We start from the raw sequence: 144,179 nt of genomic DNA on the forward strand, positions 1-144,179 counted from the left end.
GTGGGCCCTTTGCTGAATGGGGTGGGTGCCCTGGTGACGAAGGATGCAGAGAAGGCAGTCACTGAACGCCTTCTTTGCTTCAGTCTTTACTGCTCAGGCCAGCCCTCAGGAACTCCAGACCCTGGAGACAAGAGAGAAAGTCTGGAGAAAGGAAGACTTTCCCTTGGTGGAGGAGGAGTGGGTTAGAGATCATTTAAGCAAACTTGACACCCACAAATCCATGGGTCCTGATGGGATGCACCCACGAGTGCTGAGGGAGCTGGCGGATGTCATTGCTAAGCCACTCTCCATCATCTTTGAAAGGTCATGGAGAACAGGAGAGGTGCCTGAGGACTGGAAGAAAGCCAATGTCACCCCAGTCTTCAAAAAGGACAAGAAGAAGGACCCAGGGAACTACAGCCAGTCAGCCTCACCTGCATCCCTGGAAAGGTGATGGAGCAGCTCATCCTGGAGGCCGTCTCCAAGCATGTGGAGGACAAGAAGGTGATCAGGAGTAGTCAGCATGGCTTCACCAAGGGGAAATCATGCTTAACCAATCTGACAGCCTTCTATGATGGAATGACTGGCTGGGTAGATGAGGGGAGAGCAGTGGATGTTGTGAATGTTGTCTTCCTTGACTTCAGCAAGGCTTTTGACACTGTCTCCCATAACATCCTCATAGACAAGCTCAGGAAGTGTGGGCTGGATGAGTGGCCAGTGATGTGGCTTGAGAACTGGCTGTATGGCAGAGCTCAGAGGGTTGTGATCAGCAGCGTAGAGTCTAGTTGGAGGCCTGTAGCTAGCGGTGTCCCCCAGGGGTCAGTACTGGGTCCAGTCTTGTTCAGCTTCTTCATCAATGACCTGGATGAAGGGACAGAGCGCACCCTCAGCAAGTTTGCTGATGATACAAAACTGGGAGGAGTGGCCGATACACCAGAGGGCTGTGCTGCCTTTCAGAGAGACCTGGACAGGCTGGAGAGGTGGGCAGAGAGGAACCCCATGAAGTTCAACAAAGACAAGTGCAGGGTCCTGCACCTGGGGAGGAATAACCCCCTGCACCAGGACAGGTTGGGGGCTGACCTGCTGGAAAGCAGCTCTGCTGAGAAGGACCTGGGAGTGCTGGTGGACACCAAGTTAAGCATGAGCCAGCAATGTGTCCTTGTGGCCAAGAAGGCCAATGGTATCCTGCGGTGCATCAGGAAGAGTGTTGCCAGCAGGTTGAGGGAGATGATCCTCCCCCTCTACTCAGCCCTGCTGAGGCCACATCTAGAGTACTGCGTCCAGTTCTGGGCTCCCCAGTACAAGAGGGATGTGGCACTAGAGCAAGTCCAGCGAAGGGCTACAAAGATGATTAGGGGACTGGAGCATCCCTCTTACGAAGAAAGGCTGAGAGAGCTGGGCCTGTTTAGCCTGGAGAAGAGAAGGCTGAGAGGGGATCTTATCAATGTATACAAATATCTTAAGGGAGAGTGTCAAGAGGATGGAGCTCAGACTCTTTTGAGTGGTGCCCAGTGACAGGACGCGAGGCAATGGGCGCAAACTGAAACACAGACACTTCCATCTGAACATGAGGAAAAACTTTTTCACTGTGAGGGTGACAGAGCACTGGAACAGGTTGCCCCGAGAGGTGGTCGAGCCTCCTTCTCTGGAGATATTCAAAACGTGCCTGGATGCAATCCTGTGCAATGTGCTCTAGGTGACCCTGCTTGAGCAGGGGGGTTGGACTAGATGATCTCCAGAGGTCCCTTCCAACCTCAACCATTCTGTGATTCTAGAAGGAAATAACAAGAGATGCTGGATTACAGAGGGTCCTGCCACAGGATTATGATATATGTCTCTCCTGCAACCCTGCTCTGTATTGTATAAGTTAGGCTAAGAAATGAAGAAGAATCCTGCCTTCCATATATTTTCTACTGTGATAATTTCTCCATGTGGCATTATCTTTTGTTAGAAGTTCTTAGCTATGTGAATTATATTTGAAAAATCCTCAATAAATGAGGAATTTATATATTGCACCAACTATTTCTAAGTAACTGTGTTCTTGCTTTCCCTCCTTTTTAATGCATTTTTCCAGCTTCCCACTACTGCTCTTCTAATATCTTTTGAGTTACATGACATCAATAACTCCTTTATACCAGCAATAAGTTGCTTATCATGGTCATTAGGCATTTTAATAAATAAATCCAACTGAAAGCTTCAAAAACTTGAGAAGTGTTCCATATCACCTTCATTGACTGAAATCCCTCCATTAGATAAAGCATTCAAAGGGTATTTTCCATTGATGTAATGTTCATCCAGAAACACATTTAATACCCCAGTGAGCACAGTATGAAAATCAAAGTATTTCAGTACAGCTCAATACTGTGAACAGTCAGTGAAACTGGTGTATCCAAGATAAAACAAATGCAGATTTTCACCAGATTCTTTATATTTCAGAACCATTTCTGCTATTGTTGCTCTCTTTAATATAAAATAGCTATATGTTACAAACTTTTTTTAATGTCACAACTTCAAAGTCAACCAGGAATGGAGTCCACATCGATATCTTTAAGTAAAAAATAAAATGAAATACAGACATGAGGGCAAGCCTTACAATTCAGATGGATTATTTTGAATCAGTATCTCTTGCCACTTTATAAAAGAACAGAGCTCAAAGTTCAGCAGATCAATCTTAACAATAATTACTGTGTGCTGAGATTCAAAGATAGATGGCAGAGCGTCTATTTGTTTGCTTTGCTGAAGAATAGGAGGTGATGACAGGTCTTGTGATATTTTGGGATAAGTTACATAAGCACGATTTCTTTCCAAGCACAAAGGAAGTTCAGATGCATTCCAGAATATGCTCAGCATTTTTCAGGAACTGAGGATTAGCCTCAGGTTTGGGTCAGCTCTTTAGACTGCTTTGCATTTGAAGGGAAGATAAATGGAAGGAAATAAACTGCAGTTGGAGGATTTAATATGTCCTTTCTTCTTTGTGAGCTTAAAATTTCCTTGGAATATACAGAATACAGGCCCTACATAACAGTACACAATGGTAAGCTAACGAGAACTTCTAGTGATTCATGACGTGAGTCATAACAAAACAAGATCTTTTAGTTTATCATTCCTAAAATAGTACATGTTGGTATGTATTTAAACAAACACTAATCTTTATTAAAATCTGAACTAATACTATTTAGAATATCACGTGATCATTCTTACCCTAAATTCACCAAGATATGCTAACTTACACACGTATGGATTCCATCTGAGAGTTTGCAAGAAAGTTTATGTAATTTTTTGGATCCTCTTTAGGAATTTTTTAAAATAACTCAAATGAACACACCAGAATATTTATCCAGAAACGTCATTGGTCACACTCATCTTTCTTTACAGCTATGAAGGTTTTCTACATTACCAATAACTGTCCTCTTTAATGGCCTACATTCCTTTCACATAGCATGCATTATGTGTTCTTTAGCCAAAGAATTTATCTTGCAAAAAAAGTTTCCATCTTTCTAAAATTAAATTTGTTCATTTAGATAAAGAGTTTAGATTCCAATGTAAACATATTTGACACTTTTGTTCCCCTCTTGTTTCAGGGCAGGGGGCAAAAACAAACAAGAAGCTAATGAACAAAAAAAAAAACCAACAAAAAACCCCACACAACACAGTTGAAACATCATGTCTTTTAAAATATATCTCTCAGTGGTATTAGTAACCCAGCACAATTTGCATCTACCCAGACTGATTATTGCTGGCATCCAAAAATTCATCTAAAAGCAAAATACTGCCAACATTTGAAATACTTTGTAAATAGATCTGGAGCAAAAGAGAATATGAAGCATTTCTCAAAAACAAAAAGAATGGAAGTAAAAGACCATATGGCAGAATTTATCTGATTGGAAGAGGCAGCCAAAGAAGAAGAACTTTATTAAGATTTAGGGACGTACAGATAAGAGATGGTGACACTTAATCAGTACTTGGCCAAATATGTTAACTGCTCAAATATTAACTTGACTCAAAGTAATGCCGCTTTTTTTTTTCTCTCTAGAGAACCTTAGTATAGATCTCAACAGATACAGAACAGCAAAAGGAGGTAAAGTAAGAGCACTGAAGAATGATGCATGAAGCTAGGACTGTAACAAACTAGGCTTTTTCTTTCCTAGTGACATCACTTCTTCAAAAAACTCTGCACTCTTTTTGCTGTCTTCTGGAGCAGCTAGCCATGGAGGAGGTATAAGCCCAATGTCCAACCCACCCACCCACCTCAAGTTTGCAGCCACTTTTTCATTAGTGCACTGATAGGTAAAAATCCTGCTTATTCTTTCTTCCTACCTCTTCACATTTATTCCTCTCAAGCCCACCTGAGTCTCAAACTAATTTACATCCCAGAAGAAAATACTGTGAAAATAAGTGAATGTGAAGATATCTCCTTTTTTCTAGAGAGAAAGACAAATCCTAATCTCTGCAAATGAGTTGTCTGACACTGGTCAGAATTTTAAACAGCTGATGATTTTGCCCAAAACATTATTAAGATCTGTACTTGTTGGCACTGACACACTGCCCCCTAGCCAGGTTCTGGTATATATACTTACATCTGTACTGTTTCATTACAAGTCATAACACGCAGTCTCAGAAAGATTCTTTATCCAGAGCTGGTGGCAAAGCTCTGATGACCCCACTATTATAAGCCAGAGCCTCTTACAGAGCACTTTGCCATAGAGTTTTAGTATATTCTCTACTTCTACACAAAGCTTTCTCGCATAGGCCTTCTCATATAACCACCTCTATCCACAGAGCTGTCCTGCTTTTGTTCATGCTGCTTTACTAACATATTAAATTCATTATTCTGTCTCCTTGGTAGAATAGTCAAGATCCATCCATGTCATCCACCTTCCAAGGCTATTGTTTCAAACACTTTTCCAAGTCTAGAAAATATTAAGAAGTGGTCAGATCCATTTAGAAACCAAAGATAGCTTACAAGAGACCTTGAATATATCCAGCAGCTATAAGAAGAGGCAATCAAAACATGTTGTGCAAAAGTTAATATATTTTAGTAACACTTCTCCCAAAATAATTCTGTGTAACCTTGGATAAATGAGTAACCCTCAATACAACTGAGAAACATTAAGAATTCAATTACTTCTCTTGATCAGCTGAAAATATATATCAAAGGACAAGCTTTTGCTCTTTGTGGTTGAAAGATTTAAAAGGATTTTTCAAAAAAGGATCTCAAAATAATGGAGAATACATTGAAGCAATAGAAAAGTCTCATTCTGCAACAGACCAATGAGCCTACTAACAGGGTATTTTGTCTCTAACAGTTACCATTTTTCACAGGAATGTCTCCAGCTCTTGCAGTGCTTCCAGCTATGCAATATTATTTTCTCACAGGGTTTCCAAATGTGGTTCTAAGTGTGAGGCTAGACAGTCACAGTTTTAACTCTAGATAGGATAATATATCATGCATTTGTATCTACAAGTACTCTATACTTTATGAAGGCAGTTTTGTTAAAAATTTACTTAGTAACACATGATTTGGGTTACCAGGTGAAATTAGAGTGTAAGTGTCAGCATTTTTTTTTGTTATTTGACTTTTTGAAAAAACAGTTTTTACTGCATGAAGGGAATGAAGACCATGTCTTTAAAACAAACAAACAAGCAAACAAACCCCAGGTTCCCAAATACCCTATAAGGAAAAGTAGAATAGGAGAGAGTCCTTGAACTAATATCATAAACTAGCAGCAGGAACCTAAAATAACCCACAGCATAATTAATGTGCCTACATTCATCTTGTGAACCTGACCTGCTGCTCCATTTAGTTCAGGGGAAAAGCTGGACTCCAGGAACACTAAAATCTTTGACATTAAAGTGAAAGATTAGGTGAGCTGATATCTGCCTAAGGGCAGAAGCACCTCAGTCTCAGCAGGCTATTCACCTTGGTGTGTCAGGCACTTTTAAAGAGATTTAAAAAAAATAGGAAAACGCGGAGGAGAAGGAGCTACATCTCCCATTTTTGAAGTGGGCACTCCAACCCATACACTGCTGAACAAGGTTGGGCCACAGCACATCATGTGAAAGGGCTGATTTTGCTAGCATCTCTTCTCTATCTGAGCAGATATCCTCAAATCAAGCTTTTATATGACTTCAGCACATATTCTGTTTCTAGATCCTCATAGAATTTAGGCTCAGTTAAGCACCAGTCACTCAGCCTTGTATGAGACTTAAGTGAGACAGTTTTAAATGGATTCAAAAGCACAGCTCTGGACACCCTGATTTATCTTCGACTTCAAAAAAAGACATATGAAGTAAGAGCAGATAAATAGGGATTTTCAACATTATAACTTCTGCTTTAGGCATCATTTGGTATCTAGATCCTTGGCATTTAGGTGATATAATGTGTTACCTAGCAAAAAAATGAGGCAGAAAAGAAGAATAGAGCAGGACACTAGCCCTTAGATCCTGAAAGGATCACTGTTATAGAAGCAGGAGATTAAGGTAAGCAGAAGTGAAGGAGAAGTATTTTTCTTCTATTAGATATAAGCCTCTTTGTGAACTTCTAGGACATTTTTAGTACCATAAGCAGGAATTTGTACTCTAACTCAGGAACAAAGAATAAACGGTTTGATTTTTCATCCTTCCTCTCACCTATAGTCCTGTTGGATTGTACTACCAGAACCTAGTCCAAATAGCTCAGCAAATAATTTCAGTCTGCCTTACCAGAAAAGTCCTTTCAAAGACGAGAAATATTTCTATGCCAGGAAGCAGAATTACTATCACAGACTTTCTAGTCAACAAGCTAAACTTTAAAGAGCTACATAAAGAAAGATTAATTAATTTAATTAACAAAAAAATCCACAAGTCCTCATATTAAAAATTCACAAACATTTTATTTCCACTTTCCTTCTAGACTACTTTCTGACCAAGCCCATCACACCTTTTATTCAGCTTCTATAACGTAATAGACCACACCTCAGCTGCAGTCTGGTCTCTGACATGTGTTTTACATAATCCTTAATTCATATATCGAATCTACAAAAGACATTGCCACTTATGTAATAACCCAGCAGGTTTTATCTCTTCTGACTCTTATCAAAATTAAAATGTTCTAAAAATCAGAGCATAATATTTTTTACCTTTCAATTATTAGGTATACATGAATAGTGCTTATCTAATTCCTTCATTAGCTCCAAACACCTCTTAATCTGACTGCAAAATTCAGACAGCACTTAAAAAAAATCTATATATCACTTACTTTTAACCAATCCAATTCTTGGGCCAGTATATCTGGTCACTTATTAAAATCATTTTAGTTTCTGATTAAGTATTGTCATGATAATGACAAATATTTTTCTTCTTACAAATAATAGTAGCTTTGTAAATCTATTCATTGGCTTTCCACTGTAAACTCAAAACCAGGAATATAATCTGTCTTGATTGAAGCTACATATTTCCCTGACATTTATATTAACCTTTCTTTAGATATTTTAAAAGAAATATCAATGTTTGCAGGCTCAGAAGGATAACAGGGTGTCAGTTACGATGTCACTCCCAGAAACAAGCTCTTTAGAATAACATAGCACCTGTAAAATGCAATTGCTTTTGTAAACACATAAATGACTGGCACCTATGTTATTCAGCAGCTCCTTAGCTAATTTCTGAGAGGGCACCATGCCAGTCTAGGAGAGGAGTGTTGGCAGGAAAATACTATGAAAGTGTAGGTGTAAAGTCATGATTCCCAGCTTGAAATGCTTCTTCACCTGTGATTAAGAAGATGTATAATCACTAGTCTAGCTCTAAGCCCAATTAGCTTTGCAAAACAAAAAAAAAAAGTATCCATTGTGAAGCCACACGTGGTGAGCTTATGATCCTGGAGAATTAAACAGATTCCAGTGTGTTCTTCTTCTATGAGCTAAACCTTTGCTTCATCATATTCCACTCAGCTGAATGCAAGGATGGAGTTCCAGGATAAACCAGTAAAAGGTAGTCTGCTAGTGTAGAGCCTATCCTTAGAAAGCCATGTGAAAGAGACACTTTCCTTAAGTGACACAAAATTTATTCGTATATGTCTTCAAATAAACAGAAAACACTTACACTGTTTAGACTTCTGGCTACATATACATGTACTGGCTTCACAGTGGATACTTTTTTTTATTTTGCAAAGCTAATTGGACTTAGAGCTAGACAAGTGATTACACTTCCTCTTAATCACAGGTGAAGAAGCATTTCAAGCTGGGAATCATGCTTTTACACCTACTTTCTAGCTACATATACAATACCACCAAATAAAATTATTGGCTTAAAACAGCTGAACTGCGGTGAACATAGATTTACCATTTCCAAAAGTTCCTCTAGGACAGATATCTAAATCTTCTCTGAACCTTGCTGAAGTTGATGGGGCTTTGCAGAAGGTTGTTGATATACTCACATGCGCTTTGTGTGTTTGGGAGACTGATTACCTCCTTTTTTTCCCCCCATTGAACTATTCTGTTTGAGGTCTCAGGCACAAAGCTGAATTATTTTAGGTCAGCTGAGCTGCTGCATTTATCTAAGGGTTGACCTCTGAGGAAAAAATGAGATGAAATATACTGACCTGAATGAATGATATGTAAGTAGATACATTTTATCTGCACCTCTGTGAACCTACTAATTGCTGCAGCTCAGCTAATGCCCACTATACTGTTAAGTTGCAGTGTCTGTACTGGATACCTAGACCCTTATGGACCACAGCTTCTCCTAAGGATTGGCTATTTCATTTGAGAATATCAGTAACAAATGGTTTCTTGGAGAATAAGTCAGTTTGTTTTTGCACTTCCTGCATAGTCTACGTAAGAAGCATTCAGGCAATAATCCACAGACTGTGTGTGACCCATTTGTGCCTGCTCGTGAAATTTTCCTTCTCAGGAGTGATTTGGGAGCTATAGGAAGCAACAGCAGATCTGATTAACTGTTTGGTGGCAGCAGCAGCCTGTCCATGGCTGATATCTTTCCTTGGCCCTACCCATACGCAGGTATCACTGCACCCAGCGAGACTGTACCCATCTGCCTCAAAGTCTCATCACACAGCAAGAAAGGGACTGCAGGTTCATCAGCTATTCTATGATGGTGCACGAAATTAAGAGTCCCAGCGCAGCTCACACAGAAAGATCTCATCAGAAAAGTACTAACATGCTGAAATCAAATTGTTCCTCAGAGATGTGTGTGTTTTAACACTGTTGCAGCAAAAATAAGTCAGGCACTAACAGAGAAGCTGTGTAATTAGTGGCCATAATATAGCACTAATGAAAGAATGATTGCTGATAATCTATATCATTATTGCTTAACAGGTCAAGCACCAAAGTTAGTAATTATTTTCTTTCTTGCAAGCTAAACTGAACTAGAAGTAGTAGTCATAAGACTTTATCAGCTATCTTATTCTGGGAGTGATTTAAATTAAAAGGTAAGTTTGTACAGGGTAGGTGAAAGCCAGTCTAAAAATTGTGCTGACAGAAGATAACCAAGATATGAATATTAATATCCTTGTGCAAGTAGTGTACAGAAACTGTGATGAGAGATGATATTAGATAAATAAGTGAGGATGGTGCTCTAGAGAGCATTCAAAAGAGATGCCAGAAATTGTTTCACTAAAGGATCTCAGGAAAAGTAATCTTTACTGAACGGCACTTCATCGAGCAAAGATAAAACTTTTAATTAGACCAAAATCTGATTAAATCAGTGGACTCCTGACCGCCTCAGTGGGCATCACACCAAGCCCTTCTCTACAGGGGAGGCTGTTGGGAGGCCAGAGAAAAGACTAAAATAATCAGAAGAAGGAGTTATATGAACTGACTGCATTAGACAGTGAAAACAACATCTTGATTAAATTTGATATCAGCAAAATCAACTCTTCTGAAGTCATGTTAGCTGTGAATTCAAGAGAGACTTATATTTTTTATGTCATCCTAAACCATGTCATATTCTCCTACAAGTCATTAAAAATTTCCTGGCAGTGCCAGATCTCTAAATCATTCATTTCTTGCAGGCAGAGCTGAGCATACCTTTATTCAGTTCCTTAGAGGTTTCTGACCTACCTGTAACTGTTGGCATATTTTTCAAAATGTATTAAATTATTTTGATGAATTAACTTCTATGAGCTTTCTTATGAAGAATGTTTCACTTCACTGTGCTTTTAGCTGTTTTGAATTTAGTAATGGTCTATTTCTATCATTTAAATACCTTTAGACACTTTTAAATTTATTACCATCTGGTGCCAATTCTTTCTTCAGAAATTAAATACAACAATAGAAAATCCTTAGGTGTCCCACACAATCTCAAGTGTAAGAGATTGATTCTGGAATAAGCAAAAGAACAGTTATTAAAACTGTACAGAAGACAGACAGGGATGTACTACTTCAACGCAGAAAAGCTTCTTTCCCACTGTACACATCCCCATCTCACAGGGTATTAGCAACTTACTCAGCTCTACATGCAGATACAGTCGATTTAGACTCTAGTCTCTTGGGAGCATAGTCTTGACTGCACTCCCACTGCATGAACTGCCTGAATATTTTTACCACACAGCATTGCAGGACAGACCCCACCAAATGGCATCAATTTTGGGCTGTAGTCCCCTGCAGTTTATTTCAGAGCTGTGTCCATTACCACATACACATTTGATTTCTCAAAGCATTTTAGGGTTTCAGAAACTGGCTTAATTCTGAATAAAAATATCAGAACCATCTTCTCTATCTCTTTATGTATGTATACACACATATGTACATATACGTACTTGCTTATGCATTCATATAAACTTTTTTGCCAATAAATTTAAATTTTGATTTATTTTTCTATTTTGTAATATGTTTCTATACAAAATAAAAAAAAACAAAATAAAAAACAAATAGTTGGAAACATTTTGAAAGATTTTTCAGAAATAACTTACTTGCTTCGGAACAAGATTTTTTTTTTTTTTAATCAGAACTGTTCCTTAAAACACATGAATACAATGTACTGCATTTTCCAAACAGCTTTGCTAAAACTTTTACAAACAGCTTTTAAATTGTACAGTTTGCTGTCTAGTGGTCAACCTTTCAAGGATGCTGGAGTGTAGGCATATGCCTCTTGCCACTTCTCCCCATGTTTGGGGATCTCTCACTTCCATTCTTTCTCTGTACTAACAAATAATTTAATTGGTTTTCCTAAGTTTCCAATCCCTCCCTTTCCTTATTTTTCTTCAGGGTCTCCATGTTCAGTGGGAACTCTTTGGTCAATGACTCTGGATAGCTCTGACTCTGGGAAAGCTCCAATGCCAGTCAGGACAGCAGATGGCTTAGTTCAAGCAATTTCATATAATCTCTCCAATTACATTAGTTGTACAAAGATGACCCAAATCACTACAAAAATTTATTACTAACAATATGACTAAGAAATCTACAGATGTATTTTTACTTGCAGATGTTACTATATTTTTAGGCCATTTTTTAAATTTTTCTTTATCTCTCTCTTTTTTTAAAATAATTTAATAATTTTTTTTTATATTATTCAATGTGTTCAAGCTTCAAGTTCAAGAGATTCAATTCCCAATGTCTGAGTTACCCCATGCAAAACATCCCAATAAATTAGTTTTAACAAACACTCTTTCTGAGAGTGTCTGTGCAACACTTCATCTTTCCATTATCTCTACCACGCTTGAGTGATACAAAGGAGATTTTTGTTCTTCTATTGTAACACGGAAAGAATCACCCACAGTACACTGCATTATTGGCATTTCAGGTACTTGAACTTGGATATAGAAAAAAACATGAAGGGAACTCTTATCTAGTGGGTGGGAAGAATGAAAAAGCCTATGATGCTCAATACTGCAATATTACTGGAAATCTAACCTTCTCAGGGAAGGGAAAATGATTATCTTTGATAAATAGCTAGCATTACTTTTCCCCCTCTACATTTCAATTAGCTTAAATTGCAACTTGTAATGCTTCTATTCTTTTAATTTGCACTAAAGTAGGAATATACATATAGTTACTGCCTCTCAGCTGACAACCATTAAGTCCCCACAGAGGCTGGTAGCTTCCCGAGATGTTCCGGAGAAATTATTAGTAATAATCTGACCACTGGTTAAGAGCACGTTAGAGCATAATTTGTTACACAGTCATTTAGCTTTTAGAGCATTCTAGGGTCAGTGATGGATTACACCAAAATAGAAAAAGAAAAGCCACTCTTTGAGAAATATATATCATACAAGAGAGCCAAGAACACATCTCTGAAAAATTATAAATAATAAAGACAAACAAAAAATCAAAAGAAATGGAATATCAACATGTAAACAAGAAAAAAATTGCCTTTTGTTCTGTAAACCAAGTAGTGGCATATTGGCAGGTTGCATTTTTAAGACAGCAATTGCTATCTTTCAATTCTATTTGTGCCAGATGATCAAGCTAACCATGCTAAACCTCCTATTCCAGGATACCGCTCAGTCTTTTTCTGCTTCATTTGTTGTCTGCTGCACAATTTTGCTTTCTTCATAGTGGAAATTTGTTTTTCCTCATTTGCCTTTCTTCAGTGTTTCTCCTTATGGGTGAAAAGAGATTTGGTGAATGGAGATTTGGATTATTTTTCATCAGTGCTTTTTAGCAAAAAAAGTAAAATAATAATTAAGCAACACAGCTGGTTAACTCTTTTTGTTCTTTTCCTTTGTTCATGTTCAGTTAAAATGTTCTGGCATAACTATGTAAAAATATTTGGAGAGCTACTTTTCTTGAGTGAGTAGAAATATTTTTACAGAACAGCCAAGGTTACAGCATTTTTATTTGGATTTTTTGTTTTGGATTCTTCTGCTTTTTGTGTAACAATAAAAATCAAGAAGCTATATATCCCACACTTCTTACAGTATAAATTATTGCTAGTTGATAACATTGTGAATTCAGCTTTGTCCTTGTCTATACTACTTACAAAATTTTGGTCAACACCATATTAGTTAATTTTACTCCCAAGGCCGTATTCTAACAAAATAAATTCTTCTAGAGAAGACAAAGGTCTTTACAAATATTGTCAATATACCAAGAATGCAAAACAACTCCTGTTAATAGTTTGGGGAATGCTGTGGAGATAAATTACCATCAAAAGTTAAAGACTGTTACAAAAGGGATCTGCAAGTATGTCCTGGATTTCAAATGACCAATTTACTGTAACATTATTTTTAACCATTATTATCAGTTTCCACAAATACTTCTGTGTGAGCTATTTTCTATCTATAAGAGTACTTTCTGAAAGAAAGTCTTCAAAAACTTGTGAAAATGTATTTGTTCAAAGGTCCTTGACAGAAGAGGTAGTGTAAACCTCTTAAAGTTACTTTGATTTCTTTCCTGTTTATAAATTATATTGTGATCAGAGCAGGGAGCAGAAGCAATTCTCTATAATGTAGGTAAGTACTTTCAGTGCTGGTAAATAAATAGCCTGATAATCCCAAGACAATTTTGTATATCCAGAGGCTGCAGCAATAACATATACACCTGAAAAAGGTTATGCTTCACCGTATTACATTGTGGCATGAGAAAATTAGCCCTTTTGAAACACAGCATAGCAATCAATGGACTGAAATGAGTTAGCATAAAGAGTTTGTCATCAGTTATGAATAATGAGTACATTTTTCAACTAATCTCTTTCATGAATAATTTATGTAAAGAAAAAAAACACTTCACTAAATTGTTTACTCTGAATAGTTCAGAGTGCTAACTATGCTTTGCCCAGCTGTTTCCTGCTTACTACTATTGCTTATTATGAAAGCAGATATTAGTACAAATCAGCACAGAGAATTAGAAAATATATTTGCAATTTATTTTGCAGTACACTTTTAAATGCCTGATAGTCTATTAAAATGGCATAGGTTAAATACTGTACTTAAACTGCGTCATAATTGTTGTTCCAACTCACCAAGTGTTTGCATTTATTGGTGGAAACAATAGAAATAATCCTTTATCATCAGCATCATCTAGGCATTTATTCATGACTATTTGCAATTAGGAAGATATATTCCACATAATGATTAGCTGCTATATCATATGTTTCCATCAAAATGAAAATTTGTCCGTTTGCACTGAGCAGTAAAAATCCCTAAATTAACAAAGAGCAAAAACCATAAAAAGTATAGATATTTCTTAAATACAGCTGTAACTGATTAATTAACAAGTTGCAGCAATACATTTGATTTAAAGAACAAATACATAGATAATTAATGATAGAAGTCTACCACTGCATGAAAAAGTAATGACTGGACAAGTCATTAAGTATGTAAAGCTTTTAAAGACAAATATTTTAGAAATTAAGTGGGTCAGGTTTGAAAAATAATGACACAGATACAATATAGCTTTGAGATTTCTAATGATATTATTAGACTAGAAAAGTACACGCATATGGCAAGAAAGAATTTTTTTAAATCTTTATAGCTTTCACAGTAAAGGTAACTGTAAGGACAGAGGAAACGGTATTTTGAATCAGATGATTTGATCTCTGGGATCTGGAGTAGAAAATCATTAATCCTTGAAAGTATGCTTGACACTTATTCCTACATGGCTGTAGAAGAACTATGCATTTTAGTTCTGCTGCAGCATCTCTTAACTTGAAATCCAGTCAATTTAATGTTATTTATAACTTCTGTGAAGAAAGTGAGAAATACTTTACATATCAACATGCTAGGTATTTTAAACATTGCAACCATATAATCAAGCAATAAAATACAGAAGCCATTAGTGCTCAATCAATGAACTGAAAACTGCATTATCTTGGTGAAAAGAGGAATGTTTAGGGCCAGAAAAAAACACCCAAATTGCAAAGTATATCTGACCATTCTGGAAGGAAAGCAATGCCTTTCCAAAGACATGGTAAATCTTAGGGCAAAACTTCTTTCCAATCCTGTGTCTGGTGACAAGTTTGTACATAAGCATACAAAACACCCTGGCTTTTAAGAAAAAAAGATACTCCATACACTTCAGAGCCACAAAGCCACTTTTTCCAAAGCCTCACCACCACTTCCTATTGCTACCTAATACTTGAGGAAAACACAAATGCAATCAAAAACAACAAAATGGAATATATCTGTCTTTTGTATGATCTCCCCTGCAATGCACGCAGCTGAAGCACTGCAGGATGATGTTTGATTGTTAAATCAATGGGTAGAAAGAGCTGTAACTGTTGTGATAATGATGAAGATAATGTGAGAAACCCATTCTGTCCCTGATCTGCTATGGAAAGGAGTATTAACATGTATCTAAATTCTCCAGCGAGGAGAGAGCACCTTAAGCACCTTGTCTCATTCTGTGAACACACTGTTAAATTGGTGTGGTATACATTTCAAGGTATATTTTAAGCTCTTTCAAGATAAACTCCCATCCACTAGGCCAGAGGTGGCCAACCTGTCTGATTTTATAAGCTACACATTTTGATGTTCATATAGTTGGAAGTTACAAGATATTTACCACACACTATCCACCCAAAGATGTAAGCCTTGGCTACCTCTGTGACTCGCATCTCCCTGTGCCCAGGGATGTGAATTATGCAGACGCCTTCTTGCCAGGGCATCCCTGCTGGTCAGCTGTGCAACATAATCATAGCATGAGATCCACATTTAAGCTCCTAACAAGTAAGAGGCAGTTCTATAATAATAATTTGATACCTTCATTCTAGATATAATTAGTAGTTTTTTTCTGGATGTATGATCTTGCAAATAACTTTTAAAATAAATTTTGCCATTTATGACTACTTAACTGGGAACTTCACATCACTGTATATGAGAAATACTTTTTCATCATTACTAGTTACCCCAACAGTGTCTGTTTTGCATATTTTAATTGCAGAAAATTTTTATAATCTAAGTTTTTTATAAAATTATTTAACAACTGTATTTAGTAATCCTCCTTGCAAGGATCCAGGTTTAAAATCTCAGAAATATTATTTTAATTTATGGGTCATTCATTCTCAACAACTAGGCTTACCACATCAAAATATTTTTATAACAAAAATATGTCTCTTGTAGCAGAGGTATATACTATACATGTACTATAACTTCACAAAATCATCATTCATTTTTGTATGTCATAATTCAAATGTTGTATTCTGAAAGTACAGAATATAAAGAAACTATCTATTTTTGAGAGAAGAAGTGCGACCAATTTAACAAGCGAAGGTAGAAATATGGTTAGAAAAAAATAGAGGATTCAGCTTCAGCGTATCAGAAGAATGCAAGGTTATACATCTGGGGAAAAATAATCTAAAATCAGCCTCCACATAGGAGAACTATGGAAAGTTGGAATGCTTAGAAAGATCTAAGGACAGTAGTATACAGCAAATCTTCACAAAAGTTTGCATTTCATTATCACAATACATAAAGCAAGTCAATTTTGCAAATTTGCACGGATCGTAAAATGTTTATTGAATCTTAATATATTGTAGTGAGACCACACTTTTTCGAGATGATCCTCACTACAGCATTTCTGTGGTGCAGAGAACCTTTATGTAGACCAATGTGGTGGACATTGACATTTCACTCTTGATATTACAGGTTTATCACATAAAAACAAGCAAACAAACAAACAGTGAGTGGCAACAGAATTTCACTGAAGAGTAACCATTCAGAAGGGTTTTTTTGGCAATATGGAATATCTGTATAAGAAGGAAAAGATTACAATTTATAGATGGCTTTCAAGTAGAACTGAAAGTGTAACAAGCCAAGACTGGAAGTGAACAAAACAGGTTATCTAATAGATTTACCCTCAAAACAGCTGTCTGGGATGTGATTAACTGCTGGATTTAAAATAGATTTGCATCTGTATTTTCCACATGCCAGGTCAGTACCTGCCCACATATTTTTCATCTCTTTGCAGTACACTAGTGACTCATAAAATGCCATTGTTGTCTGTTCCTCAAAATCTTGGTTTCAATAAATCAATATTTTCTCCAATAAATATTTTGTTGTAAAATTCCTCAATAGCTTCACTTTTAATGTGGTTGTCTGCAGAGTGGGAATACGTTGGGAATACACAAGGCATGAAGAAAACCCTGAGACAAGAATAAAGGAATAATTCCTCCATATTTGGCATGGGCAGGTATCTTGCTGGGTAGTGCTGACTAGAGTATCACCTTAGCCACCTCCTCTACTTCCTTTGTTAAATATCCTACAACACGTGTTCACTTCCCTTGCTAAATTTCCACAGAAACTATTTCCCTTTTGCAATACTTTAGGACTAGATGACATGCTAGATCTGATTGAAGGTCTGAAAAACACATGGTAATTTGTTTGGTTTTTTTATTAAGTTAGTGCTCTGATGCTCCCACACAATGTCGGGATGCCTTTGTGCTGTACATTGTACAAAAGGAGAGTTGTCTAAAACTTAGCAAATGTACATCCAAATAGAAATTTACAGCTTTCATTTAGTTGTCTCATCTGTATTGAGTGGTCAAAATATTTTCAGTTTGAATGAAGACTAAATATTAGCAAGAAAATTCATATAAAGGAAAATGCGATCACATTTAATATGAAAGAAAGAAAGATAAGCATTATTTTATTTTATCTTATGTGATTAAATAAATTCTGGAAGTTGAATAAACCAAATGACTTAAACATTTAGAGACTGATGAATGTTTGGACATCTTTAGCGTTGCATAAATTATTTCTGTATCTGTTGAAGTACGTGAAGTTTATCATTCTCATGCAACATTTTTGAGAATTTACCATTGTTGTAATGGATCACAGATGAATTCTTTGGAAATGTCATTAAAGAAGACAGTAGTCACATGTGTGGGTAAATAGAGCACAGGCTCAAACTTCAGGATAAATAGATGTATTAGTTGACACAGGATCATGATAAAATGAAGACACAGCTAAAATAAATCTGACCCCAAATCCTGTAGAATAAACTCATATCTTTCTATAAAATATAAATATAAACAATAAGTTGGCTCAAATTATGCCTTTCTAAATATGGTCATTACCATCTTCATAATATGAAAATATTTTTTATGTGATTATTACACGTGTATAAAGTTTCTGAAATGACCTAAACAAGTATAATAATTCTCATCACTTACAGACAATGGAACAGAAAATATTGAAGGCAAAATAGCCCTGTTAACAAAACAAAAGAACTGTACTGTAAATACAGATGATATAAAAAGGAAATGAAGACACAAATCTCCTGAAGGAGAAATCAATACTATTGATACTAGAATAAATGGAATGACACCATAATCCTATTAGTAGACAAATTTCCAACAACTTATTGCCTAGGAAAAGTAGTAATATCAATATTCTGCAAATGTGATTTTCCAAATAGCATCTTGTGATGAATGAAGCAGCTTTCACTGAGTCTAAGAAATTTTTTGATTTAATGAAAGAGGAAGAAGTATGAAAGAAATGTAGTAAAATAATCTAGGGGTTAAATTATCTGGAGATACTGAGATATATGCCTCACAGCATCGCTTCCATTATACAGTGTTACAGGGAAAGTCAAAAGGAAACTGAGCAAGACTATGTAAGGACCAATTCTTTCAAAGCTATTAATGCTATAGACATAATTTCAGTTGGTAAAAGTGAGCTTAAAATAGACCAAAGTAGAACTACTTCAATTACCAAGAAGATATTGATCTCAAAATTGTGTGTGAGAGAGGAGTACGGGAGGAAGAAAGAGAACAGGAATATATAGGATTCTGGCCCCCCCCCCCCCCCCAAAAAAATTGTTCTTCTGTATTTGACCCAAATTTTCTTTGCCACACTTATTTAGGCAAAATTTTCACTGATTGCAGTAGTAACTTTGATCCTATGAGAATAGTAGGATTCCTGACACCTGAACTGGGAGGTCATAAACATAATCAAAGTCATATACCTAGCCCATACTGTCAGCCCTATAGGAAGTGCTAGGGGTAGTTTTTAGTAGTGTGGGATATAGTCCTCAGAAGTATAAACTATACCAATAACTTCAGTGAGGTTTTAGGATCAAAGACTCATTGTTCCTCAAAGATAATTATTGTCCTCTATGGCAAAAGTAGCAGGTATCCATCAGGCCTTATTTACTCACATGGATATACTGCATCTGGGATACATATGAGATATTACTTTCTGTCAGTCAGGTGCCCTGGTTCAGTTACTTCTACAGACTGATTATTTAACTATCAATTAAATTAGTTATCTATCAATTATCTACCAATTAGTTAACTATCAATAATAATAAAAAAAAACTTTAAATATTTACTCCCTCAGGTCAACAAAAGAGAGGGAAAGGAAGTTGATCTGTGGGAACATTTTAGCTATCAAACATCAGCTTACAGAAATGGGAGTAAGATTTCATTGACATTGTGTCAAATATGAGTTATTGAAACATCAGGATGTGCAGTTTATAATCAGTCACTAAAAAAGTCATTTAGTTCTTCAAGAGTTTCACCATTGTCTCAATAAGTTATTGACTCAATAGGCATTAAGTGCAAAGAATTAGGGCTCAGACGTGCAAATCTGTGCTATGTCTTTGTGCTAACTTGGTTAATATCACCTTTAAGTAGATACAGATAAGGTACAGGCATGCTACAAAATTTTCAAATAAAACTACTGGATGGTACCTTCCTAGCCAAAAGTATTTGACTGTATCTCTAAAGCCATATGAGGCTTTTTCAATCTGTCATCAAACGAGAAATCAGGAATAAAATAGGAATCATTTTTCAAAGATATGATGGGAGAGGGCCATCTGCATGAGGGCAATGGTGGCAAAGTTTAGCTTAACATACAGGGGACAAATTAACATACATGAAATATGGATTCAAGTGCGTGTGCATAAGCTATCTGATTCTAGAGCAATATCAATGGGTATCCAACAATAAAAGAGAAGAAACATACTAAACCTATACCTTTCACAGCTGTTAACTCACTGTGTTTGGTCAAATCTACTTGGTATTTTATCCTGGATTTATAGTGTTAAAGGCAAAGTGACTTTTTGTCATACTGACACTATTTCAAGGATTAATCTATCAAAGATGGATATTTTTTCTGCATGTTTATTGTAGAAAAGACAAGATATATATATCAGACAAGGTTTAATCAGCAGTACCACTTGTCACAAACTCCAAGCAGCATTTCAAGATAATAGGAAATGGTATCTTGGGAATCTTTCTCGTGGGTTAGAGGCAAGAGATTCAACTTATTTCTGTCTATAAAAGTGGAAACTTATGTGTCTATGTGTACGCATCTGTAGGCACTCTAGGGACTTCATTCAGTCCCTTTAATATATATGCCCTACGCCATTCAAAACTTTTTAAGTTATAGGAGGCATCCACATGATAGATATGACACAGGGAGACTCTATACGGAGAGACTTCTACAGCTGTAGAAGCAGAAAGCCCTAAGTTATTTTGTGTAGCATTAGACTCCTGTATATGTATAACTGAATTGATCTCCAAATAATCAAAGTTAGTGAGGTCCAGAGAACAGATCAGTTAACCTGAACTGGACATAAAAACCTAGATTCAGTTGCCCATACATAAGGGGCTATTGATATTTGAGATGCCCTAGAGTACCCTGCCTGGCCTCCAGCAGCTGTTGGGAGGACGGGATCTCTCATAGGTCCTGTATTATATCACCAGCCCCGGGTGGGTGTCTCGGATACCTTAAGAAGTCTCGGATGTTACTGGATGCCTGTATGTGGGAAAATGATCTGAGTGCTTACCTTGTCAAGCCAATTTGTATTTCAGCTTAGCTCTTTTCAGTATTTTGTTCCCTTTTCTAAAGGATATTTTTTTTGGTCAAACACAAATGCTGTTCAAAGTCTCTGAATGAGATAAACTAGATTGTCACTTAGGCCTGAAAGTCTCTGCAGACTTTTCCTGTTGCCAGCACATCAGAACCAACAGGATCTAGCTACTGTGAGAAGGAAGATCTTTTCACAGACTCCTGTAAGAACTTTCCTGAAACTCTCTTTCTTAATTAAACTGCTATTTCATATCTCAGGCTAAGAGGCAGCTAACAAAACTGAGATAGAGGTTAAGCTCAACCTCATCAGTTCTCATTCCTCAGTTTAACAGTTGTTGAATTCTGTTTACTAGACCTCCTCTTGCCTACTTCACCTTTGAAAAACTCTGTAATCTTTACCTGAACAAAATCAGAGGGAACCACTGCATTATTTTTCAATTTCTTGATTTCCAAGAATCACTTAAAATATGTACAGATATAAGGATAAGAGTTCAGGGAAAAGGTGACAGGATTAGATTCTATGCCTTTTCCCATGCATTTAGCAACTGGTCCTCCTCCCTTTCAGCACAAGTGACTTTAAACCTCTTTGTTAGATAAGCTCTGAAACAGCGGTTTCACTCCTTTGAAATATTCATTTTAACATAATGATTTTGTTTACTTAATAAAATTTTGCTCTGCTATAGTGTTTAAAGTCTTTACAACATCCATCATACTTTATATGAAATTCAGTTATAGACTGAAAATGTCAAGGATTAACATACAGTGTTGTATTTTTAATTTGTATTATTTTATAACATAAAAAAATAAATCTTATTTCTTTCTATGAGAAATTGAAGGAAAAATTGGAGATCAAAACATGGAAATGTATAATTCCGTAGTGTCACCATGATATATGGTGATATACAGATATACAGATCTTGTAATACAAATATTTGATAGCATAGTAGAAAAAAAGGCTCAGCTATTAATGAGCCTTTACAAAATGACTGAAATTTGATAAAAATAACTTTTACTGTAATAACAAACATGATAGCATTGTGTATTTAAGTAGTAAAGTCTTTTAGACTCAAAAGCAAATTGATAAAATCCATTCTGTCTTGGTACTAAGATCAGAAACATGATAGATATGTCTAATTTGCTGCCAATATTTAAAACATAGACAATAATGGTTATTAGTAACTGCCAGGAATAAAATATGTTATTCTTCATGTTTCTTGTGTGCAATTCAATAGCTTCATATTCTCAGCACATGATGACCCATAGTAATAATAGGTACATAATAGTACCTCAAATTCTTTCAATCTGTTAGTGACAGGAACATCTCAATAAAGAAGGAACTCAAAACAGACTGCAAAATCACAGAATCGCAGAATAGCCAGGGATGGAAGGTGCCTCTGGAGATCATCAGTCCAACCCCCCTGCTCAAGCAGCATCACCTACAGAAGGTTGCCTAGTGCCGTGTGCAATCGGGTTTTGAATTTCTCCAATGATGAAGTCTCCACAGCCTCTCTGGGCAACCTGTTCCAGTGCTTAGTCACCCTCACAGTGAAGCATTTTCTTGTGTTCAGATGGGATTTCTTGTGCTTCAGTTTGTGCCCGTTGCCTCTTGTCCTGTCACTGGGCACCACTGAGAAGGGTCTGGTCCCGCTGTCCTTACAGCCTCCTATCAGCTGTTTATACACATTGATCAGATCCCCCTGAGCCTTCCCTTCTGCAGGCTGAACAGTCCCAGCTCTCTCAGTCTCTCCTCATCTTTGTGGCTCATTGCTGGACTTGCTCCAGTATGTCCATGTCTTTCCTGTACTGGGGAGCCCAGGTCTGGACACAGCCTTTCAGATGTGACCCACCAGAGCTGAATAGAGGGGAACAGTCACCTCCCTTAACCTGCTAGCAACACTTTGCCTAATGCAGCCCAGAATGCTGTTGGGCTTCTTTGCCAGGAGAGAGCACTGCTGGTTCACGTTCAACTTGTCCTTCTCTGCAAAACTGCTCTCTAGCTGGTTGGCCCCCAGCCTGTACTGGTGCATTGGGTTATTCCTCCCTAGTGCAGGACTTTGCACTTCCCTGTGTTGAACCTGAGCATAAGGTTCCTTTCTGACTGTCTTTGCAGCCTGTCAAGGTCCCTCTGAACAGCAGAGCAACCCTGTGTTGTGTCAGCCACTCCTCCCAGTTTTGGGTCATCTGCAAACTTGCCGAGGGTGCATTCAGTCCCATCATCCACGTCATTAGTGAAGATGTTAAATAGTATTGGTCCCAGTATCAACCCCTGGGGGACACCACTAGTGATTGGCCTCCAGCTGGACTTCATGCTGCTGATCAAAACCCTCTGAGGATGGCAGTTCAGACAGTTTTCAATTCACCTCACTGACCACTTGCCCAACCCACACTTCATCAGCTTGTCTGTGAGGATGCTACGAGACACTGCGTCGAAAGCCTTACTAAAGTTGAGATAAACAACATCCACTGCTCTTCCTGTATCTACCAAGCCAGTTGTCTCATCACAGAAGGCTTTCACATTGGTTAAGTATGATTTTCCCTTTGCAAATCCATGCTGACTACTCCCAATAACCTTCCCATCTTTCATGTGTCTGGAAGTAGTATCCAGGATGATTTGCTCCAACAGCTTCCCGGGGTGTAAGGCCAACCGGCCTGTGGTTCCCCGAATACGCCTTCTTGCCCTTCCTGCAGACTGGGGTAACATTTGCTTTGGCCTTGTCCTCAGGCACCTCTCCCCACCGCCATGACCTTCAAAGACAATCGAGGGTGGCCTCGAAGCGGCAGCCGGCAGCCGGCAGCTCCCTTGGCAGTCCTGGGGCCACCCCTGAGATCACTGAGTTGAGCCCCTTCAGTCCTGCTTCAGCACCACAGCGCTGCCAAGCACCTGATCACTGTTGAAGTTCATGCTGGAGCCTTCAATATAATTTTCATCATCGCTATAAAGCGGCCACAGGGGCAGCAGGCACCTGTCAGGGCTGGGCCGGACACCAGAGGAAAGAAGTAGATATTAAGAAGGAGTTATTTTTTATAACAGTTTGAATTGTCTCATTGATGAGGCTATTAGCTGATTTGGACTACTGAAACGTAAGGTGGACAAATGATGAATTCCATGTATATAGTGTGGGGATCTTGTCCTTTGCCTGTGTAAGGTTTTTGAATGTAACAATGTCTGTTACATATGATGTATGTACATATGATGTTACATATACATCTGTACATATGATTTACATATACATGTATATGATACATACATATCCTAATATTTTAGGATATAGTCATCCATCTTCTAAAATTTGAAAGCATGCCTGGCTGCGAGGAAAGGAAAATTTAGCATATCATAGAAATCCTTGTCATTTTCTACATTCTTTCTGTTTATCATATCTCAACATAAATGTCAGAGTAAACTTCCAAGCTAAAGATCTTTAAGGAAAACACAATCTAAGCTTTCTTTATCGATTACATTGCATTTTATATCAGAAGATAATGAGAATTTCTGGTGCTGGATGCAGAAAGCAATACCTTTGGCAGTAATACCTCCTGTCCCTGCCCCAGCCCCTGCTCTTACATTACAGAGATATTACTCCATCACCGTTCTCTCTCTTCACTCCTTGGGGGGAAAGTGGTGCTTCAGGGGTTTAACTCCACAGGATCAACTTGGGGGAGGGGGGGGGAATAGCCCATCCTTTCTGCTCTTCCTAGACACCGGTTTGTGATGTCCCTCCTGTCATTTTTGTTTGAAAACGATACTACATTTACTCACATCCAACAGCATCATTCTCTCTGGTGTTTTCTGTCTTTAATGCTCTAAACAAGCTTCTACTCCAATGTGTGCCAATATGGCTCTGCTAGTGAATTTGGCCTGAGGAGTAAAGTAGTTGAATTCTTTTCATGTTAAATCTATAAGCAAGGGACAAATCTCCAACTCAGCTGCAGCACTCAGCACAAATGTGACATGGATTTATTTCTTTTAGTGGGCTTCATGGTGCCATTTAAACCTAACCAGATTCACTGGAATAGCTAACTTGACCTCAATGTAATTTCTCCTTATGACACGTTTATGTCCTTCTGGAATCACGTTGTCCCCGGAGAATCCTTGTAAAAAAAGAACACAACAACGACAACAGAAAACCCTTTTCTTCAGACTTTAAGAGAGCATGTGGCAATTTATATGAAGATGAATTAGTTTGTTTAAAATATTAAATGTCTGTAGGAAAAATAATCATTATAAATGTAATTCACAGCTGTCATAAACTGGCCTGACACCAGTAAAGAAAACTAAAACTGATAGTTTCAGACGTAATCTTTTGTATTAAAGGTACTATTGATTTTTTTTTCTTTCAGAGCTACTGAAAGTATTTTGGGGAAAAGTGTCTAATACTGTTAGTGTGTCTTTTATGCAAAAGTAAAGTCAAGATTTTTTTTTATGGCTGATCCAGGCTAGCTAAAATGAACTAAACAGCAGTCATATATGCTATGTGAATTTCTTTAAAAGTGTTAGAATCAGACTGACTTTGGAATAAATTGCATAACACTTATTTTACATAAAATCGTGCTTAAATTGGGTTAGATCTTATTTAACATGAATAGAGATAGAAGGCTCCAGTCCTAATGAACAGAACAGAAATACCAAGTTCTATTCAGGAAATAAAAGTTTGAGATTAACAAATGGATTTTGCTTGTAGAATGGCAAAAATTCTTTGCTCTCCATGACCTTTTTTTCAGTCCTTTGTTGTCAATGAAAATACATCCATTTTTCTCAGCAAATTTTGATTCAGATCTGCATTATTCCAGAAATTCCTGCAAGTCAATAAAACTATTACATCCATCCTTCCCACGGACAGGGGAGATTGGACACACAAATCTATTCTATGTCTAGCTTGCATGTGTGTTTCTGTGTGATTTGGTAGGATGGTAATGCAGACCCATACCCAGTAGTCAAAGACAAATTATTTCACTCATCAGCAGTAAATAATATCCTTATTTTTTAGCATGAAATAAGTAAAAAAAGAATATTGGAAAAGGAAAGTACAGTCTGCTGAGGTGATGGGCAGTGAATGTATTCAACAGCAAATATGTTCAGTGTGATATACCTGCATCTACCAAAGAAAAATTAGGAACAAGCAAGTTGATCCTACAGGACATCTGAGGCTGGACTAGACAACTTGTCACTGATTCATTTCAAACACACATAATCCTGACTGAAATCATAATTGCTTACATAGTCATCAACCTGGTTCACAAATGTTTCTGCTAATAGAGCTAACATACCTGGAAAAGTAGCAACTAAGTTCTATCCCAGCTTATGCCTTATACCTATACATTTCACTGCGGACTTAAGGATAACATACTGCTGAGCAAAATATACATGGGCAGATTTGGTTTTTGACACAGTGCAGGCATGATGTTACATATTGCTCAGTATCTAAACAGTATTATATGATAGTCAGTTTAGCCACCTGCTCTAGTGCCTTTTCTATGACTAGAAGAGTCTATCAGTATTTCCAATGCGAACAACTTTTCTTGAAAATTACTTTGTCCATCCCAGTAAATTGATGATTCATATACCGATAGAAAGCAGCTTTAAAGGACAGAAGTATGTCTAAACAGATTTAACTTAGAAAGTTGAGCATATATTCAGGAAATAGTGGTAAATACTATTTCACCATTTCTATTAAACTGTGATTCTACTCTTCTTCAAGTCAGCAGTAGTCTTATCATTGACTTAAATGAAATGCACCGGAACACTTACTCTCCCTTTTTTTTAATAAAGCTATTTACTGTTCATATTTTTCAAATTATAGAATATGTTCAGATTTTCTTATTTTTCTAAAGTTTTCCTCAAAAGACAATGATTTTTATATCTGGGGATGTTTTTGTCTAACTCAGCTCTTTTTAATTATACAACTAAATGCTGTAGAATTTGATCCATAAAAGCACATCATAGAAGAAAATAAAGAAATAAATAAATAGAAACTGATTAGTAACTCTAGGACTGATACTATTTAAATTTTGATCCTTTCATTGAAAGACAATTCAGTCAATTATAATATTATAGTCCTATAATTCCCATTCTATTGATGTTTGCTTTCTTATCTAAAGTGGTTTTGCAATGTCCTCCATATAGCTTTCCATTTCCTGCTAAACTAGGATTGAATTACTACTACACAAGTCCTGCTGTTTTTATGAAACTGAGTTTTGAGGAGTTTCAATTTTATTTGTTATATGCATGAATAACTCTTCCTTTTTGCAAGAGTGGTAGTGAGAACTACAGCATGTAGAGGGGGAATATTAATAAGAATCTTGAAGTATACTTGACCATACCTAATGACCCCAGGCATCTCAGTCTGTGATGTAAATAAAAAATGAGGAAAAGCTGTCTACTGATTATATTATATAGTATCAGAACAACCACCAATATGGATGCAATGATTAATAAGACAAAGTGAATCATATATTTGTAGTAGTAAATCTTATCATAATTTTACTCTGTGTTTACTTACTTAATTTGTCAGACTATACCGGATTCAACAAATTTATTAGGATATTGGAGAATTAGCAACAGCCTGTGGGCATCTGCGTTGTTTAATCATCAGGTTAGATCTCTAGTGTCTAAAGGCTTTTCTGGTAGCTAATAGAAATTTTTGGTGTCCTCTGGCTGTTTTGAAATAAATGAAACACCAGTGGCCTTTGGCATGTTATAAACAGATCACAAGAAGTACAAATGATTCCTTGTCATTTTTTCAAATAGGCTGTAACTTAAGCACATTCAAAGAAATATGAGCCAGAATTTCTAAATGAAATGCATACCACCATGCAGGTGGTGTGTGTCAGACAACATGTACCCACTTGTACAAATCAGAGCAAAATGCTGGGGAGGCGGATGCCCACTTCCTTACCTCCCCACACGTCCTGGTAAATCTGTGCCTATTTATTGTCATCAGAATGTATCCTCAAACAAACATAAAAAACATAAGCCTCCTACTTTCAGCCAAAATCAGCTACGTTCATTTCATCTCAGCTTAAAAAAAGAAAAAAAAAAAGTTTTTGAAAAACAGAAAATATTGTCTTAAAATGCAACTTTTTCTGGAAATTATTTTTGGAAATTACAACAATAGATTCTTTTTCTTGGACTAGCATAACAGTCACATAATAGTAACACATAATAATTATGCAATCACATGGTATTTTGTAACATTCGGTTCGCAGGCATTCAAAAAAGAGAAGCATAGCATTTGCTAAATAAGATGACACAACTTAATATCTTCTTGATACACCATTTGCCCTGAACTTATATTGTAAATATTTATTTCAAGTGTGTGAGCCTTATAAGCTAGGTACTGAAGATATAAATTATTTTGCATAGGAAGTGTGGAGGCTTTTATCACTTTCTCATCTTGCTATTGTGAAAAGAAGTCCAAAGGAAACCTGAACCATCTTTAGATAGCAGGATGATTTGGTTAAAGATCTTTCTACAGCTTCTTCTTCTTCTTCATATTATCAACTTTTTCCTTTCCTTTTCCTTTTTCTTTTCCTTTCTTCCCCACAATGATTATATCCTTCTAGCTTATTTTTCTCTATGGAAGTTTCTCTATTTCCACACATCACCATCTTCATGCTTATCTACCTTTTTTCAGTCTGTCCTGGCTCTCTCTGTTTTTTGGCCCCCTTACCTTCTAGATTACAGCTGAGCCCAGAAATTTTGTCATTTTCTCAGCTGGATCTGTAGCATGATGAATCTCTAATCCTGAGTTGTTTAGTACAAGCAGTGAATTTTTGACATATGGCAGTTGGAACAAGTTGAGAAAACACTTGTAAAATGCTCATAATTAGCATAAATGTAGATACACGTAAATTTAGGTGATTTGATGGTTCCATTTTTACTCTTTGACTTTTAATTTGTTCAGTTAATTACTTCAGCCCAGGTATATTATAGGCAGGTTATAAAAATGTTGAGTGACCTTTGATTTAGCAGTTATAAAGACTTCTGAGATTTGGTGTTAGTCTTGATGGCATCCAACTGTGCCTAAATTAATATCAAACAGACATGGCATGGTTTATCAAGGCAGCCTAACAGTCAAGTTGAGTCCTTGCAGTTTAAACTGTTTCAAGGCATGCTGTGATTTATTGAAGACAGCATCTAAGTTAGGAGCAGAGACATGTCCTTATAACCTGTTTGTATCATTTCCTTTTTGTTGCCAGTTTGGATTGATCAGTGGGATACAACAGAAAAAGGCAACTATTTGCCTTACCTGCCTGAAGTTTTGCTCTTTCTTTAGAACAGTGAAGACATGTTCTGACATAGGTCTCTCTCTTTTGTCTTTCCCCTTCCCTCCAAAAAACCCTGTTCAGTGCAAATCAAGACTTTAAATTAAATAATCCACCCTTTCCCCCTTAAACTCAACTGGTAAAAATCATATTTTTTTCTTCCTTAGGATTATTTTCAAAATAATTAGCTTTTCCTCTCTTCAGAGTCTTCAGGTCAGGTTTGGAAGGCTAGCTTGTGACTAGTTTCCCTGTAAAAAAAAAAAAAAAAAAAAAGAGATTTCCAAATGACAGCCAGAATAATTTTTTATTTTCTCAATGGGAACACTCAAAAAGTCATTTAATGAGTTATAGTTTGTTTCTGAGGAAAAACAACTTAGTATGGAGAAACTGACAGCTAACTCTACTAGCTTTTCCAATTAATTAACAAGTCTCTGTGATATTTCTAATAATAAATTTTGTAAGTACTAATGATGGTTGCACTAGGTTAAATTTCAAAATCTTTTAATATTTTCTGTTGGTTCCTTCCAGCATTATATATAATCCTGTTTTGCTGTTTTAAAATGTATTAAGATACTCAGTAAGTTTGGAAACTGATCAATACAACTTCATTAATCTTTATTTTTTATATCAGCCAGTAAGTCTCTGACACAGAATGTGCTGCATAATAAAAGTCCTTCATTTCTTGACACATGGCATGAATTATGATGTCTAAACTTTGGACTCCTTAGAGATGATTGGGGTCAGAATCTATTGCAGGAAGATCTTACTAAGGCAATTAAAGGTGGAGGTAAGCATTTATTAGGATTTACAAAGCTGCGTAAGCAAGTTAAATGCCTACATAGTACTGAAAGTCAGTGTAACTATTGGTAGCTTTAGGTTTTCTTTTTGCCCTGCTTTGGACCTTGCATTACTATTCCATCAGTGCAAGGTAGCTATGAGATACTTCCTTTCTGATTTACCTGACTGCGACTCAAAGGGTCAAACAGTCCCTCAGCTTGTACATTCATCAGGATATATTTAAGATTTGTGAAAGCAAGTTAAATAGTTCACACAGTTTACTTGAAATCTTTTAGAATCAAGTACAAAATAAAACTGAACAACCATTGATGCCTTAGTGAATGTAGAATTGAATTGCAGGAAATAATATAAAAAAAAAGTTAAAAAATCTTACAATAAAATATAGTGCTGTAATAAAACCAGTTATGAAATAAGAAAAGGTATTTCCGTTCCTCTCTCTAATGTTTGCTTCTTTGACCTAGTTGTTTCAAGGAATATTAAAGAAATACATTACACAGATTTTACAAAAATTACTGTAGTTAAAACAATCTTTTCCTAGGTCTGTAAATGCTTGCAGAAGTGTTATTTTGTCAACTCAAGATTGAATAAACAGAATCTTTTTCCTTCTCTTCTAATCCCTTAGGGACATTTTCTTTATACTTAAGGAAATTTGTTCTGAAGTTGGAAGGTTCTCTTAACTAGTTTACTATCCATGTAAATATCCTTAAAAATAGAGTATTCAAGAACATTTTGTCACAGAGATATTGCATTAAGGTATTTCCACTAGCAATTAATACTAGTGTATTAAACAGATTCTGACGAGGGAATGTTTTGTTTCTTAATCTAGAGCATTTAGGAGCTTAAGTGACATTTCTGTAATAGGAAATGAGTTCCTGACTGATTCAACTTATATAATAGACTTATGCATTATTTATTGGAATAGGTTGTAGAAATTATAAATATACATTGAATTAGATATAGGATATGTACCTTTCCTTTTACTGTTTTTTGTGTAAATTGAGAGATTTCTCTTGACTTATTAGAGTATTACTGGAAGTAACTTAACGGATTTCTTCAAATAATTACAGGCTATAGCCCGACTCTGTTTTGCTTAAGTAAAGAGTGTCCTCCTTTTATGTAATTTTTAGGAATATTAATGCAAATATGAATGGAATTCATGAATAAGATTCATCTCACCTTATTTTAAGAGTCAGCTCTAGGCAAAAATATCTAACTTCAGATAATCTATGGAGATGTAGTCAATATAGTTGCTGGAACCTGGAGAGCTGTTCAGCTTGTTTGAAAATAGAGATGCAGGTAAGGATTCGATTGCCTAAGTATGGGTGTTTAGTGTCATTTTCAATGTTCGTTATCTGAAACCCCAGAAAGGTGCTGGTCTCCTGGCTGTCTTGTGTCATATCTGCTGGGCTTATGCCTATGTTTAGACAGCTGTATTCAGTTACTGGAGGATGATCAGCAAGACAGATCTCTAAGCTAGCTAGTGACTGTGAATTATGAACTGCACTGAATCCTATGAACTGTGATGACTGAGAGCTCAAAGGCTCAGTTTTATCAAGGCAAGCATCTGGTGTTATTTGAGATGCTGGGGGGTACGCAAGACATCTAGGTGGGACTAGATGTCACACAGAAGCTACAGAAGACTGAAATGGCAACTGAAGGTCAGGTGTATTACCGCTGGGTTTATCATATGGCAGTAAAACCTCTATTTGGGCAACAAAGTCAAGCTCAAGATGTCCACAATAAAGGTATGTACATCTGAGCTAGCTAACTAATGATCCTCCTGTAGCCAGTGCAGCTGTGTAAATTGGGGAGCACAATACATTTCATTCGAAAGTACACACTTGGATTTGGTCAGGTAAATCACTCCTTAAACTCTACTGGCTATACAGACTCTTCCTCCTGGCTAGAAGGTGACTCTAAGGTTAGCAGCTGTCATATTTATGTGTACATTATTGACATGTAAAGTAAGATGGGATTAGTCTGAAGTTCTACATATGAATAATTTTATTCACTCTTTAACCAGGTATCTGTATACAAAGATTTTTAATCTTTACATTTTCTCAAATAAAATAATTTATACAATCAAGCCATTACTGTTTGTCTAGATGGACAAATATATTCAGTAATGAATAATAAATAGAAAATGTGAAGAGCTCACAAGTACAGCTGTATGAATAATTATTTCTTTTACTTTTTCTATCAAAGTGAGTGAAAAATGTATTTTATTTTGGACAATATTGAATTGTTTTCTGCTCAGAACAAAATGTTTTTATTCCATTTTGTGTAAATTTAACAAAAGGAAAGGAGAAAAAGAGTTATACTGACACAGCCCTCAGCAAAAAGATCTGTTCGGGTAGGTAGAATCGTTTATGGCCCAATGATTAACGTACACACTGAGATGGAGGACGGGATACACTTCTGTCCTCTGTCTGCATACGCCTCAATGTGAACTTCCTCATATCTGAATGAATTGTCTCAGCCAGCATACTGTATTCAGAGGTGTATCTCATTATTCTCTTCTATCGAAGCTGTTCCAACTTACATTAAACACTTAAAATATTCATTGAGCTAGTGAAAGAGAAGTCAAATGATGCTGACCACCACACAACCCATTTTTCTAAAACATGATGTCTTTTTCTATCTCAAAAGCTTGTATGGTAGGTTGCAGAGGATTTTCTGCATGTCTGTCATTTGACAGATACCTGGGAACACTATCAGAATGGACTTTCTTGTATGTGTACAAAAGTTTGAATTGGGCTACCAAACCTCTGATAGCTCCAGATAAGGTCATAGGGCAGGTGAGTTGTGCCTGCCCAATCTGTCCACTGCATAAGTGAAACACTGGACTTATGAATTCATGACACAGTCATTCTGTCATTAATATGTCTGATGCTTCTCAAAAGTGCCAGATGTCCAACACATCCCCAAAGGACTGCGCACATGCACAGCCCACCTCTAAAAAGTATGCTTAGCTAGTCTAGTATTTCTTTCAGTATGTTAGCCTTAACATTTGCTTCCTCTTCTTTTAAACAGAGCAAGTATTTGGCAGCTTCTGCTCCAATGTATTTTTAAGTACTATACACAACGTGAAACAGTATCAGCATGAAAATCTGAGAAAACCACCACCCAGAATTCAAAACTAGGGAGCTTGTGAGAAGTATAGTTTCATGTTCATGCAAGCATAGTAAAGAATTGAGCCTGAGACTCCCACGGTCAAAGACAGTTCTTTGCATATTTAACTTGTTAAATATTTAAGCATGCCATTCTACTTTTTTAGCCATGGAAAAAATATTGCAGATTATTCAGTGCATCAAAACAGAATTAGTATTTTTGATTTACTAAACCCCCATTTTTGTAAAATATGTCTTCCAAAAATAATGTCTAGATCTATGTAAGAGTGAGATTTTGGAAGAAAATTTTATTTTAGTTGGATTGTTTGCTGACTCATAGGAGAAGATAAAAACATTTTTGAAACTTTAAATGCCACTGGATTAGTCATTTTATGTTAATTTAAATCTTGGGATTTTGATATATTGAGAAGCATAGACCTACTTAGACAAACTTGTAAAAGTACAGTTTTCAGAAACTTTGGTAGTTTGTAAAATTCTCTGTAAATTCTGTGTTGGCATATGACTATTAAGATGTCAGAAGTTTATTTTCAAGTGTGGGGAATCCAGTTAGGATCCAGTCACCAAGGATAATTTATTTATTTGAATATAACAAAGAATACAATCCTGCCGAAAGTCTCCAACTATCTTCAATAGATCTTGCAAATGCAGGATGGAAAATTATCTCCAATCCTGCTCTTACTAAGTCTTTGACAAAATCGCCTTTCACTTCAACAGGGCTGACCATTTCAAGAAAAATAAATGAATTCAGAAGTTCCCTAATCAAGAATGCGGGGAAAAAAAGACTTCCTTAACCTACTGGCAGCAATCTTTTCCCTCAACCTTCTCCTGTGATCAAGATCTTACTGGAAAGGAGGTTTACTTTATCGTCTGAAAATTGATAGAGTTGGTGATTTGGGGCCAAGAGAAGGAAGGAATTCCAGGCTTGCCTTGGTCTGCAGGATATCTCATCACTTTTAAGCTTACAGGACATCAGGTAAAATGCCTTTTAATATCTATATATATGGCAAATGGCTGGTAAAGGAGGAAAAATAATCTACTGGTTTAAATACTCATCTGGAGTTTGAGAGATGTGCATCCAATTTTTTCACCAATCAGTCCTCTTATATAACCTTGGCCCCTTGATCTTTCTATAATAAAGAGGTTGGATCCTAGAGCTGCCTTCTCGCTATACTGTTGCTTCATAGATAGTCCATAGATGGCACTTACATATTTGCTTCTGTGAGGCAAAGTTTTTTGCACTTAGGCCTGCAATATTCCATGTGTCCTGGAAAGCATGTTTTATTTTGTACCCAAGACTGTCTTTGTATGCTTGCAACAAGGAGGGCAAGTTAGTCCAGACTTCTGTATAACTGTGGGCCTGTTCTTAACAGACTGTATGAATATAGGAAGCTTGGGCACAGTGCTGTTCTGCAAAATTGTGAATAATATGTATTTTAATTTGCAAGATTTTACAAGGATAAATATTTTAAAGATCATGAAGTACTCACAAACCTCAGTACTGAGGGGCCTATAGGAGCTTACATTGCTATGTAGATTTTTCCTTGGGTAACCAAATTATAGAAATGGAACTATAGAGCAAATTCCCACATCACAGACAAGTATGAAAATATAGCAGAGCAGAACTACACTAAAAATATTTGATTCATCAAAATAGAAGCAGTAAAGAGAGCTATAATAAATTAAACTAAATTAAATAATGAATAATAATTGTTGGTTTCTCATTTCTTGAAAAAAAATAATCATTATTTCAAACGACAGTACTTTTCTATGCAACTGTACCCACTACAGTTGATACAAAGTGACAATTGATAGCAAATTGTATTGACAGACCTTGTTTGAATATAATTACTTCAACTCAGAAAAGGTTCTGAATAAATTAATCATGGTATAATAGCATTTCAATTTTACAGCACTCTGTAAAAAGAAAAAGAAACCATCACATTTTTAATTAATACATTTTATTGTTTCTGTTTACAACTGCTGAATTGTATCATTTAAATTAATCGAATTTTAGCTCTTCAATTAGTATTACACTGAATAGTAATTATGCAGCAAATGCACTTATTTTTTTTAATACAATTATATTCCCATTTCTTTGTGCAGGTTGCACACTCTCTTCTAAGGCTATAAATTCTCCCACTGAAGCTACGTAAAACAGAGAAACGAGAAATTAAATTTTGAGTTTTGCATAACTTTAGGATAAAAGATCCTTAGGTGCTTGTAGGCTGAAAGTAGAACGAAAAAAAGAAAAAGCACTGGAGAGACTCTCTTGAAGTGATGACTCTCAGAACCCTATTTTTCTATGTCATTTTGATAGTTCAAAAACGCATATACATCCAGGCTTCTTTAGGCTGCCAAAAGAGAAAGTTAGGGATAGCAAAACTGTGGTCCACAGACATCCATTTGCTAATCAGGCAGTCAGGAGAAGTGGCCAAAATAAATGCTGACCACATAGGTGAAACTCAGTGTCTGTCCTTTACCTGAGCTTCGGGCTGCAGATGGAGGGTGTTTGGGATTTCAGGGCCAAATTCAGTTCCCTAAACACAGACCTCTAGTGCTATTTGTGATATCTGAGGGTATCTCCCCCAGCTGCCAGCTGCCACCAGAGGAGGGTGTGTGTCTCCCACAGGCCCCGAGCCAGAGCTGCTGGCCCTGGGCAGGTGTCTTGACTATTCTTGAGCGTCAGAAATGACAGAGGAAGCCTATTGGTGGGCAACTGAAGTGAGTTTTATATGGTAGTGGAAGCTTACCAAAATGTGTTTAATTTTGCAGCCACTGGCTCATGGGTTTTCTGGTTCCTTTTCCTTGTTTTTGGTGTTCACATTCACTTAGCTCTTATTTTAGACCATCTCTTGGCCTTTGTCCTTGATCTTGACTATGGATTCAGATACAAAGTTACCAGAATGTAGTCATGCCACCAGAGGAGCAAAGCAAGAATTTAATTACAACTTGAAAAAATTTCTTTCCACAAGAGAACTATAAAGTCATCTCCACTATCTAGCGATCTAATGCAGGATTACAGGGCGCACAGAATAAAGTTTTTTGTCTCGGTTATTAGTTGTTTATGCCTTCAGACCTGCCTGGAAGAAGGAGGAGGGGAGGCCAATCAGCCATCTGTGATGCAATCTTCTGGTCAGACAACCATGCTTAGATTTTTTTGCTGTCAGAAACAAAACAGCATTGTTCCTGACATTCATTCTTGCCATGCTTGAAGTTTTGAAAACATTTATTTTCATTTCAAAGACTAACTGTGAATTGCATAGCTGTAAAGAAATTATCCCTTCGTTTGTATTTCTTAGCAAGGAAGTAACAAAGAAGAAGAGAGATTGGAACTGCTGTCAGAAAACCTCTGTATTTCATATACCATGCAATCCTGGGCACAGCTGAGGTTCAGCACATTTGCCTTTTTTCTTTTTTTTCCCTTGTCCCAGGGAAAGACTGTCAAGTTTACAAGAGTTAAATGGCCACCAAACAATTATGTGGCTTATCAGTCTCTGTGACAGCACCAAAAGGATTCAAGAATGCTTTACGCTTAGTACTGCAACATTTTCAAAATCAATGTGTATTTCTAAAGGGATTGATTTAGAGCCCAGTCAGGAGAGAATTTAAGTTCCTTTATGGATATGCATGACACATTTACGTTATAGGATTTCTTGCATTATATTTCTTTGTAATAACAAAACAGATTTTTGGGGAATAACTTTTGAATTCCTTTTTTACACTTTGCAGATACGTTAAAGCAGGCTCACTTTCCTTTTGCTTTCTTTTCTTTTGAGTTCATTGCTACGTAACTGCCAAGTGCAAAGTTATGCTATAAATAAAATGAACATAATGCCCACAAAATTGCTTCACAAGAGACGTCTCTTAAGAGTATTTAATTTAAAATATGTTATTTTCAATTTCCTTTATTTTATTCTGCCATTATCATTTTTGGTGTTTTTTGACAGCTTTCATAAAGATATTTTATATATATCAGTTTTTAAATCTGGTAAATTAGGAACTCATTTGCTTTACTTGCTGGCTTGAAGTGAAACTCAGGTTACTCTCAGCTGAATGAAATCTTTCCTATCCACTTCACTTCTTAAGTTTAGGAAAAATGAAAATATTTACAATGGTTAATGAATAAGTGCATAAAGATTTCTGATTAAAGTCACAGAAAAAAAAAACAAAGATGTGCACTAACTATTGAACAATCATACATTTGTTTTTACATAGTAATAGTATATATGCTACATAGTAAGAGTATATATGCTATACTTTTAAAATGTATGATAATTTGTAAAGCAGGTCTGTTGTCTTTGTAGCAATACCATATTTCACAGTTTTAGCCTCACAATGTCCCCATGTATAACACTGCAAGTAATCACTCATTCTACTTGTACAAGCAATCTCTTCTTCTTCAGCTAAATGTCTTATTATGATCCACTAACAAAAATACTGGTTTTGTTTTCATCCAGCTTAAGAGAAAGCTGTAGGAAAACAATTAACTCAATAGATAGTGTGATATAGAATGCTAATTCTTGTTTAGCAGCTAGACAAGTCCTTTAAGAACTTGACTACAACAGCTTGGTCAAATACGAATCAAAAAAAGCAGCATCAAAAAAAGATGCTGCTTCCTTAATGTTCTACTTAAGACTTTTGTAAGATTTAAAGGTGAGTTTTTAGAGTGTGCATTCCGTAATAGCTGTGCACAAGGCATTATGTTATCAGGCATCCAATTAAATTTAACTGGAACTGATACAGTATCTGACATAGTTGTAAGAAGCCATTAAACTCCTTTGTAAAAATGGGTAGCTGGAATAATCAAGGCCTCCAGCAGAACATGTGCTACTATGATCATGCAAGCTCACTCAGGGGTTTGAACTATGTGGGCAGAGGAATATTGCTTTACTAAAGGTACCTGAGGATATAGTTCCACCTTGGGCTTAATCCATTCTATCTAGATGTAGAAAGAGGAAGTTCTGCTCCTCTTTTCTCCTCCCACATCTTGGCTGCAAACTCTTGCAGCTTCTCTTTGCACTAGTGCTTGCACAGTCACAGCATGAGCTGGATGCAAGGGACTACACAGGAAAACACAGGAGGTGGGGAGAGAAGCAGGCCAGCATCTGTCAGAGGCCCGCACTTAAATTACGTAAGGCATAATGAGAAACTGCGTAAAGGAGTGAAGCAGAAAGAAACCACAACACAGCTATCATGGGAAAATACAGAAATGCAATTCATGCAGCCTGAATATGCACCAAGAACATGAACATCAGAACAAGTCTGGAGAAATGGCTTTTGGAAGTTCTGACAGACTGAAAGCATTCGTTACTATATGCAGATAAATTGCTTCATGGTTCATTTCTCCAGACCATAGAAGAACAGGATTTTGCATATTCCTTACAACTGTAAGCTGTATCAAAGAAAAATGCAACTCGCTATCACTTTCTCAGCTTAGCTGAAACTAATGTCCACCCAGGATTTCTGAGGATCTAAAAAATCAGCTACTTACTTTAACATATGTTAAATTGCTCCTGAGATGAAAGAATCTAGAACACATATGTTAGAACTTGGCATACATATATAACTACATATATCACTTGATCTAACATCATAATTTAGATCCTTGTCAGACCAGTCTGACACTATTCTTTCTCTTATTGTCAGACTTGGATATCTTATGTTACCTAAATCATTTTTATTCAAGAGATATGATAATTTATAAAGTTTATATATCACAGATATCTGCCATGATTTTCATGCTGTTTTAAAGATCAGTGTGGATTTCCCAGTTAGTAATAAGTCATGAGCTTCTGTCCTCTCATCCCTTTTTATTAGCACCATCCAGCACTGTATTTGGGCTTTGACTCATGTGAAGCAATATTAGCCATGTGATTATGCAGTCTCCACTAAACTGGCTGTATCAGATACATATGTCTAAGATATTTCAGGCTGAATCTTTATTTATATGTAAATCTATTTTTCATTCAATAGGTAAGCTAGGTAGTTTGAAGCTAACAAATATTTGTCCCAGATTGCAACGGAGTGAGAACTTCACAATGGTCTTCTTGAAATGAGGAAATGCCCAAGGTTGTTCAAATTTAAATACTGAAGTGTATATTTTCAGCTAATAATTGTGTGCTGGTATATGTGACTGCTGTCAAGGCTAAAGTTTGAAGATGCTCTCCCTTTGTGATTGTATTATTCTATTCTATTAACTGAATATTGCAATAGCCACTACAATAAATATCTGCATGACAATTATTGCTGCATTCAAACTACAGAAATAAAACAAATATGTCTCCTACAAACTATCCCTTCTCGCTATGTACCATAGCCAAGTTTGGTTACCATTGGGCACCCTATAAGACGTATTTGTTTGTCAAAAAAGCCCCAAATGGCTTTTGACTGACCTCAGCAATGTTAGAGTCTGCAGTAAAGCCTTAGTCCAAAATCAGTAGAAATCTTTCCATTTTCTTGAATAGATGTAGTTCTGGATTTTAACCTCTAAGTACAATGGCTCAAATGTAAATAACTTTATTATATGAGTGTATTTAATATGTGAATTTCAGGACACTAGATCATCCTGATTCAAACTTGCTAGAAGTGTACAAAGACCACTAATACAAACCATTTTGTTTAGAAAGGATTCACTAGAATCAAGCAATACAACAACCAAAATGAATATAAAATTCCATATGCATCACAGAAATGCATCAAAACAAGACTGGATGATAGAGTTGAAAATCTTGTTGCCTAGTGAAAGGACAAACCTGAAAATGTTAGACACATTTTGCATATTTTATTTAAAAGTTCCTGAATATTGGAAAAATGGAAATTCCTAATATTCTGGAAGAACAGTATAGAGCTGGACAAAAGATTTAAACAAACTTGTGTTTGGACCTATTCAGTTTGGTTTCTAGCTACTACTTTTACTGTATAACTGTACAAGCATCCTTAGAGTTCCTCTTAATTTGATATGATGTGACTGAAAGGAGATTCTGGCCTCTGCTGCAAAGTTCATAAGAATAGTTAACTTTTTTTCCCCCCCCTCTCTCTTATTCGTCCATTTGGCACATTGTGATGTAGGTTTAGTGATTTATATATTCTGATCAGATGTCTCTGATGTAAATGTGTGTATATAAACCTGCATTGTCACAAAACATGCTGGTAGGCATTTAACAAAGATGTAATCTTGCATTAAAAAGTATATTCTTCCTGGTTTCTATTCTAGAATAATCTACTACTATCCTTGAAGTACAAGGTAGTGGCTGCTCAGGTTTTTAGAATTTAGAAAGGATTTTTTTTTTTTTAATCTTATCTGTATTGCATCAAGGACTAAGGAAAAAACAGGTCTAAATTAAACCAGAAACAGTGATACTTCTGCCCAGCATGACAAAGTACATTATCATTTATGTTTTGTTTCATCTTATATGGTATCCAGTGAACCATAAGGGAAATGGAAATGTAACTAGTTATTGTAAAACTCTGATAACAAGGAATCTTTTGTTTCATGTAGTTGCATTTCTATGTTACATGTCCTTGAAAAACAATCATATTGAGAAGACAGATAATAATGTTTTGTGGTTCATAAATTTTCCTTCTTCATTCAATAAGCTTGATTTGAGACATACATAATGTTGATGCAAATGATAAGTATTCACTCAATTGCCATGCTCTTCATTAACCTGTCCACTTATACTACTTAGAAAAAAGGACATGCTCATTTCCAAGCACCTTCATTTTTGGATATTTAAGAACACAAATTAGATGTATTTTCTAAAACGAAAAGTAGACTCTGTCTTCCATCTCTTGAACATTGGAATGAGACCAACAAGGAATTCACTTCTTGAATAAGGCTTCTGCCTTGTATAATGCAGAAGCCTTACAGCCCTAAGCGCCAGCCTTGTTCTTCCATCCACTGCTTTCTCAGACATTGATTAGCCTGTAGATAATATCTTTCATCCCAAAGCAGGTCAGTGATGACAGAGCATCAGTGATGGCAACAAATGAGGAGGAAAATAATTTTTGCACCCCATGAAATCTTTTGGTATCTTAGATAGTTTCCCATTCCATATGGAGATGAACAGAGAACTTTCTAGATTTCTCCTCCAAAATGCATGCATACCTTTATTTTCAAATCTTTATTCTGTTGTATTCAGGCCAAAAAGCTAAGCTTTGGTTCCCTTTGCTTCAAGCAAGCGTTCTAAATTCTTGCTTTTAGCTATTTTGAGAAAAGTTTTTCTCAATAATTGGAATTGTGCCACCAAATTTCAATAACTATCTATAAAACACAGGTTAAAATTTCTACCTATCTTTGGTCCCTGTTAAACTTTCCTCCTTCATTTCCTTGACTGGGAAGTTAAGGTAACAATATGTATCTCTAAAAGAAGTTTTCAAGGAATTAAGTAGTTATTAGTTAGTGAGGTCTTTAAAATACTATTTCTGCACTTTCAGTCATCACTTTAACTAGGCATAACCTTACTGGCCACCTTTGAATTAAACCTGGAAGTTACTGTATATATATGAATTATTGTGATTAAAAAATCTGTTTTGGAACAAACACTTTCCTAGGTAATATTCCACAGGTAACATGACCTTTATTTAATTCCACTCAGGTTGGATCACATTAGAATGAATGTGAGTGTGAATTTCTTCTCCACAGGGGTAGTATTACACTTGAAAACCATATGAAAAATGGATAGGACATGAAAGTAATGCCAAAAAAAAAAAACCCTGTGCACAAAATTATTCTAACTGTCCCTCCAAACCATCATACACTTCTCTTTGGGCTGAAGTAATGAAGTAATAAGACCCTATCACTGTTAAGGCTATATATATTGAGATCAATGCCTTCCAGAAAGGAATAGGCAACCATTTGAACAAAAGCACTGATGTTCTTGCATTTCCACAGATAAATGCCATTAATGAAGTGAGGGGCTGCCTCCTGAACCATCTTAATTAGGAGGATGCACAAATCCTGATGCCATTGATACACCTTTTGTGTTGTGAAAACTCTGGAAATGAAAGCACTCTTTGGAATCCTGAGAGCTTGAAGTGCATCAGCAGCTCTCAAGTCTTTGATTTAAAATTCATTGTAGGTACCTAAACAACTTTTAAGGGTAAGAATATGGTGAATTGTAACTGCACCAGGAAAGTGGAGGGAACTAATTAGACAAAGTAGAAATTTTTTATCCAGTTCTTTGCTACAGGATATCAAAGGGTCCTCCTTTAGATATAAACTCATTTCAGATTAAAATGTCACTTTAAATAGAAGAGTGCATGACAAAAATAGCAGGTGAGGAACAAATTCTTCAGAAAAAATTTCAGAAGGGAAATACCAGGTCATGCCACTGGGCATTAGCAGTTAAGAAATGCGGCTGGATTGGAAATATTCTGGAAATTAAAGTTACTCAGTTAATCTCGGCAGTTTGGAATATGTGTTACCCCAACCCCTGCTGTAAAGGAATCACTTCTGCATTTACCTAGCTTGCATACTTGCTATAATGAAAATAAGGCTTTTTACAAATAAAGAGATATAAAACTTTTATTTTTAAACTTAAACTATGAATGTAGCAGAATAAATAGTGAAAGAAAGGTCTTTGTGTGTGTCATGTGGAAAGAGTACAAAAAATGGTATGTGAAAAATGGCAAAATGCTGCAGAGCTTAATACCGTTTGTCATGAATGTCTGTGGAAAGACAAGTCATGTTCTGCACTTGCTTTTAAGCTGCGGCATAACACAGAGGAGTGATTTTAAAAGCCATATATGTGATATACTTATCTGTTTGCTTAAATTAATGTTGCCTACCACAAGTGCGTGAATTTAACTTCACTACCTTTTTGGAGTCTAAGCTCTTGGAAAGAGAAATTATGCGTTTTGAGTCATCAGAGTTTTGACATTTCTTGAAAGTGTTATTTGCTAGGAAATTCAATACAAGCACAAAAAGAGAAAAAAAAAAGGATAGTTAAAAGTTAAGGATATAAGTAAATAGAAAGTAATCCAGAACTGTGATAAATCAAGGCAGCACAGGAACTGGAGAAATGTTATAAGGCATACCATATGCTATATATCTTCTGTAACTGAATTTGATTGCTCAGAGGTTCCTTCAAGAGAAATAATTGTTCAGATTTTCAAAGAGCTCACCACCAATTCTTCCCATTTGGTCACATACTATCTTACTTGTGGATAACTCATTTTGGATAAACTACTGACATAAGCTTCCACTGAAACAAAGAAAAACTTGGGGCTTTATCCTTCCCACTGTGGTTTCAATGGGAGTATTGTAAACCTGTCTGGATGAAAAATCTGGCCCTCTGCAATGAATTCTCTTTGCACCTGAAGACTATTCAGAAGTATTTATCTCATTATAATAAGTAATCACTGTAGCCAAGTCTGTGTAAGATAAACTGTTAAAAAAAAAACAACCCCCCCCCCACTCTCCTAATAGTTAGCTTCTTCTTTTAGCCTATAGATATATTACAGGATATGCCAAAGGACAATGCATTATTTAAATCTAGTAAGACAAATATCAGTCGATTGAATATGCACTTCAACATATTGCATCCTCGAATCTTTATGATTTGCAGAAAGGCTGTTCTTTATATTTGTGGAAGTAGACCTGAAAGATAATATGAAGTTAAAAAGGGAGATGGCATTTAGTATTCTATTCTTTCTCCTTTCTCCAAAATTTTTCCATTGATTTCCAGAGGATGTGTAACTAAGGAGCGCTAGGGAAACTTTTTGTGGTATCTACTTTGTGTGTGAGGCCAATTTCACTAGAGGCCAATCAGTGAGCCATAGACAAAATTCAGCTATACTTTCTGTTCAGTATAATATCAACATAGTTCACAAAGTTTTTAAATAAAACAAAACAAAAAAATCAATCAAGTATGCACTAGAGGTAATTTTTCTTGTCAACAATGTATGGATTAGGGAAAGAGAGATGGAGAGTTACTGTACAACATTAGCTGGTGGGCTGGAGAGATAAGACCGTTAACTGAGAAAACACAGACGTAAACAAATGATCTTGTTTTGGTGATGGGCAAGTATTTTTTTATGCTGATATTAATTTTATGCATAATGTGATGTGTTAAACAGTCAAATGAAGTTTTCTGTCACCTCAGACCCTGTCAGTATCATTCTTTACAGAGGACAGAATCTACCCAAAATAGCCATATGCAGAATTTGTCACCTAAAAGAAACTAGGAGACAAAGAAAATCTCTTCCACAGAGAACCACAGGATAATTCAGGTTGGAAGGAACCACAGGAGGTCTCTAGGCAACCTGCAGCTCAGAGCAAGGTCAGCTGTGAGATCAGACTCAGTTATCCAGGGCTTTACCCAGGGTCTTGAAAACCTCCAAGGATGGAGACTGTACAACTTCTCTGGTCAATCTGATCAAATACTTGGCTGTCCTTATGGGAGAAAAGTGTCTTCTTATATCCAGTCAGAACCTCTCTTCTTTCAATTTATGGCCACTATTTTTCTTCCTCCTGCCATGCATTGCTGTAAAAAGACCGGCTCGCAGTCTTCTCGCAGGTCCTGGCAGGCTGCTATGAGGTCCACCAAAGCTGTCTCTTCTCTGAGCTGAACAAACCCATATCACTCAGTTTCTCCTCAGAGGGCAAGTGCTCCAGCACCCCAACTACCCTGGTGACCATTCACTAAACTTGCTTCAGTTTATCTACAACTTTCTAGCACTGGGGGACTAGTGACATCCCTCGACCTGCTGACTGTGCTCCTGTTGATAGAGCCCCAGGTGCTGTTGGCCTTCCTTGTTGCCAGGGCACATTGCTGGCTCATGTTTAGCTTGGTGTCCATCAGGACCCAGGATCTTTCCCTCAGTACTGCACCCTAGGCAGTCATCCCCCATCCTGTATCATTGCCAGGGGTTTTTCCTTCCTTTGTGCAGGACTTTGCTTCTGTGTTGAATTTCATAACGTTCCTGTTGGTCCATTCCTCTAGCCTGTCTCGATCATTCTAGATGGTGGCTCTGCACTTGAGCATACCACCTGTTTACCCCCATTTGGTGTCAGCTGCAAAACTGATAAGTGCACTCTATCACCTCCTCCCAGGCACTGATGATGTTAAATGGGATGGGTCCCAGGCTAGATCCTGTGGGAGAATGGGTACCACCTGACATGGGTAATTAGTAGAGTATACCTACCTCCAGGTGGAGCACAACCACTATCTGCTGAGCCCAATTGTCCAACCAGTTTTTAACCATCTGGTTGTTCACCCATCCAGACCAGAACATTTCAATTCGAGTACAAGAATATTGTGTTAGACAGTATTGAAAGCTTTGCTGTGGTTTGGCTGCTGTATGTAATTCTTCATATGTGAGTGCTCAGCAGAACCTGAATTTCCACATTCCCCTACATGTACCCTTCCCTAGAATAGTACACAATAAGCTGAATATTCTTTCATTTAAAAGAATTATGTTCACTTATATCCACAATTTAGCATGAATTCTCAACATGCCATTTATAGACTTTGAATTTTAATTTGGTTTCTGGCTCTGTATCAGAATTGTTTTTGGTTCTGTAGAATTATATTAGCATTGTCAATTTGGAATTAATATCTGGTAAGTACATTAAATAATAAGTGCCTTTGTAAGTGCCTAAAAGTGCTGGGAAACAATGAATGTAACATTTGTAAATGATATCCATGTGTTTGGTTTTTTTTAAGTCATCACAGTATAATAGGTTTTTCAGTTCTGCTTTAAACTGTAGAATTAATTTCTATCACACTTTTTTTTTGCTCTTCTCTCATTAATGTGTCCTGTGAAATAGGCATACTCCTATGGAAACATCATGAAAGGAAGATATGCTGCTTTGGGAATAAAAGATGGTGAGGTTTCAGCAGACCTTAAGTCTTAGGAAAGTTCTTTCCACAGTCTGGGACAGAAGTCTCAGAAAATTCTTTTCAACTTTGTTCTAGTGGTAAAGAGTCCTGATGAGACTAAGGAGTGTGGCTGTTTTATTCCCAGAGGTACACTTAGTTTCCTGTCATCTTTTAGGTAACATACAGTGAGGTTTAAAGGTAAACACAACAAAATATTTTTTCATGTCTGTGGAAAATCAATAAAGAGAGCAAATAACACAGTTTGTTTACACATGGTATCTTGGATTCCTGAGTAGACAGTCTGCAGAATTCCATTCTTCTCAGAATTTCAGAAGTACAGTTCTCTCACTGTCCGCTGAGGTGGGGAAAATAATATTCCAGCCAAACACAGGCCATTCAAGTGTATTTTGTTCTTTTATCTAATTACACACCCTAATTTCATATAGTAACCTAACATTGAATTGAATAGACATTAGAAATAGAAATAGAAATACCTGAGATTAGGATGTGGGCCACTCAGGGTCCTAATTTCTCAAGCTATTACACCACATTATCTTTGTTTTGTTCAAACATCTCTTGCTGCTACATACATAATAGAACATTGAAAAAAGTGCATTTGACTCCAACATTCAGGTATCTCTAAAGCTTTATGTATTACAGTTAGTTAAGGTTTTAGAAATTGATTTACTCCAACACATTCTTTGGAACTGAAGGTAATCTGTAACAGTTTCTAGTACAGGAGTTATTAAAATAACTTTATTTTAAAAGATAGTATAGTGTCCTTCAGAAGAATCAGCATTTTTTAATGATGAATTACCTATTTTCATCAATGACTCAGCTACTTCACTGTTTAGCTCCTTCTAGAGTCTCACATGAATACCTCCCTTTCCTAGTGATTTATTGCAATTTAATTTCTTGAGCTATTTCATCAGCAGAATTTGTGATACTTCCAAGCTGACTTCACCTCACCTTTTTTTGCCTGAAAAGGATGACTTGACCAGTAGGTATTTTTTTCATCATCTGTGGTGACAAATGATGCAGAGGAGAATTTAAACAGCCTTTTTACAAACTCTTTAAGCTCTCCAGTGGCTCCCTGCATGTTGGTCTAGTGCCGTTGTCCCCTGCTCAAGGACCCTGCAAAGAAGATAAAGAGCAGAAGTATGTACTATGGGATGTTTTACTGTTGCTAGAACTGCTAGTGCTTTGTGACACACTGTGCCTGGTTTCAGGCTACATCTATACTAATGAAGTCACTCACTCCCAGGTACAATCCTGACCGATGGTCTCCAAGGAAAAAGGAATGAAGAGGATTGTACCCAAACTGCTTAGGGCTTACCTGCCCTAGGATGAACTGGCTCTGTCCTCAGAGCTTTGGGCCTCACGTGGTGCTCCTGTAGCTTTAAATTATAATTATAATTGTTATACATTATTGTTATAAATTATTGTGTATATTTGTGTATTATTTGTATTATTGTGTATTATTGTGTATGCTAAATGACGTAAGATAGCTTGCAGCTCCTCTGAGTATTATTTGACAGGATGAAGCTGAGGTTTGCATGAGGGTATGTATGCTGGGTGTAGTCTGAAGGTGTTTAGGAGTGTCTAAAAGTGCCAGACCTGCTGGGATAATATTGCAGGCATAGATAGGCAAAGAAGCCAAACCTGGTGCAGTTTCATACCCACTGCCTACAGAAATTGGTCCCTAGATTACACTGTTATTAGAACTGTAACTAAGACTTGACTTCACTCTGAAAAAAGTCCTGTGAGAGAACTATTATATATACAGTGCAGATGGCCAGAACAGTAGGACTAGTGAATGAACTGGGAACCTACATTATCTAACACTGTAGGCATACCCTGATGTTACTTGCCAAGATCCTCACTTTATGTGAAGCACAACAGAGCTGTGAACACGCTTTGGATCTAATATTAGCAAAAGAAAGCACTCAAAACTTGAGAAGTACTGGGAGGGAGAAAAAAAAACTTTTCATCAGAGGAAAATAAAAAATTAAAAGGTTTCTTCTATTCTCCAACTAGAACTGTGGATTGCCTGTTTTGATAAAACATTACTGGCATCATGGAACTGGCTAATATTCTCACATTCTACCTTTGTCCAGCTAGGAGAAGACAGCATTTGAACAGGAACATGTCATTAGTATGTTTAGCTTTAGATTAGCTTTGTATTTCTTTTTATCAGATGTGCTGTTTTTCCTTCTGGCTTACTTCTTTTTCTAGCACATTTTTCCACTCACAATTAATCTGATCATGACATATTAACAAAATAACCCCAACACTCCATGTAACTGTCAGATAACTTGTTGAGTGAATAAATATCTTCTAAAACATATGAAATCTTGATTCCATTCATGTTTTCTATGGGATGTCCACAACCTGCTTTTCTTCTTTGTGTATCTGTATATTTGCTGTCCTAAGCATCTCACCTTGAAAATCTTTGAGACATGGCTTGACTTTTATGATGTGTTTCTGCAGTGCCTACCTGGTATTGGCCCAAAGCTCTCCACAGTACAAATAAAATTAATGGTAAACCCTATTGTCAGGGAGCAAAAATAGCACACTCTGGGAGAAATAAAGATTAAAAAGCCAAACAATGCTTCCCAGCCAAATTCCTATTTTAATATGGACTTATTCTAAATCTGCGCCATTGTCCCAGAGTTTGAGGTAATAAAGTAAGGAAAATGCACGTAAAATTCACCTCCTGTGTCAATTTTAAAAATATTCTGTCAGGCTGGTTTCTAGCACCAAACTGCCTGTTCCTGTTTCCTGTCAGGAAAGGTTAAGATACCTCTCTAAGCTTGAGCTAATCTACACATAATCATTCCAGTGACACATAAACAAAAGCTATGCTTTGCATAGATATGAATTGTCATTCCACAGGAAATTTATTCTGGATGAAATGCTTCACATTTTGCAAATGAAGATATGCATCCTTTAAGTGCAAAGCTGTAAAGCAGAAAATGACCTTATGAGGCTTTCTATTCAGAACTGCATGACATCCTGAATGAGTTCAGGAACATGAAGATGGCAGCTGAAAAAAGACAGTTGATTGCAAAGCTCTTAAAGATTACCATGAAGAACAAATATACAGTCCATTTATTTTTTAAAAATGTATGTGTATTTTCAATTCATTTGGAATGTCTTTTTTATTGTGCTACAAATAGCAATGCTATTCCAGGCAAAACATCCTGTCAGGATGGGGAGTAAAATGCTGAATTAATATGTACTGACATTCTAACTTTAATATGTGGGGAAAATGCATGAGAATCATAGTTGTAGCCATCATTATTTCACAGATCCAACCGCTGTATTGTCATGGTGAGAGTAATGTCTTTCCTTAGAAGTTACTGATTGTGGTTTATTACAGCCCCCACTGTGTGACTGAGTGAGGGTGGGACTTGCCCAAGAGAACACTCAGTTTGTAAAAGTATACATCAGGGAAGGACTGCTGGGGCATTTTTATTCCCCCCCGCCCCCCCAAGAATTTCTGTTTAGATTACAATTCAAACTATTTTTTCAGAATTTTCATAGCAAATGGATTTTTAAATTGTAATCATGTTTTTTTTGTTCTGGAAACCTCATTTTAAAAAGGTACTTTACCTGCATGTATGAGCTGATCAGCCTCAGAATCAGTTTCTGAACAGAAAGCTCAATAACTGCTCTTGTTACTAAAACACAAAATTAAAGAACTGAAAAGTTGGAGGGTTATAAAAAATATTTTTCTGTTTCATCATGTTGCTTATTACTGACAACTTCTTTCTACATTTTTTTTCCCTCTATTCTTTTTGACAAGTTGTATTGCTGTCACGCTCCACTTGGAGATGAGGATCTTAAGAGAAAAAAATCTTCCTTGTCTTCAGAGATAGTGTTTGCTAAAACAACAGCAACATGGCTTAAACTGAAAATGCAAAGGCAGCCCTCCCGCCGCACACGCGCGCACACACACACACACACACTCAAAGATTACAAAAGAAAAAACAACAGAAAAGCAGATGGGAAGGAAGAAAGGGAATTCAGTGATACCAAATGTTTGCTGTCATTCAAAAGCAAGATATACACAGAAATGAAGCAGAAATTAAGGCATGCTGTTTAGAAGATTCTGTCCCACAAAATCATTACCTTTCATAGTGGTTAATTAAATTACTAGAGCAGCAGCATCTTTCTAAGAGGTAAAGTCAGCAAACAAATATATAAAGAGATTTCTTTCTAGATGTAATGAAATTTTTTCCAATTTCCAATTTCAAACAGGCTAAGAATTGCTCGTAGGAAAGCTACAGACCAGGCATTATTCAGAATGATCTGAATAATTTCAAATAATACATATACTATCTGAAGACTTTATGATGTATATGTACAGAAAACTCATAAACAGAAGAATAAATTCTTGAACAAATTGTTTATTAAATTTGCTACTCTTTGGACATACACATACTACATTGATTTGGATTCTATGTTTATAATTGCTCTTGATGATCCTGATAAAATATTATTCAGGATTCAATTATTATAAAAATACTAAAAAGAAAACATAAGAAATTCATAAAATTCTCTGGAGTCCACTGCAGTCTGAGTAAACCTGCTTATCATATCATATCATATCATATCAATCATATCAATTTCAGAATATAAATAATTTTGGAGAAGGTATGACTTTTTTATTCCTACTGTATTTGCAGTTACATTTATTTTTACTGGTAAATTGACAGTTCCAAAATATATTGCAGGGTCTTCTTGTATAATAACTTGAATAGGGATGTAGAAACATCATTTTTTTGTACTATGAGCTCCCTATTGCATGTTTGATTTGAGGGTTTTCAATTGGGCATTTTCACTTCCATGGCCATTTAATAAGGTAACATTTATTTGTGTGGTTTCAGAATGATAAAGTACTTCCAGATTTTTTGTCACACATGAGGTTTTGAGACTAACTTTTATTTCATTTTATATTTCTTCTGGCATTCAGCATAGAAATGAGGGTCTCTGAAGGAAAGGAATGCTACAATTTTTAAAAATAATTGCTGTTTGCTTCATTTCCCGAATTAGCTTAGCATAGATTCATGAGAGAACTTTAAAAAGAAAGAAAACCTTTGAATTATTGCTGGGGTTAAATGCTTTTCAAATCACAGTTCTAGCAAACGAAGCAATGGGTCATATCTAAATAAGAATTTGTGGCCTTTTCCCTGAAGTCAGTCATCTAGGATCCATTTCAGTTCATGCAGAGAGTTCAACCCTTCAGAAGGGTGTTGAAATCAAACAGTTCACTCAGCAGCAGTAGGGAAATGAGGGGAACAAGTTTACCTTTTCAGACCCGCTCCCACAAGGAGATTCATAGCCCCAAAGATATTCTCCCTTCTACTTTTGAAACCATTATCCAAGAAATTTTCCTGAGGGTAGACATCTATAGTTTTTCTCTTAGGAAAACAGACACAGAAACACAGGAGCAGGAAAAGGACCAGTCGTTGGTATTGCTTTTGTTTATGCCTTGTATGTGTGCTAACTTCTATTTTTACACAGTAATCTATTACTTAGAGAAATTGTCTAGGCAATGGAAGATCTTGGAGGAGAAAGCAGAGCACCATTCCCCATTTAGAGCTGAGCAGCTGAAACTACATACTACAGAATCGTGCTTGGCTCTTGTATTTTCTCTTACTCTAAGGGGGGAGGTATTCAGCTCTAGAACAGCCTACAGCAGCATAGTGAAGTGGGAGAAGTGGTTATGGATATTCTTGCACAAATTTAAGTGGGTTCCACACAGCATGCGCTGCACATGCTCTGGTCTCTCCAGTTGCTGGCTCCGCAGACACATGGCCCTGTGACCTGAGGTCCCACTCCAGCAGCTGCACTCAGACCTCCACAGAAACAAATGCACACAGAAGAGAGAGCCCCTCACCCAGGAAAATAGTCAGAAATGGAGTTTAATGAGAAGATGGGACAGTCTGCACTGATCAGGCACATGGCATGGCCAGACAAGCACATGGACCAGCCCCTGTTTACAGGCAACCGGTCTCTTTTGTCCCCTTTTCCCTTTTTTTCCCCATGCTTGCTCTTCCCCAGTCCACCTCAATGCCTCCCTTTCCCCACCTTTGGTCCTTCCCCTAGACATCCCAAAATAGGTCTCGCGCCATCCCAGGACGCTCTTCCCCTGCATCCCATAACGAGCCCTGAGCCCCGGCAGTGCCCAGCCTGCGAGGGCCCCAGAGAGCCTCTCTGCTGGCCACAGGGACAGACCTCCTTCTGGCCCGTGGGGCTGGGGCTCTCTTGGGACAGACCTGGGGGCTGCGCAGGGGTTGGTGGCTCTGATGGGGCTGTTGGGGCTCCCCTGCCTGCCCCTGGGCCACGGGGCTCCAGAGTGTGCGGGGCTGAGCCTTTTATCACATAACAATATGAATCCCAGAAAAATCTAAGCATGTTATTTTCATGCAACAGTTCTCTTTCCACTTCAAGTGTGTCATCATCAGATTTTGTATTTTTGAAGGACAAAACTGGCTTTTGTATGCCATTGTTTCCTGTGATCTTGTAGACACTATACTGCTAACATCCAACTTGATTTTGCATTAGAGAAATAAGAGTTCTCTATTTTTGTATCAGTGTTAGTAAAAAGTTCAGCAGTATTTGTGCAACACAATTCTAGACTTCCTTGCTCTGTTACCCAAAAATATAAACTGTGAGTCTTTGGAAGCCACATAATTTCCAATACATCACAGAATTATAAAAGTAATGGTTAGAAGGGATCCCTGAAGGTCTCTAGTCCAGTCTCATTCTTGAAACAGAGAGAGAAGCTTGGTCTACCAAGAAGCTTGAGTACCGAGAAGCTTGAGTCTGGAAAACATGGGTGGGGAGTCCACAACTTCTCTGAAACATCTGTTCCAGGACTGCACTATCCTCACAGTGGAAAAGTTCTCCTAATGAACCATCTGAACCTCCCAAGCCACAGCTTATGGCTATTACCCCTTGTTTTATCTTCTGCTACCATCAAAAAGAGTTTATTTCCCAGAAGGGAGGTATATCCGTAAGCCCCAATCCAATAGTTGCAGGCTGCCTTAGGCTCCTTTCACCAAAAGAAACAAGTGCAGCTCCCTCAGCCAATCCTTGTAGATTGTAGGGCTCAAGGCCCTGACCCCTCTGGTGGTCCAGCCAGTTTTCAACCCTCATAACTGTATTATTTTAGCCCTCAGCTTCCAGCTAAGAATGCAGTGGGAGACAGTGTCAAAAGTCTTACCAATGTCCAGCTATGTTACAACCATCACTCTCCCCTCTTCCACATGGCCAGTAATTTCATCATAGAAGGCAAGCAGGCTGGGCAAGCACTGCCCTTGGTGAATTCATATTGATTGTTCCTGTCCTTTGTATGTGTGGAAGTATATCCCATAAGTGCATGCCCCAGGATCCGTCTAGGGATTGAGAGGAGCCTTATTGGTCTCTATTTCCCTAGATCTACTTTTCTTGCTTTTTAAAGATAGGCATAACATTAGTGTTTTTCAGGATGTCAGGGACCACACCCAGTCACTATGTTTTCTTCATACGTAATAGATAGCAGCCTTGCAATCCTATTAGCCAACTCTTCCATCATCTCCAAGTGAATCCTGACTGGCATACAGATTTGAAGACATACTACTACTCTCAGTAGTCCCTTGTCCATTGTTCCCCCACTGTTGGTTGCACCCCTCCTTCTGTAGTGACACTTGCAGAGGTCTGGGAACACTCTGCAGACTGGAATTGAGCACTTCATCCATCACTGGGCCCACATTTTCTCTGGACCCTTTTGCTATTAACATATCTGTAGAATCCCTTTACCTTTTAACTCTCTAGCTAGTTTTAGCTCCAACTAGGTTTTGACCTTCCTGATTTTGTTCCTAAGTGCCTAGTAATGTTTTTATGCTCTTCTTTTGTTGCCTGTCCTTGTTTCTACTTCATGTATGCTCTTTTTTTTTTTTTTTTTTTTTTTTTTTTTAATTCAGTTCATTGAGAAGCTCTTTGCTTAGCCAGGTAGGCATTCTGCTGAAAATCCCATGCTTTCTGTAAAACAGAATGTTTTGTTCCTGATCTCTCAATAAATTTTCATTAAAAATCAACCAGCTTTCCTAGACACTTTTTCTCTCCACAGTAGTTTCCCAGGGATTCTGACTAGATGAAATAAGCTGAAGTCTGCTCTCCTAAAACTTTTTTCTAACTTTTCAAAATTCACATATAAAAGTGTACACATTCTCTTTTACCAGAGGACAGCTAGTCTGAGGGTTGCCAAGCAGAAATGAAGTAGAGACTGTACTTACTGTAATGCAGTCAACAGTTCCTAATCAGGCCCAGGATCTCGAGGGCTCTAATAGCACATAGCACTTCACTCGGTTAAATGGAAAATTATTAAAATAGCATCACTTACTTTTATAATGTCTCCTCTCCAGGGTTCTTAAAGTGCTTTGTAATAATTAATTAACTAACTAAGCCTTGTAACATGATTTTGACATAAAATACTACTGTACTCCTTCCTACATGTGAATTTGTTCATAATGAATATATACTTCAGTTGAAGAAGGGCGGTGTGCCTGGAAGCTTGTCCATTCTTTCAGTTAAAGTAAATGTTTAAGAAAAATGGGATTAATTGCCTTTCAGTGATGCTTGTCTCTCCCAAGAGGGAGTCTAGATGACTACTTCAGTCTATGTACCTACACCTAAAGAAGAACTATGTGATAAAGATCCAGTATCCCCAAATCTAACCATGTATTTCAGCCAGAGGCACCCTTGAATTAACTGACAGGTAAGGTGAAGGTGAAGGTGAAGGTGAAGGTGAAGGTACAGGTACAGGTAAAGGTAAAGGTAAAGGTAAAGGTAAGTTCTTCCTAGAAAAAAAAATTTGCATTTTTGAAAGAGGTATTATGTTTTCAGTAGTGAGGTTCTCTTTCAATAGGGAATAAAAATTGCAAAAAGTATTTTGAAATTTAACAGCGGAGAGTGGGAGACCACCTTGGAATAAGCAGATGATTCTGCCACTTAGGTAAAGAAGTGGAAAATACAGATTCCAAGAGCTATTCTTCCAAACTGGAGCAGAATCATGAGACACAATCTTCTATGTCACCGATGAGAGTTGACTATTATGGCATATATATTTTCTTCAACTAATATTTCTGTTCTGGGTGCAGTATTGCTAAAAAATAAGGTTAGTTATAACCACATCAGCATAGGCAAAAGCCACAAATAGTATCTGTTGAAAAGTTCCTGTAAGAGTAATTGCACAAATCTCATATTGTACAAAACTTAGCTATGAAACTAGCCTCTTCCCCTTGCTACATGCAAAGGCCTTATATATAAAACAGGAAAATAGCATTTCCAGGAAAAAAACAAATGCATATATAATAGACATTTACCATCACATTCTGAGATTTCATAAGCTGACTGATTTCTCTAGCTGACTTCCTGATAGATTGACATATGATACCAAAACATAGATCTAGATATGCAAGTGGATGGGATAAAGAATAAAAATACATGAACTTTTTTAATGCAAATGACTTAACCGCAGAGGAATGAGTTCTAATCAATGAACATGACAGGCATTAACAAAATCAGGAAAGAAAGCTTTCTTTTAACCTAACAGTAAAAAGGCTAGGGTTACCAAACAGATGAGTTCTGTTTTCATTGATATGGTTTCATCATGCCAGCCATGACCATATTTGAGGTAGACATGCTCTGAGACTAACTTTCTGTTCTGTTTCAAATTCCAAGCTGGGGGGGGGGGGGGGGGAGAACAATCGCAAAATTGGGACAAACATGCAGCTCATTTTAAATGCCCTTCATTACCATTCCAACATACAAAGCCACAGACTGAAACAGGCAGTCATTTTGGTACTGCTGCTTCCCGCCACTGAACAGTACCAGAAGATGGATCATGATGCTACTTTCAATTTCAGAAACGCTGGCGAAATTCATTCCTGCTAGTCAGTGGTGGGCAGTAGTAAAATCCTCTTAAAAGACCCTCCCCAACATGCAGCGAGCCCAAAGGCCAGGCGCCCCTGCTTGCCTGCTGTGGAGTCACTGACAGTTCAAACTTTCCAAAGCTGGGGAACAGTATCTATAGGCATTGAGCATCAGCATCTGGGAGTCGGGAAGCCTTTGGGCACGAATTCTGATGTAGGACTGAGCAGCTACATGGGTGGCTGACAGGAGACAAGAAAGCTGTGCGTCAGGCAAGTTTCAGCCACCCATATTCTCCTGGAAGATTTGTTGATATAGACATGTTTTTTACTATGCTTTCATTCTGCCAGATCAGCATTTTCTGATGGAAATATAATCCATCATAAAGTTTTTGGACAGGTCTAAGCTGCTGAGATTCTTCCATATAAAATCTATAGCATTAGAATTCCCAGTTATTAAAGGAGTAACTCCTTCTTTTGGACAAATAATTTTAGAAGGGTTTTTTTTTTCTATTTCTTAATTCTGTTTTTGCATAATGGTAATTTATCACAGAATCACAGAATCACTGAGGTTGGAAGGGACCTCTGGAGATCATCTAGTCCAACCCCCCTGCTCAAGCAGGGTCACCTAGAGCACATTGCACAGGATTGCATCCAGGCGCGTTTTGAATATCTCCAGAGAAGGAGACTCCACAACCTCTCTGGGCAACCTGTTCCAGTGCTCTGTCACCCTCACAGTGAAAAAGTTTTTCCTCATGTTAAGATGGAAGTGTCTGTGTTTCAGTTTGTGCCCATTGCCTCGCGTCCTGTCGCTCGGCACCACTGAAAAGAGTCTGGTCCCATCCTCTCGACACCCTCCCTTCACATACTTGTACACATTGATAAGATCCCCTCTCAGCCTTCTCTTCTCCAAGCTAAACAGGCCAAGCTCTCTCAGCCTTTCCTCATAAGAGAGATGCTCCAGTCCCCTAATCATCTTTGTGGCCCTTCGCTGGACTTGCTCCAGTAGTGCCACATCCCTCTTGTACTGGGGAGCCCAGAACTGGACGCAGTACTCCAGATGTGGCCTCACCAGGGCTGAGTAGAGGGGGAGAATCACCTCCCTCGACCTGCTGGCAACACTCTTCCTGATGCACCCCAGGATACCATTGGCCTTCTTGGCCACAAGGGCACATTGCTGCCTCATGCTTAACTTGGTGTCCACCAGCACTCCCAGGTCCTTCTCCGCAGAGCTGCTTTCCAGCAGGTCAACCCCCAACCTGTACTGGTGACTGGGGTTATTCCTCCCCAGGTGCAGGACCCTGCACTTGCCTTTGTTGAACTTCATGAGGTTCCTCTCTGCCCACCTCTCCAGCCTGTCCAAGTCTCTTTGAATGGCAGCACAGCCCTCTGGTGTATCAGCCACTCCTCCCAGTTTTGTATCGTCAGCAAACTTGCTGAGGGTGCACTCTGTGCCTTCATCCAGGTCATTGATGAAGAAGTTGAACAAGACTGGACCCAGGACTGACCCCTGGGGGACACCGCTAGCTACAGGCCTCCAACTAGACTCTGTGCCACTGATCACAACTCTCTGAGCTCTGCCATTCAGCCAGTTCTCAATCCACCTCACTGTCCACTCATCTAACCCACACTTCCTGAGCTTGTCTATGAGGATGCTAGGGGAGACAGTGTCAAAAGCCTTGCTGAAGTCTAGGTAGACAACATCCACTGCTCTCCCCTCATCTACCCAGCCAGTCATTCCATCATAGAAGGCTATCAGATTGGTTAGGCATGATTTCCCCTTGGTGAAGCCATGCTGACTACTCCTGATCACCTTCTTGTCCTCCACATGCGTGGAGATGGCTTCCAGGATGAGCTGCTCCATCACCTTTCCAGGGATGGAGGTGAGGCTGACTGGCCTGTAGTTCCCTGGGTCCTCCTTCTTGCCCTTTTTGAAGACTGGGGTGACATTGGCTTTCTTCCAGTCCTCGGGCACCTCTCCTGTTCTCCATGACCTTTCAAAGATGATGGAGAGTGGCTTAGCAATAATGTCCGCCAGCTCCCTCAGCACTCGTGGGTGCATCCCATCAGGGCCCATGGATTTGTGGGTGTCAAGTTTGCTTAAATGATCTCTAACCCACTCCTCCTCCACCAAGGGAAAGTCTTCCTTCCTCCAGACTTTCTCTCTTGCCTCCAGGGTCTGGGGTTCCTGAGGGCTGGCCTGACCAGTAAAGACTGAAGCAAAGAAGGCATTCAGTAACTCTGCCTTCTCTGCATCCTTCGTCACCAGGGCACCCACCCCATTCAGCAAAGGCCCCACATTTTCCCTAGTCTTCCTCTTACTGCTGATGTATTTGAAGAAGCCCTTCTTGCTGTCCTTGACATCTCTAGCCAGATTTAATTCCAAACGGGCCTTAGCCTTCCTCGTCGCATCCCTGCCTACTCTGACAACGTTCCTATATTCATCCCAAGTGGCCTGTCCCCCTTTCCACTTTCTGTAGACTTCCTTCTTCTGGTTGAGTTTTGCCAGGAGCTCCTTGCTCATCCATGCAGGTCTCCTGCCTCCTTTGCTTGACTTCCTACTCATAGGGATGCACCGCTCTTGAGCCTGGAGGAAGTGATGTTTGAATATTAACCAGCTCTCTTGAACACTCCTTCCTTCTAGGGCCCTCACCCATGGGATTCCTCCAAGTAGGTCCCTGAAGAGGCCAAAGTTTGCTCTCCTGAAGTCCAGGGTTGCGATCCTACTTGGTGCCCTGCTGCCTCCTCGCAGGATCCTGAACTCCACCATCTCATGGTCACTGCAGCCAAGGCAGCCCCCAACCTTCACATCTTCCACCAGTCCTTCTTTGTTTGTTAGTACGAGGTCCAGCAGCACACCTCTCCTTGTTGGCTCCTCCACCACCTGGGTCAAGAAGTTGTCACCAATGCTCTGCAGGAACCTCCAGGACTGTTTGTGCCTAGCTGTGTTGTCTTTCCAGCAGATATCGGGGTGGTTGAAGTCCCCCATGAGAACCAGGGCCTGGGATCGTGAGGCTACTTCCAGCTGTCTGTAGAAGGCCTCATCAACTTCCTCATCCTGATCAGGTGGCCTGTAGTAAACACCCACAACAGTGTCACCTCTATTAGCCTGCCCTTTGATCCTTACCCATAAGCTCTCGACTCGCTCTTCATCCACCCCTAGGCACAGCTCAATACATTCCAGTTGCTCTCTCACATAAAGAGCAACTCCACCACCTCGCTTTCCTGGCCTGTCTTTCCTAAAAAGCACGTAGCCATCCATGACAGCACTCCAGTCATGCGAGCTATCCCACCATGTCTCTGTAATGGCAATGAGATCATGGCCCTGCGACCGCACACAGATCTCTAGTTCTTCCTGTTTGTTCCCCAAGCTGCGTGCATTGGTGTACAGGCATTTCAGGGAGGTGATCGAGCATGCAGGTTTCCCAGGAGGGGTAAAAGAGGGTCCTCCATAGCCACATCCCATGCGCACTTCCCTGGCTGCATTCACCTGTTGGAGGCATCCTGACTTGAGCAGTCTTTTGCCAACTACCCTGTCACTATAACTCTCCCCTTCCCCCATCAAAATAGCCTGTGGGCTGCAGAGGAGCTGTGGGGACTGTGACAGCCCTGGAGAAGTGTGCTGCTGAGCTGTGGGGCGCACCAGGGCTTACTGTGTGCTTCCAGCAGGGCTCCCGGGGACACCAGGACACTGGGGCTGAGCTGGGGAGATGACCTGACTGTCTTTGGACTGCTGGAGTTTGTTTACAGGCAAGAGGAAAGGGACCCTGGAAAATTAGTGGTCCATGGTCCAAAAGCTCCAAATGTTAGGCATAGAAACTAATATCCCTCTGATAGCTCCTAATCTGCTGGTGCGACATCTTGTTGATCAAGGAGTGACCTATATGCACCATACTGGGGGGATCACGGCAGAAGACAGATGTGAGATTAGCAGCATGGCCAAGGACGGTGCAGAGAGTCCACTAATATGGTCAACCTCAAAAAAGGTGTCAAGAAGGGCTGAAAATTTTCCATGTTCTCACCCTGCACATTGGAACTTACTGGTTTTCTGAAAGGAAAAGGGGGATGATACACTGAGGTGGGACAGAAAGCACTTCAGAGATCTAGAGTTGCAAGTCAAGGAACTGGAAGGACAGGAACAATGTCAGAGCTCAGTTAACGCTGTTACAGGATGTGGAGCATTCTCCAAGAGATCAAGGCTGTTTGATGAATCATTTTACTCTCCAAATAAGGAAATATCCCCACTTCATTCACCATCCATTTGGGTCTGGATGAAGCCCTAAGTGATTCGAGGCATTGCCTCCGGTGGTGGCATTACTCGTTGCTCATACTATCTTAATCATTGGCTTGTATGCTAAACTATAGCGAACATTCAAACTGCTATAATGTTCTTGGCTGTGGGGACAAGGCCTGAAGTTTGTAGTAAGAGTTCAAATTATTATGACGATAAGCCAAATAATCTAGTTGAACAGACAAGGGGTGGTGATGTTAATGGATATATGTGTAAACTGTTGTAACCTTCTTGGTTTGGGGTTTTACAGGGACAAGCAATGAGGTTGGTAATAGATACATGTTCATTTTATTGCAATGTTAACCCCTACAAAACAGTCAGGACTCTTTGCCCCGGCACGAGCCAAGAGCACTAGCTATACAGTGGGACCATAAGTTATATTGCAGACTCTGTGACAATAAGAGTAGGGTGGAACACTTTTTACTAAATGCTTTTTCATCAAAACATGCTTGTTTCATCCAAGCATTCTACAGACATACTCCAGTTTCAGCAGGATATTCAATGCAAAAGGTTTCTGAAGTCCAAGGCAGAGTCTCCTGTAAGTTTCAGAGAGAAAGAAATAGGAGGAGAAAGAGGGAGAAGCCTCAATATTTACCATTTTCAGTGGTAAAATTTTCAGATGCTTATACCATATTACATTTAAAACAATCGTAAAAATTTTTATTTCATTTCAATGAGATAAACACATGCATTTTGAAACCTCAAAAGTTAGTATAACATTCAGTTGTTTTCTGGATAGGTCTAATGACAAAGTCACTTAAAATGAAGTGTATGTGAACTACAAATGAGTAACAATTAGAAAATATATCCACTAACACATTACACCACTGATAATTCCGTATGAACTAAAATAGTTTCCTGTTAGATCAAAGAGGCTGAATACTTGTGGTTTACAATAGCTAATCAAGTCAAAGCAATATCTTTCAAAAGTATGGCTGATACTTTGTCTTAGTTCATCTGGTATTTCCCGAATCAAAGTGTTAGAGAGAAGAAGAACAGTAAACTGCATTTAATCTGATACTATGCTCAAAAAGAGAATCCTAGGAGACTAGCACTGCTGGGAATAATTTCTTTACTACAGTCTGTGAGACTTTTTGCTACCCCTGTGTCTTGCTGGCCAGATTCTTTTTTTTTTTTTGAATCTTCTCTTCTTCTACACCGTATTTTTGAAGGCCTGACAGGCTTCACCTCATTTGTTGCTTTTGACTTTCACTTCCCACACTGCACTTCACCAAGTTTCTTTTCTCCATAACTGTATCCTGGTTGAAGTATTTTTTCCCCCTGCTCTCTGTCTCCTGTCGAAGTTCACTTATTCAGCAGTCTCTACCTGTCACACAGTAAGAAAACAGTAAGTAGGTGGCACTTCATAGGAATAATGTGCCAGCATGAGGCTTTTGAAATGTAGCTTTTGAAAACTTTCTTTAAGGGGGAAAAAAATCACGGAAGATGCAATAGCTCAGAAGTAAAATACTGGCTGCATTTTACTTTTTTTTTTTTTTTTTTTAAGATTAATTTAATATGTTCCTACCCTTCTAGGTTTTAAAATTGCATGTTGTCCTTTTGACATATTACATTTCAGTGTCAATAATGTTCACAATATAAATGCTCTGAATTTGTATATACACAGAGTAGTTGGACCAAATAACTTTTGACAGCCAGCACACATCTATTAGGAGATGCAGTTAGAATTTTGGAGGGTGGATTTTGATACAGAGGAAGTCTAAACAACAATATGAAATACTCTTGCCTACCAAAGGTGAAAATAAAAGACACCAAAGATGTGCTCACATTTTCTCATATGCTAATATTTGTTTCAAGTCAAATAAACAAGTAGTTTCCATATAATACACCTAATGTTTATTACAACATTCTGCAAGAACAATTTCCACTCTGATGTGTTCTTTCACCAATTGCATTATTAAAAGGAGAAGAGGAGTGGAGAAGAGGGAATCAGGATCAGATCTTTCACTGATAGAAAAGGGTAACCTATTCAGAAATTTCTAGGAATATATACAATGTTTTCACAGCTATTCTAAGTATCAGTTCTTCTATGAAGACAATATAAATTCTACCCACAATAACATACCCTCAATGACAGATTTTAAACCATAAAGATCTAGATAGCTCCCTCTGGATGAGACAAGGCCAGGGAAATAATATTTGGGTCAATATAAGTGGGCCCTTCATGCATGATACTGTATCCAGAGCCACAGTATATTACAGAAGGATGAAGCTTCGTTGTTTTAGCTTTTACGCTTGTTTGGAACAAATATAGATCCCTGTTCTGAGACAGACCGCCACAAACAGGTCAAAACAGATTAATGCACTCAATTTCGTCTTCATGCTTTCATAAATTAGCATACACTGTAAGACCAAGTATTAGATCTGTCAAAGGTTTTGTACTATAAACTTCTCATTATTCATTCATCTAACAATGAATATCAACATCCCTTCCTAACAGTATTTTTAATAAATAGAAAACCAGCAGTTACCCTCATGATTTCTGTGCTAGTCACCCTTTGGTGCCAATAGAAATATGATGGCAGATTAAAATATTAGACCCTTCCAATAACAAACATTCTGTTTTTTCACATCATTGTCAAATACAAGCAATTGTTACAAAAATAGTGTTTCACTTTTTTCCATTCACAGTGAAGTAGTTAAATGCCAAGTATCATAATACCTGAAGGACAGAATTTTTATGACCAGCTCTAATTTTCCGTGAGATAGTTAGCTTTCATCTTTTAGGGACAGCTTCATAATGTTAAGACAAAATATGTGCATATGTTTACATTTGCTACTTTATCTTCTCTGTGTACCAGAGAAGTAGCCACTTAAGAAGCCATGCTTTAGTTCGCATATATAGGTTGCTATAGCATCTGTAGATGTCTTACAGATTTCTAGGCTTGATTCGGCAGCAAAACAAGGAGTTAGGCCCTGATTTCTCCTGCATAAATAAGTTTTCCACTGCTATCAATTATTCCACTGCCTTCAGTACTTAACCCTAATTCATTGCAGCACAGGTTGTAGGGAAGTGTAGATCCAGAACTGAAGATGGATTTTGGTGTTTGTGTTTACATACAGAAATGTAATTGCCAGATCAGCAGGTCCTAGGTGTTTTCCCCTCTCTTTTTGGATCAGCTCTGCCTCCCCCCTAGTGCGCACACAGCATTCTGCTCTCGCTCCAAAGTCGGGAATAAGTGACTGAGCTCTTCTGCTGCACAGTGCCAAGAAAACCAAGTGGGAAGCATGAGTTGAACAAGGCTATGAGCAAAAAATTGGCTTGTATGCTTTCCTGGGGCGCTTTGATTCTTGCATCAGTGTAACACTTGGCTTCATTTTGCTCCAGCTTTGGTTCTGGCTGAAAAAAGTTTGGTGTTATATCCTTAGGCACTCTTCTCTCAGGGAAAAGGTCTCATTTTTGCCAGAGGTCTATGGCACTGAAATCTGTTATCTCATTTTCTCTTTTGACTGCTTCCATGATAAAAGGTCAGGTTACTGGAATTTCAAATTTGAATAAGAGCAAATAGGCTATTCTCTTATTCTCTTAACTGTTCTCTTAAGAGTAATTTCCTAACTTCAAGGCTGTGATACTGTCAGCTGATAACAGATGAAGCTTGTAACTCTGACACATTGCATACAGCAAGAAGCATTTCTGATTTGAAATAAGGGAGGAAAAAATCACTACAGGAAAGACACACCTTTTAAACAGAAGAACAAGATACCATCATAATACAACAGACTATGATGGAACTAAACTTTCCCAGATAAGTGGAAATCTGAAAAGACTATTCTTTTTCTTTATTTTTACTAGTGCCTAATATTTGCTGTCTTGCCTGAAAGTTTCCCATTTCCTCCTTTTCAACAATGACTGCTTTTTGGCAAAAGAAAATGACATTCTTTTCCTTTTTAAGCAGCAGGATTTTGCTAGATAAAGAAACATATTCCCCTTCCCACCCTCAAATAGAAAATGAATAAAATCTTGGCCTCACAGGTGAAAGTAATTTTATTTGGGATAGGACTGCACTGAAGCTGTTATTTCATAAAATTCATATCACAAAATCAATGAACTAAGGAATTACAAGAAGATTAAAGTTATTGTAAATATCAGTGGGCATCTAGATGGAAATAGAAAGGTTTGCATTGATCTAACATTCAAATACTTTTCTAGGTTCAGCTCATGAAATCAAAAAGTAGAAATTTGATTTTGAGCAACAGTAAGCAAAACAAATATTCTAGTGACAGCAAAAGAAATATTTGCCGAGGTCAAGTTTTAAATAGTTAAGAAAGAATTATCAATGGATAATTGCTTTACTCCAAATAAATCCATGGACCACTTTGAACATATATTGAAAATGTTCATTTTAAAGAATACAATATTTAGAGTCGATTAAATTAAGAAATCCAATATTATAGAAGATAGTGCCTCATATGTGGGTGGGTGGTACTACCATTTCTCAGCAGGCTCTTAGAACAGATTTTATTTAAGGTAATTATGTCTAACATAGAACTGGATTTCAGCAGTTATTCTACATTACAGAGATAATAACAGTGAATATGTTCCATTTACTTTTTATTGTTTTGCTTTTAAAGTTCTGCTTTATAGATGATTTATTTTAAATTTAGATTACTATAGATGTAGTATATTTATTCTTAAATTACTTGAATAGATCATAAATAATGGCAACGGATACAATCATAAGTTTGATAAAGAGAATAACTCTTTTTATACTGTTTATAGTCTGTAAATAACGTCAATTAATTGAAAAACTGGAGTCCATTAATGCTGATACCATTCTCAAAATATGCTTAAGACCAAGAGCAAAGTGGTATGATAGATTTAAATACTTCTCATTTTTAAACAAAGAAATTCCTTAGATTTCTTTTTAATCTTTATTTTTGTATTATTATTATTTTCAATTAGATATACAGAACTTGATCTATAAAGACCATGTTTTAAAATTGCAGACTACAGATCTGCTCTGAGACCAGATCTATTGAAGTAGAATCTCCATTTTACCTGACCATAAAGTGCCTCTCTCCCTTCAACAAGGAGAGGTTTGCAGGAATTCAGGGAAGGAAATCTCTGAATTGTGTGGCCATTTAGCATCTTTAAATAAAGTGAAAGGTTTCATAGAACCCCATTTCAAAATATAAATGTTGCAAGCAAGCTGTTAAATGTGGACAGCTTAACCTTTTTTTACTGGAAAACAAAATTGATTTTTGTGTGAATTTCTTCCCAGAACTGAAATTTAGAATGAGCAGTACATTCTATCAGAATTATCTGTTGGAATATGCCATGTGGCCCTAGATGAAAAGTATTAACTGATTATTAACAGAAATTTATTAACCAGTCAAAGACATTTTTAGGCTAATCTGGTGGGTGGAAGGGCTGACTTCCTGACCAAGACACCAAACATCAAGGTATAACAGTAAGTCTTGTGTACTTTACTGGAAAATTCTCTGGACATTGTGAAGAATATAAATTTATAAAATAGCATAGAACTGTTTTCCTTTCATTAAATTTATTTGATACTCCTAATTAAGCTAAATTGGTCAGTTCTTCTTCTTAAAGAAGTAATGGCCAAGAGCTTGATAACAGTGCAGATTACAGCTATCTGTTACTCAGTGATGAACATTTACATGTGTCAAAGACTGAGGTCTCCTGAAAAGCACCACTAAGATAAAATGAGTCCTTAGTTTCATCCACCCAGCCCTAGATGACTGTAGGTTGCCATTACCCCTGGTAAAACAAACAGTCCACAAATAATAGTTGTGGGGGAGGCATATGCAAAAGCTGTTACCCTGCGTTAATATTCTAGGTATGTGTGGGGAAAAAAATAAAGCACATATGAACTGTTAACTTTCCATCCTTGGGATGGGGTCCAGAAGGTGACAGAAACAAAGGTGATGGCAACTAGTTGGCTTTAAATATGGAGAAAGTCCAAGAGATTGACCTGGGACTACGAGACCAATGAAGCCAGTGGCATCTTATGCCAACACTCAAGGTTAGAAAGCAATAAGTAATGAAAGCACTAGCCCCTTAGTGGGAACACATCCACAGGCATTCAATGCTGTGAGAAAGCTTGAGCGCCAGGTGGAACCACTAGGCATGGAGGCCACCAGCCAGGACTGGGACACACTGACGGGTTGAAGGAAGTGTCCTGCTCCCCCAAGGCCACTGTGCTGCTCCCGGCCAGACGGGAGGGGCAGTGGTCTAGATTAGCATGGAAGTGTATTCTGACTTTGCCAGAAAATAGAGAACTTAGAAGAGAAATCACTATCCATCTGCTATACACATCCCACTTAGCAAATAAAATCTAACATTTATGGCACTGAGTGTTGTGGTTCTGATCTTGCAGGTACTACCTCACCCCTGAATTCCCCCATGACAACATCATAGTTACCACAAAAGTACCTGACCTTGTACTACAAGTTCCCCCTATTCTATGCCAACTAAGGATATCATTAACATTCAAACACTGATACGATTTTAGCTCTCAGTTATTTCACAAATATTTATTTTCAAGGTAAATTTGATTCAACATTATTCTGTTTTAATATTTATAAGGTCTTTACTATTAAAGTGATTAACTGCAACATCTGTGAGGAAACATTATTCTTTGCATTTACTTCTTTTGTACAGAAGATTCAGTAATTTTTTTATAAAGAAACAATTTTAATGAAATGCATAGCAGGAGGGAGCAAAAGGTAGAGAGCCTGACTTGGATGCTTTCAGAATAAGTTCTTGGTATTATGCAGGGACTGATGGGTTTGTGCTTAGTAAAGTGTTAAGACTGCTGGATGGCAGTCATTAAAGGGACTCAAAGCTCTGACATATCCATGTGGGATTTGTAAGGTTGGAACTTTCCTGGATTGCATATATCTGATTTCTTGTAAGCACCTTTCCTGTGCTTACAGGAATGATCAAAACAGTAGCACATGTGCATGTATGTCTGCATGATTGTGTATGAAGCTGCTGATAGTACCTAATGTTTGCATCTCATAAATATTTACTTTTTTCATGCATTTTGGACTCACTGGTGGATATTTCTTCTCTTAGGGATATGTAACAATTTAAACCCAGGCACCTGACAGTACTGAATATTGAGCTTTATTTGATATACACTTTTATTGCTGTACTGTCTGCTTGAATGAATCATTTAATGAATAAATCCCTTAATTAAAGGATTTGTCCTTAGTCCCTGTTGTCCTTAGTCTTTTCAAAGACTCCTAAGATAAATGAATAAGTGAAAATCAAATAACCCACCTCTTCTGTTATCCTCGTAAAAAGCACTAATGTTTTCATATATATATATATTTTCAAATGAAAGAAAAATATCCAGATAGACTTCAGAGAGAAGCTATGACTGTTCAGTTTAAGCAGTTTTATATCCTAAAGCCTAACATGCAGATTATTTAATATCCTCCTTTTTTTGAATCTGGTGGCAAAAATCACTCTGATTGCATGGGGAATATGAGGAGGTCCCCATGTAAACTGTCTTTTCTAAGTACTCATAGGAAGGACAACTTTGTTAGCTACAAAACTGAGATGTGTGGAGGAAAAAGAGCTCAGAATGATCACCTCCTTATAAGGTCCAGGTTTTGGGAAAGGTAACTGGTTTGTTTTAAAATCACTCTTTATGATCTTGCTTACTGACACAGTTTTTAAATATTTATTGACCTGATGATTCTGACAGCAGTACCTTTCCTGTATATGTTTTCAATTAATCTTGTATACAAAGAGAATATATACCAGCATTCAATGCCATTAACCATGCTACCCTTTCCAAACTGTGATAATAATGGTTACATTTTCTTACATAACTTACATTTGCTTGAAACAGCACTGAAGTGAATATTTTTTCCTTAGCAAATAGATGCATTAGAAAGAAAGAAAAAAAAAGCTTTATTCTAAATCAAAGCAATAATCCAAAAAGAGTTAATTGTACTGTATGAAGTGAGGGCATATAAATGAAATGCTATGGAAAGTTCAAGGAATATTTTACATTTTCCTTTTGCCTATACAAATTATAATTTTAAATATTGTTGTGGGTTCCAGGCTATTTTTAAACTGACTGATACAAAGAGTAAAATTAAATTGTATTTCTTATCTGGCTTATAGTGATATCAGTTTTCCTTTAATTTATTCAGTAGAATTACATTTTTCCCATATTTAGCTTTTTTTTTCAGAAATTTGGCTTAGGAACCTGCTTGTCTGCATGAATGTGTTTACAAATGGAAACACACAAACATGCACATTTATACCAGTAACGTATACATAATCAAGGAACAGAAATTCTACTACAGGACTTTTACCAACAAAATTTAATAATATCCAAATGCCAAATAATAAACACTGGGAAAAGACATTTCTTTTTCAAGTATTTCCTGTTAATGAAAATATTTGCAAGTTATACTGAAAAGAAAAAAATCCATTGTAATAATCTTGTAAAGGCATTCTTAAAAATGACACCAAAACAACATATGAATTTCAACTGGATACTATTAATCTGTTTCTCTTCCTATTAAATCTAGTTTTGTACTGGTATGACTTCATTTCCAGATTTATAACAGTATAGCATAGGAGAAAGACTTCTAACTTACTTTTCAACATTTTGTGCTGAAATGTCCTTTTTTTAAAGCTAAATCTTCAAAACACAGTGACAGTCTCAATGCAGGCCATATTCCAGACACTCTAATCTAATCTTTAGCTGTTCCAGCTTTAAGAATAATGAGAAACTGAGTGAGAACTGGCTTTCTAAAAACAGAAATTACAGAAAAATCTCTTTCCACCAAGTTGTAATCTTTAGGACACTTACTCTTAATTCACGGGTATGCAAGAATGTAATGATTCTTAAAATATTTGATACAGTCTTTAGACTCTCACTACATACACTATCACTTAAGTCATTCTCATATGCATTTCATATTAAACTGTACTCAGCAATGTTATGAGATCAAAAGTGCATTTTTTATCTCTTAATAAAGGTGTATTCTTCAAGCAATGAACCTTCTTCCTTTCAGCAGCAAAGTTCTTAAAAATTCATCTTTATAACTTTAGCCTTTGCCAAATAAATTCCTAAAAAAATTCTCAATTTCTGTCATTTCTTTAAAAAAGAGTGTATCACTTGGAAGTATATCTAATTATTTATAGATAAACCAGTTACTTTTTGCACACAAGAGTGCAAACTCTTTGTTGTTGCTGAAGCATGTAAAGATGCGGTATTTTTCAAATGCATATATATGTATGTATGTATATATATATGTGTGCATATATATGCTGGGCAATTGATTCTTTGATTCCAAGAAAGAGCTAAAAGACTTGTTTGGAAATATTCAGGACTGTCTTCATTCATATGGAATCAAGACACAAAGCATCTATAAACACTGGAATGTAAACTTATATAAAAGAGGCCTAACTCATCATGTAAAAAGATTCAAAAAATCTGTGATTGTTGATAACATTCAGATGCTGAGTTACAGATGGTTCCTGGTGGTGACACATCTAAACAGTGCTGGCAGAGAGGTGCAGAGGTATGGTCTGGGCCCAAATTGCCATATTGCCTTCAGTGGAAGCATTAGATTCTGCTTCCAGAGCAAGATTATTTGGAAAGATCCTTGGACCTTCTACTAAATGTCCTTAATAAAGGAATCAAGGACAACCACATTCTGCATAATCTGCTGAGCAAAAGTTATGTCTGAATAGCTTTTGAATAGACCCTAGTGAGTATTAGTGAGACATTCCTGATTCCTCTGCACTCTGGGAATACAGTTCTGCACAGTCTTCACTACCTGTTTATGCCATTAAGACATAACATAACCACAACTTGTAATTAGAGAATAATATCTTAATGTGTTCTATATTGCATGAATATATTATCTATTATATGATATGCAAGGTAAGGCAATAAAAATACCTTAGCTAATATCTCATCCAAAATGGATCAAATTCACTTGGGTATCAATCTGAGTAGCTTTAGTTATGTTCCCTTTGAGAAAGGAAAAAAATAAATAAATAAAAAGAAGTGAAGAGAGTGGAAACCTTTTTGATAACAAATGTTCTTAAAGCTCTCTAATTTGCTTCTTATTTTCTAAGCAGACCAAGTACATTTTGAACAGTCCTCTGAGCTATAGGCCCAGAAGAATAGGATAAATTAGATGTACTTCTTCACTGGACATATGCAGAAAACTTCATGAGTGAATAAAGATAATATACTTTCATACTGAAAACATAAACTTTCCTTATAATACTGAAACAGTCTTTCTCTTAACAATAGAGATTTGTGGGCAATTTGCGCAACTGATTTTGAGGCTTTTCTTCTTCAGTCTTGGCAAAGAGTTCTTCTTCTTCTTAAAAAAAAAAAAAAGAACAGTTGTAGTGAATAATCTTTGATGGTATATTTCTTCTATGAAAAGAGCTAATTTTTCACAAGCACTTAATAGATTACTGGCTATGTCCAGGTTTATCATTATCTTTTGTTAGATCAGAGACAGATGTCAAGGAATTTTACATTAAGTATTTCTCATGTATTTGATACTTAAAACAAAACATGTTGGGAACTTTATTCGAAGTGGCTGTCTTGAGGTCTCTTTCCTCACTTTGTTGAATGTCTTGTTAAGCGTTTCTTTCTGGTAGATATGTCATAGGCTATATAACATTTAGTTCCACGTTCTGCACCATTTTCTGAGGAACCTGTATATTTATAGTTGCTATACTTCACCCTGAGAAAGACAGACAGCAATGAAGCCAACCAGGAATTTCTTTCTTCCTCTGTTCACTGGCCTTCTGTTCAATGACTCATAACATCAGATGTTAAACACCACCAAAAATACTGAATCAATCACAATAGGACCAAATAGTTCCAGGTTCAAAAAATATTTTAAAAAGTAACTATTGTATCTGCTCTCTACATACCTAAAAAGAAATGCATCAGTTAATTATATACAGTTGAAAACATGCTATAGACAATATTATCCTTGCACTGAAAGGCAAGCATTTAATTTGGAAATAGAAAATGCAAATTTCTGATTTTTGTATTGTAAATTCTGAAATATATGAGAAACTTCTTTCACATACAAATATTTATTTGTCAGACTCCTCTTACCAAGAAAGTCTGAGGACCAAAATTTTTACCTAAGTTACCTTTAAGCATAAGAACATTTTACAATGATTGGTTGAAGTTGGAAGACTTTCTGAAACATACTTTTTGGTAATGAAATGAAGAAAATTTATTACCACAAAGAGAATGACATGCAAAGATGTTTCCTTTTTCCTAAATTCCATCTCACAGATTTCAAGATGCCTATGAAACTTTATACAGGATTCAATGTTAACATAAACCAAGAATCTAAATCTTCTGTTTTTTTTCTAACATTTCAATTAAATCCTATGCATATTTATCTAAAAGGCTAATGGAATGATTGACAGAATCTATGATATTTATAAGGTGAAAAAGAAGCTACTCTTCTTTTGATTATTCTGTTGCTGTCCAGCAGAGAGGGATAACATTAGTATTACTTTACTGCAGTGGAAAAGACAAGCTACGAAGGTCACTTGTATGCCACATTTCAGAGAACTGTTTTCATCCCACTGCATGCAAAAAGTTGCTGGCATGGCATGTAACCATTTTAGTCTTCTGACCTCTTTGACAAAATGCTAGCACTGGGAGCTGCTGAAATAGTTTAGGGGTGAGTACTTTAGATATGGTAAGGATTTTTGTTTCTTTTTTTGTTTAAAGGAAGAACATTCAAGGAGTATCGAGAACAGCAGGGTTTGGTGGGGGCTGTATTCATTTTATTCACAGTCTCATTTCCTTTGATACTTCTGTAGAGTGCAATTTCATCTTGAGCAGATGCTCATGTGGAACAACACTTCCAGCAACTTTTCTGTTCAGCCACTGAGAGCAGCGGGCAGAGATTTCACACTTTTGTAAGTGACACACTAAATGAAAGACCGGAAGGATTTTTAAAAGCTCTGCTTTGATTATGTTATGCAACTTCTATAAGGAGATGCATAACAGACTGAGATGCAGGATTGGATTGAAGTAGCTAGTACTAGGAGATCTGTGAAAAGGAATATTGCAAATGTGTCTTAGAAAGCCAAAAAGGGAGTTGAAGACAACATATCATCTTATGAAAAGACATAATGTTATACTAGAGCTGATCTCTTTCAGAGCTGTGGAAAGGGAAGACATAAATCCACTAAAAATCCATTACAAGCTATGCTGGACTCAGACACAGACATAAGAAGAAGAATCAGAATAGGAGGAATGCCTGGGAGGACAAGATACCAGAAAGGAAGGTGTGATTGATCAAGCCATAATCAGGGTGTGGACATGAAAATGGACCAAAACAGCTAGCTAGGAAGGAATCATTATACCTATGCTTTACTGAGCCACTTCAGTAGAATGAAGATGACAAAAATCTAGAATAAAATAAACTTCATACAAATACTGAGATAAAGATTTTTAATGGCTATTTCTGAGAACATTAGATTTGGAATTAAGTTTTTATATAATATTGTTAAAAATAGTGACAGTCATGTGTGTCCCATTCTGAAGCACAGATTTTGGTAAGTGAAAAATTGTGATAACAAATTTTACTAATGATCTTAATAAATCCTTTTAAGCATGCATTATAAATAAATGTTGCAAGAAGGAGAAAATCACATTCCTAATAACAATCAAAAGGAAAACTTTGTTTCTCAACCAGCTTTACTCCAGCCAAAGGTTGAAAAGGTCAGAGATGAAAAGAGAATGATAGTCAAAAGGTGGCCTTCTGAGGACACAGATATCTGGAAATGCTTGTATTATGTGAGGAAGGAATCTGAAGGAAATAAGCAATTAAAAATGGAGTAAAGAAAGTCATGGTGCTAAGGGAAATGAGGAATAGACTGAGGAAGAGAAAAAGCCATAAAGAAAAGCATGAGTGTTCAAGGAAAAAGCAGCTGGGAATTGCTGGTTTTGGACATGAGAGGGAAAGAAAACAGCATACAGGAAATGAGGAAGAGGATCAAGACATACTACCTACCTCATGGGCATGTTTGTATTTTTTGATTTTCTTTAATGATATGAAGGAAGTAATAAAGTAGTAGTAGTATAGATTTTTTTCTTGTTACCATCTTTTAACATGCAGCTGTCATTAGTAAGTTTTGCCAACCACTATGCACATATTTGCATAGTTCTCATAGATCCCTCCAGCTTTTCTGACATTTCCCTTTCAACTTAAATGTTGTCCCCTGATAATGCTGTGTTCAGTGTACTCCCACTTGATCCTGGAGATGTTTTAGTTAAAATTTTCTGCGCTGGAAATCATCAATCATTTGTTCCTTTTTTCTGTCTCTCAGCATTTTTTTTTTTATTAATAATAGAACTTAAAAATTTATCCTTTAAACTTGGGCAGTTGAGTACCTTCCTCTACCACCTCTTAGAATAAAGCCACTAGTCACCACAAGACTAATTTATACTGCACAAAATGAGCTAAGAGGAGAGACTAAATTAATTAATTAAATTAATGTCATGTGGTTTTTTTAAAGTTTTTCATTAGATAGAATACTTTGTTTGGCTGCAATCATTTTATCTTGTCTCCTTACTATTTTATTTCTGAGAAGTTTTAATACAAGTAAAGGAATATGTTAATAATGTGAATATATATTAGACCAGACAAAAAGATACAATAACTCTGCAGCTTGGTGACTGGATCACTGAAATGATACCTGCTCTAATACTGTTTCATACCAAGTGGAGTAACTTTAACAGGAAAAATTCAGTATGCTCTGAAGCCCAGTAGTTCTGAGGCTGCAGTGGAGATTTTGTCTTTTAGCATTGTTCTGACTAATATGGAAAAAGGGTTTGTATGTTACTCTCACACACACATGATATAATAGCTTTCACAGGCTATAGAAAGAGTTATAAAAGGGCATCTCCCTCAATGGCTTTGTAAGTGGTTGCAAAATCCTCTTGTGCAACCACTAAAAGAATCCATGAGTATGCATATATTTCATCATTCCAAAAACATTGTTTTAACTTTTTCAGATGGAAATATTAATTTCTGTTTTTGTTGAACAAAATTATATTTTCCTGTGAATCAACAATTCACCATGAAACCATAGTTGCTCATCTCAGTATTCCATGTTTTTCAAGACTCCTTTGTCCCCTCACAGGACTGTATCACATCATTCTCTGTGGCTGCTTGTACCTGAAAAAAGCTGCCTGAATTCACATCTTTTTCAGCATAGGACAGATGAACATTCCATTTTATATTGTGGGTTCTTGGTCCCTTGCCTCCAGTTCAGTCCTTTAGCAGAAATTCCAATATATTCTTTATTGGAAGGCTATAAAATAGTGCTTAAAATAATAAGCATTTAGAAAACTGTCATTTTCCAGATACTGTCTGCTTAATATTTTTACCTAGATGAGAAATGTGCACATTTTAAAACATAATGAATTACTTCCCTCCAATCACATTAAAACAGCAGAGATAAAAAATTAGTCCAGTCATTATCTATTAGATAAATTAGATATGATTTTCTTCTAAGAATGGCTATTATAGAAGTCAGGATCACATTTAGAGGAAAAGTAAAACGACATGTTGTTAATACAGGACTACACTAATGCACAATGTTCCTCTACTGCAAAACACTTGATTTTTAAAAGTCTCTAAAAGTGAGAACTGCATGCAGAGCAAAGTTAAGAATAACTTTTGTAAGAGCATTCTGGATCATAGCTGTTCTAGGCAAAAAAACACCACTGACCACTTGTGACCGACCAATAAAGTCCCACAACGGAGGAAGGCTCAGAGGAGATGGGTGAGGGCCATGTGCCCATGAAGCTCATGGATGAATGTAGGGAGTGACTGACCGCAGCTGCTGCAAAGAAAGCTGAATTTACCTCAACACAAAGGGGACCAGAGAGTGGCCTTTGTTTTAGATAAAGAGCTTTACCAGTTGAGTGGATCAACTGGTTGTGTAAATGATTGTCCCTGAGCTCATCAAAAGAGTGTGCCTGTCTCTCTGAGTTAGCCAGACCACCATGGGGGGAGTGTATGGATGGCTCAGCCCAACATAGAGTACAAAAACAGAACAACTAACAGAAGAATTTCAAAGAGAGCAATAGGCTTGAGCTGGTTTCAACCCACATATTCCCTCCTGGCAACTGGGGACAGCCAGTGTCATGATGGTGAGAATACTATAGAGACCGGTAAGGGGAATCACATTTGTATTGCGATTGAACTGTATATTGCAATTGCTATATTTTCCTAAGTGTATCTTACACTTTTATTGTGATTTCAGATTATTGCTGTATCACACTGCTAAATAAAAAATCCAGTGTAACATAAAATATCTTCAAATAAGTAAATTTGATATTAAATATTACAGCCTCCATATGTGGAAAGTGTAAAAGAATCTGGTATTGGACTCTGACACCATTGGTATATACTTTCTGTTGATATGTGTACAAAGGTCAAATATTGTAAGAACTAATTTAAAATAGATTTAAAAACATGTTATTATCACTGTGTTTCAGAAATTCTGAAAAATACCGGTGTCTTTACATGAAAATGGAAACTCTAAAATAAAAATAATAATAAAAAAGCCAGAAAGCTCCAGAGTGTTTAGAAGTATTTGAATTTCCAAAGTGAAAGGGCCTAACTTTAGATTCACTGGAGAAAACTCTCAAATACAAACAAGGCTATAGTTATGTTGATCATTTATAAGATGATTTAGGTTTAAATGGATGTCAAGAGTTCTGTAGCCCAAACTCCTGCTCAAAGTAGAGCCAGCTCTGAGGTCAGACCAGGTTATCCAGGGCTTAATCCAGTTGGGTCTTGAAAACTTCCCTGACGCAGTCTATTTAGTATGCAGCATGCACTAGATTGAGGATAGTGTTTCTCACACTTAATAAGAGAGATCTGTAAGCTAAGCATACAGCCAAAGCTAGCAAGGCCAGCTCTCTTTATAGGGAAATGAAGAGACACAGGCACCTTCAGGGAGTAATTCATCACAACCGAAATATTTATCTAAAGATAGGATGGTTTGTCCCTAAGAGATGCATCTCTCCTTCTACTGAGTATGAAGGGAGATTAGAAAGTAAACTTGAACTGAGAGCCTAATTTTTAGCTGACTAAAGCAGGGTGAGGGGAACATCACACTTTAACAATTACGAATTATTCCTTTTAGAGTCTGTTGACTGCAGCCTATAATAATGGCCATCTGCAAACCTAAGTATTTTCACCTCTCTCTTTTAAACAGGATGCAAGCTGCGAGCATGAATCGTCCAATCATTCAATTTGGAAGGGACCTCAGGAGGTCTCTAGTCCAACCTCCTGCAGCAGGTAGGAACAACACCTAATTCAGACCAGGTTGCTTTATCCAGTCAGGTCCTGAAAACCCCCAAGCATGGAGACTGCACAACCTCTCTGGGCAACCTGACCCACTGGTTGACTGTCCTCATGGTAAAAAATGTTTGTTCCCTGGGTCAAGTTTAGAAACTCCCTCTCTTGATTTGTGACCACCCTCTCCTACCTACTGCGCACCTCGGTGAACAGCCTTCTTGGCTCCTCCTAGGTGTAGGAAGACTGTTAACAGTTCTCCCCCGACCAATCGTGGTGACCCTTTGCTGAACTCACTCCAGTTCACCCACAACTTCCTAGCACTGGGAGGCCCCAAATGGGATGCAGTTTTCCAGATGTGGTCCAGCCATGGCAGAGTAAAAGGGGACTAGTCACTTTCCTCCACCTGCTGGCTGTGCTCCTGTCAATACAGCCTGGATGCTCTTGGACTTCATCAGTGCCTGGGCATACTGCTGGTTCATGTTTAACCTTCTGTCCCCCAAGATACTCAGGTCTCTTTCAGCAGAGCTGCTGCCAGCCAGTCAGTGCCCCACTGTGTTGTTATTCCTTCTCAGGTGCAGGACTTTTCATGTGTCCTTGTTGAATTTCCTGCCCATTCCTCCAGCCTCTCTGGGTCCCTCTGAATGGCAGGCCAGCCCCCAATCACATCGTCCTGTGTCATCTCGTCTCCTCTCCTTCACCATGCACCAATCACTCATAAAGATATGAAACAGGACAGGTGCCAGGACAGACCCCTGGGAAACTCTACTGATAACTGTTGTCCAGGAATAGTGCAAACCATAACCGCTACCTGGAGCTTGACAGTCCAGTTAGCTTTTTATCCTCCTCGTAGTCCACTGTTTTCCACTGCTTTTCTCTCATTCATGGATCCAGTCATTTCACTGTAGAAGATCTATGGTCTTACTCTTGGTAAATTCATGCTGTCTGTGCCCATTTGTCTGCTTCTCCTTCATGTGCCCAGAATGGCCTCCAGACATGGCTCCATGGACATGCTCCATGATTTTATAGGGACCAAAGGGAGGTTAAACAATCTGTGGTACCTTCACTTGTCCTTCTTGACCTTTTTGAAGAGAGGTGAAAGATTTTGCTTTCTTCTGTTATGGGGGACCTCCCCTGATCTCCACTACTGCTCAAAGGTGATAGAGAGCAGTCTCATAATGACATCAGACATCAGCTGTCCCTCTTGGATGTCTATCCTATCTGGTCCCATAGACCTATATGGTTTGAGAATACCGTTTATCACTTAAAAAAAGCAAAGCTGAATTATGGTTCAGATACACTTATAAAGGAACACAGCATTCAAGTCCAGAATACTTAATTTCAATTCAAAGCATTGTATTTTAGTTTGTTGCTGAGTTCCACTGGGGGCTCTTAGAACAGTGGGTCATCTCAGATACTGTATAAAATACAATAACTAGACATAATGAGACTTGATAAGGATTAAATTTTCACCTTATTGCCAAGTTGCTTGGCTTTAACCAGCCTACAAGATACCATTCATATCTTGCAATAAATCGTTTTTCATTTCATATGTGTAGATATACATTCTGCACTAGTTATTTGATCTTGAAAATAAACATCTAGCTAAATCCACACTGCATCAGAATCGTATTGTAATAATAACCATAAGTGAAATGACATAAAAGTTGCCTGAAATGTATACTTTAAAGGGAATCTATAGATTACTGTTATTCTGTAATTCATAGATTGAGATGGCAGTAGAAGGGAAGTGAAAGCATTTCTACCTTAAGAGAGTAGAAGAAAAATGTATTTTTACCATGTTACCATGTTAAGATTTTTATTATAATTTTTATTATAATATATTATAGTATTATAAAAAATATAATATTCCTATAATAAGTAGAATGGTGGATTCTGTTTGCCTAATACAATTTTGCTAATTGATACAATACAGCTTTCATAAATATAATCAGAATTTGAGTTATTGTATATGTACCAATGTTGTGTTCGCTAATGCCAGATTACTTGCAACAATGCTTATGAACGTAAGGGAGTGAATTAGATTTCATACTGTGAATGAATTCACTGTTTATATACAGTATGACTAAATCTACAGATGTGTTACATTTATTAAAACAAGAACATAAGAAATAATATCTTCTGGGCCTCATTATTATTATTAACGTTGTATAAGCACTGGTAGTCTCAGAAAGGAACTTCATAGTCAATATATAGGGAGATGGGAACTCTCACAGTATTATAAAATTGGGGCTTTTTGTGACAGATTATCCATAGTTATTGGTTTTTCATTCTACATTGCAGAGTCCTAGGGAGCTAGTGATTACTTTGAGGTGGATCTGTGAATAGTAACTAAGAATGTCATACCTGTTGTTAGTGGTTTGAATTTGCCTTTAATGATAAGCTTCTTTATCTTAACACTGGATAGCATCAAGGACACCAAAAATATATGGTCTATAGATAACTCTTCCAATTCTGGCCAGAGTAGAAAATGGCAGGAATTTTGTATGTTAATTCTGAATATTCCTGTCACACTAATATCCAAAAGTTTCTATTTCCATTATTGGAATGAATGTACACTTTTCAGAGCATTGAACTTTGAGTTGTCATTTACGTTTATGGAAAAAAGAGCGAAACTTCCCTCCTTGTTACAATATCAAGATGTTTGTCAAGCTATAGTGGATTCTAGCCTTGATACTAAACTGGTCAGCTGAAGAACAGTGTGTCTTACTGCACACTTTCAGATGTAAACTCTTCAATTGTCTGTGTCTCTGTTTACAGCTTTTGTTTGTGATGTTAAGTCCTTATAAAATGCCTCAGCTATAGTTTCTGTCAAGTCGTGGCTCTACACATTGATTATTTCTAACCATGGCATATAACTTTTTTTTTTCTTGTGTACAATATAGAGTTTCCATCCTTAGTTTATCAAAGAGAATCCCCCTCCCTCAATAGCTCCAATGCTTTGAAACCTAATTTACCAGATACTTGGTTCTACAATGTAGAATTAGACTTCTTAGAAGCTTGCATGTCTTTGAGAGTAACAGGAAGAAATGTGGCAGTTCTGGACTTACTGTAAGAAACAGACTAGAGTAATCAGACTGCTTATTGGAGATTATCTGTACTGCTTATTTCCGCGTGCCTGAAGAAAACTGTGCTGCAAACGATTAGAAAGAATAGGTAGATAGCAAGAAGTTGTTTAGTAAGGTGGTATATAGCAAAGAGTGTATGTTTTTTCCTGGACCAGCACTGACTGGGGCAATACAATTGCACCAATCACAAAGATGCAATTTGAGCTAGTTGAGCACTCTCTCTGCTGTCTTGCAGTTAAATCTATCTTATGGATTTTGACAAGTACAAACTTATTTTTGTTTTTATGACAGAAAAAAGACATCCAACAGTGGATGTTTTTGGAGATCTGCTTTTTCAAATATATTAAGAACTTTGCTGTTGACAGAAATTGTTTTATACTATGCTTTCCTCAGATATATGCCACAACATCTGAATTACCACAAAACACTCCTGCAATCTTGAATGCTGATTTCTTACCAATATTAGTATACTTAGCCACTGAAATCTTTACACTTTGTCTCCTGTAAAGGATTCAGCACTAATAGAGAGCTAGGTCTAGTGTGTCTCATAAGCGGTCTGCACCCTTTGTGACACACTGTGACAAATAACACCGTATACAATGCAGCCTATATACAGCATACTGAACAAGAATAATTAACACAAGAAAGCTAGTGTATTCCTTTTGCAGAAGAAAAATCTGGTAGAAGATAGTGACATTAGGATGGAAATGTGAAAATATTTGAAGCTGGGTGGAAGTGAATAATCACTTCAGGGCAGTTATAATTGCTTTATTTAAGAGACTATGGATAATTCAGTACCATTTTTGTTGTCAGCTGGAGTCTGCAATTTGTCAGAAATCAACAACTGAATGGCTACTGTGTCCAACACACCACACATATCATTGTGCTGGTGTCAGGACAGGGCATGCAGTTCTACCAACAAGCCTTCATGCATTCAGTGAGTTAGGCAAGTGGATTTCTTCATCTCTGTTGAGCAAAGTAGATGAACTCAAGGTAGTCTGTTCGCTAACAATGGAGATAACATAAGTTTTATCAATTACAATACAATTAAGCTGTGCTAGAACGACTTTGAAATCTTTCATGTGCCACAGGAGGACTTTCAAATTCCAGAAAAATGTCACCTAGTTTTGCAATTATTAATATAGAGAAAAGTAATTTTTTCAAGAAGTGTGCATTCCGCTGAAGGTAAATCTGTTTATTCTCTTCTCTTTGATAAAAATATCTGAGGTTATGTATCATATTAAGAAAACTGCCTCAAATATCTAGCATAAACAATTCTGGAAAATCTATTTTTGGAAGCTTAAATAGAGTCTTGTGTCACTCTCAATACCAAACACTTCTGCAAAGACATTTTTAAAGTTAATCAAGGGTGTTAATTAGAAACAATAGCAACTTTATTATAAAAAAGTGTGAATCTGAATAAATTTTCTAGAAGCAATTTGCTCAAATTGTCTCTCTCCTTCCATACTACTATTACTACCACTACCATAAGAACTTTAGAAAAAAAGACAAATTTTACTTTAAAGTATTGTTATTGAACTGTTTGTTTCATGTAAAAAGCTCTGTAATCCTGAGATCCTGTATTATCCACCAACTATCTTTAAAAGCAGCAAAATAAGATTAGATAGATCGCATAAAGCCCCTTAAAAATTAAGTCAGCTCCAAATCAAAGTTGTTTTCTGTCTCAGTCTGATATCACAGGTAATTATATCAGTAGTTATCAATATTTGCTGCCTTTGATATTAATGTGCTTTTCAGAGATGCATCAAACAATGCATATTAGTAAAGAGTGGCTATTAAGTCAAAACTTAGTGCTATGTTTGCTCTCTCAGATTCTCTTCAAAGTCAACATACTGTAGTTGGATGTCTTCAGAATAAATCAAGGATATCAGAAAAGTCCCAAGTCACTAGCTATCTCTCAAAATAACAACACAAAGCCCTTTTTAACAAATTTTGTACTTTTATTCCTAAGTAAAGGCTAATATGGTTAGAGCTGATAAAAATATGTTATTACTATCTCATCGTGAAGGATGAGATATTCATGAAATTGCCAAGGAGACACAATACACAATCATGGTATTGTATACATTTTTATACTGAGAGAATGGGCTTGGCACTGTAGCAGCCATATGTTGGTAAACTTAAAACTCTTCTATGCATTTGGCACAGGAAAGTATTTCTGATTCATTAATGTAAATGATGCACTAGTTTCATTAATTTAGAAAAAGCTGACCTAGTGACACTGTTCCACATACTAAATGGGTTTCGTTTTTCACAAAAAGCATTAAAAAAAAAAGAGGAAGACAAAGACTTTCTGGTTCGTCACTGACTCTAATGGATGATCCATTTGCTATTCGTGATGAAGGACTAACAAGGTGAACCTCGCCTTTTTCACCATGCTGACTGATATCAGCTCTGTTAATGCTGACATGAAAATGGAACCACTGAAAATATTCTGCACAGCAAGGTCTCAGTGATGCAGCATATTGAACAGCCCTGCAAGGTGACTGCTGACAGAAAATGTTTTCCATTACTGTATTGATGTGAAATACCAGCCTACATGCGTATTCTATACCAAGAAGCTAAGACTCTCAGATTATTTATCAAAGACAGTGGCAATAAAGTCCATGAAAGAATAGTTTACACTGATAATTCCCACTGTGTTGCTTATACAGTATAGATGTCCCGTTATAATGATACCTTGAACTTGATTCACAAATCATAAGTGTTCCTGAAATTTGTAAAACGGATATAGTGCTGGGGGTAATACAGGTATGTATTACAATTTTCAAAGAAAAAAATAGATCCATTGAGTAAAATATGTAAAATTTTACATTAGCCAGAATATTCAGTAATAATTACTGATTTTATTCATTGCTTATTAGTTAATATAACAGATACTGGAAACTTGTTTTAAATGCTGAAACCTGGCTGAGAAATTCAGTTTCTGCAAAAAGCAAAACAAAAAGAGAAACAAAACAATATAGCATCATAGCTTTATGATTTAATAGTGATGACATTAAATTACATTATTTCAAGAGTCTCCAAAGCTGAAATGACAAACATGCTACATACCTACTGCTCTGGCAAGTTAAATCTTTTTAACATCAATCCAACAAGTCTGTCACATCAGTTTCACTAATTATCTTAAGTGGAGCTGTGATGATTTATAACAGTTGAGGATTTGTCCTCTCCTATTGCTACAGGGATGATAAAGGTATGCCTGAGATGTAGTTCCAGGATGATGTTACTACTTGTTTTGGTAGCATGGAAAGGATTAAGCAATAACACAGTAAGTCGTTCCTTACTCCAAGTGATCACAGTACAGATATCAACACAAATACTCTGTGCAATGGAGTAAATCCAAGTGCACTGCATTAGGCAGCTTGTCATCTTGCTTTATTATTATTTTTCCAAAGTCAGATTGTTGTAGTTTAGAAACTGTGCTGTTTATGATTTCTCTTTTTCTTAATTTGATCAGAAGGCATTGCCTGTGAAATAATAGGCTACTTAAAACATGGGCCAATTTAATACACAGTACCAATCCTAGAGTGTACCAAACGTCTTCTCTAGCAGAGCCATGCATTGTCATAAATACTTACATTACTGTGATGCTGACCACATAGTGATGCTGACCCCCTATAATTATAAACATGAATTCAAAAGAGAAAAATATGGTAGTGTAGTATGAGAAAACTTTAGAAAATAAATATTGAAAAGTATTCTGCAGACTTGTTCTTATCTTCACTGAATATCTGAAGCAAAATTGAAATACATATGGTATTTGGACTTTGCAAGGAACAAAATATCCTTTATATGACTTATTTTTCTGTACAGCTGGATTTAAAATAGAATGTAGTCAGTCAAAAACCTTTACTGATTGTAATGTGCTTTGAATCAAACCTTTTTCCTAAAGAAAAATACATTTTTTCTTAAATATGGTTGCTATAAACAGGTACCACCAAATAATAGGTGTGTGTTTATTCCCCCCCTGCCACACACACACACACACACATTTATGTCTGTTACTTCAGCTTTCTGACCTCGGTGAGGAGAGAAAAGGCATTAAAGAACTTCTGAACTTTTGTTGATTTTGATAGCTTCGAGCTTATGCCAATGAATATCAGGGAATCAAATTAGATGCGGGAATTTCACCCACCTAACATCAGGCATTTAACTGAAACACTAACAGGAGATCATACAGGAATTCAGTATGCTCTATCAAGGGGAGACACATCCCACACAATTATTATGTCCGGGCGTATTAGCATACAGGAAGCCCTGTGCTAGTACAGCCACCAACATATTTGATGTCTTGTATACTATTGCTTTCCACCAAAGGTGAAGTTCCAGTCCAAGTGGACTATGATGTCTTAAGCCAACTGTTTTTCAAAGTTGTATATATATTTATTATCAAAAAGGTTTTAAATAGAAGCAAACACAATTTCTTAAAGAATGCATTACCTGAATTATGGTTACAACAATGCTTTTGCTGTGAGTTTGAAAGAAAAACTATTTAACTTACTCTGTTTAAATGATGAGTAAATCACAGTCCTTTGTATAATTAGAATGCTAATGCTTATTTCAATAGAAAGCAGTTAAATATGACATGACATATAAAACCCCCTCAAATCTGTATGTGAATAATCCTAAAACTTTAAAATCTCAGCCACATTTCTTAAAGCACCAGAATGGATGTAAGAAGTCTATGTGACATTAATTTATTACTTCTATGTTTTCCATATCATAGTCCAATGTTATTTTACCTAATTTCCTTTCATTCTAATTATTTTTTGAGTTTAAAAGATCCAAATTCATGATTCTTTTCTCTTCTGTATAACTTGTTTCAGTTGAAGACTCATCAGGAGTAAAATCTAGCATGCCATCTCTTTACCAAGACTTTTATTTACAATCATTTTTAAATTCTTATTGTGGGGAGGAAAATAAATATAACTAAATTCCTTTTCATTATTACCTATAATGTTTATGTTTGCCAGGAGATCAACAAGGACCCATCTTACAATTTTTTTGTCTGATTCTGCTACTCCTGACATACATGGCAATGTTTTCATTGTCTTCAAACAGCCTTACATAAAAGGAGTATTCATTTTTTATTTTGATGGGTTTAATGTAGGCACCAGAGTAAAACACAGTAAAAATGAAATGGAGGAGTGAATTGCCACAGGATGGTGTAGAAACTAAAAGTATAAATAGGTTTGAAGAGCAATTCATTATCTGCTAAACACAATAGTCCAGATGTAATCTTTGGCTCAGAAAGTCTGTAAATTGCCAAGTGCTGGCCACTCATGGGATAGCCATCAGATAATTCTATATTTTCTGTGCTTTTTTATATTCTTCTGAAAGCATCCATTACTGGCCACTGCTGGACTAGATGTATCTTTGCTTTGGCCAAGTATAGCAGTTTTTATGTTTAGCAGCATTTTCCACGTGCGATGAAATGCCACTTCCGTCCCTGTTACTAAAAACTGTAAAGAAATCTAATTATTTCAATTGTAAAAAAAATCTGATAAACATATTTGCCATAGATTTTCAGCAAGTAGTTTGTTACTCTCCAACAGACCATTCATTTTCATTATTCTTCAAAAAGTAAGATATTCTTAACTAGGTTGTTACCGATAATGTAAATACTTTAAAATACAGATTATGCAGGAAAAGAAATGTAAATTCTCAGAGAATTCCACCATTAGTTGTAATTGAATAAATATTTTTCTTTGCTTTTAGGTATAATTGTTACTAGCAAAAAGACAGGTGATGATAATTTAGTTATGACAGTTATGGGCTATTGTATCTCATAAAATTGTGGTATTTCAGTTAACTTTCCAATACTTTAATGCTTCAACAATTAGTAGCCATTGAGAAAATTTTTATAAAAGTGATAATTTTTAGTTCCCAAAGAAAATCTCACTTTGCTGAAGTCTACAGCAATAATTTCTTTTCAGAGGAAAACCCTGTATACCTAACACAGGTTAAAGACAAAGGACTACTTAACAATCATACTTGGACTCGTATTTATTGATTCTGTCATTATTTATTTGGATAGTGTTTGTAGAGATTTTACCATTACACAGATTATGAGAGTTCCCTAATTTGATCTGGTTCCAGATGTTCAGCCATAGCGTGGCCTTGAAGCCATACTCAGTACATCAAGTACCTCCTTCTGCAGGAGTGGGTGCCATTGAGAACAAAGCTGATCATAACTCTTTAGGCAAAATGCATTTTTTTGTATTTTCTCAAATGTTTCATTTGAACCATCATGGGTTCTGCAAATTTTTGCTGATTCCAAAGCAATTCTTCACGATTATAGTCCTGCTGAAGTGAATGGAAGCTTTGCCACCAACTTCCGTGGGATCAAAATCAGACCTAGAACTAATTTATTAAGAAAGAAAGTAGGTAATTAAAAAAAAAAAAAGGATGGAATACACAAATCACTAGTACAGAAATAGTCTGGTCCTAAATTAATTCAGTAGACATAGCTCTTGGGCATGCCATCACACTTTCTATGGTGATGTTTCCTTCAAGTAAGTCTTCTAATGTAGAACTGCTTTTTAGCAGAATTATAACTTTTAACATTCATAGGGTATTGGACATATGTATTGCAGGTTCATTTTTAATCTGGTGGACAAAATTCTCTACATCTTACTCTGACAGGTACATCTCACCAATTTTAAATATTTACTTTGAATTAAATAACTTTTTTTTTTTAAACGAAGTTAATTAAAATAAAGCAACAATACTGAATGGGTACAACTGAAGCGTATCAGTTTAAGAAGAGAATTTGTAGTGTTGTGAGCGGTCTTATCAGAGGAGGTGCTGCTTGATATGACAAAAAAGACTGACATGGGACTAGCTGACAGAACAAGTAGAAAATGAAGGACTAAAGTACAGAAATACACCATGCATAAGGGATGGAGAGAAGAATGACAGGAAAGATAGTGGCAGTCAATACTGCTGTGATGCCACTGGGGATTGGATGAGGTAATACAACTTTCTCAATACTGTAAATTAGATTAAGGAAGCTGACTGATTTGTATGGTGTCTTACAAATTCAGCTTTGGAGTGAGAATGAGTTGTCTGAGAAAGAAGTGGTGTGGTTTGATTTGGTTTAGTTTGGTTAGTTTGGTTTCTAAACCACCTGGGTGGGCTAGAAATGCAGTTCTCATCAGTTTTCTAGAAAAGCTGATTCTCTAAACTGCTTGTGTGGTTTTATATGTTTACATTAATTCAGTTACTACCAGGGAATTGTAGGATATGACTGAAAGAAAGGTGAAATAATACTGGATTCCTCAGATGCAGCACCTTAGGCTTTGCCATTGCTCAGATAAACAATTTGGGATTGGTTGTGGCTTTTTACCAGATGACCTGTCTGCTGTCATAAATAGAGGTCTATTTTGTTATGCTATAAGACCATTTACTGGTATAATACTTTTGCAGCCAGGGCCATATTTTATCAAATGTAGAAACACTACTAATCCCCACTACAATGGAGAGGCAACTGAAAGGTCCTACTGGAGATTCAACAGAAAGACAAACCATGATAATGTTCAAGTGAGAGCTAGTTGTTTAGTTAGTCCTGGGAATAGAATATTATTCCTGTTGCCATCTAAAGAGGATTAGTCATTTTTTTTACATCCCCAGGAAGCCATTTTAAAATGGCTTTTCAATGCTTCAGATGCTAGAATTCTACTAACCAACAGCTCCCAGGGGAACTTAAAGCATATGAACTAATGAAAGTAGCAAGAAGGTCTAGTTCAAAAATCTCAGAAATTAATTAAGGGTAAGGCATGAGTTTTATTCAGGGAAGATCCATACAGTTAATGTCAACCTCAGATAGGAAACTTTCTGTACACTTCTTACATATTTTGAAAAAGGTGAAGAATATTTTTTCCTCTATTTTTGCATATTAAACTAAATCACACAGAATTAGCTGTATGAACAAATAAATACACCTTAAGGTACTAGTAAATGAGAAAGCCTTGCTCCATGTTGGCAAATAAACAGAAATAACAGAATGTAAGGGACTAACTGGGTCATTCAATTTATTTCCCTTCAAGGAAGCAATGTCACAAAATATCTTTCAAATACTTTTTGAGGTCCAAAATTCATGAAGGAGTGTAATTTAGCCTGAGCTCTTCCTGTTGGTTAACTGAGATCCTAACCACCAGGCTAAACAGTTATGAACATACAATATCCCTAAATAGCATGTTTAAATGATATGCAATAAATTATCAATGTACTTGAGGCTTTGTAGTTCAAAGTAAAAACAGATGCATAAATAAATCAAATGAGAGAAGTCCAGCCTAATACATGATAATGAAATAGAAGAGTAGGGATGTTATTTCACTTCTGAATAAAAATGTGCAAAGTTTTTAAGCATATGAAATTAAAAAAAGAACAACTTTCTAGTTATTGCAAATTAACATCATATTGAAATTTGAAATATATATATCAAATATGGAAATCAGTAGAGTCTACTAATACTGCTATGTACAGTCCTACAATAAATTACTGGTAAATGACACACAAGCCAGCACTCTTGGGGTCACTATTACTTGTAAAGGTTTTAAAACCTTCACTTAAAAAAGGCTACAATACTTAAATCAAACTGGCATCTAAAGAAAAGGTCCAGGTAAATACATGCCATATTTGATTTGGCTTTCTTTCTTACCCTTTGAAGAACTGGAAGCATCTCACTAAAGTCAGTAATTTCACCAGCCTTGCAAAAAGCGGTATGTGATTCTTCATGCTGTATTTTTGGCACCAGATGAAAGAGGTATTGGTGGAAGGTCAGAAAACTGATTTGCAATATACTCTTTTAATAATGCATCACCTCCATATTTATTCACAAACATTAGAAAAGCTATCATCCAAGCAAGTGGTAAAACTGAATTCACCACATAGGTAATATTGTATGATCAAAAATGATGGGCTAATTAATTAATTCACCCTAATTAATCTGAATTATCCCATTACTAGTAAAATCTACATATTTCTTTGCCTTGCTTGGCAGTACATAAAGTTGTATTTAAGGCTTTCACCACTAAGATAAGACAAACTTATCAGAATATAAGGCAAGTCAGGAGGTTATTTTCACTGTGATGAAGGCAATAAAATCCTCCTTGCAGAATTTTTTTTATTATTATTTTTTGAAAACTTTTCCCTATTTCTTGACATTGAAGGCCATTACATAACTGCCCTGAACCTATGTTATTTTCATCCTGGAAATTTTGTTCAGGCAGATTTTTTTATTTTTTTTAATTTCTCTGGAATTTTCAGCCTTTCGATAAGCCTGTTCTTAATGGAATGACAAATGATATTGCAGATGTGCTAAATATTGGTAGAGTGTTCACAGTAGTCCCTGCAGAGAGGTCACATAGCGCTGCTTAGAAGATCTGAAGTTTTCAGGAAGTGTGTGACTTCCTGAACGTGGACATGTTGCACATGTTTACAATGGATGGAAAAGAAAACCCAAGTACAAGTATTATATCCTGTTAAGTGCCCATATTAGAATAGTATTAGGTTATAGGGAAAAAAACAAAAACAAAAACAAAAACACAAGATGTTATTCTCCTCCATCCCTGAATCCTAGAAAGGTCTATTATTCCTAACTGATATTCATATTTATGGATAACTCGATACATATGCCTCATCTTCCACTAAATCCTTGTCTTTCTGTGTAAACTATGTTCAGAAAATACCATAAGTTATCTTACTCATTTAAAGACTGAGAAATGACTCTGAATGTCCAAAGGAACTGCATCATGAGGTCTGGCAAAATAAAGATGCCTTAGTGTAAGATGGAAACAAACTAATAATTTTCTTCTACTTGATAAAAAAAGCATAAGTATCTGTTCTGGCTTGATCTCCAAAAGGATCTATAATCCATGTATAGACTTCTTATAACTCTAAAAACATTTAAGGACCCCTGTTTTACTCTCCTGTTATGACTCCTCAGCTGTTATTACACTGTATTGGGAATGCAGTTGGTGCACATGCTACTTGAAAGCAAAAGGAGGCAGAGAAAAGGGAGGCTTTTTTGCCTTTCAGCAGGTGCCCTTGAAGCCTCACTATCTCCATGACCATCACCTGGATACACAGTAAGGAAGGGGAGAGTTTTTCAGTCAAGCCCTATTTGCATTTGGGATCAAGTCTGCTCCTGGCAACTGGAGTGTCTACTGGCTTTAATGACATGGTCAGTTGTTATAAAGCTCATGTACTCTTACCACTATCTAAAAATTGTTAAGTATTCAAGAAGAATTATGTGCTTAACTTATTCAACTTTCTCACAGAGTCTAAAACAGATGTTCTTGAATTACATGACTGGTGCTTACAAGTATGAATTTCTCTTCTATCTCAATATCCTGCTAAAATAAGGGTAGCTACTGCAATAAACCTGGCGCAGTTGTATTCTGAAGTATCAGTAGCCTAACACAGGATAGTTCAGTATGTCATTGCATTAAAGGAAAAAGTCAGAAATAAAAGAATGGAAGGAGAATAATGGAGGAACAAAGTTATAAAATCATTCTCTAGCATTTAGATAACTGAAGCTTCTGTTTTTTGGTGTGCAAAAGAGCTGTATGAAAGATTTTATTTTGCTGTATAATCACTGAGGGAATGTAGTCTACTGCATCACAGAGAACAGCACATCTCTGCTTCCTTCCGGCTAAAGCTAACAAGGTAATGTGCATTGTAGCAATTATTTCTCAATTTACCATAAATCAAGCAGTGGACTGTTTAGCAAATGGATCGTTAACACAAAATAGTTTTGTGTATCTGGCAAACTATTATTTTCAGCTGGCTGGCAGGTGATTGCTTGGTAGCATTGTCCTCCATTATTTGATGCACTGACAGATCTGTCTGTTTACTTTAGCTTTAGTTGTAACATCTATCCTAAACAACATGCTCAAAATCCAAGCCAGAGAAACTGTTACATCCCTTTCATTCTCTTTCCCACCTCTAAATTCCAAAATGGTCCTCTCTTATTCTCTGCAAACAAGTATGTGCATGTTTGAAAAACAGCTGAAGTCTGGCATTGTTTCATCTGTAATCTGTAAAAAAAAATCTTAGAAGAGTCTCTTGGACATAATTTTAAGACTTTTCTTGAGTGAAATAAGAAAAGACAATATTCAGTAGCACAGTGGATTTTCTCTATTTAAAGGAACAAATAGGCACAGCAGCAGTAACTCCAGCAATGAGCCGAACAATTTGTTCTTTCACTTTGTTTTTCTAGGTTTAACTGAGACAACATAAGAATTTTAGAAGTGTGTTCCTCTTGCACCTACTAAGCTAATCTTGGATTCCAGGAGCCAACTAATAATGCTTATGAGAGATCTGGGTAAGTTACTTTCCTGAAAATGAATGTACCAGTACTAAAGACCATGCGCATCCAGGCTGTATTGACAGGAGCACAGCCAGCAGGTGGAGGAAAGTGACTAGTCCCCTTTTACTCTGCCATGGCTGGACCACATCTGGAAAACTGCATCCCATTTGGGGCCTCCCAGTGCTAGGAAGTTGTGGGTGAACTGGAGTGAGTTCAGCAAAGGGTCACCACGATTGGTCGGGGGAGAACTGTTAACAGTCTTCCTACACCTAGGAGGAGCCAAGAAGGCTGTTCACCGAGGTGCGCAGTAGGTAGGAGAGGGTGGTCACAAATCAAGAGAGGGAGTTTCTAAACTTGACCCAGGGAACAAACATTTTTTACCATGAGGACAGTCAACCAGTGGGTCAGGTTGCCCAGAGAGGTTGTGCAGTCTCCATGCTTGGGGGTTTTCAGGACCTGACTGGATAAAGCAACCTGGTCTGAATTAGGTGTTGTTCCTACCTGCTGCAGGAGGTTGGACTAGAGACCTCCTGAGGTCCCTTCCAAATTGAATGATTGGACGATTCATGCTCGCAGCTTGCATCCTGTTTAAAAGAGAGAGGTGAAAATACTTAGGTTTGCAGATGGCCATTATTATAGGCTGCAGTCAACAGACTCTAAAAGGAATAATTCGTAATTGTTAAAGTGTGATGTTCCCCTCACCCTGCTTTAGTCAGCTAAAAATTAGGCTCTCAGTTCAAGTTTACTTTCTAATCTCCCTTCATACTCAGTAGAAGGAGAGATGCATCTCTTAGGGACAAACCATCCTATCTTTAGATAAATATTTCGGTTGTGATGAATTACTCCCTGAAGGTGCCTGTGTCTCTTCATTTCCCTATAAAGAGAGCTGGCCTTGCTAGCTTTGGCTGTATGCTTAGCTTACAGATCTCTCTTATTAAGTGTGAGAAACACTATCCTCAATCTAGTGCATGCTGTACACTAGTCTGTATCAAAATACCTAGTCTCTTGTTTTAGTACATTTGAATAACATAATCTATCAAGGAAATACAACAAAATCAGCAAGAGTTACTTACTTGCAGAGTAAGTGCTCTAGGAAAATTGAATAGAAGTAAAAAAAATAATTTCAATGTGAATTTACCAGAACTATAGTTGAATAATTCAGTTGTCATAATAAGCAATGATTTTGAGACACATGTTTTCCAAGGCTTCAATACACACCCTTTTTTGTGGTCTGGGAGAAACCTGATGCAAGTCTTTCTGTTTGTGCCACACATTGTTTTGTCACTAATTTAAATTTTGCATCACTGGTAAGAACCTTGATGCAAGGAATAAAATGGATCCCCTGTCTCAATTATCACTGCTCACCTTCACTATCCTCAAAATTTGCAGCCTAGCAACTAGACCTGTCTGACCTGTGGTCTCTGGTGCAATGACACAAATGCACTGGTTTGACAAAGCCTTGAACTGGAGGGAATGAACTGCACTAGTATGTCCAGTCCTCAGAATAACACAACAGTTTCCTTGTTCTAGAGTACAGAGAGTAAAAGATATTGGTTGTACATTTGCAGCGTAACAATAGAGCAGTTCTTAGACTAAAGTTTCAGCTCCCATATCCAATAATCAATAAGGTTCCTGCAGCATATTTGTAGAAACAAGGTCTTTTTTTTTTCTTTTTAATTTGCAAATGAAAAAGCTGCATTAAAGATTGGCATCCAGGTTTGTCTAGGAGTGAGTTAAGTCATGGCAGCTCTCTAGCCTGCTGGATCTAATAGCACAGTATGTGCCAGACCTCATCCTGCTGGGTCTGTAGCCAGAACCTGCAGAGATAATCCAGTGTCTGCTAGCTGTCAGACAAGAGATCTTTTGGGGGGAATGCTATTGGTGTAATTGCTGTTGGCAGGGTCTCAGGCTGCTTGCGTGGGTGTTTTTAATATCTAGATTTCCTGGCATCAAGAACAGGAATATCCACATTACTACAGACATCTCAGATCCTAAATATATATTATTCTTTGCTTGAAATAGTACACATTACTAAACTACATTCATTTTATAAAAATTTTCTGCAGCCCTCCAATGCCCTCATGAAATAAGAGGAAACAATTGTATTGAATGAATGGAACTATTCCTGAGTAAAGCTTGTAACATGAGGATTATGCTAAGTATCATTTATCAGTGTAAAAAGAACAAAAGAATGCTTAATTGGGGATTATTTTGTTCAAGAAGGTAAGTATAAACTGGATTAAACAACATACTTAGAAAATCTTGATATAAAAACATTCAAAATTTCTCAAAGCTGACTCTTATTATAACTCAATCTTCCTTAACAGTTAGAAAGAAGTAGTACTTTTAATGAGTAACTTAATTAAGAGCCTTTACAGACTGTGTTTTAATTCAGTTATTAACTCTGAAAAAGGGGTGGAGGGAGTGTATTTTAATGTTTATTCAGTACTTCCTCCTCTATCTCAGTGCAAGCAACATCAAAAAGGAAGGTATGAAGATGGATTTCTTAAGTGTTCTTTTAATTCACAAATTCTTTCATGCATCTAATTATTTGAAGCTGTGAGTTGAAAAGTCTTCTCATTAAACCATTCCTAGAATTTCTTTAGATTTCTCCAATTTGGTCTTCTAGCAAGTTATCTTCGCTTTTCAATTTCTTCCAATTTCCTTTTCTTTAGCACTTTTCAGTCTGAGTTTCTAGACCAGCATAGCAGTCCCTCCTCTCTCTAGCAACTAGCAAGCCAGCCTAAAAAGTAATGCAGCTCATTTTCCTACCACATCTAAGTTTCATACTCCCCACCACCATGACTCAAAAGGAAAAGTGTTAAGAAAAAAAAAAAAGGCAAATAGGAGTATTTTTAGCAGGTACTCAACAACTGAGGTAAGATCATTACTGCAGTGTGCCTTCTATAATTCACTGGTTGTCCTGGAAGTGGAAGAACAAATGTAAAAAATTGTGGCAGAGCTCTCCCTGCTCTCTAGCCCTCATACCTAGAGCTGTTAAGTCATCTGTGCTACCCCAGAGCTCAAGTTCCATTTACTTCTTATTAACTCTGTTTTGAGTTGCTTTGCCACATGATAAAGCCTTAATTATATTTCGCTGTAAGGCAGGCTGAACAAGTATGTGTGAGAGAATTGTTTCCACATCTCTACACAATGGGGTGTGAGTGAGATAGAAGTTAGCATTAAACAAAGAAAACACAGTGCCTAAACATGCTAATTATATCTTAGTTATTATTGATGTGATTGATTGTGAAACTTAATCAAAGTCCAGTGCTAATCAGATACATACTTGGCAGTAGAGATCCTTGACTTCTGCGCACCTCCTGCAGGCAAAAAAACCATCAGCCCTAGCCTTAGTGAGAGGCCACAGGCACTCCCTGCAGTCCGAGACTTGCAGAGCTGTGTCCTCCATCTGAAGCTCCTTCTTGAAGCCTCTGATGTTGCAGAGACAGTTGCTCCAACGACTGCTGGGGACCATGCCCTGTTGCATGTCACCACCATAGCTTAAAACATATATACTGGTCTGATGAGTGCTTCCAGGCCTTCTTTGCACCCTTCTGTACAAACTGCTGCCTCTAGGAGCTGTGCTCTGGGCCTGGCTCTTATAGATGCTTCTTCCTAGCATAGGCTAGGTGCTGACCCTCCCCAGTCAGGCCTCAGCCTGGAACAAAGGCCCTAACACCCTTTGATCAGGGGCAGCTAACAGCTAACATGAGCAGCCAGAGCTTGCTCGAGCTTCTCAGAAGAAGTCAAGGACACCCGTGGCTGTCCTTACCTGCCTCTCCTAACCTGGCAGCAGCAGGGACCATCTAGAGCTCAGGAGCACCCCAACAGGTGTCTATGAAAGACAGAGTAAATAAATCCACCAGTGCCAGATCTTGAAACACCAAACTTCTGGCTCGCACAGGAGACACCATAAGCCTGAAGCACTACAGCATCTGAGAAAGGATTCCTAGAGTAAAATAAGGATTAAGAACAGGAATATCTCAAATCACACTCCTTCACACTGAGACAAACTTCACTCTAGAAGCACTTGATTCCTCAAATTTTATCTCCAGACCTTATTCAGATAACTCAACACGTATACCATTATTGTTAATTCAGCAAATACTTAAGGCAGACTCTCTGATCTAAGAGAGACATAAAAGAATTCAACAGCTGTTAATAGTAGCAGTAACAGCAGGATGGCTCCTGCAGGAGTTTTGCTATTAAAAGGTAGGAAGCGAAAGCCTGCAATAGAGATGGCCATTCTCCTGGGCTGGGTCTTAGTGCTCGTAGTGTGTCCTCCAAGCACATGGGAGAGCTTTGCACTTTATGGCGTACTTCTTCAAAAGCCCCTTTTCTTCCAAGGAAAGCCTCGACTCTGACAAGATAACAGTTAATTCATTCTGACTTCAGCACACTCTGCATTATCCTTCTATGTGTCACTTCACCTTCTCCTCACAAAAGGGTGGGTCTGCACTGGTTGCAATTGGGGGTGTACCTTCAAAGCACTTCTCCCAGGCATCCCCACGTATCACACTTCAGTTTGCATTGCAGAAAATATCTTAGGGCATGCAGGCCAGATACATTTTGGATGAACTTGGTAAAATCCACAAAACTGGCCCAGAAGGCTGAAGGGATATTCAGGCATTTATCTGTGCCGAACTCTGTGCCACACAGCAACGTGACCGCCTTAAGAGATAACCTAGGTACGGATATGGCTTGGCTAAGGTGCAGTTAAGATGAGGGCTAATTATAAAACCATTTGCTACTTAATTACAAAAAGCCAGTCAATGACCTAACAATGCCTTCTGTTACCCTCAAAATATTGTTAGGAGTAAAGATGGAACACATTTTTCACGTGAAGACAAGAATTTAATGTTAGCCTAATTAAAATTTTAATTTAATTAACACAGAGGAAGCAGTGACAGCATATTTAACAATATTCCAGTTACAATAATATTTATAGTCCAAATACAGAAAAGCCTCCTTCATAATAATATGCTTAAAAGACGAAAACGCACTAATAGCTACCCCTTTCCCGGGTGCTAGGCTCACCCTTCCAGCGGCGGCGCTCCCCAGGCGGAGGGTGGCAGTGCGGCGCCCCTTCGGCTCTGTGCCGTGAGGCGGGGGGGGACGGACGCTACTTTATCCTGATGCTTGGGGTTATTTTAATACTTTCTCCCAGCCGCCACCAGAGGTGGCAGGGCTGGCTCCCCCGGCAGCCGTTGGAGCCAGCAGGAGCCGGATCAGACTGGATCAGACCGGAACAGACCGGCCCGGCCCGGCCCAGCCCTGGCAGGCGCCTGCCGCCCCTGTGGCTGCTTTATAGCAATAGGGCAGAAATCACGTTTACTGGGCTGCAATTTGACCTCAAAAACCTGCATAGAAACAGTAAGTACCTCCTCTCCAGATATGGTGTTGAGGTATAAGTGTGTGTGTATGGATATATATACACATATACATCCTTTTGCCAACTTTCTTCATGATAAAACTTTGAGTAATGGCTTGAAGAATCCCATTTTAGCTCCCATAAAGAATGTATAACAGTGCAGGGTATCTTTGAGATATATGAAATCAATAAAACCAGGCAATCATATTGTTGTCCATATCTGTCTTTGCAGAATAAGTCTGCCAGTCATCAGGAGAGTTTTATTACTTCCAAAGATCGTAGGAAATCTTTAGCTGTGATCTTATTTTTCCTTAGCTTCAAGTTTCGGTTCGGCCTGTGAATAGTGTGCTGCAGGGTTTGCCTAAGGTGCACTGAGGCGTGCTTTTCGAGATGTATATTTTTTTTGTTTTAAGGCATGGCAGCAGGAGATACAGCGTACATCCAAAGAGTCCTGCTGTAGGAGGCACACAATAAATCTTCGCAGGGCAGTAAGCATTTGATGTCAGTTAAAAATAAAATACACAGAAAAGGAGCTCAGCTCCAGATAAAGCACAAGCTTTTGCATAGCTCAAGAGTACTGGAATTGTCCCTACAGAGTTTCTCTTATTGTATTTTACTAGTACAAACAGACATAATTTTTCAGAAGCTATTTAGAAATGTAGATAGAGAGATCATTTCTTGAGCTGTAAAATCATTAGGGATGAGCAAGTCTCTTGAACTATATTGCAGATTTATATAGTTCAGAAAACTAGATCAGTTTTGTAAACCTTGAATTATATCCCACATTAGCCTGGCATACTTTGAGTACTTTGTTGATTTTATTTTTGAATAACCTAAACATATATTGGTGAAGAATACAGAAAGGATTTTTGCATTTTTACTCCAAGGGGCTCCAATGTAATAAACATAGTGTATACTACATGTATTGACATGTCAATAGTACTTTCTCCTTCTCTCCAACCACTTCTCATAATATTTCTTGTAAATTCATGCTTTAGAACATGAGATCAGTCACAGATATTTGGTTTGTATAACCCATAATGTTTTGGAGGGCAGGCATGTTGTTCAAAAGTAATTGGGGAAATATATAAGTCTTAATCTTTGTATTACTGTAGAAAATAACATAACTGTTACACACCATGTTCCTTTCATGGTTAGTCTACAGCGGGAGACTAATTCTTAGTTAACTGTAATTTAGCTCTCAATTATCTCCAAGTATTTTTTCCTGGACTGAGGACTAATTGTGCCATAAACAATGGCACACCAAAACTGGCACCGTGCAGAGGTGACCTGGATCCAGCATGGCTTTTTAATAAGGAATAGTAAATAACTAGTTTCTAGGGCTAGATTTGACCTGGAAACAGGGTGACCTCTTTCTACACAGTGAAGAATCTGAAGTGCCAAGCCATGTGAAACCAAGTGGCTTTGCTGAACCTGATCGGGTGTCCACATCACTTTCCTTAGCTGCAAAACTTTACTGGGTTTCTCTGCAATGAAGCCTTGATTCGTTCCATACAGATTCAGTGGTTTTTCTTATCTCCAGATCAAAATGGCCTTCGTGTAGCAAGACTGCATCCTGCAGATGCACTTGGGTGTCTTTAGGCTATGTTCCTGGAGCTCCATGTTGTAGTATTACTGATTTTAGAATATTGTTATGAAAATATTCAGGACGACCTCAGACCCAGCAGTGCTCCTAAAGTAACAATGTCCTCCCAAGGAGCCATCCAGATTTAAGCAAAAGAAGGACTGAGTTAATAAGCCTAATTTGAAATTGGGCTGAGCTACAAGGAAAGGGGGGGAAATTTTACTTACCCAGAATCTGTCAGTGATTCCTTCTTCACAGAGAAACTAAGGCACAGGACTGCAGAATTCCTGTATTACCCAGCAGACAAGCACTGGGCCAATTTCCGATGTAATCTTATATTGAAAATAGGATTTTTTTTTACAGTTACATCTGAAATAAGCTTCTTAAATATACCAACTATTTCTTTGAAATTTCATAGCGATAATAATAAGATGGTAAAATCATTCAGTATAAATTAAAACAATACAGTATCATAGAGCTCTATATATTTTATTTGTTCAGGCTGCATAAATCTATTGCAGACTATTCTATTGCCACAGAAAATAAGGAGAGTAAACTGTTTTACATGATGTAAGACTGGAAACTGCCTCGCAGACAACAAAAATAAGAGCTCTATTGTTCAATGGGATTTTCTCTTATAAGAGGCTTGTACTAGTGGTATCTTTCTGATTTATCCATAAAAGCAAAATTCTTCAGATGTCACAGTCCCTGAGATTTGTAAGAAATAATCAGTGTGAACTGTCTAATAATTTACCGGGAATTCAGAGTACATTTGACAGCAAAATATGCTTTAGCCATAAAGCCTATGAAATATGATAAGGGACAGGTAATAGATGAAAATTTCATCTTAAGACATATCATATTAGTCTAATGTCTAAAGGCATATGAATTCTGAGTGTTCATACACACACTTAGATCTCGAATAGCTGAGGTCATAGTTTTATATATGGAAATATTGTAAAGCCTGTCCAGGACACCCATCAAAAAAAAAATATTACTAACCATAGGGTTGGAAGAATAGTCAGCATTATCTATCTCCTCTGAACAGTACAAGAGGGATCATATTTACAGGTACCTAGGGTAGTAAATGGGTAGTAAAAGTGATGCCAGATTTTCAAAAAATCTTAGGGTCATTTTTTCTAGAATAGATTTTTGAAAAGCAGAGCTCCCATTTATATAGCTCCTTACACAAAATACAAGAAAACAAATATAAAATACAATAAATTTTTCTGTGGTATTTGTAGTCACAATTTTTAAGTAACTGTTCTTAGGACACAGATCTGTTTAAAAAAAATGGGTACATTTTGGCAGTGAAATAACAATTTAACTCTGGAAGATTGGTTCTAAATTTCATATGGCATGTTGAGTTTGGATGAAATATCTATCTGCATGAACTTCAAGACTGACACACACACACAGTCTAACAGATGAAAAATGGTGTACAGAGTCACCAAGACCAATGTAGGCAGTTTAAAGCCAGAAACACCTGCTGGCTCTGATTAGACATATGCTTAAATACTAACCTGAACTAGGTACTTTATACCTTGCCTGAGCTTCTGCAGAGAAAAACAAGTTTAAGCACATGAGATGCAGTCCAGTTCAGTCATCACCAGACTATCCTTCAACAAATCTACTATTCTGGGACTGAGCTATTTAAAATTATATCCATTCATGGCATGAATTCTTTTTAAAGCAGGAATTCAATTGATAGCACTGGCTCTCTAGCATATCAGAGAATAATCATGAATTATTTTTTGATGCAATGCACTCTAGTCAAAAACAACCTGGCCTGGTGAGACAAACTGTCATAAAGGGACAAAAGTTCAATACTTTAACCCCAGGTCTCTCACAAAAATTGTCTTTAATGTTATCCTTTTCAAACAGGACTTCTATTGGAATAATCTATTCTAAAATATAACCTTTTAGATAAGAGGCATGACTTCATGAGTTAGTCTAGCTCCTGAGTAATCAGGAAATTAAAATGAAAATCTATATTCCAATAAAATGCACCAGGAAGTCTGTAATAGTCTCTGTGTATTTTCCAGACTGCAAGATGAGAATAAGGACAAATATATTCGGACAAAGGCTGTGTTGTCATTGCACTTGGTTCTGACTGCATGATACCTATGTTACTAGCAGTATTATTGCTAAAATACTACAGCAGAATTCCTGTTATTTGCTACTTTCACATTCTTCTTAGTTACCAGCATTTTTGGCTGGTGATTAATGAGAACTCTAATTTGGAGACTGTGGAGGGTCATGACAGGGTTAAACTGGTGGAAAGTTGCAAGTAGCAAGCAACAGGAGCCTCAGACAAACATACCCAAGGACACTGGTGCAGCTGGGAATGATACATCCTGAGAAAGTACAGATAAACTAGCAGAAGCCAGTGGGAACCAAGGTTAAGAGCAAGACAACTTTTCTAAACAAGTAGCAAGGTACAAGGCATGACCGCTGCGTGCGTGATCGGTGTAATGATTGGCTACCTGTGACATAATCTGCATGATGACTGGCCTAGCAAAGTGTGTCTGTGAAACCACTGAAGCAGCTAACTTCTTAGTATAAATATGCTTAGAAGCAAACAATAAAGGCCTCAAGATGCACCACTTCTTGAGTCTGTGCCATCATTCGCTACAGGAGACCATAGATGTGGTAAAGTTTTTCAGGCAGCAGATAAATTAAGAATCATTACATGAAAGAACCTCAGAAGTTTCTGAAGTTGTTTTGGATTGAATGAAGTTGTTAGAAGATGTTGCCTCTTACCAGTAGGATAACTATATTAGCCAGGACAATCCTGAAACATAAACCGCTGTCCTACGAGCTGAACAACAGTATTTTGTTCTGAGTTTTAGAAATCACATATAATTTTCTGCCTAAAACAGCAGCCTAAGGGAATCTGCTTATTCTCAGCTTGTGCAATTGCAGGAGACAGAAGCCTTAATTGTTAATGCTGGTCATGAGGTCTAACTCAAGAAGTATGTTCTTCACTGTGTCACCAACTGAGGAAGACCACACATTGTGTCCTTATTCTTAGATAATTAAGATTTTAAAGTTAGGTTTAGTTTTATTCTCCCACTTGAAATTAGGTGGGAGACTACATTAATAGGTGATCATCAGTTTCCCCTCCATTACCTGTTAAGAGTCTGGTTCCAGTTCTACCCATACTAAACACTGTCTCCACTCTACTTAAGTCTTTTTCACAGCTTCTTCTACCTTTAGCAATGACATTTTGTGCCCATTGATCTAAGTGTCAAAGGACACAAATTGGGACATTTAAACTACTGCAGGTGTTCTCTGACACGAATGAACAGAGCTGATTAGAACTGTTCAGTGAAAGGTTATATTATGAGAAAATACCTGTTTATTGAGTTCAGAACTTTACAGATCAAAAACTGACTTTGACCACACTTTCAACAGGAAAAGAACTATGTCCATGATGGAAATTTTGGACATCTCTCCTCAGAGTTAAAGGTGGCCTTCCCGTGGAAGACCAAGTCTGAATCTTCATGCTAACCTGAGGAGGACAGAAATTTAAACTGGAACTGATCACTTTTCAGGAATTTTCCATGACTGCTTATTTATTCTATGGTGATTTAACAGATGAGCACACTGTGCAAAATAAGAAAAAACACTGACATCTGGAAGAATTCCACGGAATAACAACACAGTTTTTTACCCAGTTCTAGAGACTGGTGCTATCAGTTACAAACGTCTTTTATGGAGGAAATTTGACCAAAGGAGTGTGGTCAAAAGAGCTTCATCTGCACAGCTGATTTTCTTCTCCTTCAATTATTTCTGGTCAATCGTTAATAAAGCTGCAATAATAAACAAACAAAAAGACATCACTGATACAATTATCAGCTTGGCAGACATACACCTGAAACTGTAATTGCACACATGGGACTGCACTGATAGATGACCACTGACACCTGAGATTAAGGCTAATGCTATCATAAAAATGCATACATTTTGTACTTTTCTTAAGTATTTATATGACAAAATTGCCAAGAAAAGTGTTAAGAAACTACCTATTGGATATGCAATCTCCTTCTTTATATGTGCCACACATAGTGACCAAAACAGGTGGTAGAGGAGGGAAGATGGAAGGAAAGACCCAAGATAAAAGCAAACATATTCTGTGTAAAAGAACTGCAAGTATTTTAAATTAATTCTATCATTTTTAAGTGCTTGTCTTTTTCAAATTATAAGCCCTGTCTCTTATTATTTTTCTTTGCTGTTATATGCTGGCAGCATTTACAAAAAGCAGAATATAAATTTTCCTCCTTGCTTTTAACACCTTTAGAAAAATGATTGTGATTTTAACAACAGAGATATAGCCTGCTCTTCCTTTTGTCTGAGTGATTCACCAATTTTATATTATCTTTTTTCTTTTGATAATTATTAAAATATAAAATATAATTATAAAACAGTAACAGCCAGTGGAAAAAAAAGAAATAAATGTTTTGACTTCTTTTTAAAAAAGAAAAGCAGGATGAAGGTCTGCATGATTTTATATGCTTTTAATGTTTATGAACATATATTGTAAATTCTATAGAACAGATAAAGTTTCGTAATGACCACAAACATAGTCAATGTCTGTTCCAATAATGTTTACCTTCATTGTAACCATCACAAATTTCAGATTTAATCAGTGATACTGAGAGATTCTAGGCAGGATATAAAGATTTTCTCGTATGAAGAAACAGAAGTAAGACAGGAGATAAAGGTGACCCTCTATCTATCATTTATATGTGATATTCTGAAAGATTTTTTATAAGGTTCTTCATAAGATATTATTAAGGGAAATAAATAACTATGGTTAAGAAGCAAAGAGCTTTTTTTGGATTAAACACAGACACACTAATCAAAGAGTTCTAATAAAAAGTAGTATATGACAGTAAGGTAAAGTGAATAATGGGAAACTGAATTCAGTGGGACAAGCAGTCTACACTTTCTGTAAAACACGTAAGATGTTTGAGACATTCCCTGACAACATCCTATTAAAGGGAAAGTAGAAATGGCAAAGACTGTGGTTTTGTTCCTCTGATGCCATAAATCCCTAAGGTTTTGTGACAGAAGTGAAAGACAAAGAGGGCACAAGGAAATGATAATGTTGAAAAGAAAGATTGAAAAGGTGAATGCTGGAAACTGACAGCAGGGGGCAGAGTTTAAAAAAGTGGAGAAATTAAATGAACTCAAGTATCAAAGTAATTGTGCATGAGATACTTGTAGAAAACATTATTTCACATAAGATTCCAAAGAATAAACCTTGACTACTATTGCAAAATTTAGCTTGGAACCCTAACCTCTAAAAATGGGCAAAAATTTAATTTATTGTCCTTTGTAAATGAAACTCTAACCCAGACATCATATTCAGCCATTCTTAGTAAACGTACTTCAGTTAATATCTAGAGCTCTTTAAATAGCCTTGAACTACAGTCTCTATTATTTTATGCAGCATTGTGGTAACTACTAAATAACAGTTGGAAATAAAATTCAGCAGGTATTGTTAAGCGCTTTTAAAAGGTATTAATATCAAAGTCTCTAGCATGTGTCTCTGAAATGCTGAGAACCTAGGAAAGATCTGGGTTCACAATGTCTCATTATCATATTATACTTCAGTTCACTAGATCATTAAAATGTACATAGGCCAAAACCAGGGAGGGAACAAAGAAATCTAGACTTAATGTGACTTTATTCACGAAAAAGTATACATTTCGTTAGAGTGAATTGGTTGACTGATTTCATGGTACAAATCTCAGTAAACCTTCATCTGGTACATGAAAGAAAAAAAACATATAATACAATGATTCACAGTGTTCCCTACAGCTGTGCCAAAGCCCACTGATTTTCAAAGACAGAACAGGGAAACTAGGATAACTCTCTTGAGTAATAGATGGCTAAAAGGGAACAACTAGGAACTCTCCCTGTCTGCCACTGCATTCAGATCTTGGAAGAAATAATCAAGCCTCAAACTATCTTTTAGATGTCTGCAAAGCCTGCCTTACAGTCAATACCATTTTCCCCCAAGTGCAGAATTCTATCTTTAGAAGTGAAATAAATATCTACGCTGCCATGAGCAAACTGAGCAAACAGTAAATGATTTTAGGCGTAAAGAACGCTGAACAGCACTTGCATTTATGTATTATGACTGTAAAAACCTTATTTTTCTTCATAGGAGTGCTGCAGACTTATGGGGTGTTGTAGACGTCCTGTTTGACATGGACAGTTATAAAGCATCAGAGGCTGTTCCTTGGCACTAAATCAGCATGTTCGTACCAGTGTGCTGCACCATAGTACACACAAACAGCTGTGATACTCACTGATAGCTTAATGCATGGTTGAAAGAGATTTATTTTACCCAGTCTGTGGTTCCATTGGACTGTACTAACATAACAAAAGGTTCACAATTTTGCATCTAGAATCTTTGGGAAGAGCAGTTCCTGGAATGATGATTTTAAACTAAGTGCAATGCAGCTGACTTCAGCCTCAGGGCTGAAGGAGACATCAAGTACGAAATTTACTGTAGTAAGATCAGTGTGATTTTTGTTTCCTGCTCACTGGTTCCTGGACACCAGAAAAACAGGTTACTCAGAAGTGCAGTAGAGAGAGGTAGTCTAACTAAAAACCCGCCATAAACTCTTACTGATTTCAGTGAGGCCTAGATCACCCTCATAGACCTTGTGTGGGTGTAAAATGCTTATCCTTCAATGTTCATTTAAATCATTTAATGAAAAATCTGAAAGAGAGGGAAAAGATGTGCATTTACTTAGGGCCATAAAGACATTTACAATCTCCACTGACTTAGGAGAAATTTATGGATGCATCTACTCAGTGGTAAAAGCTATTATGAGTCATCATATTACTACATAAATTGGAGACATTTTGAAGGGGATGCCTTTCATGCAATCAAAGGCTAGCGGTCAATGACAATTTAAAGATTTCTAAATCCACTGATGGCTTGGCTATTATATGATTAACCAAAATCTGCAAGAGAAAATTTTTGTGAAACCTTATTGGGAAAAAGTTATTATCTGCCATATCACAACTTTTTTTTTTTTTTTCCATATAATAAATGCCTTTAAGGCAGCCTTGGAAAAACAATAAAAAAATCCAACTTCTTGATTTATGAAATAGTCATCCTTTTTGAAAGCACACAGTATTTTTTCTTTATTTTTTATGTGAATTTAATACTGAATAAAAGTGTCAGATTGATGGTTCTGTAGACTAGAACTTTCTTTGTATGAACAATAGGGAAGAAAATGCAGGCTTCTCCATAAAATTCTTGAATTTTAGTTCTGTTTAGAGGAAAATGCTCCACTGACAGAATAGGTCAACTTTTTCCAGGGAGAAACTTGAGACTTTGCTGATCAGAAATAAAAGGAAACAATACTAACAGCATGATCTGAATTTTTAAGAACATCATTTCCATCTTTGGCTTTCTTTTTGTTTAAAGAGGATAGAGCAAAGATAGAATAATTCAGTTAAAGAAAAGTCTTTAACCAAAAATTCATTGCATCACAACATGTCACACTATTCATTACATGTTCTTTCTCTTTGATGACTCCAGGAACATACTTACCAAAATCAACATACCACTGTAGAGGGATCAGCCTATCAGAGTGAATTAGAGAGGGACATCCGTAGTGCTAGAATAGGTACTGAAATATGTTACTACATGATAAGTTGCCTTCACCAAGACTGCTTGAGTCATGCCATTAGTTCATTTTGAACAGCACCGTCCTCAAAAGGACATCTGAATGCCTTGGATTTGAGGCAACATTAATGTAGATGAACTGAAAGAAATTTCCTTCTTCAAACAAAAAAAGGCATGAGCCATCTATTTATTAAAGTATGTTTATTTACAAGGGAATATAGTCCTCTGTGTTTACAGGATAGGTGTCTGGCTTCAACACAGTGCAAGTCATTGTCATCTTTTATCCAGGATTTTTTTTTTTTTTATGCTTTAGCTCTTCTGCATGCCAAAGATTGTATCCCATATAACATTAGCTACCATCAAATACATTTTGCTTATGGGCTCAAGATGGACTTGAAGCCCACTGCAGTAAGTATGGTAAAAAGACGTAGTAGGAGATATTTCTTCCTGTCAGGCCTACTACTGCTTCCAATGAAAAGAGGGTTTGACTGAAATAAAGGGGTTTTCTTTCTTTTTAAGGTTTATCCTACAAATGAATAAGAAGACACAGAAAGATCTGTTAAACACAGAAAAAGGCAAAGGAGAAGAACAAGTAAGTTAACGGTCATTTGGATAGAGTTAGTTAAACTCTTGTAACATTACTGATCTCCTCTGCTGATTGTTCACCCTGCAAATAGAAAGTCAAAGGTTACTCAACAGAACAGAATAATCATGAGTTATCATTCCTTTATTACTAAATATTAATGCAGGCATCTCTCATTAAAAACAGGACAAAAGCAGCTGGACCAATATATATACTGCATTCACTTTACAACCTCATTTACAAGTGTAAACGAGGGTAAACTGGTCTACTGAAACAAAGCAGTGAGGTGCTCACAAGCATCACTCTAGAAAAGCAGGTCCAAGAGAGCTATCCTTGTAAATATTCTTCTCATGCCTTGCTTTGTTTCTTTAATATATTTATTTTTGCAAGCACTCCTAAATGTTTGATTTGTATTTTAAGACAGTTAATCTCTACAGAGTACCCAAACAGACATCAAATTTGCATTAACACATATTATCCTGTTGAAATACTTATATCATTATTATAGATTCATCTTGTACTTACTTGCTAACCAAAACTTCTCTAGCAAGTGAGTAAATAATTCTAACCAGAAATATCTTTTCTTTTTTTTTCTTTCTGTTAAGTAGCATCAGGTCACTATAAAATTTTCTGACTTAGTGTTGTGCTTACCTTAAACTAGTCTTTTCAGATCCTTGCTTTTCCTGCTTCTCTTCCTGCAGAACTAAAAATCTGCTTATAGTAAACAATATTAGGTGTATGATCTAGTTGTGTGCACAAGCAGATTCTTCTATTTGTCTGGCTATATGGAATAAACAGGAAAATTAACAAGAGCAGTCTCTAATGGCTACTGTCTAGGTCTAGCTAAAAGTAATACATTACTTTCTCAATGTTTATGAAGCAAAATCACTTTAGCCTACTGCTTTATAAATACGTAGCTGAATTGTAATGGCCATTTTACAGACCACAGGGACTATAGTTCCAAAAAGCTTATGTGTACTCCTATTTAAATACTCTGCAGTGGTGCTTCTGTGCTAATCTGATCAACATGCTACCTTTCTGACATTCTCTCTAATAACTAGGAATGAAAATGCTTTTTGACTGCAGAAATTGATGATTCATTTAAAATATTTGCAATTTTTCTTTCTCAAAGTCAAAACTGCTGTGCTCTTAAAAATATTTTTTAATGAACTTGTATCTATCATGCTGGGATACACTTGAAAGCTGATTGCAGTATGCCAGCAAATTAATATGGCAATCTAAATCTTAAGTTACTTCCCCATTCTGGCTTTCATCAATATATTTTTACAGTCTGTCATATAGAACATCATTAGGAAAACATATAAGTAAAATGCAACTACCTTTCAAGAGACTTGAAAGGCTTTCAAAATCAATTTTTTCAGTTGACTTCTTAATGATCTCTGGATTATTGGCGATAGCCTATTTATGCTCAAATGTCCAATCACATTAAAAAATGGGGGAATCCTAAGAAATATTTAATGTAATCACTACAGAACTTGTTGTACTGTAATTATAGCAAGCAAATATTTGCTTAGGTGAATCATATAAATAAATAAATATTGCCAAGAAGTGGTTAACTTTGTATATAAAAAACAAAAGAGTGAGAAAACTATGATATACTAATGAAAGTCTCCAGCCTCATAGTAAATGTTGAACACGAGAAGATCTATGCAAAGGCTTAATTCTTATGATCATGAACACTTTTAAAGATAAGTTACTTTCTGCAGAGGACTAACATCTGTAATAAGAAATAAACGACATGTTATTTTGTTATAATTTAAAACTGCAGACTTTTCTGCAGACAAAAGAATAAAAAAATAGCATTAATCTCAGTGTTATTCTTGGCACTTAAAATAAAGGGAAAAATGCTGAACTAAAATTTTTGATATCTGTAAATACAAAAAGTGTCACAGTTCTGCAAGAAAATTCACATGAATTCTGCCCTTTAACTCAACAAAAAATGTCATGATATTTTCAGTTTGGGGAAAATAACCTCTTTGACAAGAGCTATTTGACACATTGCTAAAACATGCACTTTTAATGTTGCTTGCAGTGCCATTTCTGTCTCAAGCCATTATTAAACTATGGACTGTGCAAGCTAAAGCACTGACTTTCTGGGAACAGTGATTCAATGATTATAATGATGGCAAAAACAGCACAATCACACTTACCTTCAGACCAGCAGGCTCCTGGTACTAGCCTTTAAAGTATTCATCTGTCTTCCAAAATCTTCAGTGCAGATCTTTTATCCTTATGTGACATGAAATAAATCTTTAGGAAAAATTCCTTTGGCCTGAAATAAGAAGTTTTCATGAGAAAATTGTCAGTGTTTGGAGAAGAGTTATACCTCTAGTATGATAAAAACAGATAGCCCATAACTCCAACTTCTATAACTTGCAGTTAAACACAGATAGCAATGTACCTATGGATAGCTCTTATATCTATGTTCAATTCTTCTCCTGTATTTCAGTTCAAAGTTATTTATGTGTGGGCAAAAAATATTCTCTCACACTTACAGAGGTTGGTCTCTTATGAGATCATGTTTGCAGGACTTGTTTTAAGTCTGAAGAGGAGTTTTTTTCACGTATTCCAAAGTACTTTGGCTACTCCTGCAGGTCCTGATTTGTAGCAATTCTACACTTATTTTCCCACATGTATTCCCACGTGATGGGATTCCCCTGTCCCACTCTGAAAGCAGGAGGATGCCCACCACTTCCCAGCTGCTGGGACAGGTAGCGGGTGTGCCATCCTCAACACTGAGCTTATGAAACCTACATGATGAAGCTGTTGGTTCTCTGCCTTCTTCACTGGGAGAGATCTGGAGACTTCACTGGAGATTTCAAGACTTTCTTTTACCTTTGGAGCAGATCCAATAAGGAGAAGCTATTTGCCATGCAAGGATAGACTCTTCTTGACAATGAACAAGATAGATAAGGCCAAATTGTTAGTGTGATATCTTCAAATAAGGTCCCTGTAGGTCATGGTCTATGCTACTTAAGATAGGGGAGAACTACATGCAGCTGAGTACTGTCAAATATATGTCCTTTCAGTGTTTCCATAAGAAAGGCTGGATACCACTAGCTTAATGCAGTCGATGTAGCTACATTGTGCCTTGGCCAGGCGCAAATGTCTGTCGTAAGCAAACAGAAAGTGGAAAGTACAGCAGTATTAGAATTTTAGACCAAAAAGAAGAAAAAGGTAATGTCCTGCTCTTAGGACAGAATTGTAGTTGTGTCACTCCTGAGAGATGTTTATCCAACCTGTTTTCAATTAACTCTACACCTGGAGACTCCAAGGCCTCTCTGTGCCTTTTTTCCACTGCTTAACTTCCCTTACCATCAGAAAAATTTCCCTCATGTCTGTAAGGTTTGCCCATGACATCCTATTGTATCCACCAGGAATATGCAGAATATTTCCCTTCTGTTTTCAGAAACTTTTTATATATTTGAAGACCATATTATCTTATTCGCCTCCCTCAGATGTCTCTTCATATGCATGTTAAGAAGGATTAATTCTATCTTTCCTCATAGATCTTATTTTTGCTACTTTTGATCATTCCTGTTTCCCTCCACTGGACTTTTGCTAACTGGTTCATTTCTTTCTTGCTGGAATCTTACAGCTCTCAAGAAGAACTGAAGCAGCATTCACATACATTTTTTGCTTTACTTCTGTTTACATCACAATGTGTGCCACAGTGGTGACACCACATTGAGTCCTGCTTCATTTGTGATCCATCTTAACTCTTTTCTGCAGACCTGCTTATGCAATGTATTATTTCCCTGTATTTGTGTAACTAATTGTTCTAAATATGTCACCTTGCAATTATTTTTATTGACTAGCATCCTAGTCATCTCCAGAGCATTCATTCAAGATTATTTAAAAATCCTATACTTTTTTTCTGTATCTGTGGGCTGTCCCAGTTTTATGTTCTATGGAAATTTTAACTGACATAATTATGCTGCCATCTGTGCTATAAATGAATACTGAAGAATGTCTACCTAGAATGAAGGTAGACAGAACTCTGTTCAACATACCCTCTGTTTTGGAGCTGTGAAGATATAATTCAGTATCAATATTTTTAATCTTCAGTAGGATTAAAAATTCTTTCTTAATCTTGAGGAAGATTTAAAAAAAAAAAAAAGAATGCACACTTCTCAGCTGAAAGATCCATCTCACTGATTCTATAATCTGATGTACTGAAAGAGTGAGGATAATGTGAATTATGCTGCACTTTGTCCCTCAAGAGAATGGAAAGTAGTACGAATTACAGGATTTAGCAAGGCTACAACACATCTACCTACAGGCTTCACTGAAATGCCAGATATGGTTAATACAGTGTGTCATAAACATACTGAATGCTATTCTCCTTCAAACAAACAAATCATAAATCATTCCTTTGTCATTGCACATTCTTACTGCCCACAAGCTCCAAAAGCAAAACTCTGTACATGTCAAGTCTGTTATTTTGGTTGGCAATCGAGGGTAACAGCTGCAATACATGAGTCTAGCTGAAGTCGGATTGGATCACAGTGTCACACGCAGGAGTAGTAGAGACATGGTCTGGCCACTTGAAAAGAAAGAGTGCAGCTCAGATTTAGTGGACTGGAATACGGTGCCCGAGAGACATTCTTTCCAGACAAAGTATTATTTGAATGTGCAGCAGGTGTAAAATGCTTTCAAACCAAAATAACAGTGTTCTGCTCTTACTGATTTGCATGTATGGCAGCTTTGCCCTGGTAATATGCTAAGAATAATATAATGTTATAAAGAGAAGAAGGGATACCTATGGAGCAGAAAAGAATAAAACGCGTTTAACTGGAAAGCAGGGATGTCAAAGACAGAGATGGATGAAGAAGAGATGACTGATTATCAACAGAAGCATGCTAGGGCAAGAAGTGCAGCCGATGATGAGACATGGCTGTGTAGGATAGAAAAGTATAAGCAATAAAATTTACTTCAAGAATATCATAAGTACCTCAGTAGTTTCACGGCGTAATAATTTGGAAATGCTGGATATTGCATAGAATTAGTCAAGTTATTACAATACTTATATATAACCCTACCATTATATGAAGCTAGTAATAGCTGAAACATTTTATTTCTGACATTAGATGTGATCCACGCTGTGACCATTCATCAGTACTTGGAACAAGAAGGCCTGCTTCAGGAGCATCCCTTTAGGAAGGTCAACTTGTCTAACAGTTCCAGGTACAGAGAGAGAGAGGAAATCATAGAGGGTCTTTTGGTGTCAGATTTTTATAGAGCAAAAGGTACTAGGTATTTTACTTCCCTTGGACTATACCATCATAGTCACCCCTAAATACATCAGAAAGAATCACAAACTGCTTAATAATCTGCATGTCACTTTGTCCTAATTAATGCATAGGTCTGCACTGGAGCAAGGCAATATATGCAGCAGTTTTCATGGGAGTGGAGGAGTAATCACACACCATAAACTTCATCTTGCAGAAATTATCAATAGATTAAATAAATTTAAATAAGTAAATAAATCTACTGACTGGAAACTTGGGGGGGGGGGGGGGACTAGAATTCAAGTTAATAGTAGCTCCTAACTGAGAATTTCATGCTACCTTTGATGATCCCAAGGGTTCAAAAGCTTAGTCTAAGATATCATTTGAAGCCCCAGCATCAGCCTGAGACACTGGTTTAATAATGCCTCACAGAAACCAGCATTAGAATTTACTTAAGCAATAGCAAAATTTTACAAAGCTTGCTTTGTACCTCTGAAGGTGGCATTGTAGTTTCATATCTTTTGTTAAGAATATTCAGCCTTAAGAGCTTAGTAGACCCATATATATTAGGATCATAAAAAATAATTTAGGTTGGAAGCCTTCTTGAGGTCATCTGGTGTTCTCCCCACTCCTACTCAAAAGGGGCCAATTAAGAGTTGACATATATTCTAAGATTGCGTACCTACTATCTTAACTTCATTAAAAATGAATAATAGAATAGTCTCCCTGAGAATCTATAGTATTTCTAATACATCTGTTAATACAGCTCTTCTTATACTAAGATTATTTTAAATACCAAATTTCACCAATTGAGATAAATAACCCCCCTTCTCAAAATAAAAAAGTTATTTCTCCATGATTAATTAATTCAATTGTTTTAATGTTGTCCAAAGTGTCCACGGTGGTCTTTTCTTTTCTTTTCTTTTCTTTTCTTTTCTTTTCTTTTCTTTTCTTTTCTTTTCTTTTCTTTTCTTTTCTTTTCTTTTCTTTTCTTTCTTCTTCTTCTTCTTCTTCTTTTTTAAAGCATATTCCTGATAATCTGAATGGAAATAGCTTGTGACCTCTTTATTTACCAATTCTGTCATTGCTTCTCTCAGCCTCTCAAGGTTAATTTTTGGGTTGCAATGCTTTTTGGGTGAAAAGGAAGAGGAAGGAAAAAATAGTAATTACATGCATAAGCAATACAGAACTCATTTAAATGAAAAAGAAAGAACAAGTACCAAGTGAGAAAAGGGGGAGTGTAGGCATTTCACTGGATAGAGCAATTTAGCTGCTTATGATGGGTAGAAAGGCTGAGGAAGTCAGATTCTGATACACAGTTATGTGCAATTTCCTTAAAGAGATATTCCTATTTTATGACTTTTTGATCAACTGATCCTCTTAAAAGAGCCAAATTGCTATTTCCTGATTTGTTTACAGAGTAAGAAGGGAAAAATCAAAGTAATAAACAACATTTGTTCTTAGACTTTCATATGGAAAGCCCGTGTTTCCTTCTGGATTTACATGAAACCCAGGGAGTTCATTTCAGATATCTAATAACGATATTACCACGATACAGGAAAGTAAATAGGGATAAAATGAATACCACACAAACTTCTCAAGAAGAGATTCTCAAGAAGAGATTCTCAAGGATCTTCAAGAGAGAATATTCATATATTCCGAATCTCCCAAAGTACTAAAATCAGTTGCATTTCCCCTTGCCAGCTAAATGCCAAGAGTACTCAACCATTTATAATTGGACTGTCAGTGTCACTGAACCAATCTTCTTTTAAAAAGAGAAGCAGTATGCTAAGAAAGCTTGATGCAACATTTGAGATTCAGAAGGATGTTTTAAGGACTTCTTATCTATGCTAAAATAGGGAATGGAAGCACTATCCACCCAAAGCATTCTTCAGTGTGGAGAAGTACTATTCTGTAAAGTCATTATAACTGAATACACATCCATATTTGTTTGCAGCCTTGGTGACAATAAAAGTAATTTATTAGTGTAACTGATCATAAATATTTTAATATCTTAGGATATTATACCAATCACTACATATATGGCAGAGCTTAATCTACCATATGCCCCTTGCTACTATATGCCTTGCTCTGTAGCACTGCAACACAGGACAGGCTTAACCCTCAACCAGTACTGAGAAGGCTCTCCCATGTGGGCTTGTTGCTGCTTATAATCTAGGGAACTTCTTTCAGCCAATTTTTTCAGCTGCTACTCCTTTGAATTCTCTGTTCCTTCTATCCATCTCTCCCAAGGTGTTTAGTAAGACCCTAGGACAGCAACTGTTTGGCACCTCTTGCTTCCTTTTGTGTAGCTCTTTCTAAAGAAATATCGACTCTGTCCTCTTCAAGTTGTCCATACCTGTAAGCTACCCATGGGCAACCCCTTCCTTCTTATCTCTCTCCTCCCTGATCCTTCAAAAGGAGAAAGAAGTGGGGCCAGGATAACCAATCAGCTACTGGCTTACTGACCAAGCACCAAATAGGTTGAACAGCAAGAAAACCAGAGTCAATCTACTCCAACAAGAAAGGTAACTCTTTAGACTGGTGTCTTAAGTTGTACATAGTCTGTAGGAATTATATGAGAAATAGTCAAGCCCTGTAACTTTTCTACAAATTTCTACAAGCTTTTCATATTTTTAGAACAACATGTATTTCTACACCACACTATATTTCTGCTGTATGGTAAACTCACACTGCTTTTAAACTAGCATTTCAGCAGTGTAAATGATCATAAACTGCTGATAGCAGATAGCAGTCTGACAGCAGCCCATACTACTGACATCTTACTGCATGCTGAATCAACCTGTTTAGGTGCACACATACTCCTATTATACTGAAACACTGCCCCCCTATAATGGAGAATGAGCAGCACTTCCTTTTAAAAACTGCCTATGCTTTTCTAAAATGCATATTCTTATTTGGATTGCTTTGAAATCTGCTCTAGTGCAGGGAACACTGGTTACTGTTTTTGATTCCAGTTTAGAGGAGTTTGATACAAAGATTACACTCTGTAGAAAGATAAAGGTCTGCACAAAAGAGCAAAATACAAAATTTCAGTAATCTCTAACCTCTCTATGTAAAAACTGTAGTTTATATTGCTCACCAAATGAAGAGTTACTTTGGCTTTTGGAAGGTTCATTGGCTGTATTGGCTACTGCCATTTTGGAAAAGCAGTGCTTAAAGACACTGTCAAAGGAAGACTTTAATTCTTTAGAATATGAAGTGCCAAACAGTCTCATATCAAAGAACAAACAAATTCTTAGTTTAATGCAGGAGCCCAACAGGCATTGTGAGCTGAAACTGCAGATCCAGCATTTCTGAGAAGTGCCTGACCCGTTCTGTTGAGCACACACATTCCAAATATTTCAGATTTACTCTACTTACCCAGGCAAACTATATACCCATCCAGGCACGAAATAGCACATTTCTGTTCAGGAAATCAAAGCAATGATCCAAAGAAAGGATTTTGTGTCTGAAAGGTAGTGTATTTTGGTCTACTAGTTTCTACAGTTGAAAAAAGATATTCTTGCTACCTGATCTCACCTGTGTCTTTAGGTCATAATGACTATAACGTTGTTACCATCAGAAACTCTCAGACAAATGCATATGGTGTAGAGTCATACACGTAGTGTCTCGGTTATAGGGACACACAGGACTCAATTCAATATCCTGCATGTAGGCATCTAGTGCCATTTGAGTTAGCCTGGGATATCTTGTCTGGCTCCAGTTGCCTCTCCGTAAGGGCACTTGTATCTTAAGTTGCATGTCAATTAGCCAGCTCCTTGAAGATGTTTCAGATAACCCTGGGATATCTCAAATGACACTAGGAGACTATACTTATGGAACTGAATCCTGCCTCTAGGTCAATATATTCAGCATTGTTCAGCTGATCAGCTAGCAGATGTCCGCTTTCAGATGAACACAATTTGAAGCTCCACTGTCCCTTAACAGTGTCACCAGGCTCCATGTTGATTAACTTTCCAGTTACTGTAATAGCAGCTTCGACATCTAGCCCATGTGTACACTGAATCCTCTCATAATATCTCTATGTGTAATAAAACAACTACACCAGTTATCTAGTACCATATACTCTTTCAGGACTTTTGGTCTCTAATAGTGTCCACATATGCTTGTCCACCAGAAGATGCATCTTCCATGCATTCCCAAATTCCAAGCTCCTAAACTGATCAAAAAGATAAATACAACAACATGTCTCTTATCAGTTGCTCTCGTTCTAAGGTTGGAAGGCACCTCTGGAGATCATGGTCCAACTCCCCTGCTCAAAGCAGGGTCAGCTACAGCAAGTTGCCCAGGACCATATCCAGTCAGGTTTTGAATATCTCCAAGGATGCAGACTCCACAACCTCTCTGGGCAACTATTCCAGTGCTCAGTTACCCTCAGAGTGAAGAAATGTTTTCTTATGTTCAGATGGAATTTCCTGTGTTTCAGTTTGTGTGCTTTGCCCCTTGTCTTGTCTCTGGGCACAGCCAAGAAGAGTCTGGCCCTGTCTTCTTTACAGCCTCCTATCAGATATTTATAAACATTGGTAAACCCCCTTGAGCTTTCTCCTCTCCAGGTTGAACAGTCCCAGCTCTCTCAGCTTCTCCTCTTACAAGAGATGCTCCAGTCCCTTAATCATCTTAGTGGCCCTTTGCTGGACTCGCTCCAGGAGCTCCATGTTGTTCTTGTACTGGGGAGCCCAGCACTGGACACAGCACTCCAGATGTGTCTCTTCCTGTTCCCAAGCAAGCCAACAGAAAACTTATAGCTTATGTTTGATTCTAAAATTCTGGCCCCATCATAGTGGTTTAAGGTGACAGAACTAATTATAGTTCATGAAAAGTACAACACCACAAGAACAAAATATATACTAGTAAATTAAACATTTCAAAATTTTCCTCTTTTAATTGCAAAAGTCAGTGTATCAGACAAACAGATGGGACTCTCAACACAGGAAAGAGTACTTCCAAATTAGGCGGGTTTTTACAATGATTTAGCAACTGCACATTAGGTAAGTCACTGTAAAATCCTAGAAGTGATGAAACTCATGACACTATCACAGTACAAATAATCAGCTTCCACATTATATTCCTGTTCTGCTCTCTTTTCAGAAGTGGGCATCCATTGCCATAATGAAACATTACTATTAAACTTTTACAATGAAATGACTATTATTGATCACCCTGATATAAAAGCAGTAGTAAAAACACAGCTTTAGAGATAAATATCACTGTCTTCTCCTTTTTGAATAAGTCTTAAAATACCATATAAGTAAGACTTTATCATATACCATTTTCAGAACGAATACTTTCTTTCTTTGATAATATTTTCTTTATTTTGTCATCTTCACTGGGAGAATTAGGCTTTTCCTCATCTGTAAGAGCAGTGTTCCAGCTTTAAGTACTCAGAAATGAGAATGTAGTAGTAAATTCTGACTAGGAAGTAAAGAAAATGTGTATTGCTACTGCAGGTAATATCATAGCTGTAAAATTACTGAATCTTATTTTAACAGTGGTCTAATATTATTTTGAAAAAAGTGATGTATATTTTAATGATGAATTAGAAATTAGTACAGTGTAACTTCACTAGGCTATAACAGATTGTAATTTGAAGATAAAACTAAATAGGTAATATTTTCTTTCTTTCTCATATAAAAAAACTCAACTTTTCTGCAGTACAAAATGCTCAGGCAACTTAACAAATAAAACTGATTTTTACTTGATTACGAAGAAATGTAATTCATCCACAGTATGTTTAAAATAGACTCAAGTTCCAGGTTATGTAAAACAATCTAATATACACTGTGTCTACTACAGTGAATGTTAACTGCAGTTGGAAAATATGAATTCAAATAGCTGGTATTAGAACACGTAAAAGCTGTAGAAAAAAGAATATTAAAGTGCTGTTTCACCTGATATGATAGCCAATGAAAGGATTCAAATGTATAGTTTATTCATATAAAGTATTCCACCACATTGGAATCATAATCAAACATTCAAGAATCTATTTTCTTCTGTATCTTTCCTTAGGTATTACTATTCATTTTAGGTCTATCTTACTAAGTATTCACCACACTGACAGAGCATAAGGAAAAAGCAGGACAGCTTTCAGACACTGCTTGTGAAGGCATACGCTTTGGGTCTAATGTATTAAAAGATCATATTAAGATATTTAGAAATTTGAATATGATTACATTGAAATTCTAGTATACAAGCATTATGTCACTTGATGAGATTAGTTTAATGAGCTTATAAACAAATTGAAATGAAGGAAAGTTTTTATTGTTGTTAATATCATATGTATATATATGAATACTGTTCCCACATTAAGCATATCTTCTGAAGATGTTTCAGAAGTAGAAAAAAAGAATTACAGAGATTTGCCTTTTTAAAAATGTTAGCTGAAACATGCTAGCTGTACGCTTTAAAAGCAGAGGGGAGATTAAGGAATAGAATGTCTAGAGAATATACTAACAGACACCAAAAAAAGACATTTAATAATTATTCAAAGACCAAAATGCTACTTGCAAACTAGCATAAATAATAAAGACACCACTACTGGTTGGCCTTTGTAATTTTTTCTTATCTTTCAGGACTTTGTTTCATAGTTGTTTATGCTAGTATTTCCAGAGGAATCCAAGCATGTTGTGCATCCTGAAATCAATTATTCTTTTAATCAATATTAATAAGAGGATTATATTTCACCAATTTTTTAATAACAAGTAATAACTATTCTAAACTATAGGTTTAAACTGTTTGACAACCCTTGGAAAAAGGGTAAGAAACAAGTAAGAAACATAGGAGCCTGTCAAGTTTAGCTGATATGTTTTAGAATCTATGGAGATTACTGGATGAAATTTAACAAAGGAACATTGTAATATGTTTTTTCCCTTCAATATAATTTCCTCAGATGTAACAATGAAGAAATACTTAAACATTCTGTTTGATTTTTCACTCTTTCAGAAATGTTATGTATACTTTTCCTTACTTTGTCAGGCAGTTCTTTTTTTAAACAAACTTTGTTTTATGTACAAATATGGTTACAATGGTTTTTGCTGTATCTTCTGATTTGGAGTTCTTTTGCTTCATGTTGCTCAATTTAACATAATGTAAATGGACATTACTTTAAAAAATATATAAACTCAGAAAATTGCATTACGTTAATAAATTATCTCAGATTGACAGCTCAGACTTAAGGCATTCCATAGTCACTGGTCATTCAGGAAAACTAATGAAAAGTTTCTCCAGAAAAAGCACTGTTTCCCCCCCCCTTCTCCCTTTACTGTATATCTATCTTATTTATGTGTTTGTTCCTTGTTTAAATTATTATTTTTGTTATTATAAGATCTAGGATATATAACTGTTTAAAACTTAGGACTTCACATTTAAAAAAAATCAGTTTTTGAAAGAAATTCTAGATCATAACAAAATGTTTTTATGAAGACATAGCAATAATTACAAAATAGATATTCTTAAGGTTTCTAAGCTCAATGCTGTGAAGCTGAAAGACTTGGCTCCAGGGCTTCAGTTTCCTGTTTCATGGGAGAGGGCACAGAAACTTGGTGTGATGGAATGAATATATAATAATAATCATGGAGGAGCAGTCTCTCCTAGGAGAAATGAACAAATAAACCCCAGGAAACAAACAAATACAGCACTCCAACTATACTGTTAGTTAACATGCCCTCTTTGGTGATAAAAAATTGGCCAAAATATACCAGAAAGTTAAAATGAAGTGCTAACTTAGAAGAGATTTTAGAAGAAACAGGATTAATAGTGTTATGGAGACTTTTTTTCATTTTTTAAATTTATGGGGTTTTTTTTTGCATAACTATGCACCAGCTATATAGATTTTTGCATTTACATCAAAGACAAGGCATTCCAAAATGTGTATTCACTGCTACATTTCTTTGTCACTCAAGCTGAAGTCCATAGATAACATATCGATGTTCATTTTCCCCATACCAACCTTTTCTTTACCTCCAGCTACAGAGTAGCAATTAAAATATCTCTTGAAGGATTCGGCATAAGAAAGACAGCAACTGATACTAAGAACAAGAAAAGAGAAAACGCAACCCCTAGAGTCTATTGTTACTTCTCTAAGCCTCTTTTATGACTCAGTAAGGCAAAGCAGGTGCTTCCCTAAAACTCTGTGCAGCTAAGCGCAATCAGACTTGTGATCTGGGATTCTGTAGTCGTGGAGAAAAGATACTGCTGCACAGTTCTGCTATATAGAAAAAATGTGCTCACACTGTAGCATTTTCATTCATCTTAAGTTGAACCTGAATTTCTGATAGAATAAACTTTAGAAAAGTCTGATTTGTGTAGAAATACAAAAAAGTATTTCAAATACTCTGTTTAGGACAGTATGTAAATACAGCAGGAAATCCAATAATTTGAAAAAAAAGAAACAAAGTAATGAAGAGGGCAGTATAGGAATTCCAAGATGTCAAAGAATAACTAAATGGGGCCAGAAAACCCAGTCTTGGCCATTACAACCTTGCTCTGAAAAGATATGAAAATCAGCTGCAAGCACTTTTTTTCCCTCCCAGTCTGGACCAGCTTCTACAAGCTTGGACCTCCAGCTAAAGTTAGAGCAGCATAGTGACCAACTCAGGCTTGCAATACAAGGTAAACCAGGGAACAAGATCCTTGATTTCCTAGCCAAGGCTGTCCTAAAAGCAGCTAACTGTAACAGAACCAGATGCTAAAAACTGCCTCTAGCAAACTTTTCTCTTGCTGTAACCGCTCCTTCTCCCAGGATCCACTCTGCCTAAACTTCATTCAGTGAGAATTTCCCTTTCCACTTAAGCTTTCAACCTAGAATTTACATACTTGGACCAACTTTCAGAATCAATACAATTAATTTGGGAGCACACCCCTGCTCCTGTACACTCCTGGAAAATACAAAAGAGACCTCAAATACCTTGTGCACGTTTTGTTTTAGACTTGGGTATCAATGTCAGTCTTAAAAAGAAGACTTAAAATTAAATGTTTGTGAGCCTAAACTTGGCTTAATTTAATGGATACAAGAATCTTATAAAGGTACACGGACCACCTAATCCTAATCCCGCTGATAAAGATAAGCAATGTGACTAAGGGGAAAAACACAGTGCAGTAACACAATGCATAAACTGGGTCATCTTTATTTTAAGCTACAAGACTATAAATGAAGAATAGCTTAATTTAAATCAATGTAACCACATCCCCATTTCACACTAATTCCCAATTAAAGCAAAATTTTGTTATTATCTAATACTTGTTTCTATAAGGAAAGTAAAATGAATAAATGTAATTCACTCTTCTCATTTTGTTGCCAAAACTTCTAAAAGCAGAAAAGTTGCATACTATAGGTACTACTACATACTATAGGTACTCTCTTTTTCCTTGCTTCTGCCTGCTCCCCAAATGAAGAGTAAAGGTTTAATATTTTATACATACAGTACACTTTCCACTCTAGTAGGGCAGGCAACATAATTACAAAGACATACTTTAATATTTAATTTTAGTTGAAAGTAAACATCAGAATATAATAAAGTTACCTGGAAAAAATCACGCTCCAGCATCCATTTTATTAGCTCAGTGATGTATTACCTTGCCACTCAGAAACAGTGTAGAGTCATTGTTCTGTGTGTATCTCTCGTCTTGCCTCAGACCAGTCTAAGAAAAAACCTTACTGCTTACATGCTTATCTTGGTCAGTTCTTTCCTTGTGACTCGGGCTGGCCAGCTGGTCAGAATATTTTTGTGAACTGTTCAGGACACTAAATGGTTATTTTAGTGGAACTAATCCAGATTTATACTAATGCAGGGGAGTGACTGCTTCTCAGTTAGCTGAGATCTTTCCCCCACTTTTCTCCCAGTTCCCCCAACTATCTTTCCATCAGTATATGCCATATACATCCTTCCACATTCAGAAGCACTTTCTGCCCCATCCACTGGCAGCCCCAGGGGGTGGGTTAAAGCACGCTGTGTTTTCACTCAGAAAAGATATCTGCATAGCTTGAAACCAGAAAGGCTCTGTCACTCAAATAATGCCAAAGCTTAAATGTCTTCCTATACTTAATTTCTACTGTGTTCACTCAAGGACAGGCAATGTCAGGGCACCGTGGGGCTGGGTGCTCCCGCTAGTGCAGGGCCCGTCCTCTCCCCCTGAGGGAGCAGGGCCCTGGGGGCAGCTGGGGCATCCTCAGCCCCTGCATCAGGCACCACTGCGGGGACAGGGACAGGCTGAGGCCAGGCTGGGCAGGCACCCGCAGGTCGGGGTTGGGGCCAGGGTGGGGGTCAGGGGACCTGTGGCTGAGCAGAGGTAGGGCTGTGGCAGGGCTGGAATCGGCACCGCTACAGCGTCAGGGGACAGGGACTGACAGCCCCGGGCTGGGCTGAGATGGAGCTGGGGCTGGGGATGGGCAGGGACGGGGGTCTGGCAGTGCCCTCAGGGCCTGGACAGGCAAAGGGTACTGCAAGACATCATAAAGAGCCACCTCATTTTATGGAACTGCAAGAATCAGGGGATTAACCCCAAGGAATGTAATGTGGATTCACTTTTCAGTCACCAAGGTAGCTGATGCTTAGATGCCGACTGCCTGACTCTTTCTGCTTAACTTAGAGTACACTGTCAAAACTACCAGGCCTCATCCTTTCCCCTCTGCCAGTGGGAGACAGCACGTTTTCTGAATTATATTTCAGAAGGTGCACTCCAAGAACTGATACACATTCTTCATTAGTCTATAAAATAATTTGATATTAAAAGTTGCTCCCATTCTTTCCTTATTGGGAAACTTCAATCAGAAGTTCACTGAAATAAATTGATTTTGATGCAAAAAGTTTGTGCCAACAGTGTTCTCTTCTTTTCTGTAATATCATGCAACACCCGTACAATGGAAGAAAAGGCAGAGAAGGTCACTTAAACCTTAACCCGATGAAACAAGCAAATATTTCAGGAGGTAAGGGGAAATAGAAAAGAGGAATGAAAAATGAGGAGGCATGACTCAGATTCACAATGATCTGTATTTGGGCCTGAGCAGAAGGCAGAATTTAAGTTTTTAGCATTCTTTAGATAAGAGCAAGATGAAAAACCTGCTATTCTAACACATCTATCTCTCCTACACGTTCATAGGTGATGCAGCTGGCTTATACCATACTCACCAGGCAATTCAAAAGTTCAATCACACTGCTATATTCTGTGCTTGATAATGTATTTGACTGTTAGTGGATAGACACCTTTGAAGAGTAGACAAGATAGAAACTGCATTACCCTTTTCGTTCTGTCTTTACACAGGGACAGCTGGTAACCAACTGGGACTAAGCTTTCCCCAAAAGGAGTACTGGCCACTAATATCTTTGTCACAAAATCTTTTAATTAAGAATGCTATAGTTCCAAATACAATCAGCAACTCACTTCAAATGAGATACTCATAAAAAAGCACCATAGAACAACTGTAGGAAAGAGAAACTCTACAATTCCAACAATATTGGTAATCTTATTGTTTTGTTTCCTATTTTATCAACATTACCTCCAACTTCTGAGATGTTAAGCAAAAAAATTACAGTGAGAAAACAACTTGAGCAAAGGAGAAGATGAGATAAAAAGAAAACAATATAAACAGAAATAGAATTCTTGCTAAGAACTTTCTGTCTTCAGTGAAGAGAAATTTAATAAAGCATAATCCTACCTTACTCCTCCAGATCAAGGGATATTGTCTCTCCAAAATATAGAGGCACAGTAGATAAAATCCTCTCTCCAGCTAGTGCCCTTACCACTTCAGGATGAAAAGAGGAAAATAGGTCTCAAATAACTAGCACGAGTTAGAATTTAAACACAAATCAATTGCTTTAATAGTTGAAAAGGACATCAACAGATCAGAACATCATCAGATATGTACCCTTGACACATACCACACGTCATCACTTTAAATGTATTTGCTTTTAGAATTTAAATTGCAAGTTAAGGAAAATCAAATACAGTTGCTTAGAATTTGCAGTGTTTTACAGGGATCCCACTTCCCACTTTCTGGTAAGGTTTACCAAGGAAATACACTCCTTGAGACATTAAACATGGCAGACTGGCTGAATTTCTTCATGGATAATTTATGAAACAGATCTGGGATTTTACTGAGTCACTAGTTACATGCAAAGATCCAGGAAATGTTAAAATAGGGAGAATTCAATACAAAGTCTTTATCCCTCCCAAAATTACAGGTTTCACAGCAAAATAACCGCTATAGAGAAAGTTCTGGAAATGGATAACTGTTGATTTATACACAGCATGAGTATGCTTGCAAATTACAGAATCACAGAATCACAGAATCGCTGAGGTTGGAAGGGACCTCTGGAGATCATCTAGTCCAACCCCCCTGCTCAAGCAGGGTCACCTAGAGCACATTGCACAGGATTGCATCCAGGCGCATTTTGAATATCTCCAGAGAAGGAGACTCCACCACCTCTCTGGGCAACCTGTTCCAGTGCTCTGTCACCCTCACAGTGAAAAAGTTTTTCCTCATGTTCAGATGGAAGTGTCTGTGTTTCAGTTTGTGCCCATTGCCTCGCGTCCTGTCGCTCGGCACCACTGAAAAGAGTCTGGTCCCATCCTCTTGACACCCTCCCTTAAGATATTTGTACACATTAATAAGATCCCCCCTCAGCCTTCTCTTCTGCAGGCTAAACAGGCCCAGCTCTCTCAGCCTTTCCTCATAAGAGAGATGCTCCAGTCCCCTAATCATCTTTGTAGCCCTTCGCTGGACTTGCTCCAGTAGTGCCACATCCCTCTTGTACTGGGGAGCCCGGAACTGGACGCAGTACTCTAGATGTGGCCTCAGCAGGGCTGAGTAGAGGGGGAGAATCACCTCCCTCGACCTGCTGGCAACACTCTTCCTGATGCACCCCAGGATACCATTGGCCTTCTTGGCCACAAGGGCACATTGCTGCCTCATGCTTAACTTGGTGTCCACCAGCACTCCCAGGTCCTTCTCAGCAGAGCTGCTTTCCAGCAGGTCAACCCCCAACCTGTACTGGTGCTTGGGGTTATTCCTCCCCAGGTGCAGGACCCTGCACTTCCCTTTGTTGAACTTCATGAGGTTCCTCTCTGCCCACCTCTCCAGCCTGTCCAGGTCTTTCTGAATGGCAGCACAGCCCTCTGGCGTATCAGCCACTCCTCCCAGTTTTGTATCGTCAGCAAACTTGCTGAGGGTGCACTCTGTGCCTTCATCCAGGTCATTGATGAAGAAGTTGAACAAGACTGGACCCAGGACTGACCCCTGGGGGACACCGCTAGCTACAGGCCTCCAGCTAGACTCTGCGCCACTGATCACAACTCTCTGAGCTCTGCCATTCAGCCAGTTCTCAATCCACCTCACTGTCCACTCATCTAGCCCACACTTCCTGAGCTTGTCTATGAGGATGTTATGGGAGACAGTGTCAAAAGCCTTGCTGAAGTCAAGGAAGACAACATTCACAACATCCACTGCTCTCGCCTCATCTACCCAGCCAGTCATTCCATCCTAGAAGGCTATCAGATTGGTTAGGCATGATTTCCCCTTGGTGAAGCCATGCTGACTACTCCTGATCACCTTCTTGTCCTCCACATGCGTGGAGATGGCCTCCAGGATGAGCTGCTCCATTACCTTTCCAGGGATGGAGGTGAGGCTGACTGGCTGTAGTTCCCTGGGTCCTCCTTCTTGCCCTTTTTGAAGACTGGGGTGACACTGGCCTTCTTCCAGTCCTCGGGCACCTCTCCTGTCCTCCATGACCTTTCAAAGATGATGGAGAGTGGCTTAGCAATGACATCCGCCAGCTCCCTCAGCATTCGTGGGTGCATCCCATCAGGGCCCATGGATTTGTGGGTGTCAAGTTTGCTTAAATGATCTCTAACCCACTCCTCCTCCACCAAGGGAAAGTCTTCCTTCCTCCAGACTTTCCCTCTTGCCTCCAGGGTCTGGGGTTCCTGAGGGCTGGCCTGACCAGTAAAGACTGAAGCAAAGAAGGCATTCAGTAACTCTGCCTTCTCTGCATCCTTCGTCACCAGGGCACCCACCCCATTCAGCAAAGGCCCCACATTTTCCCTAGTCTTCCTCTTACTGCTGATGTATTTGAAGAAGCCCTTCTTGCTGTCCTTGACATCTCTCGCCAGATTTAATTCCAAACGGGCCTTAGCCTTCCTCGTCGCATCCCTGCCTACTCTGACAACGTTCCTATATTCCTCCCAAGTGGCCTGTCCCCCTTTCCACTTTCTGTAGACTTCCTTCTTCTGGTTGAGTTTTGCCAGGAGCTCCTTGCTCATCCATGCAGGTCTCTTGCCTCCTTTGCTTGACTTCCTACTCATAGGGATGCACCGCTCTTGAGCCTGGAGGAAGTGATGTTTGAATATTAACCAGCTCTCTTGAACGCCCCTTCCTTCTAGGGCCCTAACCCATGGGATTCCTCCAAGTAGGTCCCTGAAGAGGCCAAAGTTTGCTCTCCTGAAGTCCAGGGTTGCGATCCTACTTGGTGCCCTGCTGCCTCCTCGCAGGATCCTGAACTCCACCATCTCATGGTCACTGCAGCCAAGGCAGCCCCCGACCTTCACATCTTCCACCAGTCCTTCTTTGTTTGTTAGTACGAGGTCCAGCAGCACACCTCTCCTTGTTGGCTCCTCCACCACCTGTGTCAAGAAGTTGTCACCAATGCTCTGCAGGAACCTCCAGGACTGTTTGTGCCTAGCTGTGTTGTCTTTCCAGCAGATATCGGGGTGGTTGAAGTCCCCCATGAGAACCAGGGCCTGGGATCGTGAGGCTACTTCCAGCTGTCTGTAGAAGGCCTCATCGACTTCCTCATCCTGATCAGGTGGCCTGTAGTAAACACCCACAACAGTGTCACCCATGCTAGCCTGCCCTTTAATCCTTACCCATAAGCTCTCGACTCGCTCTTCATCCACCCCTAGGCACAGCTCAATACATTCCAGTTGCTCTCTCACATAAAGAGCAACTCCACCACCTCGCTTTCCTGGCCTGTCTTTCCTAAAAAGCACGTAGCCATCCCTGACAGCACTCCAGTCATGCGAGCTATCCCACCATGTCTCTGTAATGGCAATGAGATCATGGCCCTGCGACCGCACACAGATCTCTAGTTCTTCCTGTTTGTTCCCCAAGCTGCGTGCATTGGTGTACAGGCATTTCAGGGAGGTGATCGAGCATGCAGGTTTCCCAGGAGGGGTAAAAGAGGATCCTCCATAGCCACATCCCATGCGCACTTCCCTGGCTGCATTCACCTGTTGGAGGCATCCTGACTTGAGCAGTCTTTTGCCAGCTACCCTGGCACTAAAAAATTGAAATCACCTTCCTCTTAGCCAGTGTAAATCAAGTGCTTCTTCCCATATTAAGCTCTTCCAGAGAGAGAAATTAACTGTATTTTAATTATGTCCATGTTATGTATCATGCTTACGAGACAGGGAAACTTTGTGAGATCTTTAGGTAATACCATAATGCAAATAAACTTTCTGGTTTTGATCAGGCTAGAAAAGCCTCAAAAGCAACTTTTACTATTGTATAGTGTATGTGAGGCAAGGTTTCTAGGGTGAGTTAATTTCTTCTTTTCAACCAATAGATAGAACTAGAAAAATACACTATTTTAAATTAATACAGCATTTCAGACTGAAAAAGCATCAGCAACTTTCAGATCTTAAAAAACACCATTATGATTAGATAGCATCTCAATAACACCACATGCAACAAATGGAGAAGTATAAAATTACAGTTAAGAAATTCAGAAAAAACAATATGAAAGAAAGTATTAGTAAATTGTAATTGTACTTTCTGAAATACTCTGTTTGCTTTTAGAAATTAGAAAAAAAAATTAAGGGAACACTTAAGTCTCCTTTTCTCCTTGCCGGTTCACTTATGGTTCATGTGAATAGTGTGGATCTTAAGAGTATCTGGAGGTTTATTGATGTGCTCCATGGCACTATGACAGCTGTCTCAGAAGTTGTCAATTCCCTAGAATAACAAGTCTCAAAATAAAATCTGAAGAATCTTTAATCTCTTTCAGAATTTCATACTTTAGAATAAGACCACAAAGGCATTAGGTTTAAATAATTTTAATGCATAGTATGTCTTCACAAGTGACCTTTATGAGGTTAGGAATTCCCAGGAAGAGTTTCTATTGGCGTATAATTCCAATATTAAGAATTGTGGTTTAGACAAGTTTTATCTTGCAGACTGAAAGCTCACTTAGCTTTGTCCTAAAGAAAAATTGTTGCATGATAACGTTGTGATTTTTTTCTAACTAACTCAGATGCTACCTTGGAGCTGGATCTTTATTCTGAAGTGGTAGTCATGTCCTGAAGACGTTAACTTTCCTCAGAGGGAGATAAATGTGTGATAACAAATCTTTCTAGAGGCAATACTTTGTTTTTACTATTATTTTTTTGTAATAAAGAGCAAAAGCTAGAATTTAATAGTGGAAGCTAAATTACAGGAAAATGATGATGAAGATTTTATCATGAATATAGTTCTAGCCTCAATGTCTGGAAGCCTACCATAATGCACACCTTAACAATAGTTTTAAGAAAAGCACAGTTCTTTTACAAGATAATAATTGTTTTAAAACATTATCAAAACAGACTTGTGTCCTAAACTGTTGCATCAGATATTAAGGATTGTAAATACTTCAGGAGTCACTGATTTGAAATAAATGATCACTGAGTTATGTCAGTGATAGTTGCCATTCTATATCATTTTAAATACACATTTTAAACAAGGGCACATCTGGAATTCTCATACTGGAATGAATGAGAAGAGCGTTTAATGATATTATTGGTGTATTCGTTATTTTCAAAAAGATTTTGACATAAAGAAAACTACATTAGTGAGAAAAATGAATTCTACCCTAGAGATGAAGAGTAAGTACCCTAGAGATGTATGTATCTACAATTAGAATTAGATCAAGGAACTACCTTCTTTTGAGTGGCACAACTGCATAATCTTAGGTTAGGAATCCTACTCAAAAGACAATTATAGTAGCAGTATGATGAGCTGCACCACTAATTTTAGCAGCCCTATTTGGAAAGCCATATCACATTCATGCATTTCTGTGAATACTGCCCTGGAGTGCATCCTATATCATCATAATAGTGAAACTTCAGCCCTAGAGATACAAATATGTCATTGCTATGGTGTCAGTTTGCTCTGAAGGCAGTTCTACTGAATATTCTTGCCCTTTACCTGATATACAGTACAGTTTCTCGTATCTAGCTCCAATAAAAGCAAAGTTTAAATTCACTTAGAGACCTTCCCCTTTATGCACATGGACATATAGTTATAACACTGATTAATCACTGGTATTATAAACAATATTTATCAAAGTACACATTAAAAAACAATGTGAAATATGTTCAACTTCACAGCTAAGCATTAATTATTATAATAGATTTTGAGACCTTTGTAGGTCATTTGGAGAAAAGTTATTAAATCTTTCCTAGCTTATCTTGGAGTTATCGAAAGAATGACATTAATTATTAACAAGATTTATTAAAGAAAACTGTGAAGAAGTGCAGGTAATGATTAATATTGCTGCTCAGATGGCAACACTAAAGCATTTATTTGAAAATTTGATACAAAAAATCATTATAGTGCCAAGTCAGCATGGTTTTTCTCTCTCATACATTCTAGGCTAAGACATACTTGTAGGGCAGTAGAACAGAGAATCAAGAGTCAGCAGACAGACACCAGTCTTCTTCCTGAATCAAATGTCATCTTTCTTAGGAATGAAGTAAATGATGCACCCACATCTACCTTATTCACTGAGGACTGGAGGACTTAAAAGAAGCCTAAAGACAAACTTCTGAAGGTGAAGTATGCTTCAGAGTGCTTTCAAGGTTGAACTCAAGGAAATCTGTTAGAAGATCTGTACTGAAATTGCCTACCTGAAGAGGAAGTGCAGTAAGGCCTCATAGGCACAAAATTGTAATAGATAGCTGATGCATAAGAAATATTTTAGAAGCCAAGATAAAGGGCACAGATTCCTCTAATCAAACAAAACTATGTGTACAAAAGCTCGTGGCATGAGTCCCAGACACAGCAGTCTGGTGAAGGTCCAGAAAAGAGACAGTTATGAAAGCTGCAACAGATTTTATAATGACAGTGGGGCTGTTATACAAACAAAGCTGGTGGCCATAACGCATAAGCTGTTTATAGTTATTGAGACCTCCTCTCACACCCGGTGGCATCCACACAAAGTAAACAATTTGCATTCCTGAAAATGCTTCTTTACAGTTCAAGTATTAACTCAGCACATACTTAACTTTTAATCACCTGTGTCTATTCTAAATAATAAGACATGGAACATGAAAGGCCAATTAGACATGTTACTTGCATATTATCAGTGTTCTGATGTACTGCAGTCCATGTAGTTTCCTTTACTTGTCTGAGACTGTTAAAGAAATAGATTGGAAAACTGGGTAATCCTGAAAGAGACCATTATGCAGGGAAGCCAAGTTCATCTCTTCTCATCCACAGAGGAATTCATCAGATTCAAGAGCACTTATCTTGTCCCACTAGAGATATCATTCTTAATAAGCTGCATTTGAAATCTGTCCTATTCATTTCTGCTGAAAGCTTTCTAATAAATAAATAAATAAATAAGAGCACCTTATCAGGAGGCCATGGTTTCAACACAAGGGCTTCACAGGAATACTTTATAATATCCAACCCTGCCCCCCTCCCCGCCAAAAAAAAGGCCAGTTGGGATATGTTTCATATAAAATAATTTGTATGTTTCATATATAAAATAATTGTTACAAAGGACCAGCAAGCCAGCTTTGCACAGGTAAGAAAGAGATGTCAGATGAGTGGGAATATTGCTTTAGATACTGTTGTTTGGGGACTGATTTTCCAAATTATAAAACTAAAAATACATTGTTAAGTTTTATATTTTGCTTTCCAGAATTGGTATTCAGGTACCTAACTGCAATCTGAGTTTGAAAATACTTAATAAATCATTCTTTACACTGTGCTTCAAGCCAAGAGAGATAAAAAGAGTAAGTTACAACATAATAATAATATTTTCAGAGTTTTTGCATTGGTCTGGTTCCCATCCTGTTTAAGTTCATGGGAATTTCGTTATTAGGTTTGTTGGAAAGAAAGTGAGTGCAACAGTGAACCTAGAAAATGTAACTTTTTAAGATAATGAAACATGACTAGTATTTAAAGCTAAAGAAAGTAACATTATTTTTCCTCAATGACCAAATCTCTCTCTGTGTATTAACTCTATATTATAACAAAGGAGAGGGTCAGGAGAAGGTGATTACTACATCTTTTACACATTTCTAGACATTCATGACAAGTGGATATATTCCTATTCTAACAGTGTACACCAGAAGTCATCTCCATTGAAGTAAATTAAATAAATAAAAAATGAAATTAAAGTAAATGAAAAAGAAAACTAAACTTGTTGTAATTGTCTGATTGAATGGAAATTTACCACTTTTTAATTTCATAATACCAAACAGCCACTCACTGAGGAAAGAATCAGGCCATGTTCTGAAAGGTTAGGTTGTACTTGCCTAGTAACTAACTTAGCTCTTTATTTATCTTCACACTTTATTATAGACATCCAAAGAAATTAACAATTTAATATGTCTTTGCACTTCTTCACCAAAAGCTGCTGATAATTAATTTAAATTCCTTTAACACTAGTGTCAGGAAATGAAAGAAAGACAGGTTATATTTACAACAGAAAGAGCAGTGAACTGAAAAATGGCTCTGCTGTGATTGCGAATCCTCTAAATCATAAATGTATACTCAGCCATCGGACCAGAAGTATAAATTGTAATCTAGAGTTTCCTGAATGTATTACTGGAACTGTACTACCTAAATTATCAGAATTTTTGCAATAAGTGAAATGTTTCTACTCTTTTAAAAGTAAATTTACATTAAACTCTGTGACATGTAGTCCCAGAATTTTTGCTTCAGTGATAAAACTTACCCTGTGAGTGCACAAACCCACTTTGCCCTCAAAGAGTTGACTTATAGCAAACTTCTGCTTCTTCTAGAAGAATATTAGAGGATTCATTTCATTGTATGTCTTTCAAAATTATTCTTGAAAAGTCAACGATCAGCTTAGGTTAATGATGACATTAGTGGAACTCTCCTATAGCAATTGGAAAGTAAAATCTTAATTTTGCCACTCCATCACTTAGTGTGGTACTGTTGAATTTTATAGGACAAAAGGAAGTTTGTAGGACAGAATAGATAAGTTATTAGTAGAAGTAGAGAGGGCAGAATTCATTTCTTGGTTCACAAAATGAAATATTCAAAAGCCAGGAAATCCACAGTTTAAAACCAAGTGTGCTCTCCTATTTCTGCCTCACTGTGAAATCCTTTTCTCAGTAATAATAGCACACATATAAATACTCTTACATCTAATTAAGTTACTTAGTAACTTTAGGCAAGAATGTCTTCAGGACTAAATTGCAATTTTGCTGTCTGCCTTAATTAGGAAGAAGTGGGTATCTGCTCTACTATATGCTCAACTGGGTATGTTACTGAAAGAGAGTCACACTGAGTAATGGTAGGTAACTAACTTAGGAAGCTAGTTTTTTTAACGTCCTTATGTAGAGAATGAGTAGAGACAGGATCCTTCAGGGAATGAATCAGAGTAGAAGCCTAACAGGCAGGTGAATCATGCTCTGGAAGAACTTCTCCTTTTGTATTAACTGTATGAGTATCCCAGACTTTACCTTAGGTACCTAAGCTAAATGTATGCAATTATAAACCTCTACTCACTCCCACATATCATAATTCTCTTCAAAACTCTGTTTGCCGAGGGAAGAAATTATCTTTTTACAAATTTGGTTAGTATAACAGCAATTTTACATGTCAAATGGCAATTTCCAAACATTATTTTTTGGAAGAGTTCAGAGGTTCAGAGGTTCTTTTGAAGAGTTCAGAGGTTACAAAGTATTTCTTCTTCAAAAAGAAAAGCATATTTTTAATCTCTATCCTCACTGAAATATTACTGAAGTGCTTCTTCAAAAATTACAAGAAAATGTTGAATTCAGAAAGGTTAGAAATTTTCATGATAAAAACAACTACTTCAGAAAGTTAAAAACAATTAAAAGTTGAATTTAAACAATCTTAAATGAGTCCCAAACAAAGTACCTCCTATAGCCAGGCCTGAAATCTGCAACACTGAAAAGCTGGATAATATAAGCAAACCTGTGACCAGATTAACTGTTCTGTGATCAAAGGAAATTAACCCAAACTCCAAGCACAAGAACAGTTCGTCCTGGTACTCAGGAAAACAAACAGGTGTATCAGAAGATAAGGCTGGGCTAAGCAGGGAACTCATGGTTGAGTGCCAAAGCAAAAAAGGCAGTATTCAGAGGCTGGAAGCAGGGACAGGCAAAAAAGGAAGAATTTAGGAACATTGCTTAGGCATGTAGGGATGGTGTCAGGAAAGCTGCCATCCAGAGGGACCTAGACAGGCTGGAGGAATGGGCCAATGGGAACCTTATGAAAATGGACAAGAACAAATGCCAAGTCCTGCACCTGGGTAGGAACTAACTGATTGAGGAGAAGCTCTGCAGAAAACACCCTGGGGGTCCTGGTGGAAAACAAACTGAATATGAGCCAGCAGTGTGCCCTGGCAGCAAAGACTAACAGCGTCCTCTGCTTATTAACAGGAACACAGCCACCAGATTGAAGGGATTATCCCTCTGTTCTAGGCACTTGTTAGACCACATCTAGAATAGCATATCCAGTTTCAGACCCTTCAACTCAAGAAAGATGTTGAGCAACAAGATCTAGTTCAGCAGAGGGCCACTAAGATGGCTAGGATGCTGGAGCACTTGCACTGTGAGGAGAGGCTGAGGGAACACGGCTTGTTTATCTTGAAGAAGAGACATTTTGGACAGACCTAATACCATCTTCCAGTGAGGAGGTTACTGAGAAGACGGAGAGAGGCTTTTCATGGTGGTACATGGTGGCAGGATGAGAGACAACAGGCACGAGTTGAAACAGAGAGGAACATAAGGAAGTGATAAGGATGATCAAGCATTGGAACAGGTTGCCCAGAGATGATGTGCAGTCTCTGTCCTTGAAGGTTTTCAAGACCAACCGGATAAAATCCTGAGCCACCTGGTCTGACGTCACAGCTGACTCTGCTTTGAGCAAGAGGTTGGACTCAAAACCTCCTGGGGTCCCTTCCACCCTCAGTTATTCTATGAACCTGTGATCCTAAACTTTCCTGCAGCAAGTATCTAGAATCAGTAGAAAGGAGAACAAAGAAGAGTTTTGTCACACATTTCCATGAAAGCCTGCTCAAAAATCAGCATCCTAAGCAAAAATAAACAAGAAGACTGAGAAGAAGGAAAGGAGTGACTGAACACTTGCTCACCATCATAAAATCATGGTATATCTTGAGAAGTCTGTTAGGAAACCAATTACTTTGGTGTATCTTTATGAAAATAATTTTAGCACCTGCTAGAACAAATTGGTCCCTATTTTAAAGCAAAGAAAAAACGCATTGATAAAAGGCACATGGATCTCCATCAGTCAACTATACATGCTCCTGCATAAAAAGGAGTGTTTGATAAAGATTATGTATTGTTAAGTTTGCTTAGCATAATGCATAGTACATGTTCAACTGAATTTTATATCACTTTCTCTAAAGTTCGAACTCCAATGTATTTAGAAAGTAATCCAGTATTCACTTTGCCTTGCACAGACTAATCTCAGACAAACATTTCAGCCTTCCATGTGACATTCTGAATACGCACTTGACAAATGGGAAAGGAAGAATTTAAGCAAGAAGAGGGGGAAAAAAATGTATGAGTATCACAGTTAGAGAGAGAAAGATCTTCCCCATCTCACCTTCCCCAGCCTAAACATTTTTTAGATATCGAGAATTCATATAAGAGTTTGACTGTCTTTTTCTCTGTCTGGTTATTTTTAACTTCCAGATAATTCTAAATAACTTTTTCTACTGCATTCTAAGTTTTTCTCCAATTATATTAAATCTCATTAAGTTTACTCTTTCTTAGGAATAATGATTTTAGGTTAATAAATATTAAGTTTGGAATAGAATAGGAGTGAATATAATCCAGGAATAGATTACATAATATGTGACCCACAAAGATTTATTATGAAAGCAAGGGTATCAGTATGAAATATTTGTGCTAGGGAAGACAATTCATAGGAAGTAGGAGAGAGTTCAAGAAGAGAGAGGTTTGAGATCTGATGAACATCATTACATCAACTCTATATTACTATTTTTATCTTAAATCTTTACAATAGTTTCACACTATCAGAAAGAAATATGTCTGTTATTACAGAACTGTTTGTTGTATCATGCACACATACTATGTATATTTTTTCACAGCATTAATGCATTTTAAAACATAAATCATGAAATTCATAATAGGACTGCAATATTAAATTGTAAATATATATCTCTTCCTCTCCCTACGATCATGTTTTTTCTAGCAATATTTTGTCTTTACTCAACCACAAAGATAAGTTCCACAAATCTCAGTTCAACAAATCCAGCAGAATCTTGAATAGCTACATTGTGATATTTTATTCATCCACCTAAATAACTGAATTTTCAACAGAATTCTACTTGCTCACCTGCTTAAAGCCTATTTTCTATAAATTTGGTTCGATTATATCTGTGCAACATAAGGAAATTAATATAATTCCACCAATTCAAATGAGAACATAGTGGGTAATCTACATAGAGGACACATCATAGGTTCTATTTAGGTTTAACTTATACATTTTAAAAACATAAAAAATATGAATCACTTGTACAAAAACCTGTTTTAAAATAGAACTAAAGGTTTAGGCTCAATATGTAATTTTTTTGACCACATAAAATAATTAATGCAAGGGAAAAATAAGAGAAAAAGAGGAAAGTAAAGCTCAGCTCATTCAAAGCATAACACAGGAAGTGAAGCAATTTCTAGGAAATAAGTTTCAAGGCTGAAAAACATAACAGCATTTTAGTTTTGCATTCAGAGTGTAATAATACAAATTATTTGAAATATTATTTCCCAGATACCTCACAAATAAGCTTTCTTTGAATCTTGAAGTTGAAATGTTCCACTGTTTACCAGCAAATTCCCCTTGATGTAAGAGACTGTGTGGTTTTGTTATCTTAGCCTTAGATCTTCCTACATGTTTATCTATTTTGTATGTGTAATTCAATGCATCAGTTTTCATACTAGAATAATGGAGACAGAAGGAATTACTTATTGAATTTTTTTGATTCGTCTGCTTTGCAATATTATTTCAGTGATTGCTCAGGTTTGAACTATTAATGAATGGAAAGAATTTTACTCAGCAGTGGACTTCTTCACTGAAAGTCATTTGTTCACTTCTTTAGCACTCTCTCACCATTTTGATTGGGGCTTTTATTCTGATTTCCAGGCTATGCTAGTTTTCTTTTTAGATCATCTTGATTAGTTGAGGGTGTTGCACCTAATTGTCATTACTCACATAACTCCCATCAGACTTCCTGACTGTGGAATTTTCTTTCAAGAAACCTCTTGAACGAGGTTCAGAAAACTCCTTATGCCAACACAGTAGGAAATGGCTGAATAGTTGTGTTCATTGCTTGTTGTAAACTTCATGAGGATCCATATGGTCTCTGCCATTATTTGAAAGCAGCTTTTGGATGATTGGACATTTGGCTAACCTTTGCCTTCTTGCTATGAATATTGTATCGCTCTGGTGCTTACTGATCTTTAGAGGTACCAGAGGTGTCTAGATTATTTTGCCATACTCATAATGGTTAATATTTCTGATCTGCATTTTAATGATCTCTATTCCCAAAATGGGCCTAATAGGAAGATCTTGCATGAAGAGATCTTAAAGATTAAGATGTTCCCTCGGTTTCCAAAAAGTGTGAAGACATCTCCTGCCTAGAAGCAAACAGATACTTCTAGAACCCTACTGGAAGTAACACTGAACACTGTACACCGTTTTATCCCCTAATTACCTAATGAAGCACAAGGACAGTCAGAGCTACCTTTAAGACACATGATTTCTGCATCACTGCTTTATTATGTAGGCAATCTACCTTTATTTTACACTGGAATGGCAGTAATAATTAAACTTTAGTTTTAGAAATCCATTAGAAAATGTTTAGATAAAATTTGGTGGTGAAAGAAGAGGGAGATTTATGTATCAGTGTTATCCCATTCTCCCCAAACCCCCCAGATCTGCTTGGCAGACGCACCTGAGTATTATAGCTTTTCTTAATGTCTTAGTAGAGGACTCAAATGTCCTGTTTTACTGGGAAAGTCATACAGTTTATTTCATGCTATTGGGCAGTGATGAATTCTTAGACTCAACAGGCAACTTAAGGGCTCAAATTATTTCTCAGAATTCTGGTTTGCCACAAAAGGCTTGTACGAGAATAGTGTCATGTAGGAGGAGTGAGATACAGCCAGGCCTTGTTATGTTTCTATACACCTGAACGTGATCTGTTCAGTGGGTAGTGCAAGATGCAGTGTGCTGTAACAAAACAAAAAAGAGCTCTCCTTGCTCTTTAGTTTCAATTGACCATACTGTTCATTGATGTTGATTGTTCATGATGATTCATACAATTTTTACTTCCCTTCCTCCTACAGTTATTTATACAAACATAACAGTTCTGTAATTTTTTTTTCCTTTATAGTATCTCATGGGAATAGTGAGTATAGGATTATTAAGAAAAAGACAGTATATTCTTAAGATAGCCAAAAAATGCAACATAATAGCATGAATCACAAAATGATGAAAGTGGGTTTTTTGGTTTGTTTTTTTTTTGTATAATGTCAGTGTTTTCAGCTAACCAAAACAAATGTTAAATGTTTGTACATCACAATACAGAGCAAAATTCACTCTGAGCTACATGGTAAATGTATAGTATCTCCACTAATATCAATGTTGCTAGGCAGTAAAGTGGAAATATCTCCACTCTTTCAAGAAGTTCCCAGGCAGGATTAAAATAAAATTGTATTCTCTACTTTCTATTTCTTAAAATATCTGAACAAGCAAATATGGCACTTTTTTTCAGGCAAAAAGTTCACCTGAAAATTTCTTTAATTAGTTTTAGTCCAGGGAGTTACAGGAATGCCAAAGAAATGAATTATAACCCTTCAAAAATTTATCAATAAATGTTTAGTAGGAACTCTGACAGTTTCTTATCTCTGGTTCAGGATAGCTGTTAAATCTTACTAAAATAATTCCAGTTTAACAACAGACCTTTTTAACAGTGTGGCTTTCCTGATACTGTCCATATATCTTCTATGCTAATGTGCAGCTCAAATCAAAAGCCTTTCAGACTTCAGACTGTATGGCATAGCATAAGGATGGCAAGGCCATAAGGAACATATACCATTAAGAAGGAACCACTAAAAAGAGTTGTAAATCTTTTTTTTTTTTTCTCTGAAATTTGGAGTTTGCTCAGAACAGCATGAAAACTGTATTTGCATACTAAACTTGATTCATAAATTTTGATCAAAAAAAGGTTTTCTTTTGATCTGGTATTAAGACAACACAAGGCCACTTCATATTCTTGCATTTTCATTAATTGTTTAATTTCTGCAACAAGCTAAGTACTGTACACTAGAGAAACAAAATTTTTTCTCTTATCTTCAAAATCTTAAGTTATGATGTTAACACCACAGAAGAATGGACTAGAAGAAAAAGGCCCAAAGTATCTTGTTCTTAACCTTAAAGACTTATGAAGAGGTAAAATAAAAAGGAGACAAGAGTTTGTCACTTTTAAATCTTTTCAATCTGGGTTTAGCTCAGCATCTTCAGAGGCACAGTTTGAAGCAGAGGAGCCTCACAAACAGTGCAGTTGTGCTCTTCCAGTGCAGGACCTCAGTGTACAGCTGATTACACCCTGATGTTGGCTGCTTACATTCCTATGTGCTAAGGACAGAAATGGTAATATATATTTCAAAACACATTTTAAAACTAGTACATCTCTCTAAAGCTAAGTGAAGTTTTTTCCATGAGTCATTAATCACTGAAAAATGTTGTTTTGGATAAATCAGATTTGGTTTGAATTGCTGAATAGTTTTCACTGAAATGAAAATGGTAATATTTCAAAAATATTCAGATTAATTGTTCTGACATTTCCAGAACTCCTTGCTCTTTGATGATGATGCAGAGTTAGATGCACAGAATCTAGAAAGCAACAATCAAAGAAACAGGGGGAAAAAAGCGTTTTAACTTTGGTTATATGACAAGTAGAAATATTCCTTTCTGGAGGGATGATTATTTATCTAATCTGTGCAATGTAGAACACCATCATTGCGGATTATTAAGGGCTAGTCTCTGATATTTCTCCTAATTACCCGGAGCGAACATTTGTTCAAGGTGCAGGTACTCCAGGTTCTGATCAAAACAAAACAGTTGGGAACAATTCAACTGCTTTTCTGCCTGATCTCTTATATGAGTTGCAAAGTAAAATTATCAGTATTATTATTCATATAACCCTAATAATTTTTCATCTTTATTAATCTGTGACTGCAATGCAGTATCTTAAGGGTGTGCTTTCTTCCACTTAGGAACTAGTAGTGAGAGCTGAATCTGCAACAGTATTTTAGTCAGATGCCAAATGCTTCAATTTATAATATTTTCACTGACAACTTTTTGGTGTCCCTGAATTGAAACAGTTCGATTTGTGCAGCCGAATGTAGTTACTTGGCTTTGATGTAACATGAAACACTGAGAGAAAATAATCATCCTGAGCTCAGCAGATCAGTGTACAGGGTATCTCAAAACTTTTCTTAGGCCAGAACCACGTCTCCCTTCTTGCTGATCATCCCTGGTGGAGGACTGCAGTCGTCAGCGCATTGAGATATTATCTGACCATAAAGTGCCTCCTAGTCAGGACTAGTAAAATGAAGCACCTCAACTATAAATCCTATTCTTAATTCCTAATTCAGTTAAAATTTACAAATAGAAAGTCAGGAGTTTGGTTAACAATTTATCTATTTAATGTGTTCACATTTTTAATAACTACAAACAACAAAAAAATTGTGATTTCTTCTGAAGTTCAGAAATTTCCTCTCAAAGAAGTGTCATTAGAAAACGAAAGTATCCATATAAAAATGGAAAACAATATGCAAACAAAAATAAAAAGAGAATTATTCTATCAAAATAGGTTACTTTTTTTAATATAGTGAAAATCTGATTTTTTTTTAATTCTAATTCTAAGATCTCTCTCTTCTATCACTCAAGTCCTACTTCACCCATGCCATCATAGCTCTCTTCCCCAGGGAGAAGGCACTAGCCAGGACATGTCGCAACAAGAAACATACAACTCATGCTTGAAGTGAGCACAATTTAAGCAAATTTAACTATCTAAATATTTTGCACTACATTTGGGGGAATATTGTTATTAAGACAGTTGTTATTAAAACATCTATTTTATGTTCTAAGTTTATATTGCATATTGTATTTTCTGTATTAAATACAATACAAAGTAGAAAAATGGAAGCCAGGAGCTGTACCTCAATATTATGAAATTTAAAATTATTTTAATGGAAAATTTTATTGCAAAGACAAATACTGAACTGCATATATGAAAAAAACTATTTGAACAAGATTTTTGTAGTTGCTGCTATAGTGAAAAAGCAGAAGAGAGTCTTAAGAGAGGTGTCTGAGATCATGTTTACATTTTTGCAGAATCTTCTCTCATATATATGTGGGATTAAAACCACATACATACAACATTAAAAGGATCATATGTATCTATTGAAATTATTCTGTTTCAAATTAGGAGTTAATAAGGAACAGGTGCTAATAACACATTTTGATATACTGTGATTTTTACTATTCCAAATAAAATATGCAGTGTATGTAAGACAAAAAGAAAGCTGATTTACAAAAAGGGTAATCTAGAAAGCACTCTCAACATGTGAAATTTATCTCTTTAGTATATGTGATGTCTGATAACCCAGTAAAATGAAAAGCAGTAACAAATCCCAAGATTTTAGCACAGGATTGAATTTATCACTTGCCTTGCACAGGAACCCATACTTCTAGGTGCTTGAGTATTTCTTCCTTCCTTCCCTGAGTTTAAATGTGTTGGACAGATGGAGAAGGTTGCTACTGATCATTTGCTCTCACACAATAAACTTAAAAACACCTCTCTAAGATGACTTTCTTAAGATATATGATTAGAGCTCACCCCCCCAACGCAGGAGCCCTGCGGCACAGGGGCAGGTGCAGGAGCCCCAGTAAACCCGCGAGCCCCTGCCAGCCCCCAGGGCTGTCCCAGGAGAGCCCCAGCCCCAAGGGCTGGGGGAGACCCGTCCCCATGGCCAGCGGAGAGGCTCTCTGGGGCCCTCGCAGGCTGGGCACTGCTGGGGTGCAGGGCTTGTTATGGGATGCAGGGGAAGAGCGTCCTGGGATGGCGCAAGACTTATTATGGGATGTCTAGGGGAAGGACCAAAGGTGGGGAAAGGGAGGCATCAAGGTGGATTGGGGAGGAACAAGAGTGGGGAAAAAGAGGGAAAAGGGGACAAAAGGGGCCAGTTGCCTGTAAACAGGAGCTGGTCCGTGTGGTTGTCTGGCCGTGCCGTGTGCCTGATCAGTGCAGACTGACCTGTCTGCTCATTAAACTCCATTTCTGAGTATTTTCCTGGGTGAGGGGATCTCTCTTCTGGCGCATGTGTGTGTGGAGGTCTGAGTGCGGCCACTGGAGTGGGACCTCGGGCCACAGGGTTGTGTGTCCGGGGTGACAATTGGAGAGAGTGAGGGTTCGCAAGTCAGTGTGTGATTTCTAGCAAACTTCAAGCTGAACTACCCAGTGGTAGAATGAGAGCCTTGAGAGCCAAGGAATGGAGAAGCCATAAGTCTGGGCTGGATACTGGAGAGCCTCTGGAAACGTGAACAGATCCAAGGCATTCTCTTACTGAAATTCCTTATACATCTTTGAAAGTAAAAAAAGGGAGAAAGTCTCTGTTGAGGCTGCAACTAGTTGAGTTATGCCAGCAAATGCTTTGGCTCAACATTTATTCTACTGTTTTTTGCATAGTCTGCTCTATTTTTACAGCTTTGCTTGTTTCTGTTAATCATACATCCAGGAAAAGCAGCAACTGCCAGTGATGGATGATAACTGATATCCTAAGGAAAGAAGGAGCAGCAAGTAAAAATCTGAAATACATTTTTCTTCCATTGAAAACCTTTGGGCCAATTTTTGCCCCTTTGACAAATACTGCATACAGACTTCTATGTTGTGGACACCCCTGTATGAGACAGGACATCCAAGAGCTTTCTGGACATAACAATAATAACTATACACTAATAGGCTTGCTCGTAATGCATGTATAACTCAGTGCTGTATTTCTCTTCAAGAAAAACAGGTTGGTATAAGTAAATGTATAGTTCCTGGATATATAATAAAACTGCAGCAGTAATCTATAAAAGATACCAATAAACATCATATCCCTATTTTAAAAAGTTAGGATAGTTAATAGGTTGCATGCAAAAATATACGAGATATTTGACGCTTTCAAATTATATAGAATTGGTTGTTAAAAGAGGCAAATTTCTGGTGAATATTTGTACATTTATAAACATTTGGGCTTTGCTAAATAGGATAATAAATCTGTTCACCAAGTAAATAAACACAAGCAAAATACTACTTCCAGAGGGATTCTCTATTTCTGATCCTTAAAAGTGAGGAATAACAAAGGAAATTATATAAATTCTATAAATACTGATTAACTTTGTGGTCTTACCTCTTTTAAAATTTTAAATTAGCTCCAATTATTTCTATTTCTATCCAATGGAGTTGGTAGAATTCCAAAACTGTTTCTCTTTTTCATATCATTCTTTTATTATGGCATCTTCAGTGCAGTCGTAATAATATACATAAAAGAAAATTTTGTAAACATACTGATAAACCGAAACACTACTTGACAGAGGACTAGATTTAATAAAAATTCTATCCTTCTTAATACCAAAGATTACTGAAAAAGTTATCAAATTTAAAGGAAATTACAGTACAAATGAAAGTTCATGTACAATGTGTGTCTTACTGTGATGACAGACTAAAATGACTATAAAGAGAATGAACATGAGGAAACACAACAGCACATTTCAGTGTAAATGTCAAGTAGTGTTATTCTGAAAAATGTCATCGTGATAATTAGATGAAAACAGCTCCAACTGGCATGTACTATGTGGTCACTTTCAGTATATCAGTCAAGGGAATTCAACTTTATCACTAGTTGCTGGAAAAATCTCTACATCTATCTAGAGCAACATCTCTTTTAAAGGAAATTTACATAGTTATAAAATAGCCAAATATTAAAAATTGATTTATAGAACCTGAAGTAAAATGTGATTTCTTTTATATTAACTTTAAAATTAAAATATGTTTGTACTTGTAACTCAAGGCTAGAAGGCTGCTGGGTCACTGACTTGAGTCCCCTATTACCAAAGGCAGCCAAAGTGTATAAACCTTTTTGTACATTTATTAATCTTTAAGTGGTTAGATTTTTGTCCTTCTATACTCCTAATAAAAAGCTGTTCCAATACTTCATTGTTCTGATGGTTAGACATTAGGAACAGGAAATAATTAGAAATATAAATTTATTCATGCTCACATTATACTTTTTCTTTTGCCAGCTTTATCCTTTAGCTTCAATAGGTCTCCTCTTGCCTTACATTCTGTTGTCTAAGCAAACAGTACTGAAATTCCCTCTCCTCTTCCTTTTGCCAGGCTAGATAAGACAAGGCCTTTTATTCTTTCCTCATATGAGTGGCTCTACTTTTTCATTTTCATTTTAGCTGTCCTTCCCTATACCTGCTAGTCGATTTTATCTATACAATATGCCAACAATATTTCAGATCAGTCTTGTGCAATAACATTCTCATCTGTCCTTGAAACACTTCACGTGTTAAAATCTCAAATCTTGTTTTCCTTTTCCTGGCTGTAATCTAACACTGGAGAGGATCACAAACATCCTATTGAGTAAGTAACACATCCAGGTTTTAATGGGTAGCTTTCAGCTCATCGGCTGAAAAGTCATCAGTACTCAGGACAACCTCAGGACAACTCTGTCTTTTTCCCAACTCTCAAGGTCAACCAAGATTTCCTGTGCCATAATCTGACTCCTCTGTTTTGGCTGTACTTTGTCTCAGTGTCTAACCTAGCAGTCTTCTGATTAACACATACCTACTTAAACGTGACTTTTTAAAGTAAGGCACAGCTTTCTGAAGATGTGAGTACATGCAGAAGCTCTTTTATATTTTCCTGGCCTGTCACTATTTGCCACATAATAATTATTGCTTCTCTAAAATAATAAAAACCCTAAACATGATTTTAAAAAGAGCAAGTTCCTTAACAGGGATTAGTACATGTAAAAGATTTTTTTTTTTAAATGGCTGACCTATCACAGATTTCCATAAGAGAAGTATTTCTAAAGAAAAAAAAAAGAACAAAAACACACCCTAACATAAAAAACAATTAAATGTGCGTATATACACATCTTTAAATGTGATATGGTTTGATGAAGCAAAATTGAAAGAGAAAAGCAGAGATTTACCTGTCTGTAAGTCAAAAACAGAAATATTAGGACATTGTGTGGAAATATATGCAGCCAATCTGAGACTAAAATTGTAAAATTTTAGCCTTTGAGGAGTGATGCTGTATTTTTATGTGAGAAGAATATACAGATAATTTAGACTTAGAGATCCCAAGAATAATATTATCAGCAGTGCATGTAGCAGAAAAAAATGTAACAGTGCCAGGACTTAAATCTGGACCTAGGAGTACGCTTAGCACTGTAGGAGTTAGTGCCAACTTACCCCCAGTGTAATTTGGAACACAGCGTTATGCACCAAAACAGCCTCTGCAGTGTGTGGGGAGGAGAAGCACCTTGCAGTAAGATCTACAAGACAACAAGGCAGTGGGAGGTAGCTGATAAAACACACCAAGGATAGAAACAGCTCTTTGAGGGAAAAGACCTTTTCCAAGGCTAAATACAGTTCTTCTATCCACAGTCTACAGCTATTCTGCAAGCAAGCGTTTACAGTTCTTTCCCTTTTTTCTAAGCACTTGAGAAAAACTCTTTTCTTTCCTTTACAAGACA

Source organism: Apteryx mantelli, chromosome 2 (assembly GCF_036417845.1).
Source record: "Apteryx mantelli isolate bAptMan1 chromosome 2, bAptMan1.hap1, whole genome shotgun sequence".
NCBI lineage: Eukaryota > Metazoa > Chordata > Aves > Apterygiformes > Apterygidae > Apteryx > Apteryx mantelli.